This window comes from Athene noctua, chromosome 3 (assembly GCF_965140245.1).
Source record: "Athene noctua chromosome 3, bAthNoc1.hap1.1, whole genome shotgun sequence".
Lineage (NCBI taxonomy): Eukaryota > Metazoa > Chordata > Aves > Strigiformes > Strigidae > Athene > Athene noctua.
This window is the reverse complement of record NC_134039.1, coordinates 33106411-33234474: the sequence shown is the minus strand read 5'-3', so window position 1 is coordinate 33234474 and position 128064 is coordinate 33106411. Positions and strand designations below refer to the sequence as shown.

Genomic DNA, 128064 nt, shown 5'->3' with positions numbered 1-128064 from the left:
ACTTGGGTTTTCTGTCTCAGTATGGCCAGTTGCTAAACACCAGCCTTTTTTTGCCTCCTGTTAAGCCACCTCCTCTTTGTCCACCAGCAGCTCAGTTCTCTGTGCCAAATAGTTGCACAGAATCACTGATCAGTCTGATTCCAATCCAGTTCCTGGATCAGAACTATTCACAAAAGACAGAATGTGTTTTGTGCCTGACTTCCTAAAGCTCTTCTTGCCATATTACTTGTTTTCCAGGAAGTGATATTCTTGTTCCTTGGAGTCCGTAGTATGGGAAAATGTCCATGCAGTAAGGGCATTGCAGAAATTTAAGAAATGTGCTATTCATCTCAGAATATGCACTAGTCTGAGCACTTTGCAAATGTGGAACAGACTAAGGACATCACATAGCCTGTATAAAAAGGTCAAAAAATAGATGATCCATGGCCACAGGATGTCCCATCATACAATATAAGAATTGGAATCTCATTCTGGGATATCAATTGTCATGGTTTAGCTCCAGCTGGCAATTAAGCACCACACAGCCACTTAATCACTTCAGTCCCCCCCAGTGGGGTGGGGGAAAGAATTGGGAAAAAAAAAGTAAAACTCATGGATTGAGATAAAGACAATTTAATAGGACAGAAAAGGAAGGTATAATAATAATAATAATAATAATAATAATAATAATAATAACAATAACAGAATATACAAAACAAGTGCACAACACAAGTGCTCACTATCTGCTGACAATCCCCAAGCTGTAGTGTGTCCTGGTTAGCTCCCCTCATCTTATGCAGTGGTCATGACATCATATGGTATGAAATACCCCTTAGGCTCATTTGGGTCTCTGTCCTGGCTGTATCCCCTCACAGCTTCTTGTGCACTACCAGCCTCCACTGGCAGGGCTGTATGAGAAGCTGAAAAGTCCTCGACTTAGACTAAGGATTGCTTAGCAACAACCAAAACATCAGTATGCTATCAACATTTTTCTTATCCTAAATCCAACACACAGCTCTGTACCAGCTACCAGAAAGAAAATTACTTTTATTACAGCTGAAGCCAGGACACAACACAACCCTTGGATGTGGAAGGAAATTTCTGGGGAAGTTTCTGTGTGTTGGTTCTTAGAAAAGTACACCCAGCTAAGAGAAAGATGGAGATAAAGGCATGATAGGCAAGGAGGATGTTCCTTGCAACAAGCATACCCAACAGATCATCAGCATTCCATGGAAACAAAACAAAACAACATTAGGTCCTCTTAGCTGTTTTGAGGTTTGACTTTTCATTATGAGCACACATCCAAGTCTTTTCAAGATGCCCTTAGAAGTTTCATCTTAGCACATCGCACATCTTTGTATATACTGAGCAGAGCTCAACTCTTTTCTTCTTTTCCCACGTTCATGAGGCATCATAACAGTTTTGAGATAAGAAATTAACGCCCAGATATCCAAGAAGGATGTCATACAACAAAGTGAGTTGTGTTCCCTCTCCACTACAATCATAAATCACACACTTGAACCTCAGCTCAGCAGGTTAGTTAGAAAGTTGAGCCATGACAGCAGAATAGTAGTCCCTGATTTTTTTCTTAGGATATCAACTTCTCTTATAACCAGAATACAAAATGGCTTAAGTATCCAAAGAATGACTGGTTGAAGATGATATGGGAACCTGAGACACACATGCTAATTGGACATTGTGGCAGTGACTCAGGCATCTAAAATAAGCTATTTCTGAGGGAGAATCAGTCTGGAGTTGCACACACCCACGCTTGTAACTGAAATTAGTAGGAATCCAGAGGGCTAGCAGTGCACAGGCTGAGGAGAAGGAGGATGAGAAACAATTAATTAGGGATACTGACTGATAGGCCAGTGATATATTTGGCATTAACATGACATTATCCTTGGTCCTGCAAGCTCGTTTACCTCAGGCCACTCTTACTCTTTGTCACTGCCCTCCCCTTTACCAGCTGGGAAGAACAGTCTCCAGTAGGTACCTATGCTACACTGCCCACCTCAGTGCCACAAGTTAAACGGGATTTTAATTTAATCCCTGTACTTGACAGTATATCCAGAGGGGCCTATATAGCCAGTCCATTCAGTGTTCCTGCATACACATACATGTCCTCTCTGTAGTGTGGAAAAATCTCTTACATTATTTGGCAGCTATCTCCAGCTAAGGACAATAAAGTCTATTCAGCTGAAGACACAACATATTCTTTATCTATAAAGGTATTTTAGGCTGGTATTATTGTACATAGGCCAGTGCTTTCCATTGCTACTTCTGTTCAGTAGTGCGCTACTTTCCTTAATCTCAACTACTGCAGTATCCAAGGTAGGTAACTACTTCAACTGAACTTTCTTAAAAAACAGTTGTAAATTGAGCTTTGCTCTTACTCTCAGAAAAAGGAAAGAAGCACCCTGATGCCTCCCCGAAGTGAGCAGGGAGGGTAAATCGCAACAGGCCAAGAGTTGTGGCGGGCGGACGAAGCAAACAGCCGATTCAATGTGAATGATAGAGCAAGCTCGATTTTATTGAAAGAAATCATCCCTTATATAAGCACTCTACAATACACTACTCGCAAATCTATTGGATACATTGAAAAGGTTACATTATAATATCTCAGCCACTGGATACATCTAAAGGGTTACATTATAATATCCCAACCCCTTGTGGTATTTCAGGTAGGCATAAACACCTTTCTTCCTTTGAACCTGTTTTCTCCCGGGGCTGTTTTTCAATCACCCCCAAGGGCATAATGGGCCTCAGTTCATCTCTTTGCTCTCATAACAGTCCTTGTTAGCATCACTGAGCCTTGAATCTCCTTCCTTGTTAGCATAACTGTACCCTGGGTTTTTTTCCTCTGTTTACCTCAGGTGGCTGTGACCAGCTCCTGCAGGGAGCTATGGCCTTGTTCTATGAGCCATTCTCCAACAATTCCCCTTTTTTTTTTTTTTTTCTTTTTGTGCAGCTTGCACAAGCATAACCTTACTAATATTTTTCATCATGCAACTACAAGCTATCCTAATGATTATAATGACTAATATTACTATTCCCAACCACCGCAAACCCTCTTGTAAGATATTTTGTAGCCAGGAGGACAGTCCAAACACAGAGTGCAACCATTGGTCCCAGGGATTTTTAACTACCTGTACCTTTTGTAAGTGCTGCTTCATCCATTGCAATTGACTTTGAACGACTGGCTATGATCAGATAAGTTAAAGCAGCACATTCCCTCAAAGTCCTGACATCCATGTCCCTGGGCAAGCAAAAGAAAGTCTATGGCAGCTTGATTTTGTAACACAGCATGCCTCAGACTGTCCACATCGTTAGCCATCTCTTGAATAACTCTCGTGGTGACATTAGACTGTTTCACTGCCCAGCAAGCCAGCTTCTTAATACTAGCCAGTGCCTGGGCAGTACCTATTGCAGGGATCATGGAGGCAAAAACTCTGGCGGTCACTCCCCATATTACAACTGAATCATCACAATTCCCAGTAAGGGCTGAAAGACTGCGTTTATTACAATTACGTTTATGATTTTCAGAGCCAACTGATACAGGGAAACCAGTCTCGGAGCGCGGGGCAGTGACGTGTGCAGACACAAGTACCGCAGCTGACATTCCAACCCCCCCGGAGGGAAGCAGCAGCATCTCAAGTCTTCGTCCAGCAACAGCTGGGAGTGCCGGATTGGACCTGGCAACCGCCCACACAGTAACGTTACTTGATTGTTCAGTTCACTTGCTGTCGACAAATATTTCAGGACCCTTACCCCCCAATACACAAACACTGTTGTTAGGAAGATCGTCTACCACATTATCAGGTCTTTTTGTATTACCAGGTGTCGTTGACTCTGATAGTACTGATGAAATTAAAATTATGGCATGGACCCCGTTTCCTCCCTGCACAATACCTAAAGGTAGTCATATAGTGCAATTAATATTGATTCCAGTGGGGACGGACTCCCTCATTCCTAATCCATCTCCTAAAAGGCAGGGAGGGTTTGGGTCTACAGGGAACCCACAAATCCTATGGGTGCAATCTATTTCTCAGAAACGACCTGTACGTCAATGTACCCTTATCTGCAGAGGGCAGGAAGTAGTACTAAATGGAATTATTGATACTGGAGCGGATGGCACAGTAATATCTCTGGCTAAGTGGCCTCCGCAATGGCCTCTGACTAATGTATTCCATGCATTGGCTGGAACTGGAGGGACTCGTAACAGCCACCAAAGTGTGGAATTAATCCAAATCCAAGGTCCAGAGGGGCATATAGCCTCTGTTAAACCTTTTGAGTTACCTGTCCCTTTGATTCTGTGGGGGTGTGATGTGCTGTCTCGGTGGGGAGTGTACATTCGGACCCATTTTTAGCCATTGAAACACGCGACACCCTTAAATTGACATGGAAAACCAATACTCCTATTTGGGTAGATCAATGGCCCCTACCACTGAAAAAGCTTTGCACCCTCCCAGAATTAGTTACGTAGCAGTTAACAAAAGGGCATATTGTGCCTTCTACTAGTCCTTGGAACTTGCCTATTTTTGTTATTAAAAAAAACCTGGCAGGTGGCACTTGCTCCACAACCTCAGAAAAATTAATAATGCTATGGAAGACATGGGAGCCCTCCAACCAGGACTCCCGTCCCCCACTATAACTCCTCGGAATTGATATTTGACTGTCATTGATCTTAAAGATTGCTTTTTTAATATCGCACTACACTCTGATGATGCTCCTAAAGTTGCCTTTTCAGTTCCAAGCGTCAACATGCAAGCCCCGTTGCAAAAATACCAGTGGGTTGTGCTGACACAAGGAATGAAGAACAGTCCTGCAATTTGTCAGTGGTATGTAGCTAAAGTACTTAGTCCGGTTAGGACCACGATGCCTAGTGTCTTGTTGTACCATTATATGGATGACATCTTAGTGGCCGCACAACATCATGAGGTCATGGAGGAAGCTGTAGCCTGCGGAGGGCGGAGGAAGCAAGCAGCCGATTCAATGTGAATGATAGAGCAAGCTTTGATTTTATTGAAAGAAATCACACCTTATATAAGCACTCTACAATACACTACTCACAAATCTATTGGATACATTTAAAAGGTTACATTATAATATCTCAGCTATTTGGTACATCTGAAAGGTTACATTATAATATCCCAACCCCTTATGGCATTTCAGGTATACCACAACACCTTCCTTCTTCTGGCCTGCCTTTTTTCCCAAGGTTGTTTTTACCATCACACTCAAGGCCATTGTGTACCTCAGTTTCTCTCTTTGTTAACATAACAGTCCTTTGTTAGCATAACTGTACCCTGGGTTTTTTCCTTTGTTTACCTCAGATGGCCGCAATCAGCTCCTGCAGAGACCCATGGCCTTGCTCTGCAAGCCGTTCTCCAACAATTCCCCCTTTTTCTTTCTGTGCAGGCTGCACAAGCATAAATTTACTAATATTTCTCATTATAAAACTATATGCTATTTTAATAATTACTACAATCAATAATACTATTCCTAGTCACCGCAATAAACTGTTAAAGGTACCCTATCAAGTACAAAGCATCCCATACTACCCACATTCAAGGGATATGACTAAATACTACAAAATAAACAGTGAGGAAAAAATGGAATAGCACATTTTATTAATAGAAGTACTAACATTCAGATCCGCAATTGCTAGGGAACCCTGGATACAGTGAGAATTTAGAGTGCCCTTCCTTGCAAACTGGAAACCCTATGTGATGCGTCCATCCGTAGGTGAGGCATCCAAGTTGCTGCAAGCAGGTCTGGCCCTTAAAGCAACAGGCCAAAATAACTGGCAACTTCCTTTGAGCGGACACATCTGATTTCATCCTCCTGTTGGGTTCCACCTGGAGCCTGGCCACCACTCCATGGGGAAAACCAAGGCAGTTTCTAAATAAGGTTAAACACTTGAACTCTTAATTCTTAATATTACTAAACAAAGAAAGTTGTATACACATATTCTTACGGTATCTTATCCTTATTAATAACTACATTTTATCTAAACTACATTTTGCACAAGTGACTAGTAAGCCTATATATTTCATTAAGGAGTTATAATTACTGTTAGCATTTTCTCTTAAAAGAATTGGCAACTGTAGTGTAGTTTGTTCTGTTACAGTAGCAAACATTACTCAGACATTCTGCTTAAAAGATCAGTCGAAGAGACCGCAAACTGTCAGCACAGGGGCACTCACAGCACCCACAGCTGGATCCTGAGTGCTGGCTGCCTCTCACCCTCAGGTGTGGTTGCACACACCTTGCTGGTGACCATTGGAGATGAGACCTGTGGAGACACAAGCATAACCTCTTCCCCAGGTTATTAAAAGATATGGTCCTTCTCAGTTACCCCTTTCTAGGTTTTTGTTAACACTTGAGCTTTGCTCTGGACTTCTTGTTGATCTGGTATCTGTGATGAAAAAATGACACAATACTGGTGGCACCTGTAACACAGGGGAGATGTTTAAAAGGTTTGAAGAGATGGAGTCTTTCTGGTATTCAGGGCAAGTTGCAGTGATGTTTTTAGCTGGATGCCTTGATAAAGAAAACTGTTTTTTTGTTGCTCTGGCATTCTGGTGGAAAAAATGCATGCGTTTTACAGCAGAGCAAATGGTTGACCTGGAGCCAAGATCTCTCCCCCCTTTTGTTTTTGCAAAAGCACTTTCAAGATCTGGCGTGCTCTTTCTATGATGGTTTGTCCTGTGGGGGAATGCAGTATACTTGCGATGCTTGTTAGCTATATGGTGAAGATCTTGTTTTGCCTTTTCTGTAAGTACTTTGGGTGATGTCAGTGAAGGATCTTTTCACAAAATATCAAATAAGCTATGCAGATCATCATGAGTGAGGCCCACAACGGCTGTATCTAATTTATGGTTCTTAACAGTGTCTGTAAATCTTTTAAAGTCTTAATAACAGTTTTAAGTTGTTGCAGGACAGTACACACAGGTGATTCGGTTCACAAGGTTAGTGTCAGGGTGGGTTTCAGGGTGGGTTGTGCTACAGCGGTGATTAAGACAAATTTGAGTTCCTCATTGAGTCATACAGTTATGACCCCAAAATGTAATAGGGGTTTTCCAATATAAATGGATGAATATTTGCTACCCAATTTTCTGGGCGTCTTACATTAATGAGATCCTTGCTTTAAATTGTTACAGCATGACCACCAACCCTGAAAAGCATTTGAGTTACCAGAGCTAACAGCCAATCTGCTCACAGATATTATGGTTACATCTGCACCAGTATCTAAAATGCCTGTCAGCGCGACAGATTTTTTAGCTTTAACGAGAGTACATTTTACCAGAAGTTAACCTTGTGTCACGTTTAAGTCCAAAAATATTTAAGAGATACCTGCTGATCTAAATCCTGAGTAACTGCAGCTTCTTGGTATACTATTAGGAGGACCTGCAGTAAAATAAGCAAGATAAATAATTTTTTGATCCTTTTGTTACTGAACACAGGGGTACAGACCATAATTTTTATTTTTCTCTTCATAATCAGCATCTACAAGCCCTGGTAAAACAAACAACCCCTGTAAGGTTGCAGATGATTTTTTAACAATATTTTCATTAGGCAGATGGTACAGAGGTGCACTCTCCCCGCAGAGTATGCACCTAAATTCAAGACAAGAATCAACACAGAATTACTGCCTCCTGCTAGAGGAGGTATTGTACATGTAACACTGAGAACACTGAGCCCAAACAAACCGAAGCACCGAAGACCCAGCGGGCGGGCACTAGGACCCTGCAGTTCCTGGCCGGCCGCTTCCCTGGCCGGAGAACTCCGCAGCTGCAGCGGCCGCGTCTCTCACACATACAATCACACAACCACACAAAGGAGCTCCTGACACTTATTACTCACAACATAAAATGACAAATATTACAAATACGAGGACTCCATTAAGAACATATAAAGCCTGTGCTGTATAACCCTGCCGCTTTTGGCGGGGGGGGGGTGCCGAGAGCGCAGTGCCGGGCTCAGCCGCAGGCGGCCGCTTCGCGGCGGGGGGGTCGGGGAAGCCCCGGGCCGCCGCCGCCAGCTCCGAACGCTGACCACAGAGATGTACACGCTCGATTTTCCAGATAGAGTACTGTGCCGGCGTGAATGCCGTTTTTTTTCTTAAAAATGCTAGCCAATTTTTATGGGGCCAATCGATATCCCTGAGCCATCGCCTCCAGTACAGCTGTCGTAATCTAAGATTTTGCAGCCCGTTATAATTAATACTTTTCTCTAAATCTTTAATAACAGAAAAACGCCGTTCTTCCCAACGTGACTGATGACTCGGCTCATAGCTTACAGGAGTTAAGAATTTTTCTTGCCATGTCTATATTCCCTTGCACCAAGGTTTTTTCTCACCTCACTTTTACGTTTTTTTCGCCTCACTTTTACCTACAGATCATCCTCCGTTAAGGGAGGACACAGACCAGACAGTTCAGATTCTTTTTCAGGATTTACAGCATTAGGGTCTAAAAGATTATCACACCATTCTGATTCTTCAGACAATAAATTTGGCTCTTTAAAGTGTCCCTTAGCCTTGCCCAGACCAATCAGCACGGCTAAGTTTTATATCGGACTTTCCACCACTTTTCTAAAAAACTAAAAGTCTTAGGGCTACCTCTCATTCCATGTTCCTGCCCGGGCAGACTTCTTCTATTCCTTAATTTCCTTTCCTGTATCGTAGCTTGACGACCTTCAGTAACATCCGATCAGTAGCTAACGACCAGTGCTGGCTTTTCCTAGGTTTCCCCAAATTCAGCCTTAATTTTATAATTCCTTGTGGCCTTTCCTGGTTATACCGCTGCGGCCTTTTCCTTTGTAGCCCCTTCGGTTCGCAATATCTCCTGAAGCAATAATTCCTGGCTTAGAAGATGGCACACATCTACTGTCCCCGGCAGCGACCTTATCGCCTTCCTGCTCCGAAATCTGTCCCACCGCTTCCCAGGTTCCGTTCGGTGGAAAAGCAGGGTTCAGGTAACCCTGTTCGGTGCGCCACTTGTGGTGGGCGGAGGAAGCAAGCAGCCGATTCCATGTGAATGATAGAGCAAGCTTCGATTTTATTGAAAGAAATCACACCTTATATAAGCACTCTACAATACACTAATGTACAGGTTTAAGCCCTGCCGGGATCGGAGAGCACGTTGCCGTTGCCCCTCCCCCACCCGTGGCTGGTCGGGCTGGAAGTTAGGCACAGACCCGGGCTAAAGTAACAAGGAATTTAATACAACAGAGTGATAGAAGAATCTGAATAACAACAGTAACAATGATAACAACAATAAACAGCAATAACAGTGAACAAGACAAAAGATATACAGAGAAATACCGCTAAATGGTCAAGGAGCAAGCCCGCCGCGTGTAAGCAACCCCCAAAACCAGAAGCGAAAGTAAAAAGGCTCTGCCCCTGGACCTGACGTCAGCATGGTATGAATAACCCGGCTGGAGATCCCTTCCCCCTCTCTCTCTGCTGGGGAAAAACTTGACTGTATCCTAGCTGAACCAGGACGACTACTCAACAAACCTATTGGATACATTTAAAAGGTTACATTATAGTATCTCAGCTATTGAGTACATCTAAAAGGTTACATTATAATATCCCAACCCCTTATGGCATTTCAGGTATACCACAACACCTTCCTTCTTCTGGCCTGCCTTTTTTCCCAAGGTTGTTTTTACCATCACACTCAAGGCCATTGTGTACCTCAGTTTCTCTCTTTGTTAACATAACAGTCCTTTGTTAGCATAACTGTACCCTGGGTTTTTTCCTTTGTTTACCTCAGATGGCTGCAATCAGCTCCTGCAGAGACCTATGGCCTTGCTCTGCAAGCTGTTCTCCAACAGTAGCCCTTGTCAAGGCTGCTGTTAATTCGGCAGGCCTCTGTATCGCGCCGGAAAAAAATTCAAAAAATACCACCATTTAAGTACTTGGGTTGGTGCATCAGGGCTCAAACTATAGTTCCTCAACCCTTACAGATACAGACAGACATTAGAAACCTGCATGATGTACAGAAACTGTTGGGAACCATTAATCGGGTTTGACCGCTGTTGGGAATTTCTAATGCAGACTTAGGTCCTTTATTTGAACTGCTCAAAGGAGATACTGACTTGTGCTCTCCCTGCAGTCTTGGCTCTGATGCTGTTGACTCTTTGCAAAAGGTTGTCACAGTGATCATCAACAGGCAAGTTCACCGGTGGGTCCCTGAATTACTATTTTATCTCATTATTTTAAAGCCCGCTTGACAACCTCATGCACTGATTTTTCAGTGGGACCCTCAGAAACCAGACCCACTGTTAATTATTGATTTGATCTTCTTGCCAAATCAATCTACAAAAACTATTTTGACACAGCATGAGATGTTTGCTTCTCTGATAATTAAATCCAGACAACGCTTACTAACATTATCAGGGGTAGACTTTGCTTGTATCTGCCTACCTGTGACAAATACGTATTTACAATGGCTTTATCAGCAATCAGATGCTTTTAGTATGGCATTGGCAGACTATATGGGTCAACTTACATCCCACCCACCTCCACATAAGCTGCTTAACACCAATGTTCGCTTGATATCCAGGCCAAAGAAAAGTGATCAACTGTTACAAGCCCTTACTGTATTTACAGACAGGTCTGGAAAATCACATAAATCAGTCATCTTGTGGTGGGACGACCAGCATGGATGATGGGACTCAGACATAGAGACCATTCCTGGCTCTCCCCAGATAGTGGAACTGACTGCAGTTGTTCGAGTTTTTCGGAGGTGGTCCACACCACTTATTACTGACTCAGCTTATGTTGCAGGAATTGTTGAGCGAGCTGAAGCATCTGTATTACGTAATATCTCACATTCTGATTTATTTGTTTTCTTGAAAGAGCTTATTTTTCTCATGGATTCTCTTCCTCATCCCTATTTTGTTATGCGTGTCAGATCGCATACTTCTTTACCTGGTTTTATTGCAGAAGGGAACCAGCGAGCAGATATGCTAACGCTACCAGTACAAGTATTGCCAGATCGCATAGTACAAGCTAAAATCGGCCATTTCATTTTTTCACCAGAATGCTGGAGGTCTCAAACGACAGTTTGAACTTACCTCCCAGCAAGAATCTAAATATTATCGCCGTGTCTTGACTGCCAGAGGCATTCTTTCCCATCAATAGCGGGAGGAATTAATCCTAGAGGTCTACAGAGCTTACAACTATGGCAAACAGACTCTACGCATTATCCAGAATTTGATAAACTGAAATATATCCATTCTTCTATTGACACCTTTTCAGGCGCTTTGTTTTCTTCTTGTCACACAGGAGAGAAGGCACGTGATGTCCGCAAACACTTAATGCGTGCCTTTGCCATTTTGGGCATACCCTCTCAAATAAAAACAGATAATGGCCCTGCATATGTTTCAACCGCAACAAAAGCCTTTCTCGACTCTTGGGGTGTGACTCACATTACTGGCATCTCTCATTCCCCTACAGGTCAATCTCTAATTGAACACTCTTACCAGTCTTTGAAGCGCTTACTACAACAACAAAAGGGGAGAGCAGGGATTGCCACCCCCGAGGAAGGACTACAGAAAGCTTTGTATGTTTTTAACTTCTTGAATTGTTCTTTGCTAGATAATAATCCTCTGATAGTTCGACATTTCAACACGAATACTTCATTCAAGACATGAGTTAAAGCTCCAGTGTTAGTTCGTGACCCAGAAACAGGTAAAATAATGGGACCATATCCCCTTCTCACGTGAGGAAGAGGTTATGCTTGTGTCTCCACAGAAAAGGGCCCCAGGTGGATTCCAGCAAAGAATGTGCGTCTTTTCCATGAATCCCTACCTCAAGCACCTGACAAGCCCAGCGAGGACTCTGCTCAATCCTCAGATCATCCTCCTGAACAACAACTCCCTGACCTTCTTGAGGCTACAGAGGACACCCACAAAACTTCATAAACTGAGGATTGTTACATGAGCCAAAGCGAAGAAGTACTTGTGGTAGACGTTGTCTGTGCTGGATGTGGGTATTGTGAACCCTGGGTCTTGTGTGTATGTTATAGTTGTCCTGGGAGGGGACCAAAGAAAAATGCAGGAAGCAATTTGCGTGGAAGAAAAAAAGGGTTAAAAAGAAGTCTTTAAAATAGTATCTACTTTTGTAACACTAATGACAATAGTGCGAGGCCATTCATTTCTCTCTGCACTCTCTAAGGTCAATGTATGGGTCACGCTAGCAAATATAACTGGACAAGACACTTTGTGCCTTGCCACCTCCTCACCTAATAACCCCTTCTCTACATGCCTTGTAGGCCTGCCACTAGATAAGTGGCCAATACCTGAAAGTATAATCCACGTTTTTCCAGCGCTCTCACAAAATTTGACAAATGAGTGGGATGTATAGGTCTCCTTTCTCCCATGAGCTACTCTGGAACCAAAAGAAATTGAGTTCCTTGGATCAGTAAAAATGGATTTTTGTGTTAAGTTTAACTATACAGGAAAAAATCAATCTAAGGCATGGGATGTTTCTCCTACCCATCACATTTTTAAAAACGCCAGCGCTTGGTGTAATTACACAGCAAGAAACCTGTCTAGCAATACTCCACTTTTGTTACCGTCAGGAATATTTTTTATTTGTGGAGATAGAGCATGGCCCATTATCCCTTCTCATATAAAGGGAGGCCCATGTAGCTTGGGTCGCCTTTCTGTTTTGACTCCTAATACATCTAGGATTTTACATCATCGCTTAGCCCACAGAGCGAAGCTCAGCATCCATGCATATACCCCTGATTGTGACGACAATGCAGAATTTTGGTCCTTGAGTCAACACTTTGTTGCTTCTTTTTTGTTACCAGGAGCCGCCACTGGAAAATCATTAGCAACATTAGATAAGCTTGGCTGCTGGCTTGCTCAAGCAACGAATGCCACTAGCAATGCTTTGTCTGGCCTCTTGTTAGATGTAGATAGTGTTTGCCATGCCACATTACAAAATAGAGCTGCTATAGATTTTTTGCTTTTAGCACAAGGCCATAGCTGTGAAGATTTTGAGGGCATGTGGTGTATGGATCTCTCTGATCATTTGGAATAGATTCATGCCAGTATTCAACAACTTAAAAAAGGGGTCTCTAAACTCCGACAAGATGATAGTTGGGATTGGTCAGACAGATTCTTTGGAGGGTGGGGGCTATCAGGATGGCTAAGAAGCTTAGTAAAGACTATTGTTTATGCTTTAGCTGTTTTTATTCTCTTATTACTTTTTTTACCTTGTTTGTTACAACGTTTGCAATGACTGATGGAACGCTCCATGAAAAAGATTCTTTTTGTGCAACAGGAAGGGGGAGATGTGGGACTGGACTTGAAAGAATCAGACAGGATGGCAAGCACTGCTTCACTGTTGCTGTTAGAAGGGGACGTGCTGGAACTTGTAGGCCATAAACCTTGGGAAGCCTGATAAGGGCAACAGAGAAGTGCTGATGTGGGGGAGAGTTACTGCCCCCCTGAGTCATGCGGTGCAGGAGGGAAAGAAACTTAGAGTCTCTGCAAAACAACTTAGTTGTAAGCAGTCCCGTTGCTAGAGTTTAATTAGCTACAAGTCAACGAGCACTGATAAGAATGTTGAAGCATAGCAACCAATCAATGTAAAACACGCATCTTCTGATTTCTTCTGATTTTTTATATAAATGAGTGCTTTCTGCAATAAACTGACTGACTCTCTGCTTGCATCAAGCTGCGTCCCATCTCTCAATCGCAGCAAAATTTTGCTTTTGGATGTTCAAACATAGTATCCTAGAAGTATCCAGGTATTTGGACTGCAATACAGTAAGTGAATTTTAATTTCTCCGCCACTGTAGACTAAAATTGAATTTTTCAGCCACTGTGGCATATAATCCAAACAGAGAGCATGTGCATAGGTACAGTGGAGAGACTTCCCCAGGCTTTGATATTCTATTATTTCTTAAGGAAGAAGTTGTATTCGGATATCGCCATTCCATCCACCTTTCCTTCAATTCTTAGAATCATCAAGTGTCAATAAAAACACTGAAATATTTTACTGAAATGTTGCTATTTTCTGTCCAGGAAATAAACACTTTTTATGAATTAGCACAGGCCCATGGAGAGAGTCTACCAAGAATATCTTTAAGGGGTTACCAGGCAAAAAAATGAACCCTTGACAGAAGAATGTGATGGGTTCAGGTTCTGCATCAAAACCCCACACCTTCTTTGGATCAATTCAACTTTCTGCAAAGTGCTTATTATTACTGGATATCTACCTTTTCTCCTATTCTAAAGAAGAATGGAGTAGGTTATACCAAGCGATTATTGACTGTGTTTTAATGCCCTCTTTCAAAGATGACACCAAGCACAGTGTCCTAATGTTCAATAAATCATGAATCTCTGTATTCTTCTGTTTAAAGATCATAGGCTCCTGTTGTTGTCCTGTATGCGTAATGATATTTATTTTCTTGAATTACTAGGAAATTAAAAATGCCCTGTAGTAAATGTTGATGCAGTATTTTCATTACCACCATGCATAAACGAACAGCAGCCGATTTCTTCACTGTGAATTGTGGCTTCCACAATGGTGAGGATCTTGATTTGGTTGTAGAGCAGTCTTACTCTTCTGACAAAGTTCTGGATATAGACTGTGGCTCATGGTGAGATATACATGACAAAATGTTCAGAAGAGTCTGTATTACACATTTGAAAGACATCTCAAACTATTTTTATTTTTCTATACAACAGAACATGCCTCATTATCAGGAAATTGAATCATTTTTAAGTCACAGAAACACCATTCAAATACAGATGAAAACTACTTCTCTGTCTTCCAGCCTTTGTCCACTATGTCTCTTGAGAGGATGGAAACCCTGCTGCTTAGCGTGCAGAAGCTCCAATGGACTGGAACTTTTATTTTTTCTTTTTCTCTCATGTGGAGCAAGAGCAGTTTCTGACACAACATTAGACCTAATGACTGCTGTTGGAGTTGACTGAGTGGCACAAGGATGTCAAGGATAAGAATGACCAATTCCCACTTTGTCAACAGTATAGTTCTAGTAGTAATAAGTATGGCCTAGAAAAAATAATTTTCCAGATCACAGATTCCCAAAGTTGATTGAAGGTGACCTACAGTGGGTTTTTTTCTAAAAATAATATTAGAGATCCTTCCAGAATGCAGGGTTAGGATGTGAATGGGACCTTCTTGCCCACAAGCAGTTATTGCCCTTTGGAAACTCCAGATATGGCACAGTCAGATAAAGTTTTGGTGCAGAAGTGAGAAAAGTCAAGGGTGTTTGTGAAACTTCTAATGTACTAAGAATCTTTTTTCTTTTCCTTCATGTGGCAAAAGAAGTACATGAAGTTCCCCAACTTCATTGATACCTGTTAGACTAATTCCTATTATTGTGCAACAGCTGAAGCTATGAGGGCCGCTTTAGACCAATCTCTAGGTATTCTGAACTGAAATTAATGTCTCTCTGCCTGCTTAAAAACCTACCAAACCAATGCTGAAGTTGTAACAATTAAAAAAAAAAAATAAAAAAAAAAAATTATAAAAACCAAAGAGAAAATTCTAGGAACATATAAAGAATTGTTTTTCCTTTCACTTTCTATTATGCTAACATTAAATGTTAATTTGGTCTTCTGCTAAAAGAAAGCTACTTCCATTAGTCCTTTAATTCTTAAAGCTCCTCTTGTTGTTTAATACCACGGTGATGAATCTTTTAACTGATTACTTACACAACACAAGACAATGGTTTACCTACAACATAGTGGCTTCAAACTGACGGTGGAACAAGGCAAAACTGGCAAGAGACCTTCCATTCAATTTTGGGCATTTGGAATTCATGAATAAACCCCAGAAATTGAGGGGAAAGGGTATCACAGCAGCCTAAATCCTGGAACTTTGTTCTTTTGTGAAGATTTTAACCCTTGCACATATAAGGAGATTATCAGGTGAATTCTTCAACGTGTACTGAAGTAGAGAGAGTGGGGGAAGATAAACAGGTGAGTTTATGAGTTTTCTTCTTCTTTTTACTGAGTGAAAGTGTAATTCAGAAAAGTGTCAAACATGACATATGCAAAACATTGCTTTCTAAGGCTCCACAAATTTGAAAGCATTTAGGAATATATACAGGAACAAGGGCCAGGGCAGGACCTTCAAAGTGATTGGTAATTTTTGCTGCAGTTGGGAGTCATTTTGAAATTCAATTTAGAGCTGACATGCTCACATTTATATCTTCAACACTGGTCCACACCACTGAAATATAAAAAGGTCAACTTTATATTTGTAACTTATAAATCAGAATTTCAGCCCGATGTAAAAGTATTTTTGTTCTGATTTTCTAAAAACAACAACAAAAACCCCAGAAACAAAACTACAAACTGTGACCTCTACACTGATGATCTGTAAAGGTAAAAAGCTAAGAAGAAAATTGTAACAATTTAAATGTAGATAACCTAAAAGAACAAGGAACAGAATTAAGAAAAAACAGTAAGAAGTGCTTCCGGAATTTTCACATATACTTAATCCCATACTTGCTATTATTGGCCTATTGCTTTATAAATTATTAACAATTGACTAGAGATAAAGTCAAGGATTTCCTGTTATTAACAAAGGCAAACAAACCAAACCCAACTGATAAGATTATTTCCATTCTTGGAAATAATTAGTACTCATAAATGAATATGTGAAAGATAAATAAGTTGTGCTGCACGTATAGCAATTCAGTCATTTTCAAAGTATTCATGATAGAATGAATAGTAACAGCTCTGTAATAGTTCAGTGGGAAGATAACTGAGGCAAGGAAGGGCTAATGAAATTGGGACTTTCAGTGGTTTTTTTGTAAAAGGTATGTAACATGAAATAAAGATATAGAAATGATATAAAGATATAGACTGTTACAAATTACCAAAACCGAAGTAAAATAAATAAATAAATAAATATATATATATATATAATTTTTTTAAGCCTGTATCTTATATGTGTTTGTAAATCAATGAATGAGACTTTCCATTGACTTGACTACATAGTGAAATAAAGTAGCAATGGAGGGAGGAGATGACATTTAGCAGGTACTAAGGCACTTCAAAGCACATAGCCAGAGAAAAAGCATAGACCATGAGTGACGTGGCAGGAAAATGAAAACTCATGTTGCCTACACTTGTTATTATGAGCTCATACACATTTACTTCAATAACCTTCACCGGATTTAAATACTCCAGCCCTCAGTTGTGGCTTCACAAAGTGTTGATTCACATTTACTGGTGGCTCAAATTGAGGTGGCTAAACTGATCACCATTGCAGTTGTCTGCCTGACTTTTCTCCCAACAGTTGCTACCCTCTCCCTGTTCCCAGCAGGAACAGCTAATAATATGTAGAGCAGCTTCTGATCTCCAGGAGTAACAGTCTATTATTTTAAAATAAACTGAAGTAACTGCAGAAATTTCATGACACAGAGAGAAACCGATCTTTCTTCTTTAATGGCATTTCAGCAGAGAGATAAAATAACTTTAGCGATGTAGAACTGCTGCTTGGAACATGTGTTCTTCTCTACATGAAAGAAATACATGCAGGAACAACATTTTTGAAAGTTAAGGTGCGTTTGGCAATTTAAAAAAGAAGTTTGCAGTCAGAGCAGATAGTTTAGAAAGAAGAGACACACGCACTCAGGCAAAGAAAAAATGTGGTGAAGGATTATATAAAAGGCAGGAATGGCAGTTTCACCTCAAGCTGAGCAAATGAGAAAAGGAAATAATCTCCTTATAGGTATAGGATATTGAAGAAAAACTTCAGGAGGAGGGTGCCACATAGACTCTGACATGCAGTTTGGCTTTCACAATGAGACAGGAGAGGGATAGACTGTAATGTCTGCTACATCTGAATGACTTAAATCCTTGTCACCTCATGGGCACCCAAGCAGGCCACAGTACATGACAAACCTGCACAAGACTGCAAGGTGAACCTGCAAGTCACTTCCCTTCAGATACCCAGGTCTGTCCAATTTCTGAAGTTATCTATTAAGACCCCTTGGCATAAGCAAAGAGGCACTCAAACTGTCGCCAGAGGTGGCACTGCACTTCAGAGCTATCAAACGTTCCCATCTCCAGTTTAGGACCTGCCAGTACTTGTTCCTAAGAAAATGAGCTCTGGGTTATATTTAGATATGTTTTTAATAATGAGAGGTAGCTTGGTAGTTGTTCTTCAAGCAATTTTGTTAGGAGGGGTTATCATGAGAGCTAGCCACACAAATAGGACTAAGGGGTTGCTCTGCCTGCAGTAGGTGAGTCCCGTGGTCAGTCATTCTTAGCTGGAGGACTCTTCAGAGAGACATGGATTTGATGGATGGACCACTTGGTAGATAAGGAATCGGATGGGTGGTTGCACTCAAAGAGTCGTGGTCAATGACTCGATGTGCGAGTGAAAAGCAGTGACAAGTGGTGTTACTTGGGGGTCAGTATAAGGACCAATGATGTTTAACATCTTTGTTGGCAACATACACAGCGGGGTTGAGTGCACCCTCAGTAAGTTTGCTGACGACACCAAGCTGTGTGGTGCGACGCTGGAGGGAAGGGATGCGCCATCCAGAGGGACCTGGTCTGACTTGAGAGGTGGGACCGTGCAAACCTCATGAAGTTCAACAAGGCCAAGTGCAAGGTCCTGCGCATGGGTTGGGGCAATCTGAAGCACAAATACAGGCTGGGTGATGAGTGGATTGAGAGCAGCCCTGCGGAGAAGGGCTTGGGGGTATTGGTGTATGGAAAACTGATTATGAGCCAGCAATGTGCACTCACAGCCCAGAAAACCAACTGTATCCTGGGCTGCATCAAGGGACATGTGGCCAGCAGGTCGAGGGAGGGGATTCTCCCCCTCTGCTCCACTCTTGTGAGACCCCGCCTGCAGTACTGCATTCAGATCTGGAGCCCCCAGTATAAGAAGGACATGGACCTGCTCAAGCAGATCTAGAGGATGGCCACGAAAATGATCAGGGGGCTGGAGCACCTTCCCTATGAGTTCAAGCTGAGAGAGCTGGGGTTCTTCAGCCTGAAGAAGCGAAGGCTGCAGGGAGACCTTATAGCAGCCTTCCAGTACTCAGGGGGCCTACAAGAAAGATGGGGAGGGACTCTTTTATCAGGGAGTCCCTGACAGAGATGAGAGGTAAGGGTTTTAAACTGAAAGTGGGTACATTTAGGTTAGATATAAGGAATAAATTATTTACTGTGAGGATTGTGAAACACTGGAACAGGTTGCCCAGAGAAGTGGTGGATGACCCCCTCCCTGGAAGTGTTCAGGGCCAGGTTGGACGGGGCTTTGAGCAACCTGATCTACTGAAAGATGTCCCTGCCCATGGCAGGGGGGTTGGAACTAGATGATCTTTAAGGTTCCTTCTAACCCAAACCATTCTGTGAATCTGTGATTCTTAGTATGGCTGGTAAGCCTGTGCACTACAGCCCCTTTCCTTCCTTCAGGAGACAATTTCCAGAGAGATTTAGGTGAGAACCCTTACATTATGTGCTGCACTCCCTCATACACGTTCCAAAGGAAGGAGGTGTAAATACTTCCTGCAACCATGATTACACTCCTATTACAGTGTTACACCCATGCCTTACTTGCCCTCAGTGACTTCAATCTTCAAATGTTACAAATGTAATAACTCACGTGATCAAACCAGCCAGCACAGTTTAGCAGCTTTTAACCCTCAGCTAAACAATTTTAAAGTGGTACCTACCAAACTACAAACTCGTTGCAGCTCAGCAAACAAGTCTCTGCCTACATAAGACTAATGTTGCTGCTGTTGTTACGACTCCTAAGTGTACAGAGGCCACACAAGGCCTTTTAAATCCGGTGTATAGCTGAGCATCTGTAGTGGGCAGGACAAATAGGGTAGGGCAGCGGATGACTGTCCCTGTAGACTCAGCTTCCTGGAATGTTGCACGCTCCTCCCTGTACTCTTGGTTAAGGGTTGGGGCACCTCCTGTGGCCTCCCTTCATCACTGACATGGCATGTCATCTGGGAATTGAAAAACCTATAGTCCAAACCCTGGATACGTCTGTAGGTAGGAGGCACTGTGAAAGATGCCCTTCTTGGGAAAGTGAAAAAAAAACAGCAAAAATGCAGGGGGCCGAGACTCTTCCCAGAACAGCTAATGAGGAAAAAAAGATGCACTCTCTACTCCATGGGAGGTTAACACATTTTTACTTTTCTTACACACAGGCAAAGGAAAGGTCCTCACTGTCAGTCAGATAAAAAAGAACAGAATTATTTATGTCTTTAAGTACTTTGGTCTTCTTAAACTAACCTAAAGCAATTGACAAACTCTCTTCTGGACCACCCTGGCATGCTTTGACCGTATGCATCAACCAGCAATTGAGGTGCTCAGGTCCTGAGACAAATTGTCCATGAGAGGAAAGAAACATCAGCAGAAGCTCCATCAGCCAAAGAAATCATCTTCTCCTGAACGGATAGTGCTTCTATTTCACCTACATTTAATAGTGAATTCCGCCGAGGAATTGGGCCACCACAGTGTCCTTTCAGAGCAGCCTCTCCAACAGCACTGAAGCCTGGCTGCTCAGACCAGTGAGCAGCTCACACGGTGATGCTGTGGACAAGTCACTCTTCCTCCCCACAACACGCCAGCAGTTCTGCGTGCTTTCTGCTTCCCGCCCTTTCCTATTTGTGTGCCAGTGCTCCCTGTGACTGCTGGTAAGATGGACGGAGCAATGTGACCAATGTACACGTCCCCATCCACTCCAGCCAGAACTCTCTTTGGTACCTATGAACGGACAAATTGTTCTGGAGCATGCAGTGAATATGCAGCTGGTCTGCAACCTACCACCTCCCTGGCTGGTGACACTCCAGGCACAGATGTGACAGGCTTCCATGTCATTTGGGTTGTCAGGCAAGCCATTTTTTTGCCCCACAGGCAAAATGATGATGGTGGCACCCAGACACAGTGTAGACTGGAATTCTGCTATCACTGAGAGCCAAAGCACTGTGTCACACACCATGTGAAGGTGCTCTCGTTAAGTGATGCTGCCTTGCTGGTTTTCTTCAGCGGAGGGGTGTGGGGGTGAAGCAGGTATTGGCTCCAGATAAGGTTATTTGTGCCATCTTTCTAGAGCAGGAGTATCACAAGGTAGCACTTGGGTGCCAGCAATATAGGCTGGCTGTCTTCCTATAGAAGGGAGCAAAAAAGGTTTTGAAGACTTGTTCAGTGTGTAAGTGTGCTGGGCTGTAGCTTATGTTTTTTACGGCACATGCTTTGTAGCTGTGCAGTCATGGGCTGGTGCCAGAGCAGCACTGTCCTTGGTTAGGATGTCATCCAGCCTGCCAGCGGCGCTGGAAGGGCCAGCTGGTGCCCGGATTTACAATATACAATTGTAAATATACAATTACAAAGTACAACATACAAATGAGGCCAGTCATTCAACACCTCTGCTATCAGACAGTTAGGAAGTCAGAAATCTGGCTTCAAAGTCTTATGAGAGTATGCGTATAGTGTGGGCACACTGAAGAAGAATACATTTCACCTATTTTGCCTGCAGCTTGCCTGCTATGATCTGGTCCCAGTAAGAAGCATTGGCTTCCATAAAAATTCTGTCAAGTCTAAATCTTGGTCTTCCTGACATAGTTTTTTTCTGGCTTGGACACTGAAAATGCGATCAAGTTTTGGCTGATTCATGCATGAAATGAGGAGTAGAATAACAAGTTTAACTTCTGTGTGCCGTTTGAGATTAGTAGTTTGTACCATCTTAACATCTAATTGCACAGTTAACAAGAGACTAGCCCACAAGGCCAGCAGTTGATGAAAAGGAAAGGTTCTTACACTTGAAAAGTGTTTGGGTTTAGGTTTTTCTTTTTTTCATGTTACAACACATGCTTATTCTCCTAACATGGTGAATGGTCTTAGTTCTGGGGGTTTTGTCACCTCCTTCTCCCTAGCGTAGCGGGGTCAACAGGTTATGGTCTCTTCAGTGTTGAAGGAGACACTCACCCTGTTGAGCTAGTATCAGGGACACATGAGCCATAAGTCTGGACAGAGGAAGAATAAAGAGCATAGTAGTAGAACTTGTTCCTGCAGTTAGGAATATCAGCGTGGATCCAGAGTGGGGAGAAATGAATGTGCTGCCCTTAGAATTGCATTCCAGACCAAGACTTATGATCATAACACTGGAAGAACTGAATAACTCACGGGAAACTTCCTCCTGGACCAATATACCATCTGTGAGAGAGGCCAGTGGGAAAAAAAAAAAAAAAAAAAGCAAAAAAAAAAGCATAAAATCAACAGCTGGTATCTCATCAAAATGATCTCTTAGGTCCTGGTGATTCATAGGCCAGAGCCTTACCAGATCAGAGGGGATGACTTTGAATTGGAGAACCCTGAATGGATTTTTCTTCTGTGTGTTTATTGATTGCTTTCTCTGGACATAATATCGCTCATTTTTCGTGCTTTAGTATGTGCTCTAAGTATGACTACTTATAAAAGGTTGAGGACTAGGTACGGTGGGAGTGGTAGACAGGAAAATGGGTGATGGACATATATACTACATGGAGCCTATCCCTTTTACAGAGGAGAATCTCATTTACATACAGTTAAGTGTCTGCATTGACTGTGTGCGTGTTAGAAAATGGTGCTGGAAAACATGCTTTCTATGGTGTAGATGAAGTGGGGCAAAGTAGCAACCAGCAAAGAGAGTGAACTGAACACGCGCCCTTTCCTGCAGCTGAAGAGAAGTGAACAGAATGTATTTGTAGCAGAGATAATGATAAGTAATTTGAAAGAACAGAGAAAAAGAAATCAGGACTCTTCAGGGCCAGGCAGAGACACTGTTACATAAAATCTGTGAGCTGAAAGATGCTGAGAAAGTATTACCTCACCATTATATTTTTAGATCCCATCACTTACACAGGCCTTCCCTCCTGGAGTCACTGTGACGGAGGCAGAGCCAAGTGCCAATGTCAGCGAGACAAAGGGTTGTCAGAGTTCACAAAGATCTCCCTGATTCCTTCATTTTGAAGGGCTCTCCTCTGTCTCTGTGTGGATAATGATGTGTGTTTAGGCATGATGAGCACAGGCCAATTCTCCATACTGAAATTACGCTAATCTCATAGCCCCAGTGGGCCCCGAGCTACAAAAAGGAGGCTCACAAGGATAGCCAGCAGAAATGAGTTACAGATTTAACAGTCACAGTGACTGATTTTTCAGAGACATGAGGCTGTACCAAAATAGCAAAGAGCAAGGTTGTCGCTGGCAATGTACACCTGTAAAAGGAAAACATATTACATGAAAGAAAGGGTATCTATTAATTCAGAATGATGTTGGGCCTTTGAAAACATGGAGATACACATGCACATAGGTAACGTAGCCATTTTTGTTGTGCATTTGACATACATGACTAATTTTCATCCAGTCAGTAGCAGTGATCTAAACGGAATTATAATACTTTCTGAATATGACCAGGATGTCTCAATGTGAAGAAACACTCCAGACACAGGATAGAAAATAAAGGGTCTTGTCCAGTTCTATGCTGAAAAAGCCCTTTGTGGACTCACCAGTGACACTATAGTCTGAAACAGGCATCTGAGAGCTTCTAGAAAAACATGCATGTTTCTTTGTCATCTGAGGTGAAGGCATGGATGTGATTTTCCTGATGCTTCACAGCATATAAGCCAACTACTAGCATAAGGCCACGGAGGTGGACCTGTCAGTGCTTACATTTAGCAGCCGGTTCTCAGCATCACCACCGAGTCCTTGAGATGTGACCTCCGAACTAATGAAACATGGTCAGCATGACCTTTAAAAACGATCTGCGAGGGCCTCAAGGCCGCAGGCTCCCTGAGCAGTGCTTCGCTCGGCCCCTCAGAGAAGAAAAAAATCTGTGCGCCGCCGGAAGAAAAGATGCCGGGACCCGGCGCTTCACGGGCACCGGGGCTGGGGGAAGGCGAGCGAGGCAGAAACAGACGCGGAGGTGGAGACTGGCGCGGCGACGCCGGCGGGGGCCCCGGGGAGGTGCCCGAGAACGACAGAGGTTCCGCCTCGTCGCGCCTGCGGACGGGCACAGGCCCCACCCCCGGCAGCCGTGCCCGCCCCTGCTTCCAATCAGGTCGGACATCTCGCTATAAAGACCGGGGCGCGGCGAGCTGCCCTTCGCAATTCAAGGCGAATAAAAGAGGAGGCATGTCTGGCAGGGGCAAGGGCGGGAAGGGGCTCGGCAAGGGCGGCGCCAAGCGCCACCGCAAGGTGCTGCGCGACAACATCCAGGGCATCACCAAGCCGGCCATCCGGCGCCTGGCGCGACGCGGCGGCGTGAAACGCATCTCGGGGCTGATCTACGAGGAGACGCGCGGCGTGCTGAAGGTGTTTCTGGAGAACGTGATCCGCGACGCCGTCACCTACACCGAGCACGCCAAGAGGAAGACGGTCACGGCCATGGACGTGGTCTACGCTCTCAAGCGCCAGGGACGCACCCTCTACGGCTTCGGGGGTTAAAGCGCTTCCCTCCCAGATCCTCTCGAGAACCCAAAGGCTCTTTTAAGAGCCACTCACTTTTTCCTTGGAGAGAGCTGTGTCGTGTTATGCGCTTTGTTTTAGATCTTACCTTGCTCTGTCTTGATGTCTTCTCCCCCTCTCATTCCCACCCAACCCCGTTTTCCTTGCCAAGCTGCAGCCGAACTGGCTACTTGAGTTCGGCTCTGGGTTCCTCTAGTGCCCTACACAACTGCATTATTCCCCTTCCCAGTGTTTCTGCCTCTTTTCTCCTCCCCACCAGCCGCTTTCGGGAGAGCTGCTTGGGGCGCACCGCCCTACGAAGCGAGCAGTGTGTCGGAGCGTGTTCTTGCCGAGGCGCTTACCGATGCCAGGAAGTCCTAGGAACTGCCGGGACATGAAGGCCGGCCCGAGTGCCTCTCTCTTCAGCGGCTCGGTTTGAAAAAAATACAGGCCGAGGGAACAGTCCCCCTGCCAACACGAAATAAGGTGGAGAGCGGCTCTGTCTTGCCAAGGTCTCTACTGCAGGGCGGCACATCCTCCGTTTCCTCCTGCTCGCTCATGCCCGAAGGGACAAAGTTGCAGGGTCTCCACCGGGTTCGCTTCAGCCGGCGGGGCGTGGAAGGGGCCTCGTCGCTCTTGCGCGGGGCGGGGGCTGGCAACCTCTGCGGCCGAGGCCCGCCTCCGGCGGGCTCAGCGCTCTCGCCCTTTCGAAAAGCCCGCGCGGGCGGAGATTGGCTCCCGCCGTTCCCGGTCTCCACTCCCCGCCCGCTCGCACCAGCAGAGCCCCGGCCCCTGCCCGTCCGGGAGAGCAGCACGGATCCTCCCGACAGCCACGGCGCCGGTACGGGGCCCATGAGAGAAAACGCAGGCTTCCCGGCCGCAAACGAGTTCTCCGGCACAGCCGAAGTGGCCAGAGGGGAGAGCCTTGGCCTTCCCCCATAGTGAACCAGCCCGCCCCCGAGAAACGCGCGCACCGTTCCCCTGCCGACCGCTGAGCAGCGCCTCACGCTCTTTCTCGAGACTGTGGGTGGCTCTGAAAAGAGCCTTTGGGTTTCGCTTGTGCTCGGGACGCCTCCCCAGGGCCGCTTTACTTGCTCTTGGCTTTGTGGCTCTCGGTCTTCTTAGGCAGCAGCACGGCCTGGATGTTGGGCAGCACCCCGCCCTGCGCGATGGTCACCTTGCCCAGCAGCTTGTTGAGCTCCTCGTCGTTGCGGATGGCCAGCTGCAGGTGGCGGGGGATGATGCGCGTCTTCTTGTTGTCGCGGGCCGCGTTGCCCGCCAGCTCCAGGATCTCGGCCGTCAGGTACTCCAGCACGGCCGCCAGGTACACCGGGGCGCCGGCGCCCACCCGCTCCGCGTAGTTGCCCTTGCGCAGCAGCCGGTGCACGCGGCCCACGGGGAACTGCAGCCCGGCCCGCGACGAGCGCGACTTGGCCTTGGCCCGCGCCTTCCCGCCCTGCTTCCCGCGGCCGGACATCTCGATCGCTCGGCACCAAACTACCGCAGAAAAACAAAACAGATGCCTTACCTTCGCCCCGAGGCCCGCCCTTATATCCCTTCCCCTTGCGCGGCCGGCGGCTCCTGATAGGCCGACGCGCCTATCGAGGAACGCGCACCCAATGGCGGAGCGAATCTCGTTCTGACCAATAGCGAGGGGTGCAGCGCTCAAAGGGCTCCGCCTGCCCTCCCGAGACGCCCAATGACGAGGCGGGAGGGGCGGGCCTCAGCAGACGCCTGCGCCCGGCGGGAATGCCCGGTCCCGCAGTCCGGACAGGCGGGGCCGCGCCGCGCCGGCCCTTTTTCGCGTGTTTTATCTTCTTTAACTGTTGGAAAGCAGCCAGTCGGAAAAGCGCAGACTGGGACGGCGGGGTTAAGGCGGTAGAGAGGGAGAGACAGACAGCGCGGCTGTGTCAGTGAGCGGGGAAAGGCGCGGCACAGCTCCCCCTGTTATTTCACGCTGCGTCTTTGCCCCGCGGGAAGATTTCGCCCGTTCCCAGCACTGGATCACCCCATAGCTTTCCGACCTTCCAAAACTGCGCACGCTTCTTTGTATCGGAAGACCACGACAGCTCACTCCCTTTTGCCTGTCGTCACACACACACACACACCTCCTGCCGCCCCCTGTAAATGCAGAAGGGAAAAACAATTGAACACGGACTCGCTGCACCTCCTTCCTGAGCTTCTGCATCATTCGTCTATCTGAATACTTAAAATATTTTACAGGAATAGCACTACTAAAGCAATTTTAAGTGTCAGCTCTTTTTGTTGTGTATGGAGTGGCTCTTAAAAGAGCCTTTTTGTTACTTAAAAGCTTTCCTACTTGTAATTTTGTAAAGTGGATTATGCACGTTCACCGCGGATGCGGCGGGCCAGCTGGATGTCCTTGGGCATGATGGTGACGCGCTTGGCGTGGATGGCGCAGAGGTTGGTGTCCTCGAAGAGCCCCACCAGGTAGGCCTCGCTCGCCTCCTGCAGCGCCATCACGGCCGAGCTCTGGAAGCGCAGGTCGGTCTTGAAGTCCTGCGCGATCTCGCGCACCAGGCGCTGGAAGGGCAGCTTGCGGATCAGCAGCTCCGTCGACTTCTGGTAGCGTCGGATCTCGCGCAGCGCCACCGTGCCGGGCCGGTAGCGGTGCGGCTTCTTCACGCCGCCCGTGGCCGGCGCGCTCTTGCGGGCCGCCTTGGTGGCCAGCTGCTTGCGGGGCGCCTTCCCGCCCGTCGACTTACGGGCTGTCTGCTTTGTGCGCGCCATCGCTCTAGTTGCAATAACTACTCCAAGCGCAACTCACACAGTGCTGCTACTCCAGGAGTTTATATAGCACAAAGCCCTTCCCTGATAGGCGGATGTGGACATGCTGAATCTGATTGGTGCATTCAAAGTTTAAAAATCCCGCCATTGCCAGCTACCGGCAGCCCTCAGAGTCTTTGTCCTTTCTGTCACTCTCTTTCACCTATAAAATACATTATCACTGATTTTTTTTTCTACTTGCGAGAACCACTCATATATTATAGATTTAAAAGTTTTTTAGACAGCTTGGGAATTAATAATTAAACTTCCTTTTTTAGAAAGTATTTTTTTATCTTTCCACTGTGAAATTTTCCTTCCTTTTCTATGGCCATTCCTGTGCAGTATGAAAAAGGATAAAATTACTCTGGAAGTTACATTAATTTTTCGTTAAATACGTTGTAATATTACGGAAAGATACAAAATGTACAAGACAATAGAAGAAAAAATTAAGAAAGATGGAAGAATAAAATCGTTTGGAAAGAATAGTGAAAACCGGAATGTTATAAAGCATAACTTAAATCAAAGAATGAAAAACGTCTGCCCCTTGTAGGACGTATTAACAAATGAAATGTAAAACCGAAATGAGGACCAGAGCATGAATATAGGAATCAAGAGTTGTAATCCAGTTTAAGATTTTTACCGAAACTAATGTTATTGAAGTATTTAGATATATGAATGATGCAAAAGCTCTAACTGCGTTATTAGATGTAGTGAAGCAGGAGATGCAGCGAGTCCGTGTTCAATTGTTTTTCCCTTCTGCATTTACAGGGGGCGGCAGGAGGTGTGTGTGTGTGTGTGACGACAGGCAAAAGGGAGTGAGCTGTCGTGGTCTTCCGATACAAAGAAGCGTGCGCAGTTTTGGAAGGTCGGAAAGCTATGGGGTGATCCAGTGCTGGGAACGGGCGAAATCTTCCCGCGGGGCAAAGACGCAGCGTGAAATAACAGGGGGAGCTGTGCCGCGCCTTTCCCCGCTCACTGACACAGCCGCGCTGTCTGTCTCTCCCTCTCTACCGCCTTAACCCCGCCGTCCCAGTCTGCGCTTTTCCGACTGGCTGCTTTCCAACAGTTAAAGAAGATAAAACACGCGAAAAAGGGCCGGCGCGGCGCGGCCCCGCCTGTCCGGACTGCGGGACCGGGCATTCCCGCCGGGCGCAGGCGTCTGCTGAGGCCCGCCCCTCCCGCCTCGTCATTGGGCGTCTCGGGAGGGCAGGCGGAGCCCTTTGAGCGCTGCACCCCTCGCTATTGGTCAGAACGAGATTCGCTCCGCCATTGGGTGCGCGTTCCTCGATAGGCGCGTCGGCCTATCAGGAGCCGCCGGCCGCGCAAGGGGAAGGGATATAAGGGCGGGCCTCGGGGCGAAGGTAAGGCATCTGTTTTGTTTTTCTGCGGTAGTTTGGTGCCGAGCGATCGAGATGTCCGGCCGCGGGAAGCAGGGCGGGAAGGCGCGGGCCAAGGCCAAGTCGCGCTCGTCGCGGGCCGGGCTGCAGTTCCCCGTGGGCCGCGTGCACCGGCTGCTGCGCAAGGGCAACTACGCGGAGCGGGTGGGCGCCGGCGCCCCGGTGTACCTGGCGGCCGTGCTGGAGTACCTGACGGCCGAGATCCTGGAGCTGGCGGGCAACGCGGCCCGCGACAACAAGAAGACGCGCATCATCCCCCGCCACCTGCAGCTGGCCATCCGCAACGACGAGGAGCTCAACAAGCTGCTGGGCAAGGTGACCATCGCGCAGGGCGGGGTGCTGCCCAACATCCAGGCCGTGCTGCTGCCTAAGAAGACCGAGAGCCACAAAGCCAAGAGCAAGTAAAGCGGCCCTGGGGAGGCGTCCCGAGCACAAGCGAAACCCAAAGGCTCTTTTCAGAGCCACCCACAGTCTCGAGAAAGAGCGTGAGGCGCTGCTCAGCGGTCGGCAGGGGAACGGTGCGCGCGTTTCTCGGGGGCGGGCTGGTTCACTATGGGGGAAGGCCAAGGCTCTCCCCTCTGGCCACTTCGGCTGTGCCGGAGAACTCGTTTGCGGCCGGGAAGCCTGCGTTTTCTCTCATGGGCCCCGTACCGGCGCCGTGGCTGTCGGGAGGATCCGTGCTGCTCTCCCGGACGGGCAGGGGCCGGGGCTCTGCTGGTGCGAGCGGGCGGGGAGTGGAGACCGGGAACGGCGGGAGCCAATCTCCGCCCGCGCGGGCTTTTCGAAAGGGCGAGAGCGCTGAGCCCGCCGGAGGCGGGCCTCGGCCGCAGAGGTTGCCAGCCCCCGCCCCGCGCAAGAGCGACGAGGCCCCTTCCACGCCCCGCCGGCTGAAGCGAACCCGGTGGAGACCCTGCAACTTTGTCCCTTCGGGCATGAGCGAGCAGGAGGAAACGGAGGATGTGCCGCCCTGCAGTAGAGACCTTGGCAAGACAGAGCCGCTCTCCACCTTATTTCGTGTTGGCAGGGGGACTGTTCCCTCGGCCTGTATTTTTTTCAAACCGAGCCGCTGAAGAGAGAGGCACTCGGGCCGGCCTTCATGTCCCGGCAGTTCCTAGGACTTCCTGGCATCGGTAAGCGCCTCGGCAAGAACACGCTCCGACACACTGCTCGCTTCGTAGGGCGGTGCGCCCCAAGCAGCTCTCCCGAAAGCGGCTGGTGGGGAGGAGAAAAGAGGCAGAAACACTGGGAAGGGGAATAATGCAGTTGTGTAGGGCACTAGAGGAACCCAGAGCCGAACTCAAGTAGCCAGTTCGGCTGCAGCTTGGCAAGGAAAACGGGGTTGGGTGGGAATGAGAGGGGGAGAAGACATCAAGACAGAGCAAGGTAAGATCTAAAACAAAGCGCATAACACGACACAGCTCTCTCCAAGGAAAAAGTGAGTGGCTCTTAAAAGAGCCTTTGGGTTCTCGAGAGGATCTGGGAGGGAAGCGCTTTAACCCCCGAAGCCGTAGAGGGTGCGTCCCTGGCGCTTGAGAGCGTAGACCACGTCCATGGCCGTGACCGTCTTCCTCTTGGCGTGCTCGGTGTAGGTGACGGCGTCGCGGATCACGTTCTCCAGAAACACCTTCAGCACGCCGCGCGTCTCCTCGTAGATCAGCCCCGAGATGCGTTTCACGCCGCCGCGTCGCGCCAGGCGCCGGATGGCCGGCTTGGTGATGCCCTGGATGTTGTCGCGCAGCACCTTGCGGTGGCGCTTGGCGCCGCCCTTGCCGAGCCCCTTCCCGCCCTTGCCCCTGCCAGACATGCCTCCTCTTTTATTCGCCTTGAATTGCGAAGGGCAGCTCGCCGCGCCCCGGTCTTTATAGCGAGATGTCCGACCTGATTGGAAGCAGGGGCGGGCACGGCTGCCGGGGGTGGGGCCTGTGCCCGTCCGCAGGCGCGACGAGGCGGAACCTCTGTCGTTCTCGGGCACCTCCCCGGGGCCCCCGCCGGCGTCGCCGCGCCAGTCTCCACCTCCGCGTCTGTTTCTGCCTCGCTCGCCTTCCCCCAGCCCCGGTGCCCGTGAAGCGCCGGGTCCCGGCATCTTTTCTTCCGGCGGCGCACAGATTTTTTTCTTCTCTGAGGGGCCGAGCGAAGCACTGCTCAGGGAGCCTGCGGCCTTGAGGCCCTCGCAGATCGTTTTTAAAGGTCATGCTGACCATGTTTCATTAGTTCGGAGGTCACATCTCAAGGACTCGGTGGTGATGCTGAGAACCGGCTGCTAAATGTAAGCACTGACAGGTCCACCTCCGTGGCCTTATGCTAGTAGTTGGCTTATATGCTGTGAAGCATCAGGAAAATCACATCCATGCCTTCACCTCAGATGACAAAGAAACATGCATGTTTTTCTAGAAGCTCTCAGATGCCTGTTTCAGACTATAGTGTCACTGGTGAGTCCACAAAGGGCTTTTTCAGCATAGAACTGGACAAGACCCTTTATTTTCTATCCTGTGTCTGGAGTGTTTCTTCACATTGAGACATCCTGGTCATATTCAGAAAGTATTATAATTCCGTTTAGATCACTGCTACTGACTGGATGAAAATTAGTCATGTATGTCAAATGCACAACAAAAATGGCTACGTTACCTATGTGCATGTGTATCTCCATGTTTTCAAAGGCCCAACATCATTCTGAATTAATAGATACCCTTTCTTTCATGTAATATGTTTTCCTTTTACAGGTGTACATTGCCAGCGACAACCTTGCTCTTTGCTATTTTGGTACAGCCTCATGTCTCTGAAAAATCAGTCACTGTGACTGTTAAATCTGTAACTCATTTCTGCTGGCTATCCTTGTGAGCCTCCTTTTTGTAGCTCGGGGCCCACTGGGGCTATGAGATTAGCGTAATTTCAGTATGGAGAATTGGCCTGTGCTCATCATGCCTAAACACACATCATTATCCACACAGAGACAGAGGAGAGCCCTTCAAAATGAAGGAATCAGGGAGATCTTTGTGAACTCTGACAACCCTTTGTCTCGCTGACATTGGCACTTGGCTCTGCCTCCGTCACAGTGACTCCAGGAGGGAAGGCCTGTGTAAGTGATGGGATCTAAAAATATAATGGTGAGGTAATACTTTCTCAGCATCTTTCAGCTCACAGATTTTATGTAACAGTGTCTCTGCCTGGCCCTGAAGAGTCCTGATTTCTTTTTCTCTGTTCTTTCAAATTACTTATCATTATCTCTGCTACAAATACATTCTGTTCACTTCTCTTCAGCTGCAGGAAAGGGCGCGTGTTCAGTTCACTCTCTTTGCTGGTTGCTACTTTGCCCCACTTCATCTACACCATAGAAAGCATGTTTTCCAGCACCATTTTCTAACACGCACACAGTCAATGCAGACACTTAACTGTATGTAAATGAGATTCTCCTCTGTAAAAGGGATAGGCTCCATGTAGTATATATGTCCATCACCCATTTTCCTGTCTACCACTCCCACCGTACCTAGTCCTCAACCTTTTATAAGTAGTCATACTTAGAGCACATACTAAAGCACGAAAAATGAGCGATATTATGTCCAGAGAAAGCAATCAATAAACACACAGAAGAAAAATCCATTCAGGGTTCTCCAATTCAAAGTCATCCCCTCTGATCTGGTAAGGCTCTGGCCTATGAATCACCAGGACCTAAGAGATCATTTTGATGAGATACCAGCTGTTGATTTTATGCTTTTTTTTTTGCTTTTTTTTTTTTTTTTTTCCCACTGGCCTCTCTCACAGATGGTATATTGGTCCAGGAGGAAGTTTCCCGTGAGTTATTCAGTTCTTCCAGTGTTATGATCATAAGTCTTGGTCTGGAATGCAATTCTAAGGGCAGCACATTCATTTCTCCCCACTCTGGATCCACGCTGATATTCCTAACTGCAGGAACAAGTTCTACTACTATGCTCTTTATTCTTCCTCTGTCCAGACTTATGGCTCATGTGTCCCTGATACTAGCTCAACAGGGCGAGTGTCTCCTTCAACACTGAAGAGACCATAACCTGTTGACCCCGCTACGCTAGGGAGAAGGAGGTGACAAAACCCCCAGAACTAAGACCATTCACCATGTTAGGAGAATAAGCATGTGTTGTAACATGAAAAAAAGAAAAACCTAAACCCAAACACTTTTCAAGTGTAAGAACCTTTCCTTTTCATCAACTGCTGGCCTTGTGGGCTAGTCTCTTGTTAACTGTGCAATTAGATGTTAAGATGGTACAAACTACTAATCTCAAACGGCACACAGAAGTTAAACTTGTTATTCTACTCCTCATTTCATGCATGAATCAGCCAAAACTTGATCGCATTTTCAGTGTCCAAGCCAGAAAAAAACTATGTCAGGAAGACCAAGATTTAGACTTGACAGAATTTTTATGGAAGCCAATGCTTCTTACTGGGACCAGATCATAGCAGGCAAGCTGCAGGCAAAATAGGTGAAATGTATTCTTCTTCAGTGTGCCCACACTATACGCATACTCTCATAAGACTTTGAAGCCAGATTTCTGACTTCCTAACTGTCTGATAGCAGAGGTGTTGAATGACTGGCCTCATTTGTATGTTGTACTTTGTAATTGTATATTTACAATTGTATATTGTAAATCCGGGCACCAGCTGGCCCTTCCAGCGCCGCTGGCAGGCTGGATGACATCCTAACCAAGGACAGTGCTGCTCTGGCACCAGCCCATGACTGCACAGCTACAAAGCATGTGCCGTAAAAAACATAAGCTACAGCCCAGCACACTTACACACTGAACAAGTCTTCAAAACCTTTTTTGCTCCCTTCTATAGGAAGACAGCCAGCCTATATTGCTGGCACCCAAGTGCTACCTTGTGATACTCCTGCTCTAGAAAGATGGCACAAATAACCTTATCTGGAGCCAATACCTGCTTCACCCCCACACCCCTCCGCTGAAGAAAACCAGCAAGGCAGCATCACTTAACGAGAGCACCTTCACATGGTGTGTGACACAGTGCTTTGGCTCTCAGTGATAGCAGAATTCCAGTCTACACTGTGTCTGGGTGCCACCATCATCATTTTGCCTGTGGGGCAAAAAAATGGCTTGCCTGACAACCCAAATGACATGGAAGCCTGTCACATCTGTGCCTGGAGTGTCACCAGCCAGGGAGGTGGTAGGTTGCAGACCAGCTGCATATTCACTGCATGCTCCAGAACAATTTGTCCGTTCATAGGTACCAAAGAGAGTTCTGGCTGGAGTGGATGGGGACGTGTACATTGGTCACATTGCTCCGTCCATCTTACCAGCAGTCACAGGGAGCACTGGCACACAAATAGGAAAGGGCGGGAAGCAGAAAGCACGCAGAACTGCTGGCGTGTTGTGGGGAGGAAGAGTGACTTGTCCACAGCATCACCGTGTGAGCTGCTCACTGGTCTGAGCAGCCAGGCTTCAGTGCTGTTGGAGAGGCTGCTCTGAAAGGACACTGTGGTGGCCCAATTCCTCGGCGGAATTCACTATTAAATGTAGGTGAAATAGAAGCACTATCCGTTCAGGAGAAGATGATTTCTTTGGCTGATGGAGCTTCTGCTGATGTTTCTTTCCTCTCATGGACAATTTGTCTCAGGACCTGAGCACCTCAATTGCTGGTTGATGCATACGGTCAAAGCATGCCAGGGTGGTCCAGAAGAGAGTTTGTCAATTGCTTTAGGTTAGTTTAAGAAGACCAAAGTACTTAAAGACATAAATAATTCTGTTCTTTTTTATCTGACTGACAGTGAGGACCTTTCCTTTGCCTGTGTGTAAGAAAAGTAAAAATGTGTTAACCTCCCATGGAGTAGAGAGTGCATCTTTTTTTCCTCATTAGCTGTTCTGGGAAGAGTCTCGGCCCCCTGCATTTTTGCTGTTTTTTTTTCACTTTCCCAAGAAGGGCATCTTTCACAGTGCCTCCTACCTACAGACGTATCCAGGGTTTGGACTATAGGTTTTTCAATTCCCAGATGACATGCCATGTCAGTGATGAAGGGAGGCCACAGGAGGTGCCCCAACCCTTAACCAAGAGTACAGGGAGGAGCGTGCAACATTCCAGGAAGCTGAGTCTACAGGGACAGTCATCCGCTGCCCTACCCTATTTGTCCTGCCCACTACAGATGCTCAGCTATACACCGGATTTAAAAGGCCTTGTGTGGCCTCTGTACACTTAGGAGTCGTAACAACAGCAGCAACATTAGTCTTATGTAGGCAGAGACTTGTTTGCTGAGCTGCAACGAGTTTGTAGTTTGGTAGGTACCACTTTAAAATTGTTTAGCTGAGGGTTAAAAGCTGCTAAACTGTGCTGGCTGGTTTGATCACGTGAGTTATTACATTTGTAACATTTGAAGATTGAAGTCACTGAGGGCAAGTAAGGCATGGGTGTAACACTGTAATAGGAGTGTAATCATGGTTGCAGGAAGTATTTACACCTCCTTCCTTTGGAACGTGTATGAGGGAGTGCAGCACATAATGTAAGGGTTCTCACCTAAATCTCTCTGGAAATTGTCTCCTGAAGGAAGGAAAGGGGCTGTAGTGCACAGGCTTACCAGCCATACTAAGAATCACAGATTCACAGAATGGTTTGGGTTAGAAGGAACCTTAAAGATCATCTAGTTCCAACCCCCCTGCCATGGGCAGGGACATCTTTCAGTAGATCAGGTTGCTCAAAGCCCCGTCCAACCTGGCCCTGAACACTTCCAGGGAGGGGGTCATCCACCACTTCTCTGGGCAACCTGTTCCAGTGTTTCACAATCCTCACAGTAAATAATTTATTCCTTATATCTAACCTAAATGTACCCACTTTCAGTTTAAAACCCTTACCTCTCATCTCTGTCAGGGACTCCCTGATAAAAGAGTCCCTCCCCATCTTTCTTGTAGGCCCCCTGAGTACTGGAAGGCTGCTATAAGGTCTCCCTGCAGCCTTCGCTTCTTCAGGCTGAAGAACCCCAGCTCTCTCAGCTTGAACTCATAGGGAAGGTGCTCCAGCCCCCTGATCATTTTCGTGGCCATCCTCTAGATCTGCTTGAGCAGGTCCATGTCCTTCTTATACTGGGGGCTCCAGATCTGAATGCAGTACTGCAGGCGGGGTCTCACAAGAGTGGAGCAGAGGGGGAGAATCCCCTCCCTCGACCTGCTGGCCACATGTCCCTTGATGCAGCCCAGGATACAGTTGGTTTTCTGGGCTGTGAGTGCACATTGCTGGCTCATAATCAGTTTTCCATACACCAATACCCCCAAGCCCTTCTCCGCAGGGCTGCTCTCAATCCACTCATCACCCAGCCTGTATTTGTGCTTCAGATTGCCCCAACCCATGCGCAGGACCTTGCACTTGGCCTTGTTGAACTTCATGAGGTTTGCACGGTCCCACCTCTCAAGTCAGACCAGGTCCCTCTGGATGGCGCATCCCTTCCCTCCAGCGTCGCACCACACAGCTTGGTGTCGTCAGCAAACTTACTGAGGGTGCACTCAACCCCGCTGTGTATGTTGCCAACAAAGATGTTAAACATCATTGGTCCTTATACTGACCCCCAAGTAACACCACTTGTCACTGCTTTTCACTCGCACATCGAGTCATTGACCACGACTCTTTGAGTGCAACCACCCATCCGATTCCTTATCTACCAAGTGGTCCATCCATCAAATCCATGTCTCTCTGAAGAGTCCTCCAGCTAAGAATGACTGACCACGGGACTCACCTACTGCAGGCAGAGCAACCCCTTAGTCCTATTTGTGTGGCTAGCTCTCATGATAACCCCTCCTAACAAAATTGCTTGAAGAACAACAACTACCAAGCTACCTCTCATTATTAAAAACATATCTAAATATAACCCAGAGCTCATTTTCTTAGGAACAAGTACTGGCAGGTCCTAAACTGGAGATGGGAACGTTTGATAGCTCTGAAGTGCAGTGCCACCTCTGGCGACAGTTTGAGTGCCTCTTTGCTTATGCCAAGGGGTCTTAATAGATAACTTCAGAAATTGGACAGACCTGGGTATCTGAAGGGAAGTGACTTGCAGGTTCACCTTGCAGTCTTGTGCAGGTTTGTCATGTACTGTGGCCTGCTTGGGTGCCCATGAGGTGACAAGGATTTAAGTCATTCAGATGTAGCAGACATTACAGTCTATCCCTCTCCTGTCTCATTGTGAAAGCCAAACTGCATGTCAGAGTCTATGTGGCACCCTCCTCCTGAAGTTTTTCTTCAATATCCTATACCTATAAGGAGATTATTTCCTTTTCTCATTTGCTCAGCTTGAGGTGAAACTGCCATTCCTGCCTTTTATATAATCCTTCACCACATTTTTTCTTTGCCTGAGTGCGTGTGTCTCTTCTTTCTAAACTATCTGCTCTGACTGCAAACTTCTTTTTTAAATTGCCAAACGCACCTTAACTTTCAAAAATGTTGTTCCTGCATGTATTTCTTTCATGTAGAGAAGAACACATGTTCCAAGCAGCAGTTCTACATCGCTAAAGTTATTTTATCTCTCTGCTGAAATGCCATTAAAGAAGAAAGATCGGTTTCTCTCTGTGTCATGAAATTTCTGCAGTTACTTCAGTTTATTTTAAAATAATAGACTGTTACTCCTGGAGATCAGAAGCTGCTCTACATATTATTAGCTGTTCCTGCTGGGAACAGGGAGAGGGTAGCAACTGTTGGGAGAAAAGTCAGGCAGACAACTGCAATGGTGATCAGTTTAGCCACCTCAATTTGAGCCACCAGTAAATGTGAATCAACACTTTGTGAAGCCACAACTGAGGGCTGGAGTATTTAAATCCGGTGAAGGTTATTGAAGTAAATGTGTATGAGCTCATAATAACAAGTGTAGGCAACATGAGTTTTCATTTTCCTGCCACGTCACTCATGGTCTATGCTTTTTCTCTGGCTATGTGCTTTGAAGTGCCTTAGTACCTGCTAAATGTCATCTCCTCCCTCCATTGCTACTTTATTTCACTATGTAGTCAAGTCAATGGAAAGTCTCATTCATTGATTTACAAACACATATAAGATACAGGCTTAAAAAAATTATATATATATATATATATTTATTTATTTATTTTACTTCGGTTTTGGTAATTTGTAACAGTCTATATCTTTATATCATTTCTATATCTTTATTTCATGTTACATACCTTTTACAAAAAAACCACTGAAAGTCCCAATTTCATTAGCCCTTCCTTGCCTCAGTTATCTTCCCGCTGAACTATTACAGAGCTCAGGTTCACTTTTCCTGCAACGTTTTTTGTGATTTTTTTATTCTTGGGTGCAGGTTCCAATTTTTCTCTTAATTGCATTTGTTTATAGTTTCATATTCACTGAAACCCAATTTTACAGCAAACTAAAATGTTTTCATGCTATATATGCATTAAATATTTTCAAAACAGACACTGTAAATGAAACAATGAGGTGGAAATAGGATTACACTTACCCAAAAGTACCTATTCATACAATCTGAAATTTTGGCTGCTAACATGTACTTAAATACTCTATTCACATCATCTGTTATACCTGGTAATATCAAAGGAAATCAGAGGGTAGGGCTGAAGTGTAGTCTTTCTGATTCTTAAACAACTACAAAAGGCAATATATAATATACTTAATTATAATCAGGTACATATTAATGAACGATTATTCCAGAGCTCTGTTCTCTTCAGCACATTACATCATCTTCCACCAGATATTAATATTGACTGAATTCTTCCTGGTTCTTTAGGAATGACCTATGGCCTACCTCTCCCCTTGTTAAAATTCAGGGTATCACAAAGTGTTCTAGTTTTTGTCCAGAAAGCATTTCCTTATTTCAGTGATAGCTGTAAAATGTGTAAGGAAGAATTAGGTGGGTTTTATTTAGAGTGGGAACTGGATTCAGAATTGTCTTTAGATAAATCTTTGTGTAGACATATTGTGTGAGATGTGTAAAAAAACCCCCACAGTATTATGATATTAAATTCTACTAATATTAGAGAAAATACATAACAAGATAATATCCTCTGGGCAGGAAGAGGACATAACTACTAGACTGCTATGCTAGTCCTTGCACATCTTAAATTACCAGAGACAAAGATAATTTCAGTAAATATCATCAGAAGTTTAGGAGATTGCTTTCTTTTACAAAGCTTCAGTTTTGTAACATCAGATATAAAATAACTGTTTACTTGAAATTGAAATACAGTATGAAAATCAAATAGCTTCATTTACTTAATAATTGGTATAGGAATTCATCTGGAAAACAAACAAAAGAAAGAAAACACCCAACACAAGGTAGCAGGGTAAGTTTGCCTCCCTTCTACTGCAATATCAGGAAGACAAAATAAAACAACTGTATGTTCATAAATCTCCAGATATTGACAAATTGCTTATGGCTCTATAAAAACTGCAATAGGAGGTTGTACGAGACACTATTTCACTACACTTTAGCGTTTTAGGAGGTAAAACACATGGTCAAAGGAACCGGTTCTTAATCCATATTCAGAGCTGAAAGGGGAGTTTGTGTTACTTCCTCCTCTTCAAAATCAGTTTAAACTGTCAAAATAGCTTTAAATCGGCAAATTTCAACTTTAACACCAAGAAAACCCTCTAAAGAATCAGACTGAGCCGTTGATGTAACATTTATATCAAAAGGAAATTTTTAATTTGCAAGGAAAAACAAAAGTTTCTCTCTTCAGAGGTCTCTTCAGGAGCAGCACACGGGATTTATCGCTTCTCCTTTAACTCAGCCTGCGTGTTTACGGCTGGAAACTCTCCCGAACGCAAGTACCTGCTCTTCTCATCCCTCCTCGGGAAAATGGGCCGATTTGGTAGCAGAAATTCCGAGGAAAATACACTTTTGTTGCTCCAAAGAAACACAAATCGAGCACACCGAAGGGCTCCCCGTCCGTGCAGCGGGGCGGGCTCTGCAACGCACCAATCACCGCGCGGCTCCTCTCTAAAAATACGAGCATCTGACCCGCGCCAGCCCAATTGTGTTCGGCTGCTCCGCAGAGGACGTCGCCGCAATGTCCGAGACCGCTCCCGCCGCCGCCCCCGATGCGCCCGCGCCCGGCGCCAAGGCCGCCGCCAAGAAGCCGAAGAAGGCAGCGGGCGGCTCCAAAGCCCGCAAGCCGGCGGGGCCCAGCGTCACCGAGCTGATCACCAAGGCCGTGTCCGCCTCCAAGGAGCGCAAGGGGCTCTCCCTCGCCGCGCTCAAGAAGGCGCTGGCCGCCGGCGGCTACGATGTGGAGAAGAACAACAGCCGTATCAAGCTGGGGCTCAAGAGTCTCGTCAGCAAAGGTACTCTGGTGCAGACCAAGGGCACGGGCGCCTCCGGGTCTTTCCGCCTGAACAAGAAACCTGGGGAGGTGAAGGAAAAAGCCCCCAAGAAGCGGGTGGCCGCAGCCAAGTCCAAGAAGCCGGCAGCCAAGAAGCCTGCCAGCGCCGCCAAGAAGCCCAAGAAAGCGGCGGCGGTGAAGAAGAGCCCCAAGAAAGCGAAGAAGCCGGCGGCCGCCGCGGCCAAGAAAGCGGCCAAGAGCCCTAAGAAAGCGGCCAAGGCAGGGCGCCCCAAGAAGGCGGCGAAGAGCCCGGCGAAGGCGAAGGCGGTGAAGCCCAAGGCAGCGAAACCGAAGGCTGCCAAGCCTAAAGCGGCCAAGGCGAAGAAGGCGGCGCCCAAAAAGAAGTAAATTTTACCAGAAGAGTCTTGCTCTATCTATTCTGTTATCCAACGGCTCTTTTAAGAGCCACCCACACTTTCTCGAAAGGAGCTGAGGCACCGAGATTGTCCGTAATCTGCAGCAAGGATCCAGTAATTCGTAAGTCGTCAGAAGTCAATTGTGGCTTTTTTCCCCTACGATTACCGGAACAAGCGCTAATGAGCACGGTATAACGCGGCGGTATTAGAGAAGTGTAGGCTTATACATCTTTTTTTGCCGAGTAATTGGTTTGATTACCGGGAAGCAATGTTTTATAATAATGATTTCATAAAAAATGGATGTATGTTTTTTTAAGATAATATTTTATAACAAAAGTAATGCAATTGTCAGGCATGCTACTACTGAGCCACGTCTATTGTATTATTTCTCTTAAAGTGTCTCTTAAAAGGTTTTGTATATTTGGGGGAGGAGGGGAAGATTCCTTTAATGACGCGAAAAAAGCCCTGAGCTCTCCCATTTCTTTTGTTCCCGATGAGAAAGATCTTTAACTATTGAAAAAGCCCGCCCTGACCAAGGATTGGCCAGCGGAGAGTACGGCCCTCTGCCCCTTCCCCCCTCCCTCCCCTCCCTTTTCCCCGAAGACGATTACGCCTCTCCGGTGCTGTTTCAGCCACTCTAGAAAAGAAACGCGGAAGGGGGGGAGGGACAGGAGCTCTAGCCTAAATCGTGTTCCTGTTTTCTCTGGCTTAAGAACTAAACGAAAAACAATCCACACAAGGAGTAACTTGTTTTGGGAGGACATTTTGTGTTAACGAAAACACGGAAAGCGATGCTACTATCACAAAGCAAAAAATACGGTTAATAAACATGCAGAAAAACAAAACCACTCGAGTTGAGTAATTCATGTAAAGCTGAACTAGTACAGTACGGATAAGTGAGCTCTCTTTATGATTTTGTGGGTGGCTCTGAAAAGAGCCTTTAGATTATTTTCTCCGGAAGAGACAACGGGGTCGCCTCCTCTTTGGGTTCACTTGGCTTTAGCCTTGTGGCTGTCGGTCTTCTTGGGCAGCAGCACGGCCTGGATGTTGGGCAGCACCCCGCCCTGCGCGATGGTCACCTTGCCCAGCAGCTTGTTGAGCTCCTCGTCGTTGCGGATGGCCAGCTGCAGGTGGCGGGGGATGATGCGCGTCTTCTTGTTGTCGCGGGCCGCGTTGCCCGCCAGCTCCAGGATCTCGGCCGTCAGGTACTCCAGCACGGCCGCCAGGTACACCGGGGCGCCGGCGCCCACCCGCTCCGCGTAGTTGCCCTTGCGCAGCAGCCGGTGCACGCGGCCCACGGGGAACTGCAGCCCGGCCCGCGACGAGCGCGACTTGGCCTTGGCCCGCGCCTTCCCGCCCTGCTTCCCGCGGCCGGACATCTCGATCGCTCCTAAGAACTGTCAGCTGCGAGTCGCAGCAACCCACGGGCTCTCCTGAGCTATAGCGTCTCTTCCCCACCTCGTGCCTTCGCTGATAGGCTGAGAAGTAGGTCTCCTCTGGGCAGCCAATGATAAGGTGGATCGAATTCTAACCAATAAAAAACGGCTACAAGGAAGCAAGGACTCGTTGTTGTGTTCTGACCAATGAGAGTACACACACTAAATGCTATAAATTTGCATAAAGGAACTATAAATACGTGGCACGCGGTTACTTCCCCCTAATTCTCATTTCCACTCTGGTATTTTTTTGTGGTGGCTTGATTTTGAGAGCTGCGCTTTTGCTGCGATGCCCGAGCCGGCTAAGTCCGCCCCCGCGCCCAAGAAGGGCTCCAAGAAGGCGGTGACCAAGACGCAGAAGAAAGGCGACAAGAAACGTCGTAAGAGCCGCAAGGAGAGCTACTCGATCTACGTGTACAAGGTGCTGAAGCAGGTGCACCCCGACACGGGCATCTCGTCCAAGGCCATGGGCATCATGAACTCGTTCGTCAACGACATCTTCGAGCGCATCGCCGGCGAGGCCTCGCGCCTGGCGCACTACAACAAGCGCTCCACCATCACCTCGCGGGAGATCCAGACGGCCGTGCGGCTCCTGCTGCCCGGCGAGCTGGCCAAGCACGCTGTCTCCGAGGGCACCAAGGCCGTCACCAAGTACACCAGCTCCAAGTGAGCCGCCTCGGCCAGACCACCTCGACCCAAAGGCTCTTTTCAGAGCCACCCACCTTTTCAGTCAAAGGGCTGTGCACTTAATATGCAAAAGTCTTTCTACTTTCATTCCTTTTTATGAATTTAAGTCTTACCGATTTTGTGTGTCAGGGAACATTAAATTGCTGTTGTAAAATTTTTTAAACTACATCTTTATTGTATTTTTCTAGGTGTTATTTTCCTAATTTACAGTTCTATTCCAAATTTCTTTTAAGATTGTGGTATGTAAGTTGTACAGTCCACCACTTAATTCTAAACACGTTCATGTTATATGTATTGTAACTTGAAGGAGAAAAGGATTCTGCAGTTTTCTAATTGCAAGGTCTTCCCAATTATTACTAACAGAAACTTAGCCATGAACCCTGATGTAACCGCTATTACAACATCTACCGCTTGATGGTGCTCAGTCTTCTTGCATTTGGTTGGGGTTTTTTTGTTTGGTTTTTTTGTTTTGTTTTGTTTTGTTTTTTTTTTTAGCAGAAGTAAGAGATATGTACTATACTGTAAAAGACGTTAGTAACAAAGGACATTTATTCGTAGTAAGCTGTTACCAATAGCCCGATTATTAATACAACACAGAAGTCCTTTCTGGAAGTTATTTGTCTTCAGCAGGTTTCTTAATATTTCTACTGTGCACATGACTTTTACAGTAACACACATAGCTTCTCCCTACAACCATTTTACGTAGAGAATATTCCGCTTGTAGCTAAAAACACCAAATGAAGATTAATATTATTTCATACCTACCCAACCATTCTTGTGTTCATAGGTCATTAATCGTATTGAAAGGAAGAAACTAGCCACTGTGGGCTGATGTCATAAACTATCAGAGTTTGTTATATACCCACTAATCAGCCCTAAAGTCTTCAGCCTCAACTCACAGGCTTTCTGAATCACTCCATCACATTCTTAGGTAATTAGATACTGCCATAGGTGCAGACCAAAGCCATTAACCTCTTCTTTCAAAATGGGTCTGAATAAGACTGAATTCCAAGCAGATGCTGTAGATTGCTGAACCCACTTAATTCATACCGAGACCATATAATCCCAAAAGTCAACCTTTCTATTACTGACTGCATGTTTTTTGATGGTACAGAGACAGGCACCAGGTGTCTCTTAAATCTGCCACCAAACAATCAAAGTTAATTTCATCTTAAAGGCAGATGGGAACCTATCAGATTGGATTTCAGATATCCAGGGCAAAGAGGCATCTTCCATGCTCCATTCCTCAGCAGCTTCAAATAGTGTTTATAGATCTGCTCTGCAAGTGCCTTAATGCAAATTCTAAAACATAGTTTTCATATTCTAGGCCTCTGTATATGTCTGGTATCTAAAAAGATAACTAAACCATGGTGTATTCTGGAGTTTTGTGGGAGGGGATGTGTGGGTCACAAGCAAGGGACCCTAGAAAACATCATGTACTCAAAGTGCTCATATTTTCACAGTGATCGTGATCATCAAAAGAATTTGTCAGTGCCTGTTATTCTCTATAATCAGACATATAAAAGTCAAATTCAGTTACATTGTACTAAAAAAAAAATTTAAAAAATCCTTAGTTCAAACTAGAGCTATCACAGGGCATCGCTGTTGATTGTGTTAAAGTAGGAGCTTGGTGGTACCCTTTGGTGTCCCAGTGCAGGTATCCATAAACATTCTTTTTGCATTTCCTGCCTTTTTATGCTCCATGCTGCACACTTCATTAACATAGCTTTCACATAAATTTCAGGGGGGGTGGGTTTTTTTTCAGAAAGGCTCTTTCAAATATGTGAAATTATTTCTAGGCTCATGAAACTCTTAACTCTACAGAAAAGAAAATGCTGCTTATGATTTCTTCTTCCAATCTCTGTATGAATGATAAGGCAAACTAGGGGGCTATAATGTGCAGACAGCATTTCTATTGTACACACACATCATCAGATCTGATTATAACACATGCATTATTTTTCTACCAGTGTTGAGACCAAAGTGTCTGAAATGACAAAAACCAATGACCACAGAAAATGTTGTGTCCTTGTTCTTTTCACTGAAGTTAAAAGTAGGAGGATTTAAGCTTGGCAAGAACAGTAAACATATCAATTTCATCCCACAGGATGATGAACATTCAAAATTAATAAAGACAATAGTGGGAATATAAAATTATATGACAGCATATTCTTCCATGATTCATGTTCTTTAATGTTTTTTCCTATTCAGTTCAAACAGTGTTCTTTGTATTTTTAAATCCACTTTATCCAGATGACTTCACTCAGCAAGGGTCAGATGGCACAGTATTCAAGTACGTTATCCTGGTGTATCAGGAATTATACCATCACTACATAGACCATAACAGGAATTATACACATACCACCTCAATAGGTCTCAGCCCTATGTTCCTGCTCAAAGAAGATAAGTCTCCAATCTGCTGAATAAATAAGTGGTTTATTTATCTGACATGCAGGGCAGCTCAAGCTGGGTGCCTCCAAAGAGGGATACCTACTGCAGATCATGCTCCCCAATTACACCCATACCACCTTTGCCCAATCCCTGAGTCCAAACACTTAATTCTAGTTAGTGATCTCTTGATTTCTTACTGGTTTTCTCGGTCACTAGGCTTGTTGCCTTCTGAAGTTACTTCATTCTGTTATTGTTTCCTTGGTACTGATCTTCATTCTTTTTGCATCTGACAGTTGCAGGTAGTTCTGTCTGCAGCATTATTTTTATCAAAAAGTTTACCTTTGGTCAGCTCTTCCCGCCTAAGATTTCAAGTACTTTAGCTTCTAGTACTAAACAGGGCTATTAATCCTAACAATTATCGATACTGGGAAGTGCAAAAATACATTATCTTTAAACAGGCCCTTTGTGCTGTATTTTTATCTACTCTCCATGCCTATCTTCAAAATACATCTTTATTCAATATATGGTATATTTATTTTTTGTTATACAAATAATTTTGTTAATTTGGATTTTTTTTTTTTTTATATCAGCAACCTTCTGTATAACAAATTATCAGAGTTACATTACAGTTGAGAGAATAACCAGCCATCAAGAATACTGAACAGTCCAACAGTTACAAAAAGTTCCCTTATCTTATTTTAAATAGAATAATATACTTAATAGCCTTTTGGAAAGACATACCTTCTCTAGATCAGTATACCTACAGTAGAATTTATATTTATTAATAATATTTTTTAAAAAATATGTGCTTTTATTTCTGCAAAAGTTTGGGTAAACTAATAACTGTATATTCTCTAGTTAACTGACTGCACTGTGCATTAGAAACAAGAAATGGATGACATACACCTGATCTAAAACCTGAACAAATCACACACAGGCTGTAGTAATTTTTTACTACCTCCTGATCTTTTTTTTTTTTTTTTTTTTTTAATTGAGTAAATCAATAACTGCTCACCTACATATGAAATCAAATTGTTTTTTCCTAATGGCCAGAGATTATAATTACTCAAGACACAGGGCACATTATTGCTGTGTTAGTTTCCCAGAGACTTTCTTTTCCAGTTGTAATAGAAAAGAATATATTTCAAAATAATTAGTATTGAGGGAGAAAGTATTAACTGCAGCTATGAAAAAGATTTGGCCTCATATTCACCTTGATGTAAAGTTTTTGGCCAGTAGTAAAAATGTGCCTGGTTCAGACTGGAAAGGAAAAAATTGAGTTCTTGGTCACCAAAAACCTGGTCTTGAGGTAGTGTCATAACAGAGCCCAGCACAGCTCAAGACATGACACAAATCTCACTGGAGAAGAGGGCTGGAAGTAGAGGGAAATGCAGCTGGGAACACCCTTTTCCCCTTCCCGGCTCACATACCTGCAAGGAAGAAGCATTGCAATGAGCCAGGGTGGCTCTTTCCTCTGGGACTGGGGAAAGGTGGAAAGGGGTTTTTAGGTTTTGTGTTGGGTTTCTTTGGTGGCTGAAGTGAACTAAATTATTTGACAGCCCATCCTGATGGAGAGGTGGTTCTAAATTATATTAAGTATTAATCACAAAGGTTCTTCCATTAATTTTTTAACACAGAAAAGCTCAGGAAGCAATTCTGGACATACTTGCATTTTAAAACCAGAAAATAAGTAGTTTCTGAAGGAAGTATGAGGACAGCTTGGAATTTGCATCACCAGTAAAATCCACAACTTCTTTATACTTGCAGTTCTACTTTCATTTAATGTAGTTTTTGTACTGGAAAGGGACATGGGAAAATGAAATAAATAATTGCCAATTTAAGAGGGCACACACGGCAAGTTACAGCTGCAATTTGGACTTCAGAGAAAATAAAGGATCTTGCACTACCTTTGTGCCACATCAGAGCTATGAAGAAATACATGTATCTGTTCTGTCCATCCTCTTTTTCTTTTGTAGCAAGTAGTAGCCACTGAAACATGAAACATTCTGAACACTTCGCATGATAGCTTTTTTGCTTTGTGTGATTGGGACACAAGGAAGCAAGGTTAGCTTCTTTAATTATACCGGTTACAAAAGAGGACAAGAATTACCATAGGAACGACAGTCCCAATATTTCTACACATCGAGATAAGTCTTTAAACAGGGCTGCCTCCTCCTGTCCTCCAAGCACCAGCAGACCGGGCTTAGCTCATCACAGCCAAACCCGGGTGTCCGGGCTCAGCTGAGCTGGCTCAAGAAGCCCAGACAGTTTAACTGAATCGGTTCCATTCCCTACATGCAGGAGTTTTTAAATGCTGCCTTTTGAAATCGCTGGTACAATTCTCATGGAAGAAGTAAAATGGTCACATGTGTGTAAGGTGTATTTAACTCCTGGAGTTTTAGCCTTAACCGATACTTAAATGTCATGCAAAACCTCATGGGATGTGTTGTGTTTTGGACTTATAATAGCAGCTTCTAATTGTGCATTTATTGACGGGACAGAAATCAAACAATGACGGTTTCTAAAATGTTGATAAAGACAATCAGAGTGATGAAACCTTTTTCATAATACCAGGCAGGTAAGTCCTTTACTATTTTTTCATTTCTATAGTATTTTCCACTTAAGAATGTTTGCATAACAGATCATATTTCTCAGCAGGAAATGACACAGGGTATAAACAACAAGGGACATCAGGAAGCTTCAGAAGAATTGAGGTTGTATTCACAGCATTTATCTGAACTGAGTAACGTGGACTCTTCCGCTTACCCTATAGGTTTATTTCTCGACAATGAGAGTTAAAAATACTTTCATTGGAGAAAAAGTGAAAAGGAACTAGCTTGTTTCTGGATTTCAAAATCCGGGGCCCTGCTCTACCCTTCCCGGAGATATGCGCCTCTTTTCTTTGCCTTCTCCTCGCTGCCCCCAGGCGCCTCTTGCAGTGCGAGACGTTGGAGGATGCTGCAGAGCAGCCCCCTCAGCCACACCCCCATCCCCTCTGCCCAGCCCTGCCTCCCTTCCTCCCTGCTTCTCTTCTCCACTTACCTCCCTGTTACACCGCGCTCTTTCCTTCGACTCGCTCGCAATGGACCCCGGGTCCCTCCCCCCCTGGAGGCGGATCTGTCTTAAAATCCCCGTCTCCGGTACCGCCGCGGGGAGCAGGAAAATCTCCGCTTGCTACGGCCGGACCGACGAACCCAGAAGGTTTCGTCGTCGTCGCTGGAGAAACGAGAGGTCCTGGTGGGGATTGTCCGCTCCATTATCTGCCACCCGCTGCAGCGATAACTCGTCTTTAGCCAAATTACACAAACTAAACTCGTGGGATTAAATCACACAGTAAAACTAATACTGCTTAGTGGACACTAAAAGCTCTTTGAGTGTTTTGCTTCTTTTTCTGCTTTCCTCACTCAAGAAACACACTGCACATCGAGGAACAAAACAAATTAGTACACAATCAATTCGTTTCAATGTACAGCCAGCTAAGAAGCCGGGTGCCATGGCGCGGTCCGCAACATCTCACGTCTCCCTTTTCCTCAAGCATGATGGCTGAAGAGGGATGTGTCGTGCGGGTACCCCACCAGCCCCCACCGACCTGCGCGGGAGACGGACTCGCGGGGGGGGTGGGGCGGAGCGGCGGGGAATGTGCTGCCTCTTGCCAGGCCGCCCGGAGTGCCGGCTCGTCAGAGTTGCTAAGTGGTCCCATTCACACTGGCTAGAAGAGGCAGATTTCTCTTTTGTCTCTTGATCAACAGGCGTTTTCACCTTCATCTCCTCTTCTGCAGTTGCAAAAGTTAATGTTGAGGTGGGACCGTGCAAATCTCATGAAATTCAACAAGTCCAAGTGCAAGGACCTGCACATGGGCTGGGGCAATCCCAAGCATAAATGCAGGCTGAGCCATGGGTGGGTTGAGAGCAGCCCTGCGGAGAAGGACTTGGGGTAGTAATGGAAGAAAAACCGACTATGAGCCAGCAATGTGTGCTCACAGTCCCCAAACCAACCACACCCTGGGCTACATCAAGAGAACTGTGGCCAGCAGATCGAGGGAGGGGATTGTCCTCCTCTTCTCCACTCTCGTGAGAACCCACCTGCCGTACTGCATCCAGCTCTGGGGCCTCCAAAGTAAGAGGACATGGACCTGCTTGAGCTGGATCAGATGAAGGCCACAAAGATGATCAGGGGACTGGAGCACCTCCACTGTGAGGAAAGCTGAGAGAATTGGGGTTGTTCACCCTGGGCAAGAGAAGGCTCTGGGGAGACCATATAGCAGCCTTCCACTAATTAAAGGGGGTCTACAGGAAAGATGGAGAGGGACTCTTTATCAGAGAGTGTAGGGATAGGATGAAGGGTTAGGGTTTTAAACTGTAAGAGGGTAGATTTAGGTTAGATATAAGGAAGAAATTATTTCCTGTGACAGTGGTGAGGCACTGGCACAGGTTGCCCAGAGAAGTTGTGGCTGCCCCCTCCCTGGCAGTGTTCAAGGCCAGTTTGGATGGGGCTTTGAGCAACCTGGTTTAATGGAAGGTGTCCCTGTCCACAGCAAGGGGGTTGGAAGTAGATGGTATTTAAGGTGCTTTCCAACCTAGACCAATATATAATTTAATGAAATCACTAGTAATCCATCTGTGCCACTTATAGAAGACTGCAGGTTTTCACATTTGACTTAAGAAATATTTATATTTTCAGAACCAATCTGCCCACTTACCCCAGTTTTAGTAAACCACATCTATGAAACATCTTCATGAGAGTGTCGGGCTGTATGATATACATTTGAGATCCTGTGGCCCTTCAAAGCTTAGACCTCACATAGCTGTATAGTTATTTTAAGGCTTTGTTTCCCAGATGCATGATTTGAAACTAGAGCTACATGATGCTCATTCATTCAACAACAGGGAAGTAAGAGGAATAATGACAATAATAATATTGAATACTGTTTCTTCTGTAACATTGCATTTGTGCTGTTGATAACAGAGCATTCATTTGAAAGGGAAAGTCACCCAAAAGATTTTCCTCTTGAAAGTTTCTACAGTCTAGAAAATAGAATTTAAATCCCCTCACACAACATCAAGATGATGCACATGTACACAAAGGGTTTCACAGGACACTTTCTCATTTTTGCTATAATTCCCAGAGGTTCCAATATGTAGATGACAGTTTCATTATGTGGAACAAACACAGACACAGAGAGGAGTGGAAACTTCCCTCCCCTGTAGATGGGTAAACATATCACTTAATCTTTGGAACGCTAAACTGTGAACACCAGGTCCACGGATATGTTAGCCCATATCACTCTTCCCTGTATTGCAGGACAGGGATGGGAAAAACTGATAATGTTGAAAATCACTCCTGTTTCTTGTGTCACCCAGCTGATCACCAAGATCAGTCTGTTGGAGAATGGCTTGCAGAGAGCAAGGCCATGGGTCTCTGCAGGAGCTGATTGCGGCCATCTGAGGTAAACAAAGGAAAAAACCCAGGGTACAGTTATGCTAACACAGGACTGTTATGTTAACAAAGAGAGAAACTGAGGTACACAATGGCCTTGATGGTAAAAAAAACAACCTTGGGAAGAAAAGGCAGGCCAGAAGAGGGAAGATGTGACATATCTGAAATGCCACAAGGGGCTGGGATATTATAATGTAGCCTTTTACATGTACCTAATAGATTTGTGAGTAGTATGCATGATTATTGTAGAGTGTTTATATAAGGGGTGATTTCTTTCAATAAAGTTGAAGCTTGCTCTATCATTCACATTGAATCGGCTGCTTGCTTCCTCTGCCCGCCGCAAGTTGCGCACCGAACAGGATTACCCGATCCCTGCTTTTCCACCGAACGGAAGGGTGGAACGGACTTGGAGTAGGAAGGTAATGCTGCCACCTCCTCAGCGCCAGCTGCAGGTGTTCACTCCGAGAAGGGCTACCCCAGAAAGGCCGCAGTAGGGGACTTACCCAGGAAAGGCCAAGGAATTAAAGGAATTAAGGAACCTGGTCGTTGGCTACACGATCCAGCATTTTAAGGAACTTAAGGAATTTTCACCCTGGCAGGAATATTTGAACGAAAGGTAGTCCTAAAACTTTTTGCTTTTTAGAAAGCGGGGAGTAAGTCTAATAAAAGACTTAGCCGCGCTGATCGGTCTGGGCAAGGCTAAGGGACACTTTAAAGAGCCAAATTTATTGTTCAAAGAATCAGAATGGTGTGGTAATCTTTTAGACCCTGATGCTGTAAATCCTGAAAAAGAATCTGGACTGTCTGGTCTGTGTCCTCCCTTAACTGAGAATGATCCGTAGGTAAAAGTGAGGCAAAAAAACCTTGGCGCAAGGGAATATGGACATGGCAAGAAAAATTCTTAACTCCTGTAAGCTATGAGCCGAGTCATCAGCCATGTTGGGAAAAACGACATTTTTCTGTTATTCAAGATTTAGAGAAAAGCATTAATATGAACGGGCCGCAAAAACTCAGACTACAACAGCTGTACTGGAGGCGATGGCTCAGGGATATCGATTGGCCCCATAAAAATTGGCTAGCACCTTTAAGAAAAACAAAACCAAAAACCCGTCATTCACGCCGGCACAGTACTCTATCTGGAAAATCGAGCGTGTACATCTCTGTGCTCAGCGTTCGGAGCTGGCGGCGGCGGCCCGTGGCCTCCCCGACCCTCCCGCCGCGAAGCGGCCGCCTGCGGCTGAGCCCGGCACTGCGCTCTCGGCACCCCCCCCCCCCCGCCAAAAGCGGCAGGGTTATACAGCACAGGCTTTATATGTTCTTAATGGAGTCCTCGTATTTGTAATATTTGTCATTTTATGTTGTGTCACTAATGAGTGTGGGGGACGTCTTCGTGTGCCCATGTGTGTGTGTGTGAGACGCGGCCGCTGCAGCTGCGGAGTTCTCCGGCCAGGGAAGCGGCCGGCCAGGAACTGCAGGGTCCTAGTGCCCGCCCGCTGGGTCTTCGGTGCTTCGGTTTGTTTGGGCTCAGTGTTCTCAGTGTTACATGTACAATACCTCCTCTAGCAGGAGGCAGTAATTCTGTGTTGATTCTTGTCTTGAATTTAGGTGCATACTCTGTGGGGAAAGTGCACCTCTGTACCATCTGCCTAATGAAAATATTGTTAAAAAATCATCTGCAACCTTACAGGGGTTGTCTGTTTTACCAGGAGTCATTTGTTTTACCAGGGGTTGTACATGCTGATTATGAAGAGAAAAATCAAAATTATGGTCTGTACCCCTGTGCTCTGTAACAAAAGGGTCAAAAATTGTTCAGCTTGCTTATTTTACTGCGGCTCCCCCTAATAGTATACCAAGAAGCCACAATTACTCAGGATTTAGATCAGCAGGTACCCCTTAAATATTTTTGGACTAAAACAGTGACACAAGGTTAACTTCTGGTAAAATGTACTCTCGTTAAAGCTAAAAAATCTGTTGAGCTGACAGGCATCTTAGATACTGGTGAAGATGTAACCATAATATCTGTGAGCAGATTGGCTGTTAGCTCTGGTAACTCAAATGCTTTTCAGGGTTGGTGGTCATGCTGTAACAATTTAAAGCAAGGATCTCATTAATGTAAGACGCCCAGAAAATTGGGTAGCAAATATTCATCCATTTATATTGGAAAACCCCTATTGCATTTTGGGGTCATAACTGTATGACTCAATGAGGAACTCAAATTTGTCTTAATCACCGCTGTAGCACAACCCACCCTGAAACCCACCCTGACACTAACCTTGTGAACCGAATCACCTGTGTGTACTGTCCTGCAACAACTTAAAACTGTTATTAAGACTTTAAAAGATTTACAGACACTGTTAGGAACCATAAATTAGATACAGCCGTTGTGGGCCTAACTCATGATGATCTGCATAGCTTATTTGATATTTTGTGAAAAGATCCTTCACTGACATCACCCAAAGTACTTACAGAGAAGTCAGAACAAGATCTTCACCATATAGCTAACAAGCATCGCAAGTATACTGCATTCCCCCACAGGACAAACCATCATAGAAAGAGCACGCCAGATCTTGAAAGTGCTTTTGCAAAAACAAAAGGGGGGAGAGATCTTGGCTCCAGGTCAACCATTTGCTCTGCTGTAAAACGCATGCATTTTTTCCACCAGAATGCCAGAGCAATACAAAACCAGTTTTCTTTATCAAGGCATCCAGCTAAAAACATCACTGCAACTTGCCCTGAATACCAGAAAGACTCCATCTCTTCAAACCTTTTAAACATCTCCCCTGTGTTACAGGTGCCACCAGTATTGTGTCATTTTTTCATCACAGATACCAGATCAACAAGAAGTCCAGAGCAAAGCTCAAGTGTTAACAAAAACCTAGAAAGGGGTAACTGAGAAGGACCATATCTTTTAATAACCTGGGGAAGAGGTTATGCTTGTGTCTCCACAGGTCTCATCTCCAATGGTCACCAGCAAGGTGTGTGCAACCACATCTGAGGGTGAGAGGCAGCCAGCACTCAGGATCCAGCTGTGGGTGCTGTGAGTGCCCCTGTGCTGACAGTTTGCGGTCTCTTCGACTGATCTTTTAAGCAGGATGTCTAAGTAATGTTTGCTACTGCAACAGAACAAACTACACTACAGTTGCCAATTCTTTTAAGAGAAAATGCTAACAGTAATTATAACTCCTTAATGAAATACATAGGCTTACTAGTCACTTGTGCAAAATGTACTTTAGATAAAAAATAGTTATTAATAAGGATAAGATGCTGTAAGAATGTATGTATTCCACTTTCTTTGTTCAGTAATATTAAGAATTAAGAGCTCAAGTGTTTAACCTTATTTAGAAACTCCCTTGGTTTTCCCCATGGAGTGGTGGCCAGGCTCCAGGTGGAACCCAACAGGAGGATGAAATCAGATGTGTCCGCTCAAAGGAAGTTGCCAGTTATTTTGGCCTGTTGCTTTAAGGGCTGGACCTGCTTGCAGCGACTTGGATGCCTCACCTACGGATGGACGCATCACGTAGGGTTTCCAGTTTGCAAGGAAGGGCACTCTAAATTCTCACTGTATCCAGGGTTCCCTAGCAATTGCGGATCTGAATGTTAGTACTTCTATTAATTAAATGTGCTATTCTATATTTTCCTCACTGTTTATTTTTAGTATTTAGTCATATCGCTTGCATTGGTATGGGATGCTTTGTACTTGATAGGGTAACTTAACAGTTTATTGTGGTGATTAGGAATAGTATTATTGATTGTAGTAATTATTAAAATAGCATATAGTTGTATAATGAGAAATATTAGTAAATTTATGCTTGTGCAGCCTGCACAAAAAGAAAAACGGGGAATTGTTGGAGAATGGCTTGCAGAGAGCAAGGCCATGGGTCTCTGCAGGAGCTGATTGCGGCCATCTGAGGTAAACAAAGGAAAAAACCCAGGGTACAGTTATGCTAACAAAGGACTGTTATGTTAACAAAGAGGGAAACTGAGGTACACAATGGCCTCGATGGTAAAAAAAACAACCTTGGGAAAAAAAAGGCAGGCCAGAAGAGGGAAGATGTGACATATCCGAAATGCCACAAGGGGCTGGGATATTATAATGTAGCCTTTTAGATGTACCCAATAGATTTGTGAGTAGCATGCATGATTATTGTAGAGTGTTTATATAAGGTGTGATTTCTTTCAATAAAGTTGAAGCTTGCTCTATCATTCACATTGAATCGGCTGCTTCTTCCTCCATCTGCCGAACATGTCCACCTCCATAGAAAAAAAAAAAGCCCACAAAAAGTCAAGAAGTTAACAGCCTCTACAGTCAAAACTCCCCATACCTCATGGAGAAAAATGGGTGGATCCAGCTAGTAGTGCCAGAAAAATAAAATCAAAATTAATGATGCTCTTCCCAGTGTAACAGTAATCATCACTGTGGTGGCATATTACATGAGGCAGTTCACTGAGAATACTGGTAACCCTGCCCTGCCTGAAACCCTTCCCTAGTGCTCTATGGAGTTAACACAACCAAGAAAAGCCAGCAGAACTCTGACGTTACAGCATTAAAATGCAGCAAAAACTCGAAATCAACAACAGGCCAGAGACAGAAAACATCTTGTTACAAGAGAACGTATTTAGGTTCACTGCCAGGACTGTGATTTCATCAGGGGTTTTTTGTGTTTTGCTCCCCCACCCCGAGTTTGAAAACACTAACTTTGAAGAGTTGCAAGAGCAATCAGCTACTCTTTGATGCTTTCCTACAGAACAGAAAAAACTTTGATATAGTCTTCAGTTCATATCACTCTCTAATAAATACTGCATATAGCACCAAGAGTAGTAAATAAACCTGTTACCTCAAAATACAAAAAGATTTTTTAAAAAGGAATTGTTCTGAAAAAAGACTAAAGAAATTCAAATCCTTGGTGAAAGCAACTCCTTTCTTTCAAAGTAGCATTCAGCATTAACAAAACATCTGAAAAAAACTCAGGCAGAAAAAGAACAGAGTAGTTGAAGCAAACATCTTAAACATAGCTTACACATTGCAGCTTGCATTCACTAGAACCAAAACTATACAGAACTCAGCCCTTTATGACAGTTGTGGGCGGCTCTGAAAAGAGCCTTTTTGTCGTTTCTTGATTAGTCTTAGACGTGTTCACTTGGCTTTAGCCTTGTGGCTGTCGGTCTTCTTGGGCAGCAGCACGGCCTGGATGTTGGGCAGCACCCCGCCCTGCGCGATGGTCACCTTGCCCAGCAGCTTGTTGAGCTCCTCGTCGTTGCGGATGGCCAGCTGCAGGTGGCGGGGGATGATGCGCGTCTTCTTGTTGTCGCGGGCCGCGTTGCCCGCCAGCTCCAGGATCTCGGCCGTCAGGTACTCCAGCACGGCCGCCAAGTACACCGGGGCGCCGGCGCCCACCCGCTCCGCGTAGTTGCCCTTGCGCAGCAGCCGGTGCACGCGGCCCACGGGGAACTGCAGCCCGGCCCGCGACGAGCGCGACTTGGCCTTGGCCCGCGCCTTCCCGCCCTGCTTCCCGCGGCCGGACATCACAGCGATTCAGCAAAAAAACACCCACAAACAAACCACACGAACAACCACCTACTCCCAGCCGCACCCCGCCGCCTCCTTATATACCGCCCCAGCGGAGCGGCGGCGCCCTCTCTGATAGGCCGCGGGCGAGGCGTTGTTTCGGCAGCCAATGGGAACGAGAATCGAGAGGTATCCAATCGAAAAGCTCAGCGCCGCGTGACGACCCGCGGGAGGACTGCCAACCAATAGTGATGCGACGCTGTCGAGCCGCTGCTTTGAAAGAGCTGCTATAAAAGAGGCGGCCACGGGGGAGAATCAGACGGTGTTTGCTGTCGTTGTTGAGTGGTGTGTGAGAGCTGCGCTTTTGCTGCGATGCCCGAGCCGGCTAAGTCCGCCCCCGCGCCCAAGAAGGGCTCCAAGAAGGCGGTGACCAAGACGCAGAAGAAAGGCGACAAGAAACGTCGTAAGAGCCGCAAGGAGAGCTACTCGATCTACGTGTACAAGGTGCTGAAGCAGGTGCACCCCGACACGGGCATCTCGTCCAAGGCCATGGGCATCATGAACTCGTTCGTCAACGACATCTTCGAGCGCATCGCCGGCGAGGCCTCGCGCCTGGCGCACTACAACAAGCGCTCCACCATCACCTCGCGGGAGATCCAGACGGCCGTGCGGCTCCTGCTGCCCGGCGAGCTGGCCAAGCACGCTGTCTCCGAGGGCACCAAGGCCGTCACCAAGTACACCAGCTCCAAGTGAGCCGCCTCGGCCAGACCACCTCGACCCAAAGGCTCTTTTCAGAGCCACCCACCTTTTCAGTCAAAGGGCTGTGCACTAACACTGTAAAAAAAAGTATTCTCCAGTCCTCTATGCTAGACAACATTAAATTGCTATAGCAAAATATTTTTTAACTATATCTTGGCTTATTTAGTTTTTCAAACTATAGCTTCTGTAAAGTTCTATTACAGCTTTCTTTAACATTGTGGTGTGTTTGGTGTGCAATCTGTCACTCAATTCTAAGCACGTTCATGTTAAATGTGTTGTAACTTGAAAAAGCTTCTGCATTTCTCCAACCGGGAAGACCTCGCAATTATTACTAACAGAAACCTAGCTATGAACCCCGCTGTAACCGCTATTAGAACATCTACCACTTGATGGTGCTCAGCCTTCCTGCTCTTTTTTGTTGGTTTTTTTTGTGTGTGTTTGTGTGGTTGGTTTTTTTAACAACCGAGAGGTGTCTACAGTACAGTATGATATAAAAGCCTTTAGTAGTAAGTGACATAAATGTTAATAAGCTGTTACCAATAGCCTGATGATTAATACAACACAGAAGTCCTTTCTGGAAGTTATTTGTCTTCAGCAGGTTTCTTAATATTTCTACTGCGCACATGACTTTTACAGTAACACACATAGCTTCTCCCTACAACCATTTTATGTAGAGAACATTCCCCTTGTAGCTAAAAACATCAAATGAAGATTAATATTATTTCATACCTACCCAACCATTCTTGTGTTCATAGGTCATTAATTGTATTGAAAGGAAGAAACTAGCCACTGTGGGCTGATGTCATAAACTATCAGAGTTTGTTATATACCCACTAATCAGCCCTAAAAGTCTTCAGCCTCAACTCACAGGCTTTCTGAATCACTCCATCACATTCTTAGGTAATTAGATGTTGCCATAGGTGCAGACCAAAGCCATTAACCTCTTCTTTCAACATGGGTCTGAATAAGACTGAATTCCAAGCAGAGGCTGTGGATTTCTGAACCACTTAATTCATACTGAGACTATATAATCCCAAAAGTCAACCTTTCTATTATGACTGCATGTGTTTGGTGATACAGAGACAGGCACCAGGTGTCTCTTAAATCTGCCACCAAACTATCAAAGTTAATTTCATTTTAAAGGCAGATGGGAATCTATCAGATTGGATTTCAGATATCTAGGAGCCCCAGGGAGTGCTCCTCCCAGATAATCTACACCTTGTGTAGGCTGGGAGCAGAGTCTGGACTGCCGCTGGGCACGGTGCCGGGCGGTGCTGGGCTGCGCCGAGCGCTCCCTCTGCCAGCTCCCCTGTGCCACAAGGCGCGAACGGACACGGGCATCCCTTGGGGAGGCCAGTGCTGCGTAAGCCGGCAGGAGCACCCCCATACCCCCCGCCTTCCATCAGTAGCACGTACTCATGTACCCATTTTTGGCAGGGAAGCCACCCCTCACCAAATTAAGAGCTATACATTCGTTACGGCTACTGATATTCCGTCTTATCCCTAGCTGTCCAAGAACAGCCTCATTCGATCCCTTCAGAGTGGGACAGTTCACAACAATGGTGAGCATATCTTGCCATGACGTGCGGATAAAATTCCTCTTTTCATCGGTGGGATGAAGTGCCTTCTCTCCTCAGAACTGTGACACCCACTACTGACAAAGACAAATATTTTACCAAACTACTTGACACTTTCGCTTGCATACCATCTGTGCTCTTAGGAAGGTGCATGGTTCCAGGATTTAGGCTTTTTTCTTGCAGTGAAGGAATCTAAATTCAAACCTGCTTCTCATTGGATGCTGCCATTTATCGTCTGCCAAAGTCTTGTCCCTAATAGACACTGGTATGTATTGCATATTGTCTAGGAGAGAAAGCCAACTGCCATGGAAAGAGACACTGATAAACAGCTGGAACTAGTATCAGAAGGTGTGGTAAAAAAAAAAAAAAAAAAAAAAAAAAAAAATACCAAACAACATCCCAGGCAGTTGTAGTGCTAGGGCCTGAATAATAGGTCCTGAAACAAAGCTGACCTCTGGGTGAACCTCACAACTAAATGTTATGCATTATTAGTATCTGTTTATTAGTAACATCTGTATTACCATTAGCGTTAATTATGAGGATCCGATAATTCATGAAATACATATGTTCACTAGTGAAAGATGTAGCTTAGGATATAATCAGTAGTGAGGATGAAATGCTGTGAGAATGTGTATCCAACTTTCCTTGTTTAGCCTTGTTCAAGCCTGAGAACTCAAGTGTTCGGTGTTGTTGGAAACTCCCTTGGTTCTCCCCACTGAGTCCTGGCCAGGCTTTGGGTGGAATCCAACAGGAGGATGAACCCAAATGTTTCCACTCAAAGAAAAGTGCAAGTTATTCTGGCTTGCTGATTTTTGGTATATAAGGCTGGACCCTCTTGCTGCGACTTTGGATACCTCACCTACGGATGGATGCATCACAGGACTTCTCACTTGCAGGGAAAGGTACTCCAAATCCTCGCTGCAACCAGGGCTCCCCAGTGACTGTGAATCTGGATGTTGGTAACGTATGCAAGTAGTGATGTATTTTCCTTAATCGCTATTCTTCCCATCATGTAGTAATGATTAGGTGCATTGCCTTGCTTAACTGTATGTAGTAATAATTAAGTATACTATTCTGTGTTTTCCTTACTGCTTATTTTCTGTATTACTTTGTTATATCCTTTAATTATTAACAGTAAAATCAGCCTACTCTTTTCACTCTGGGTCTGAGTTTAATTGGCATCCTCCATCAGCAGAACAGCAGTATAAGTCTATTTTCCTTTGGGAGCTGCTTCTCAAACTTCACCTGGCAGCCACAAGTGTAAGGAAACAAAACTGTACAGGCCACAAAAGTTTGCTTGGTGTCTCTCTAGAAAAGAACTAGGTTATATGGAGACCTGAAAACGAGTGAGCTGAACTCATTGTTCGGGGTGGATCTACCAATCCGATGTCAGAAGAAAGGGGAACGTATCTAAGACAAAGAAAAAAAATTGCACATCTGAAGACAGGGGTTTTATCAGCCTTTTGTTCCTGCAAAGCCCCATCTTTCCTGCTGGAACAGCGCACAGAGATGTTTGGCCAGCCTGTCCCTCACCTAACTTTTTTGTGTGCTTTCAGATCTTAGGGAAGAGCTGATTCCCTGAAGGCAGGAATCACTCATTTGGAAGGGCAGTTCTGGGTGCACGTTCCACACAATGGAAAATGCGACTCTGTATTGACAATGCAGAGTAAAAATGCTTTATTCCGCACATTAGTTGTGTACAGGCAGATTCCATTGCTGTTCCGCTTGTACTTCTGCATGCAGTCGGACTCTGTTCCCATGAGGCAAACGTGCTTCTTGTCGCTAGGACCTTCCTCCTCCCTTTCCCTTTGCCAGACTTGAAGGTGACTTGTTGGAGGATTTCTCAAGATCTTGCCCTCCATCCACTGGTTTTAACCTCTTTCTTGTCTTGGGGGTTGCATTTAGGCTCAGGCTTTACCTTATGTGCTGTGCCTGGGCCCTCCTATATGAAAAAGATGTGGACAGGCTGAAGAGGGTCCAGAGAAGGGCTGCAAAGATGATCCCAAGGGACTGAGAAGCCTGCCATATAAGGAAAGGCTGAGAATTGGGTTTGTTCAGCCTTACGAAAAGAAGACTTAGGGGAGACCTTATCCCCATGTTCCAGAATTTAAAGGGTGGCTACAAAGAAGATGGAGACTCCCTTTTTACAAGGAGTCATGTGGAAAAGACAGTGGATACAAGATACTCCTAGGGCTGTTCCAACTGGACACAAGAGGAAAGTTCTTCACAATCAGCCACTGGAATAATCTCCCCAGGGAAGTGGTGGATCCCCCAACACTGGACACTTTTAAGATTCAGCTGGACAGGGTGTTGGGCCATCTTGTCTAGACTGTGCTTTTGCCAAGAAAGGTTGGACCAGAGGGTCCATGAGGCCCCTTCCAACCTGATATTCTCTGATTCTGTGACTCCACTGGCTGCTCTTTCCTGATTCAACCTCATCACAGCCTTGTCCCTGCAGACTTACCCAGTGATTCAGGGTTGTGGCTGTCCCCAGTCACTGCTCCCATCCCTGCCCCACTCACCAGCTGCAGGTGTTGGGGGGCTGTGTCCTTGTTGATGACAGCATGGCCCTGCCTGCCTCACTGTTCCCCTCACCTCCCAGCTTGCTCGCCCTTGCGGGGCAGCCCCTTCCTGCTGCTCCACCACAAACTTTGTTGAATTTGTTGGTCCACATAGGAATGTATTTATGGAAGTTAAATTAGACTTAAGAGAGAATCTCATCCCCTTTCAAATAGCCATCATTTACACATCTGTCCCCATGTAGTGTGCTAGTGATGGTAGCACAGTTATCATGATTGAAGGAAAAATTCAGCCACTTCCAAACAGTCTCTGAGACATCAGCCTTCTTTGATGATCCTGCACAGTTCTCTTTTTCTAGCTCAACATACCATCATCTCCTCAAATACCTGATGCTGGGATAATATCAGAGCAGGCTGCCCTTGATTTGCATAAAGATGACCTATTGCTGACTTGGAGTGATGTGGTTCAATATTGCTTCTGTCAGTATTGGCTGCAAAGTGCCATAGGTGTCTGTGCTAGTTTGAAAATAAACTAGTGGGAGACACCAAGTCAGAATAACAATTTAATAAGGAAAAAAAAGTTATATATATATAAAGGCAGATAACACTGGGTTAAACTAACAGACTCAGGATACAACCTGACACCCTGTTAATCAGGGTGGTGGTAGCAGTCTGGTAGAATGGTGGCTGCAGTCCCCCCCGAAGCAGTGATTCTGTAGAAAGCAGATCTGCTCTTCCTCAGAAAAGTCCAGCGGTGGCTAAGTAGCTCCTGTCCTCTGGAAATCCAGTGGAAAAGAGAGTGTCTCTGGTATTCAGAATCTCAGGTTATATCCAGGATGGAATGCTAGTTCTCTCCCTCTGGGTGGAGCATCTCACAATGGGATAATGAGTCATGCTGCATGGCATTGATGGGCCATTAGCAGAAAGATAGTCTGGAGGGGGGGGAGGCAAGGGAACACTGGCCCACCTGATTTCAACACCTCATGAGGATGATAATAGAATACACTGCAACCCAGGACATAATCCACCCCTTATTCTATTATCATCTACATCATCCCAAATCAATACCTTCCTTAAACTCTACACACGCCACCCCCCCACCCCCCCCACCCCCCCCATATATATATACAATGAAACCCTACACACAGTTCTCACCTAAGATTAGGTCTCCTTGTGGTACACAGTGGGTTTCCCCATCTTTTTGCATTACCCACCAAGTGTAACCAGGTCCTTGAGCAAAAACAATCCCACGGATGGGTTTGCCTTTACCTGAGGTGGGATTAATCCAAACAGTCTTTCCTAAAATACCTCTCAGGTGTACCACAGGGACTCTATCTCCATCCACTGTGTGCAAGGGTTCAGACTCAGCGGGACCAGTTCGACTGATGGACCCTCGGGTATTGACCATCCAGGTGGCCTTTGCTAAGTTCACTTCCCAATTTTTTAAGGTCCCCCCACCAAGTGCCTTTAGGGTGGTTTTAAGTAGTCCATTGCAGCGTTCAACTTTCCCGGCAGCTGGTGCATGATAAGGGATATGATATATCCATTCAATACCATGTTCTCTGGCCCAGGTGTTGATGAGGCTGTTCTTAAAATGAGTCCCATTGTCTGACTCGATCCTCTCAGGGGTGCCATGTCTCCACAGGACTTGCTTTTCCAGGCCCAGGATGGTGTTCCGGGAAGTAGCATGAGGCACAGGTAGGTCTCCAGACATCCAGTGGTTACTTCCACCATGGTCAACACGTAGCTCTTGCCTTGGCAGGTTTGGGGAAGGGTGATGTAGTCAACTTGCCAGGCTTCCCCATACCTGTACTTTGACCATCGTTCACCGTACCACAGAGGCTTCACCCTCTTAGCCTGTTTGATTACAGCACAGGTCTCACAACTGTGGATGACCTGTGAGATGCTGTCCATGGTAAGGTCCACCCCTCGGTCACGGGCCTATCGGTAGGTTGCATCTTTCCCCTGATGACCAGAGGCATCATGGGCCCAACGAGCTAGGAATAATTCTCCCTTGTGCTGCCAGTCCAGATCCACATGAGATACTTTCACCTTGGCAGCTCGGTCCACCTCCTCACTGTTGTGATGCTCTTCATTTGCCTGACTCTTGGGTACATGCGCATCCACGTGTCGAACCTTCATGGTTAGCTTCTCTGCTCGGGTGGCGATGTCCTGACAAATCTCAGCAGCCCAGATGGGTTTCCCTCTGCATTGCTAGTTGGCCTTTCTCCAGCGATCCAGCCTTTCCCACAGAGCATTAGCTACCATCCACGAGTCGGTGTAGAGATAGAGCCTCGGCCACTTCTCTAGTTCAGCAATACCCAAAGCCAGCTGGATGGCTTTAAACTCTGCAACCTGACTTGATCCACCTTGTCCCTCAGTAGCTTGTGCAGCTCATCGTGTGGGGCTCCATATTGCAGCTTTCCACTTCCGGTTAGTGCCTACAATTCGGCAGGAACCATCAGTGAAGAGGGCATAACGTCTTTCAGTCTCCAGTAGCTCATTATATGGTGGGGCTTCCTCAGCACGAGTCACTTGCTCTTTCTCTTCTTCAGAAGATAATCCAAAAGTCTCACCTTCAGGTCAGTTCGTTATAATTTCCAGAATCCCAGGGTGATTCGGGTTTCCAATACGGGCACGCTGTGTGATGAGAGCAATCCATTTGCTCCATGTGGTGTCAGTGGCATGATGCGTGGAAGGAACCTTTCCCTCGAACATCCAACCCAGCACCAGTAGTCGGGGTGCCAGGAGGAGTTGTGCTTCTGTGCCGATTACCCCTGAGGAAGCTTGAACTCCTTCATAGGCGGCCAAGATTTCCTTCTCTGTGAGAGTGTAGTTGGCTTCAGACCCTCTGTAGCTTCGGCTCCAGAATCCCAGTGGTTGACCCCAAGTCTCACCAGGCACTTTCTGCCAGAGGCTCCAGGACAGACCATTGTTCCCGGCTGCAGAGTAGAGCACGTTCTTCACCTCTGGTCCTCCTGACTGTGCCAAGGGCTACTGCATGAGCAATTTCCTGCTTGATCTGAGCAAAGGCTTGCTGCTGTTCAGGGCCCCAGTGGAAATCGTTCTTCTTGCGGATAACCAGGTAGAGAGGGCTCACGATCTGGCTGTACTCGGGAATGTGCATTCTCCAAAAACCTATAGCGCCTAGGAAAGCTTGTGTTTCCTTCTTGCTGGTCAGTGAAGACATCGCAATGATCTTATTGATGACCTCGGTGGGAATCTGATGTCGTCCATCTTGCCACTTTACTCCCAGGAACTGGATCTCTCGGGCAGGTCCCTTGATTTTGCTCCTTTTGATGGCAAAGCCGGCTTCCAGGAGAATCTGGATGATTCTCTCTCCTTTCTCAAATACTTCCTTTGCTGTGTTTCCCCACACGATGTTGTCGTTGATGTATTACAGATGTTCTGGGGCCTCACCCTCTTCCAGTGCAGTCTGGATCAGTCCATGGCAAATGGTGGGACTGTGCTTCCACCCCTGGGGCAGTCGGTTCCACGTGTATTGCACACCCCTCCAGGTGAAAGCAAACTGGGGCCTGCATTCTGCTGCCAAAGGAATGGAGAAGGTGGCACTGGCAATGTCAATAGTGGAGTACCACTTTGCTGCTTTGGACTCCAGCTTGTACTGAAGTTCCAACATGTCCGGCATGGCAGCGCTCAATGGTGGCGTGACCTCATTCAGGCCATGGTAATCCACCGTCAGTCTCCATTCTCCACTGAACTTACGCACAGGCCATATAGGGCTGTTGAAAGGTGAACGGGCCTTGCTGACCACCCCTTGGCTTTCCAGTTTATGAATCATCTCATGGACGGGAACCACAAAGTCTCTGTTGGTACGGTATTGCCGACGGTGCACTGTTGATGTGGCGATTGGCACCTGTTGTTCTTCAACTCTTAGCAGTCCCACGGCAGAGGGGTCATCTGAAAGGCCAGGAAATGTGCTCAGTTGTTTGATATCTTCTGTCTCCACAGCAGCTATCCCAAAAGCCCAACTATGTCCTTTTGGGTCTTTGAAATATCCATTTCTGAGATAGTCTATGCCGAGAATGCATGGGGCCTCTGGGCCAGTCACAATGGGGTGTTTCTGCCCCTCATTAACAGTTAAACTCACTTCAGCTTCCAGTACAGTCAGCTGCTGGGATCCTCCTGTTACCCCAGAAATAGAAATTGGTTCTGCTCCCACATACCCTGATGGTATCAGAGTACATTGAGCACTGGTGTCAACCAAAGCCATGTATTTTTGTGGGTCAGATGTGCCAGGCCATCAGATCCACACAGTCCAAAAGACCCCATTATCCCTTTCCTCTACCTGGTTAGAGGCAGGGCCCCTCTATTCCTGGTCATGGTACATGTTGCTTCCCTCTGGTGAATATGCTCCTGAGGTCTCTTCAAGAGGATTGGTCATATTATCATTCCTATACTGTCTGGAATTCTGTGCATGAGAGACTGGAGCAGTGTTGACTCTAGATGAGCTTCTTGTGGTAGTTGTCCCTCTTTTTAGTTCACGTACCCAGGCTGCTAAAGAGGAGGTGGGTTTTCCATCCCACTTACTCATGTCTTCTCCATGTTCCTGAAGGGAAAACCAGAGATTACCTCGTGGGGTGTATCCTCTCTCCCTGGTTGGGGGACACCTGCTCCTAATGGCAGAGACTGTTGTTGGTTCTGGCGAGATGTGGTAAATCTCTTCCTTAAGTTCCTTTTTCAGTTTCTGATGGCCCTCTTCAATCAAGCTTCGGACTTGCTCAGCCAGCCTTGTTTCTACGGACGAGACATGGGTGTGAAACGGGGCTGTGACAGTGTCCTCGTAAATTCTCAGTTTGTTGACCAAGACGCCCACCCTGTCCTCGCCTTCCCTTCATTGCAGCGTTGCCAGGTAACAGGAGTACATCTCTGGTCCAAGGCATGCAAACCTCAACCACACCTGTGATGTGCACTGGACACCATCTGGGCTCTTAGGAAATCTCTCATCTTCTGAGAAAATTATTTCCAGCACAGCCAATTCCCTCAGGCACCAGATACCCTGTTCCATTGTGCTCCATTTTCCTTGGTGCACCTGGAGGTCTTCTTTACAAAAGTACCTGTCCCTTACACTTGTCAGCAGTCACTGCCAGAAGCTGAGAGTTTCTTGGGTTCTCCCGATCCCCTGGTCAATGACCACATCCCGGGACAGAGATCCCAGTTGCCTGGCCTCACTTCCGTCCAGAATGGTGTCATTGACTGCAGCGTCCCAGATGCAGAGCATCCAGGTCAGGACAGAATCGTTTGTCTGGCGGGTGAATTCCCTCCGCAGGTCACGCAGCTCACCCAGGGATAGCGACCGAGTGATGATCTCGATCAGGACAGTGTCAATAATAGTGGCCATCAGCCTTTCTGTCTTTCCTTCCTGTTTCCCTCTGCTGTCCTTCTTCCTGTCCACCTCACCCATCTGAAGGTGCTTTCTGTTCGTTATTCCCCTTGATCCCAGGAAGCTGCTATATACCAGCACTCTTCCATCCCCAGCCCTCCTCCTACGGAAGGACCATTGCTTCCTTACGGCATGCAAGCCATGCCTGTCATTACTGAACATAGAGCATCCACCTCTTCCCTGCCTCATCAAATGTCCTGACTCCTGATTTGTGGTGTTGAGTCGTCCTTTTGAGCTGTAGCAACTCAGCCAAGGAATGTGCTGAACATAGTTATGGTTGGCCTAGACAGACAAGAGAAGCTTGTGGTGGCTGTTCTTATGCACCAGAGAAGACAGACTGTTTCTTTGTCCAGCCAAGCAGAGAATAGTTACCACCCTCACTATCTTGCTTCAGATGTCTGTGTGCAGTCAAGCAATACAGAGATAGGCAAAGGAGAGAGCTAGTGGAAGGGATGAGAGAGTGATGCAAATGCAGGATATCCTGAGGAGAGAAAGAGGTCCCAGGGAAGCTGTGAATCAAAGCAGAGCCGCATTGACCACCTGCCTGCAGTGCCTGTATGCCCACATGCTAGTTGGCAGCATCCTGTTGGGAACTGGGTGCTGGTGGTGGCCCTAGGCTTTCCTCTGCCTACTGACAGTTAGTTGGAGCAGCCAGGCTCCTCCTGAGCCAGGTTATGAGAATGAATCATCAAAATTTAAGGGTGTCACAGCTGTATCCCGCTGATTTTGCTGATCTCATTCTGTGAATGGGATTGATTTATTCTGTGAATACTGGGCTGCCTGCAGAGCCCCTTCATCAGGGAAGCTTCCAGAATAATCTGCAAGGCCTGTAACACTTGTGCCATGTATATCAGCTTTCCAGTGTCTCAGCTTTCTTCTCAGTGCTCATCTGCAATGCTCCACTGCTCATTTCTCACAGCCTACAAGGAGGAAGGGAAGCTTAGATGTCTTTTGCATCCTGAAGCATTGCAGCTGATTGCACTGTTCCCATTGTAATAAACTATTGTAACTAATTTGCTAAGTTAAGCAAGGCGGGTGCTGTAATAATATTGTAACTAATTTGCTAGGCTGGGCAAGGCGGGTAGGTACACTTGAACGATCTGTAAATGTTAAACAATTAAATGTAAAGTGTGCCATTCGGTTGGAACAATGTAACCGTGCCTCAGAAACCCCACCTAGCATTCGGTTGGAACAATGTAACCGTGTCTCAGAAACCCCACCCAGAGCTAACATGTAACTGCTGTTTGAAGAACAGCCCGCCAAAAGGATGAAATCATGAGGCTTTTAAAAGATCCGATAGGAGAAAAGCGCGCCAGGAGACCAAGGCTTCCAGACTTTCGAAAGACCCAACAGGAGGACACGCACCCCAGCAACCCAAATGACCCAATGGAAAAGAGCAGGACAGCTACCTGACGGGAGGAGACTGGTTAAAGACGATGGCACAAGAGTATAAAAAATGCTGCTTTTTGGAACTCGGTGTGCGTGTGGCAGAGTTGCGGCTCTCCATGCACCCAGTGCTGCTTTGCCTATTGCTTCCCACCCTAAATCGATTGAACCCAAATAAAAACATATATTTTTATAAAAATTGGCTTTGTCTGATTATAACACCATCTTTGTAGTATTGCTTTCCACCTTTGATCACAGGTCGTCTGAGTCACGGCACCAGACAGCTAGGAGGTGGCTCAGCCACTCAATCTCTGCCTGCGCTGCTTGCGGCTTGTAGGAGACCATACAGGACAGTTCCATTCTGCAACAAGGTGTACCGTTACATGTTTGTCATTCTTATTTCATCCTGACAAAACCCAGACCAACTGTGCTTCACGGGCCAGGCAGAAGTCAAAACTAACATTTTGTTCTCACCATCTTGAAATGCAAACGAAAACTTGGCCGTGTGGTACAACGCCTTTGCTGAGGCTGTCTGTGGAGTGGACAGCCTAGGAAAGACAGTGCCACCTCCTTCCCCAGAGTAATCTGCAGTGGGTAGGAGCTGCTGTTCCCCAATGCATGGAGCAGGCAACAGCAGTCCAGACATGCTACACGGGGAGATCCCAGATGACAGGCACAAAGTGCGCAGCAGCAAATGTCATGTTCATGTGACATTGAAGTGCATTATTTCACATGTTGAAGTTCCCCCCACAAAATGAGGCTTTTCATCAAACCATTAATACACACATATAAATTAATCCAGTACAGTACCATTTTCATACATATTGTATGCATGTATCACTTTGAAACATTAAACCAGAAACTTTATAATTTGACTCACTGGTTGCTTGATTGATTGATCTGAACTGATTCTTGGAGTTATCCCTTAGCTGAGCTTGGAAGTTATCAAAAACAATGAGGTCTGGAATGATCAAGGAACTATTTCTCTCTTGCTTTGAGCCAAAATAAAATCATCCAAAGTCTGCAATTACATCGAGGGCAGATTTGAATTGCCTTGAGTGACTCTGTGACTTTGTTTCTGTTTCTTATGTACCTGGAGCATCCATAAGCCATAATGAATTTAACTGGATCACATATATAAAGCGTGAATGCTCAGCAGCACAGGCATTAGGAAGGTCTGCCCCCTTGAGAAAATACTGAAGATGCTGTGCAGCCTTAGGCAGCCCAAGGTGAAAGACATGTTAATGGGCCTTGCAGCTACAGGCTTAATGCATGACCTTGATCAGCCTGATTGAAATGAGCATTCATATGCTGCAGTCCTGTCTCCTCAGCTGCATCTGGGAGATGGATGCCTCCATATATCCTCCTCAGCAAACAGTAATAGTCCAGCACAGTCACAGTTCACATGGTGGGATGAATCTCAAGACTGGAGTGCTGCAATTGATGGCTATAAACTGTTCAGAAGGGACAGTCAAGGAACGGCTGGGAGGAGGGTTGTTGTCCTCTATGTAAAAAAAAAAAAATAAAAAAAAAATTGATTGATTGCACCAAGCTGTCCTTGAAAAACAGTAATGAACGGTTGAGAGCTTGTAGGTAAAAATTAGAGGCCAAGCCAACAAAGGAAGCCTCATGGTTGGTATTTCCTATAGGCCTCCTGATTAGGGGGAAGATGTTGACAAAGCTTTCTTACTTCAACTACAGGAAGTATCACACTCACAGGCTCCGATCCTGCTGGGGGACTTTAGTCAACCTGGCCTCTGCTGGAAAAGGAACACAGCAAGCTGTAAGCCATCCAGGAGACTCCTGGAGTGTGTTGAGGATAATTTTTGAATCCAGGTGAAAGACAGCCCAACCAGAGAAGAAGCACTAAGGGACCTGTTTCTCACCAACACAAGTGGACTAAATGGAGATGTCAAGATTGGTGGCAGCCTGGGCGGCAGCCTGCGCCCAGGCCCATCACGAACTTGAGGGATATAGGCCAGGCAAAATGGCCCATAGTCAAAGTCAAGACCCTGAATTTTAGTAGAGGAAACCTTCAGTTGTTTCAGGAACTAGTGGATGGAACCCCCTCAGAATCTGCCCTCAGGGATAAGGGAGCAGAACAGAGCTGGTATCTATTTAAGGACATTTTTTTTGAGAAAAGTGCTCTTGATTCTCATCCATAAGAAAGCAGTCTAGGAAGGCAGGGAACCAGTTTGGCTGAGAAAGGACCTTCTGAGAGAAATGAAGTGCAAGAAGGAAATGCACAGGCAGTTGAAGCAGGGACATGCATCCCAAGAAGAATATAGGGACGCTGTCCCAGTGTGTAGGGATGGGATCTGGAAAGCTAAGGCACATCTCGTGCTGAACTTGGCAAGGGATGTGAAGAATAATAAGAAAGGCTTCTGTAGGTATGCTGATTAGAAAATTAAGACTAAAGAAAATACACCCCCCAGTAAGTAAGGCAGATCTAGTGACAACTGACAGGGAGATGGCTGAGATAGTCAGAAATTTTTTTGCATCAGTTTTCACTGGCAATCACTCCTCCCATATCTATCAAGTCTCTGAACCTCAAAGCTGGGACTGGGGGAACACAGTCCCTCCTACTGTAGGAAAAGATCAGGTTTAAATCCATTTGAGGAACCTGAACATGCACAAGTTCATGGGACCTGAGGAGATTCATCCCAGAGTTCTAAGGGAATTGGCAGATGTCATTGCCAAACCACTCTCCATAATACTTGAAAAGTCATGGCAGTCAGGTGAAACCCCCAGTGATTTTTTAGAAAAATCACTTTATACTAGAGACTAGATAGAAATAAGACCCTGGGAACTACTGACCAGTCAGCTTCACCTCAGTGCCCAGTGAGCTCATGGAGCAGATCCTCCTGGAAGCTGTGTTGAAGCATATGGAAGACAGGGAGGTGATAGACAAGAGGTATGGATTTGATGGATGGACTGTTGGATATGGAATTGTCTGGATGGTCGCATCCAAAGAGTTATACTCAATGGCTCCGTGTCCAAATGGAAACCAATGAGTGTTCTCCCTCAGACGTCTGTGCTGGGACCAATATGGTTGAATATCCTCATCAATGATATAGAGAGTGGGATTGGGTGCACCCTCAGCAAGTCTGTGGATGACGCCAAGCCGAGTGGTACAGCTGATTTGCTAGAGGGAAGGGATGCCGTCCAGAGGGACGTTGGCAGGCCGAAGAGGCGGGCCCCTGTGAATCTCACAAAGTTCAACAAGGCCAAGTGCGAGGTCCTGCACGTGGATGGGACCATCCCCAATATCAGTACAGACCGGAGGGAATGAATTGATTGTGATCAAACCCACAGAGCATGACTTAGAGATAGTGATGGATGAAATGTTGGACATCAACCAGCAATGTGCGCTTGTGGCCCGGAACACCAGCTATAGCCTGTGCTCTGTAAAAAGAAGCACGGCCAGCAGGTCAAGGGTAGTGATTCTCTTCCTCTACTCTACTATCATGAGACCCCACCTGGAGTACTATACCAAGGTCTGGGGCGCCCAGGACAAGAAAGGCATGGACCTATTAGAGCAGGTCCAGAGGAAGACCATGAAAATGATCAGAGGGCTGGAACACCTCTCCCATGAAAGAAAGCTGAGAGAGTTGGGGTTGTTCAGTGTGGAGAAGAGAAGGCTATGGCGAGACCTTATTGTGGCCTTTCAGTATGTGAAGGGAGCTTATAAGAAAGACAGATAAAGACTTCACCAGGGCCTGCAGTGACAGGGCAAGGCTCAATGGTTTTAAACTGAAAGAGGGTAGATGTAAATTGGTTCTAAGGAAGACATTTTTCGTGATGAAGCTGATGGGACACACCAGAATGGGTTGCCCAGAGAAGTTTTTGATGTCCCATCAGTGGAAGTGTTCAAGGTCAGGTTGGACGGGGCTTTGAGCAACCTGATCTAGTGAAAGATGTCCCTTCCCACAACCAGGCGATTGGTCTAGATAATCTTTGAAGGTCCCTTCCAATCCGAACCATTCTGTGATTCTGTAACGCACCAAGTCACACAGGCTCAAAAGAAGAACCTTCATGAAAGCATTTTTAGCCAATACCAGAGTAGGATAAAAAGGAGTCCTTGCACTTCTGACTGAAGTTCTGAAAAAATTCTGTCATATCCAAATATCCCAGTCCACTCTGAGCAGTACCTTCAACCTTTTGCATTTTAATAAATCTTATGTTTGCCTGACAATTTTTTTTCCAGGGAAAAAGAGAAGTCAGAAGTCATTCAGTATTTTAGTGAGTATATAATTGTACAAAGCTTCATATCAGAAAAAAAAAAAAGGGTTTTTTTGAAGAAAATATTTGAAATAAGTAATAAACTTTTTTTTTTTTTTTTTTTTTTTTTATGGTTGCCCATTTTGGAGGACCAGAAAAATGAGCTTTTAGGAAAGCATATAAACTGCTCCAGGACTGTGCTGCTACATCAGGTGTTTGGAAGAAGGATAGAGGCCTAGCTAGCCTAAACCCAGGAAAATGCATTTGCAAAGGAGCAAAAGGATTTAGAGGTAAAGCTACTAGTGGACTGACCCTGATAGGAGTGAATAGAATGGAGTAAGATAAAGAATTGGAAGGAAGTATGTTTGCTACAGAACTAACCTCCAGAAATCTCTCCTCAATGGCACGTGTTCTTCTCAACAGACTCACTTATGTGACAACGTATTTCACAACCCACAAGCCACAGTGGGGTCAGCAGGTGAAACCACCATGAAATACATCATCATTACAAACATTGGCTCCAAACCTACATTATCTTCTGCTTTTATATTCTTGCATATGATGTTGTTCTGCTGTTTCTCTTCTGTAGACAAAAGTCCCTCTGAAACACTACCACATCTCTTGGCAGTTCCTCACACTTTAGGTGCATGCCAGCCACGGTAAGCCAGCTCTTAAAACTGAACCCCCATTGCCAAAACTCCACAAGACAGTGTGTGGTATTACATTATCAAAAGAAAAAAGAAGCCAAATGACTGCATTTTCAATCATAAGAAATAAGCAACAGGGTCTCCTTCCCCAAATTGTACTACATGTGTTTGAACCTGGCACTCCTATGTCCAATTCACCTCAAGAAAAAAAACATTTTATGTATATTAATTTTAGCCCTCATCACAAAACCTATGGGTTGGAGAAAGCCATGCCCTAGTTTATCTCAGCAGTTCTGGCAACATAATCGTTTGATGAAACCACTCGATTTATATTATTTTATTAAAGAAATGCCTGCAGCTTGACTATGTCTTTCAGAAAGAAAACAGACTCCCCCATATTTTGGGTTGGGTTTTTTTTTTGCACACCTGCTGATGCTGGCTGACAAAATGCCTGAAGTAATGTGTAAAAGTAAGCACAAAAATAAACCCTATCTTAAAATAAGAACATACAAAAGAATGTGTTTACCTATCATGCTTAATCAAAAGTAGTATTCTGGAGAAAAAAATGGGAACATATTCCATCAAAATATTAACACAAGGACAGAAAAAACTGAGGGAAACTGCTACAGAACTTTTTCTGTATGTTCTTATAGGATGGCAAAGATACCTGCTGAATTAAGAATGCTTTTTTTCATGTTTCTGGTGAAAACCATCTTTCTTTTACTTTTTATTATCTCCAAGTAGAGCTGAATCGGGCACTATGTCCAAAGGTTTCATTATTTTTAAGATATGAAGCCGAGTTACAGGAAACAACTCATAACCCAGATGCAGAGTTGAGTGGCTTACTTTGTGTTACTTCCCTCTTTTCAAATCTAATTTACTCTAAGAAAATGTGTCAAGGTTACCTCCATTTTGCACTACCCTGGTCAAAAACCGTCTCAAGAACATGAGTCCTCTCCCACTATGACAGTTGTCTCAGAAGCAAAGTTTTAATTCAAAGCGAAAAATAAAAATCTCACCGACCAGCTCTGCGTGCAATCCCCAAACTCGGCGATTACTGGCTTGCCGAAAACTCATTTTAACTCTCAGCTAAAAGAAACAACGAATGAGAACAAAATTGTGTCCCCAGCAAGAATACTGAGAAATGGGGTGCCGCGGTCACCTTTTATTTACGAAAACCACACTTTTTTTAGAAGGAAAAAACACAAGCCGAGCGGCAGGGGCTCGGAGCGTGGGGGCGGGGCGGGCTCAGCAATACACCAATCCGCGCCCTCAGCGCCGCTATAAATAGAGGCGCCGCCACGGCTCCGGCAATTGTCGTGTCCCGTCTCTTGTTACGCCACGATGTCGGAGAGTGCTCCAGCGCCTGCCGCCGAGACTGCGCCGGCCGTCGCAGCCCCGGTTACGCCTGTCAAGGCCGCCACCAAGAAGCCGAAGAAGGCAGCGGGCGGCTCCAAAGCCCGCAAGCCGGCGGGGCCCAGCGTCACCGAGCTGATCACCAAGGCCGTGTCCGCCTCCAAGGAGCGCAAGGGGCTCTCCCTCGCCGCGCTCAAGAAGGCGCTGGCCGCCGGCGGCTACGATGTGGAGAAGAACAACAGCCGTATCAAGCTGGGGCTCAAGAGTCTCGTCAGCAAAGGTACTCTGGTGCAGACCAAGGGCACGGGCGCCTCCGGGTCTTTCCGCCTCAGTAAAAAGCCTGGAGAAGTGAAGGAAAAAGCCCCCAAGAAGCGGGTGGCTGCAGCCAAGCCCAAGAAGCCGGCAGCCAAGAAGCCCGCCAGCGCCACCAAGAAACCGAAGAAGGCGGTGACAGCGAAGAAAAGTCCCAAGAAAGTGAAGAAGCCAGCGCCCGCTGCAGCTAAGAAAGTGGCCAAGAGCCCCAAGAAAGCGACGAAGGCTGCCAAGCCCAAAAAGGCGTCGGCAGCAGCAAAGAGCCCGGCCAAGGCGAAGGCGGTGAAGCCCAAAGCAGCCAAACCTAAGGCGACGAAGCCCAAAGCGGCCAAGGCTAAGAAGGCAGCGCCCAAGAAGAAGTAAGCCCCCGTGGAAGAAAGTTCTTGCTCTGCGTTTAACCCAACGGCTCTTTTAAGAGCCACCCACGTTTTCTTAAGAGAGCTGAAAAGCTGTGCCTGGCCCCGTTTTGATACTAGAGACAGCCAACTAGTAGATTTTTTTCAAGAATATATATTCTTGCGTTTTAACAGTGGGTAGGTACTAGGGGAGTAGGTTTACAGCGCAGGCCTTGCTGCTCTAATCGGTGTGCCACCGATATTTAACGCTTTCTTTGCCGCATGGTGAGAGAAGTGTTTCAAGCCACACAAGTAATTCAGCTCCTTGGTGATGCAGTGGGTGGCTCTGAAAAGAGCCTTTGGGTTTTTCTGGGAAAAACTTCCCGGTCGCTGGTCTTGGCCGCTCACTTGGCTTTAGCCTTGTGGCTGTCGGTCTTCTTGGGCAGCAGCACGGCCTGGATGTTGGGCAGCACCCCGCCCTGCGCGATGGTCACCTTGCCCAGCAGCTTGTTGAGCTCCTCGTCGTTGCGGATGGCCAGCTGCAGGTGGCGGGGGATGATGCGCGTCTTCTTGTTGTCGCGGGCCGCGTTGCCCGCCAGCTCCAGGATCTCGGCCGTCAGGTACTCCAGCACGGCCGCCAAGTACACCGGGGCGCCGGCGCCCACCCGCTCCGCGTAGTTGCCCTTGCGCAGCAGCCGGTGCACGCGGCCCACGGGGAACTGCAGCCCGGCCCGCGACGAGCGCGACTTGGCCTTGGCCCGCGCCTTCCCGCCCTGCTTCCCACGGCCGGACATCACAGCGATTCAGCAAAAAAACACCCACAAACAAACCACACGAACAACCACCTACTCCCAGCCGCACCCCGCCGCCTCCTTATATACCGCCCCAGCGGAGCGGCGGCGCCCTCTCTGATAGGCCGCGGGCGAGGCGTTGTTTCGGCAGCCAATGGGAACGAGAATCGAGAGGTATCCAATCGAAAAGCTCAGCGCCGCGTGACGACCCGCGGGAGGACTGCCAACCAATAGTGATGCGACGCTGTCGAGCCGCTGCTTTGAAAGAGCTGCTATAAAAGAGGCGGCCACGGGGGAGAATCAGACGGTGTTTGCTGTCGTTGTTGAGTGGTGTGTGAGAGCTGCGCTTTTGCTGCGATGCCCGAGCCGGCTAAGTCCGCCCCCGCGCCCAAGAAGGGCTCCAAGAAGGCGGTGACCAAGACGCAGAAGAAAGGCGACAAGAAACGTCGTAAGAGCCGCAAGGAGAGCTACTCGATCTACGTGTACAAGGTGCTGAAGCAGGTGCACCCCGACACGGGCATCTCGTCCAAGGCCATGGGCATCATGAACTCGTTCGTCAACGACATCTTCGAGCGCATCGCCGGCGAGGCCTCGCGCCTGGCGCACTACAACAAGCGCTCCACCATCACCTCGCGGGAGATCCAGACGGCCGTGCGGCTCCTGCTGCCCGGCGAGCTGGCCAAGCACGCTGTCTCCGAGGGCACCAAGGCTGTCACCAAGTACACCAGCTCCAAGTGAGCCGCCTCGGCCAGACCACCTCGACCCAAAGGCTCTTTTCAGAGCCACCCACCTTTTCAGTAGAAGAGCTGATGCTGTAGTGACTTGTTGGTTGTTTCTGGTGCTTTTTGGGGAAGGGAACAGCAATAGCGGGAAAGTACCACCGGTTGTAAGGAACCCTGGGATGTGCTTGTCCGCCGTGAACGGTCTGCTTGTTCTGCGTCTGCCTCAGCGGGGAAGAGACCGCTCGCGGCTCGCTGAAAATACCCCGGGAGCCGGCTTCGCTTTCGTGTCCGGTTTGGGGGGGGGGGGGGGGGGGGGGGGGGGGAGTGTTTAACAATAAAGGAGCGATGTGGGTGATGTTTTTAAATGCCAGAAACAAGCGCGTTCTGCATAGGCGATGCTTGCCGGTTTTCCCCGGTGCGTTCTAGTGGAAGAGGAACGCATAGAAGCACAGGCGTTCAAGGTGACCGTGAGCTTTCCTTTCTTTTCAGCAAAAAGCTCCAGGCTGGACACCGCCTCCCCGTTAGCGTTCTCGCGGGCGGGGGGCGAAGCAAAGCGGAGTGCTTCAGGGCGTTCTCGCCCCCGAACCGCGCAGCACCGCCTGCTGTCGCCCGTTTCTCCCTCCGACGCCCTGTAACCCCCGCAACCGAGCAGCCCGCGGGAGCGGGGACGGGCGGGAGGACCCTGAGCCGCGCAGCTGCTGGGCGCGGCCCGACCTGAGTGGGGACTGCGCCCGCGCTCCCCAGCAGGCGGGCCCGGCCCGGCGCGGCTCCCGGGAGGGCGGTGATTGGTCGCGGTGCCGCTCGAGGCTGGGAGCCCGTCCTCGCTTCGCCAAGGCGCGCGCCTCCAAGGAGAGCCGGCCCTGGGACCGGGGCGGGGGAGGACCAGGAAGCGTTCGCCTTACGCGGAAAGCCGGCTGCTACCTGCGCCTGCCGCGCTCCTGAACCGAACGCGGCTACTGAGGAGTGCGAGGAAACTGCGGGCACTCGGAGGGAGGAGGTGGCTGCCGTACGGAAGAGCCTTTACCAGCAGTCCCGGGGCTGGGCGGGTGAGGAGAGGTGAGGGGCGCTGAGGGCGAGCGGGTTGGGACGACCCCGAGGCGCGAGCGGCGACATCCCGCTACGCCGGTCGCCTGTGGGGGTTCCGGCCACCTCCCCACGCCCAACCCGCTGTTCGCGGGGCCGATGCACGCACTCCTCCTTAGAGAGCGAGAGAGCCGGCGCTAAACCGTCCTGGAGCGAGGGCCGGAAAAAGCAAGCGGCCGGGGCGGGGCTGGAGGGGGAAGGGCGGGCCGGTTCGGCGGCTCCGGAGGCGGGGCGGGGGAAAGGCGGGTTCCTCGCCGGCGAGACGCGGGCGTTTCGAATACTCGCGTCGGCCAATGGCAGCCGGCCTGGCGCGGACGGCCAATCGGCGGGGAGCTTTGGCCATAAATAGCGCCGCGGCACAGCCGCTGCCGCGATTCGGTCAGTGTTGGGCCAAGTCGCGGGGCGGTGTGTGCATAGCGATGGCGCGCACGAAGCAGACAGCGCGTAAGTCGACGGGCGGGAAGGCGCCCCGCAAGCAGCTGGCCACCAAGGCGGCCCGCAAGAGCGCGCCGGCCACGGGCGGCGTGAAGAAGCCGCACCGCTACCGGCCCGGCACGGTGGCGCTGCGCGAGATCCGGCGCTACCAGAAGTCGACGGAGCTGCTGATCCGCAAGCTGCCCTTCCAGCGCCTGGTGCGCGAGATCGCGCAGGACTTCAAGACCGACCTGCGCTTCCAGAGCTCGGCCGTGATGGCGCTGCAGGAGGCGAGCGAGGCCTACCTGGTGGGGCTCTTCGAGGACACGAACCTCTGCGCCATCCACGCCAAGCGCGTCACCATCATGCCCAAGGACATCCAGCTGGCCCGCCGCATCCGCGGTGAGCGCGCCTAAGGCTCCTACAGCGGCCCCTCCCTCGTTTCAGCTGACATCGAGTAACACACAGACCCAAAGGCTCTTTTAAGAGCCACTACATATACAATAGAAGGAGCTGTTATCTGCACGTAACAAATGCAAATTTAACGCTGTACACCAATACAGCCATCTTCGTACTATATGTAAGAAAAAGAAATCCTGTATCCAGAAAAACATCCGAAGTAGAAATAGCTCCTTTTGTGGTGTATGGAGCGGCTCTTAAAAGAGCCTTTGGGGTGAATAACAAGGCAAGGAACCTCAGGCGCGCTCACCGCGGATGCGGCGGGCCAGCTGGATGTCCTTGGGCATGATGGTGACGCGCTTGGCGTGGATGGCGCAGAGGTTCGTGTCCTCGAAGAGCCCCACCAGGTAGGCCTCGCTCGCCTCCTGCAGCGCCATCACGGCCGAGCTCTGGAAGCGCAGGTCGGTCTTGAAGTCCTGCGCGATCTCGCGCACCAGGCGCTGGAAGGGCAGCTTGCGGATCAGCAGCTCCGTCGACTTCTGGTAGCGCCGGATCTCGCGCAGCGCCACCGTGCCGGGCCGGTAGCGGTGCGGCTTCTTCACGCCGCCCGTGGCCGGCGCGCTCTTGCGGGCCGCCTTGGTGGCCAGCTGCTTGCGGGGCGCCTTCCCGCCCGTCGACTTACGCGCTGTCTGCTTCGTGCGCGCCATCGCTATGCACACACCGCCCCGCGACTTGGCCCAACACTGACCGAATCGCGGCAGCGGCTGTGCCGCGGCGCTATTTATGGCCAAAGCTCCCCGCCGATTGGCCGTCCGCGCCAGGCCGGCTGCCATTGGCCGACGCGAGTATTCGAAACGCCCGCGTCTCGCCGGCGAGGAACCCGCCTTTCCCCCGCCCCGCCTCCGGAGCCGCCGAACCGGCCCGCCCTTCCCCCTCCAGCCCCGCCCCGGCCGCTTGCTTTTTCCGGCCCTCGCTCCAGGACGGTTTAGCGCCGGCTCTCTCGCTCTCTAAGGAGGAGTGCGTGCATCGGCCCCGCGAACAGCGGGTTGGGCGTGGGGAGGTGGCCGGAACCCCCACAGGCGACCGGCGTAGCGGGATGTCGCCGCTCGCGCCTCGGGGTCGTCCCAACCCGCTCGCCCTCAGCGCCCCTCACCTCTCCTCACCCGCCCAGCCCCGGGACTGCTGGTAAAGGCTCTTCCGTACGGCAGCCACCTCCTCCCTCCGAGTGCCCGCAGTTTCCTCGCACTCCTCAGTAGCCGCGTTCGGTTCAGGAGCGCGGCAGGCGCAGGTAGCAGCCGGCTTTCCGCGTAAGGCGAACGCTTCCTGGTCCTCCCCCGCCCCGGTCCCAGGGCCGGCTCTCCTTGGAGGCGCGCGCCTTGGCGAAGCGAGGACGGGCTCCCAGCCTCGAGCGGCACCGCGACCAATCACCGCCCTCCCGGGAGCCGCGCCGGGCCGGGCCCGCCTGCTGGGGAGCGCGGGCGCAGTCCCCACTCAGGTCGGGCCGCGCCCAGCAGCTGCGCGGCTCAGGGTCCTCCCGCCCGTCCCCGCTCCCGCGGGCTGCTCGGTTGCGGGGGTTACAGGGCGTCGGAGGGAGAAACGGGCGACAGCAGGCGGTGCTGCGCGGTTCGGGGGCGAGAACGCCCTGAAGCACTCCGCTTTGCTTCGCCCCCCGCCCGCGAGAACGCTAACGGGGAGGCGGTGTCCAGCCTGGAGCTTTTTGCTGAAAAGAAAGGAAAGCTCACGGTCACCTTGAACGCCTGTGCTTCTATGCGTTCCTCTTCCACTAGAACGCACCGGGGAAAACCGGCAAGCATCGCCTATGCAGAACGCGCTTGTTTCTGGCATTTAAAAACATCACCCACATCGCTCCTTTATTGTTAAACACTCCCCCCCCCCCCCCCCCCCCCCCCAAACCGGACACGAAAGCGAAGCCGGCTCCCGGGGTATTTTCAGCGAGCCGCGAGCGGTCTCTTCCCCGCTGAGGCAGACGCAGAACAAGCAGACCGTTCACGGCGGACAAGCACATCCCAGGGTTCCTTACAACCGGTGGTACTTTCCCGCTATTGCTGTTCCCTTCCCCAAAAAGCACCAGAAACAACCAACAAGTCACTACAGCATCAGCTCTTCTACTGAAAAGGTGGGTGGCTCTGAAAAGAGCCTTTGGGTCGAGGTGGTCTGGCCGAGGCGGCTCACTTGGAGCTGGTGTACTTGGTGACAGCCTTGGTGCCCTCGGAGACAGCGTGCTTGGCCAGCTCGCCGGGCAGCAGGAGCCGCACGGCCGTCTGGATCTCCCGCGAGGTGATGGTGGAGCGCTTGTTGTAGTGCGCCAGGCGCGAGGCCTCGCCGGCGATGCGCTCGAAGATGTCGTTGACGAACGAGTTCATGATGCCCATGGCCTTGGACGAGATGCCCGTGTCGGGGTGCACCTGCTTCAGCACCTTGTACACGTAGATCGAGTAGCTCTCCTTGCGGCTCTTACGACGTTTCTTGTCGCCTTTCTTCTGCGTCTTGGTCACCGCCTTCTTGGAGCCCTTCTTGGGCGCGGGGGCGGACTTAGCCGGCTCGGGCATTATAACCAATTTTTCAGTACAGCCGTCGCGAAATACCTGCAGTAGGAGACAGAAACTGCAGCTGAGCGCCCCCCCTTTTATAGGGATCGTATGCAAACTAGAGTCCCTACAGTCTTAATTTTCATTGGTTGATAGAGGCTTTTTGAGTCACTCCATCCGTTTTTCCTCACCATTGGTTAGAATTCGATTCGCGTTTCCATTGGCTTTTTTCACAATGTCACCTCCTCAGCCTATCGCAATTCGCGCCTTTCGCTGAGAAGGGATATAAGGGCGAGTTGCGGCGCGCGTTTCATTTCCGTGCGGCTTTTCTTAGCGGGTGTTCAGTTACTGCAATGTCCGGCCGCGGGAAGCAGGGCGGGAAGGCGCGGGCCAAGGCCAAGTCGCGCTCGTCGCGGGCCGGGCTGCAGTTCCCCGTGGGCCGCGTGCACCGGCTGCTGCGCAAGGGCAACTACGCGGAGCGGGTGGGCGCCGGCGCCCCGGTGTACCTGGCGGCCGTGCTGGAGTACCTGACGGCCGAGATCCTGGAGCTGGCGGGCAACGCGGCCCGAGATAACAAGAAGACGCGCATCATCCCCCGCCACCTGCAGCTGGCCATCCGCAACGACGAGGAGCTCAACAAGCTGCTGGGCAAGGTGACCATCGCGCAGGGCGGGGTGCTGCCCAACATCCAGGCCGTGCTGCTGCCCAAGAAGACCGACAGCCACAAGGCTAAAGCCAAGTGAGCGGCCAAGACGAGCGACCGGGAAGTTCTTCCCAGAAAAACCCAAAGGCTCTTTTCAGAGCCACCAACACTTTCAGAAAGGAGCTGGAACGTCACTGATGTAAAAATCCTTGCGCCTTATGAAATGATCACTCAACGCTTTAAAGACCCCTGCGTTGGCTGCAGGGACGCAGCCCCGCCCGTTCACAAACCCCTTTCGGACCCCGCGCCACTACGTGCTATGGCCCCGGGGGCGGGGCGCGACTGACGGGGCTCCCCCGCGAGGCGGCTCGGCCCTCCCGAGCCCGCAGCCAATCCCTGCACCGTGCGGCATTTCTGAAGGCAAAGCGCTGCTGCACCGCTCGCTTGAAGGGGGAGAAAGCTTTTAAATCAGCCTTGAGGTTTGCCGATTACCTCCGCCAAGCTACTGCCATTCCCCTAGATGAAATTCTTGACGTCACTTTCGTCTAAACGGGGGACAGACACAGCGTTTCAGCTCTTTTAAGAAAACGTGGGTGGCTCTTAAAAGAGCCGTTGGGTTAAACGCAGAGCAAGAACTTTCTTCCACGGGGGCTTACTTCTTCTTGGGCGCTGCCTTCTTAGCCTTGGCCGCTTTGGGCTTCGTCGCCTTAGGTTTGGCTGCTTTGGGCTTCACCGCCTTCGCCTTGGCCGGGCTCTTTGCTGCTGCCAATGCCTTTTTAGGCTTCGCAGCCTTCGTCGCTTTCTTGGGGCTCTTGGCCGCTTTCTTGGCTGCAGTAGCCGCTGGCTTCTTCACTTTCTTGGGACTTTTCTTCGCTGTCACCGCCTTCTTCGGCTTCTTGGCAGCACTGGCGGGCTTCTTAGCTGCCGGCTTCTTGGGCTTGGCTGCGGCCACCCGCTTCTTGGGGGCTTTTTCCTTCACCTCCCCAGGTTTCTTGCTAAGACGGAAAGACCCAGAAGCACCAATACCCTTGGTCTGCACCAGAGTACCTTTGCTGACGAGACTCTTGAGCCCCAACTTGATACGGCTGTTGTTCTTCTCCACATCGTAGCCGCCGGCGGCCAGCGCCTTCTTGAGCGCGGCGAGGGAGAGCCCCTTGCGCTCCTTGGAGGCGGACACGGCCTTGGTGATCAGCTCGGTGACGCTGGGCCCCGCCGGCTTGCGGGCTTTGGAACCGCCCGCTGCCTTCTTCGGCTTCTTGGCGGCGGCCTTAGCAGCGGGAGCCGGGGCGCTGGCAGCGGGCGCTGCAACAGGGGCAACCTCAGACATCTCGGCAGCTCACGGAGAACTAGGCGGCAGTGGCGGCGGCGCCGATATTTATAGCAGCGCGGCGGGCGCTGATTGGTGCCGCCCGCTCGCCCCGCCCCGCTGCCGCCCGGCGCTCCGGGCTCCGGCTTGTGTTTCTTCGGGGATAATAAACCGGTTTTTTTATACTTTATCGGTCACGAAATTGCCCCTTTTCTACAACTGGGAGCCCGTGGAAGTGCCTATTTTCTACTATCGGTGTCTTGTCGCAAAAAGAGTGGAGTTTGGATACGGAGGGGACAATAAATCCCGAGTCCTGGAACCGAACGGACCGTGAGAAAGCAGAAGTTTTGTTTTTCTTTGTAAATTAGAAATTCTCCTTTAAAGTTAACGTGAGACAGGAAACTGAGGGTTAATCTTCAGAGGGTCTTTTTCATATCTGAGAAGAAAGCGAGCAGTTAGAATCTTATTCTTTAAATTACAATGGCTTCAAAGTGAGTGAGGTAGCACAAACTCCCACAAGCCGTGCCTCCGCTTCTCTTACCGAGGTTTATACCTTTGGCTACTGCGAACCAGTCGATTAGGGATTTTTTTCCCCCATACTTTCAAGTCTAAAGTTTACGGAGGCAAAGCATGAAATAATAGATAGCATATACTTTATTTGCCTCAGAATGCGCTACTGTCTCCACAGCTCTTTGCCGCTGTTAACATAGCAAACGATTCTCTAATGTTAATGGAATAAATTGGGACAGGAAGAGCAAAGATGAAAAGGTTTGTGTCGAATCACAGAGCTTCGTGTAAGTCTCTGGCATATAGAAACAGACCACACTCTAAATAAAGCACACTGCTATTTCTGTAAATCTGTTGGCGTGATTCAGTAACATGGAAAAAAAATGGGAGAGATTGAGTCTGCAAGGGATGTGAATGCACTCCTTTTTATTCATATTTTGATGCCAAGCTAGGAAGAAAAATTGCAATTTTTGCTCACTGCTCTTTTGTCAGGTTACAGATCAAGTCACAGCAGCTTCTGTACATAAAACCTTTGGCTGCAGCATAAAGTAATGCAAAGCTGTTTATCCACAATGTGGTAAATAGTCTTAGTATCCACACCTCCTCATCAGCTAAAACTTTGTATATATCTTTGTGTCTCTGGCAGGAGTTCCTAATTCATTTACTTTGAAGTTTAATGGCCACCAGCCGGTTCAGCACCATCATAATACCACATTTGTATTTGATGTTTACAAACTGCACTTGCACAGTTTACATATGATGTTGACCAGATAATCAACTTCACCATTTCAACAAAATGAAAAATCTGTGAGTGTAAAAATACCACCTCACTCCTCTCTCTCATTCCACTACAGGGAAGGCAAATTAACCTCTTGAAGATTCTGGGTGACCTTTTGTCTTCAATTAATTCACAAAGTCCCATTCTATATATATAGGTGGTTTGATATATAGGTGGTTTATATAGGTGGTTTGACCTTTTCTCATATACTTAAGGGAAAAAGGACTTTAGAAAAATAAAAATATATTTCTCTCCCACTTATGTTTTCTTTCTACCTCTTCTTCATCACTGGGGTCTCCTAGGTGAGGAGTTTTCCCTGAGACTGTGAATGATATGGCAAATTCAGCAAATCTGGATTTAGGTTTTCAAAGCTGTGTTGAAAGAGGGATGGCTTTACAGAGCAATGTCCACAGGGAATTTTACACAGGCAAGAGAACTTGACTGTAACACATTTACTTCATGTAGTAATAGGGGGCATAAAGAATTGAGTAGTGAAATTATTGACGTCTCCTAAAGTTTCCTGAAATTGGTGGATGACTGTATGTCTGCTCTGTCCCATCTAGGTCTCATAAAAGCTTTAAAAACTAAACTTCTTACAGTGTCTGTAAGCTGAATCCTACTCACCAACTCTTTTCACACTACCAGTGCCAATACTGGGGTTGGGCCTTTCTACCTCACAATAAAAGAATTTCCCCCATTCTCTACAACTCTTACTTTGCAAGAATATAATGCAGCACAATAGCACATTTTCTCCAGTCTGTAATATGATATTCTCAAAACTGTTCTGCTTACACACACGTAGTCAGATGGAATACAGCTGTATGTCTAAATCCTGTAGAGCAGTGATAACTATACCACCAACCATCTCTGGAGGAAAAGCCTCTCAGTATGTGCCAAAACAACACTGCAGCGCATTGTTGTAGTCCTTGTCTTACTCCACTTTTGAGGCTATCAATCTCCATCAAGTGTTAAATGACCATTTTGCAACTTGAAGCTATTTTTTGTAATTATTTTAAGTGCTTCTACTTATTTTCCACTTACATGTTTATTCCATTATTCCCTTCCCTTATCGTTAAGAAGACAATATATTCTCATGACCATTTCACAAACAAGCAGTTAAGCCATGTGTATTAGGGGGAGAATGCAGAAGTACCAGAGAAAAATCAAGACATACAAGGAGAGATGACTACAGTGTCACTTCATTCAGCAGTGAATACACAAGGACTGTGGTTCACCCTCCTCCCCCAAATACTGCTATTCCTTGTGTGATTAGCAGCACAAAACACCTGAAGTTATACACTCTAGTCATGACCAAACTTAATTAGGATACATGGAATTAGTACACATTTCCCTGCAATGCAGACACAGAAAAGGAGAAGATCAGGAAGACACTTGCTGGGAGAGGTTCTCCCTCCCTCCCTCCCTCCCTCCCTCCCTCCCTCCCTCCCTCCCTCCCTCTTATGCATTTGCTATCACAATTACAGAAAGCTTCACTGCCTCACCTTAGAAGAAGTGACCATCAAGAATAACAGAACCTCAATGGTATTTCATGCTGTCGGTCTCTACATGCTCTGTCAGTATGGACAGAGATATCTGGTAGAATAACAAAGATCAGATCTGCCAACAAAACCTACAGAATGTTTTTTGCTGATGCTACCAACGTGGCCCAACTCAGACTGCAGGCCTACATCTGAAAGCCTCTTCAGAACACTTCCCAGCCAGCGTGAAAAGTATAGATTATTATAACCAGTAACATATGCCTACTAACTTGAAAAAATATGTAGTAATCCCTGTCAAACTTGATATCCGCAAGACAACAAGCAATTTTTCAGGATCAGGGTAATTTTCTATTTATTGCACATTCCTTCTGTGATACTTAACCTGGCAGTAGGTGACAAAGCATAGGGGACATCATAGATGACATTAGAAGTCCTAGGAAGAGCACATTACAGAAGTTCAGTGTCCAGCTGTTTGTACACATACTGAGGATAATTCTGTCTGAACTGTTTGCTCCTTTTCCTCCCCTTCCTCATGACTTTTCCATGAGTATCTAACTGTACTGCATTTACTCATTTCACATTGCCACACCTTTCTCAAACATGTAAAGTCCATCCCCATTTTGGAGATGGGAGAACTGAGAGTCACTTATCCACATTTCTTTAAAATGTAGATACTTGAATCCTCCGATTTTTGTTTGGTTCAGGTTTCCACCTCCTCCTGCTGAGACCCAGCTATACATGTTAACTCTCACCATTTCCTGTCAGCAGAAAACCAGTCTAGAGATGATTCATCTAATTTCACAGGGGAAAAATCAAAACTCATTCAAAATGCAATTAATTTGTCTGCCCATTTAAATTTTTAATTTGTCACAAACTTCAGCTCCCTCCTGTACACACACTGGCCAGACCAGGACCTTAGTCTGCGGGTGGGGTCAGAATCAGGTCTGGGTGAAGGGCTCTGGGGTCAGACGCAGCCCCAGCCCCAGGCATCAGGCACCCCCCTGGTGCAGTGGGGCCATGGTCGGGCAGGGCCATGGGGAGCTTGAGACTGGCCCAGTTGAAGTGCCACTGGAGTAGGAGCTAATGGCCCCGGGGGGCTGCAGTGAGGTCCTGGAACCTGGGCAGGGTGGGAGGATGTGGTGGTTTAGGCCCTGCCGGGACCCAAGACCACGTTGCCATTGTCCCTCCCCCACCTTCAGACCAGACAGGGCAGGGAGTGAGATACAAACCCTGGGACTGAGATAAGGAAAAATTGAATACAACAGTGTAACAACAAACTGAACAATAATGATAACAATAACAGTAATAAGAATGATCAGAACAAGAGACATACTGCATGGAACACAGCACATGAGGGTACTGACCACAAACACAAACTGTCCCAACTCTCTTCCCGTGCTTGGGTGCCTGGACCTGACGTCAGCATGGTATATGAATAGCCCACTGCTGGAGAAACTTAACCCTATCCTAGATGAACCAGGACAGGGGAGCTCCAGGAGATGCTGAGCAGGGACAGGCAGGGCTGGTGTTGCCCTGACAGGACCCCTCCTTGTTGTAGCAGGGACTATGAAATTCTCTCAAAGCTACTGCTTCAGTATCACTCTAGATCCAGAAAATAAAGAGCAATTTTGGCCAAACTGCATTCAAATGTTTGACTACAGTCCTAGTAGACAGAGAAGTGAATTTGTTATACCAAAACTCTCCTACCACTTACTTGCACTTATTGACATTGGATGTAGTCACCAGCTTTAGGTTCAGGACAGCTGAGAACAGCAGTTCCTGCATCTCAGTGATTCCTAACTCTTTTGTCATCAAACATAAAAATGTGGGAATGGCTTGGCTGACCTAGTATACGGCCCACAGCATTCACTTGGATATGAAACACCCTTCCACCTTCATTTCATTGACCCTCACAGGGAAACATCTCAAGAGGTTTTGGCCGAGCAACAGCCAGCTTTAGTTGCCAAAAAACTTAGTTGTTTTTCTAGATAAAAACATTTTCATTCCCTCCAGCACAGTCACAAAACCCAAAAGGGGTCAATAGAAAGACCCATTTGTTCTGCCTTTTAGCTGCTATCTGGAGAAAATGCTGGTCTGGGTGACGATGTACAAGTGTCCCTAATAACTGCCGGTGGGAACTCTCATCCTTTCTCATTGCACTCTGAACCATGACACTCATGGGGGTGCCTCAGCCAGTTTTTTCTCTAAGGCAGCTGATTTCAAACTTCGGGATGGCAGGCAACCCTTGGGACTCACCTACTCCACACTGGTGCTCACCCTAGCCAACAAAAGGATAACTGCCCTTACTTGCTATCAGCAGCTAAGCATATTAGCTGTTCCCTGATTAATCTAGACACTAAAGAGCTGCCTTTTGAACCTGTTTCTCCTCTCAAGTGCTGTGACCCATGGTTTGGGAAAAGACCTGTTTGCAGAAGAACGCTCACTGCATTTAGGCACCTCTGCAGCCTCCATGGAAAGATCCTACTATCTTTGTTCTTCTTTTGCTAACTGATAGCTTTGACTTTTCTCATTCCCCTTCTTCCACCATCAGTGACCTACAGTGCTGAAATACAATTCGCAACCCCTCCACTTTCTGCAGAGGAACCAGGGAGATGAGCTGTCACGTCACAAAAAAAAAGCACACAGTGGCTCAGCACAGGTGGACAAATGTCCCTGAGGGAGAAGGATTGACTCTCTCCCTCTGTTGCTGGAGGGCAGGGATTGAAGATGACGTTCCCTGCACTTTTCCTAGAGGACGCTGGGATGCAGAGTCTGCAAAGGAAAGGAGCAGTTCGGCACAGTCGCCCAGCAGCTGAAGCGCTGCCCTGAGCCAAGTGCAAAAGTAGCTGCTGGCATTACTGCACCTGTGATAACAGGGGAACTGCGTGGAGCTGGGCAAGCAGACTTCTTCAGAGAAGAGCTTGGAGGTGGAGGGATACTTCTGGTGGGCTGTTTTGCCACCTTCTTTTTGAGCATATATAAGGTGTGTTACATAAAGTGCTCAGTTTTGGGACCCTGAATACATTCATGTCTCTTGTTCCTTTTCTACTAGACTCCTCTGGTAGTTTTGAATGGATGAACAGCTTCTAAGATGTTTTTAAAAATTACCCACATGAAGCAATATTATTTCCTTATTGCTGGTATGTATTTAAATGAAAATTCCTATGACAGCTGTCCCAGAAAAAAAAATTAAATTTTGTCCTGGGAGTCTTACAAGAGAAACATGCCATGTTGGCCTGCTGATGCCTTTTCTTTTCCAAGAAATATAAAGAAAAGAGTGCTGTGGCCTTGAAGGCTGAATTAGTATTCCTCACATCAAGCTGTCTAGAATCAAAGTATGATATACATAAAAATGGGAAAGTCTCACCCTGTGGTCTTGAAGAGGCTCAGAACAAGGGAATTTAAAATCATGTCCTGATCAATGTCACAAAAGCTGTGCTAGATCACAGAGCAGCCTCCGGGAACAAACACTCATCTGAAACAGGCCACCTACATTCACCATTTGCTCTGACTACCATGCAATGAGCAAACTACCAGCTTTCTCCCTACCTCTTTTTCCCTGAACATCAGGTGATGAAAAGCACCTCCCAAGTTTATGAAGACTGCTGCAGAAAAACAAGAAAGTGTGAGTTGTCTGTAGCTTCACATCAGTGGTCAGAGGTACCGGATCAAAACTGATGTGATTTTTGAATATACGTCAGGAAATGTGTTAGCCACCATATGGTTCCTGAAATGTAAAAGGTGGTGAGAAGTAGGTGCCCAAATTACTAATGCCTACTTACAGTCTACTGTGCTACTGAGAAGATTTTGTGAAAAGAGGCTGCTTTTTGTTAGGCTTCTCCATGAGCACTCAGCGGGAAGACCTGCCTATAGAACAACTAAATAAGAAAAAAGTGTTTCAGGTGCAATGCTTGTTCTGTACTAAAGCGGAAAGAAGAAGGATGCCCATCTCCAGACACCTCTCTAAAGAGGCATAAAATAGAGCAACATATTTGCTTTCTGAGACCTGATTCAGCTCCCTGATTGCACTGTGTTCAAACAAGGGCTGACAATAAGAGGCCATATCCATGCTCTCTGCCCAGTTCCACTTCTCCAAGCCCTCAGAACAGCTTCAAGTGTGAAAATATTTTCCTAGAGTTATGCCAGTTCAATACAAAATGTTGTAATCTGATCTGTACAGTCACTCAGTCTCTGATGTGCTCAAATAATAATACACAGCCTCAAGGGGAGCCCTAAACTGCTCCAAGAGATGTTAGTCTTGTGGATTTGGATTAAAATCTGATACAGGTATCAAGAACACAATTTGTCCTTAAAGACAGAGTCCACAACCAGTCTCCAAAGCAAGTTTGTCATAATCTTGATTCAAGATGGCCATAAAGGCTGTCCCAACAACCAAATACCCCCTGCCAAATACTGAGTTCAGTATGGATGCAAGCAGCAATACCTGTCTGCATGAGCAATGTTTGGAGGTACAGAAGGAAACCTTCCCTAGGATCACGGCCATCTGATGGCACCACCACAGTGCACAGCACCAGTCCAGGGAGGTCTGGGGTGTCTGGAAATGGGGATGCTCCAGACAGAAGTGTCCTTGCACACAGCAGGAGAAAATGGCAGACCACGGACTGCCCTCCACACTGCAGCTCTGCCAAAGCTCTTTGAGCCAAAGTTCCAAATGATCTTCTTTAATTATCCCACCCCATCCCACACTGCTGTAAGAGCAAACATGGGTTAAGATGATACTTAGTGGACATCAATCCCACATTGCATTTGTGTTGTTATTCACTGAAGCAAAAGCTTCTCCAAACAAACTGCACCAGTGCTTTGGCCAGTCATATTGTCAGCAAACCCTATCATCTCACTGTTCACTCCTTTTCCCACATCATTTAGGAACTTGTTAAAGAGCACAGATCCTAATGCAGACCCCTGCAGAACTCCCTGGTGACTTTCCTCTATTTAGTCTCATGTTTTTTTCAACCTTCTATCAAATAGTTATCCATGCTAGATTTTTCCCCTTTATCCTGCTGCTGTTGACTTTTCTTTAAGGTCAGCAGGATTTTTGCTGCTGTTGTGACAGATGGAGGATTTAGTACTAGTTTTGATTTTTTAACTATCTGATCTTCTAATCCCTTTTTGGACAGCTCAGTTATATTTGTATGCTTAATCTGATAGTGTTTATGTTCTTTTCTGTGTTCTTTACTCAGACACACCTGCAGCTTTTTGAATGATGCTTTCTTACTCTCAACCCTTCCTTCTGTTATCAGCACCAGCATCTTTCCCTTTTTCAGGCCTTTCTGGGTGGGTAGTAGCCCTATCACTGTGTCCCTTCAGCCATGTCCACCCACCTGTAGGAATTTAATCCTCCCAGCTGTTCCTCTGAGCTTTTTAACAAGATCAAGATTTCCAAAATGACTAGTATATCCACAAAATGTGCCAGTGCTTCTGTCTTGTTTCCCAGGCTTCAAGCCCTGATATTGAGACAATCACAGCACCATTTGGTTCCCTGGCCTTCTCTTTGAAGGCTAACCCTCTTGTTTTATGCTATCCCCTGATGTATCCTTCCCTAGAGGCTACAGAATTTGCTATGTCTTGTCCTTGGGAACACCATCCTGAAAAATGTCACCACTAGTTGGCTTTCCCTCACTCCTCAGCTAAAAAGCTCACTGACAACCTCCTGCATGCTCATAGCCAGAAGCCCATTTCTGTTTTGATCCAGATGAGGTCCATCCCTCCTATACAAATACTTTGTAGTACAGAAGTATTCCCAGTTCCTGCTCAAACCTTACTCTCAGGCAGGTTGTGAAACTGCCATCCACGTCACTCCCTGGTCCCAGGCAGCATAATGGGAGCTTTTCAGCAGCAGGCAAGCGTAGACATTCTGATTCTAAACTTCTTCCCCAGGAGCTTATATATTGATTGCATCTAGGGCTTTTCTCCTTCCTTTCACTATGGCACAGGTACTGAAGTAGACCATGACAATGCATGCCTCTTTGGCTTATCCTAAGAGCTACCCAGGTACCCTGTGAAGTTTGTCATCTTCATGTCTGTTCCCAGAGTAGTGGGAAACTCCTCTGGCCCTCCAGCCCCAGTTCTTCCCAACCTGTGTCTCAAAACAGGAAGTTAGGCTGGAAAGTTGGATGCTGGACCTAGCATGTGTACACAAAATGGGGACAGAATGAGTGCTAAAAGGGCCCTGTTGGGGATACTGCAAGCAACATGCATTGTAGAAATCGTTTCTGTATATGTGGTGTGGAGCAAGCATGAGCCACAAGACCCTGTATGCACAGGGGAATGGCATACTTCAGTCTGGCAGCTTACTCAGAGTTGTCCTCTGGAGAAGTTCTCCCAAGCCACTGGATGTGTCCTCTAATCAAGAATGGGTTAGGTGGAGTGAGTGGTAGAGCTCATATGATGAGGAGACAGGCTACAAAATAATCTGGGAAAAGCTGTTTTAACAGCTAAATTAAACATGTAGCCATATGTAGCCTGTGAGGAAATAAAGAGGAGATTGTCTTCCACACAAGCATCTCTTCTGCATAGTACTTGTGTGGACAGTGATCCTGATGTAAGCATGAATCAGAAGAGTGGTCCTTGGTAACCAAAGTCTTCACTGGGGCAGTTTAGGGTTCTCCTTTCCCCAGAGCTCCAAATATGGAGCATAAAGGAAATGCTGTTAAGATGGTCTTTTTAACAGAATCTTCCTTGAAAATGCTTTTTTGGGTATTTCAGAGGAGAATCCCCTCATGTCACCCCAGCAATTTACAGCTGCCAGCAGAGCATCTTCTGGCAATAAGAAGCAAAGTGTAAGGTAGAAGATGTTCTGGGCTGCCCTCAGTGACAACAGGGTTTATCTCAGCTCCATCCAACCTGGAGAGATACAAACAGCTTTACTGTCCTCTGTAAGTCTTATCCTAGGTCCAGCTCAGCTAGACCCAGCAGCCAGATCTCTCTTTAATATTTGTATCTGGGATGGGTTAGAAAAAAACCAAAGACTAGCTAAGGAAATACATTTTAAAAATTTTTGTTTCCTTAACTTTTCTATATTACTGGACTGGTAAAAAAGAGGCACTACCTGATCTTTTCAAGGGCTGTATTTGATCAAACACTAACAGAGAAGTTTACTACCCCTCCAAGCCTTTGTAGCTCCCAGAACGATGCCATTTTTAGAAAATATTTTTTAAAAATGCATGTGTTTTCAAACCATGGGTCACTCAGCCATGCCCTGCCCTTATGGCTTCTGCTGATCGTGTTGGGTGTATCTGCAGATGCAGGGAAGCACATTCTCTCCCACATTTCCTTTCCTCCCTCCTATGTCCTGATCATTTGTCCAGGAGGGTGCTGGAAGCAGGCCAAATCCACCTGGGCCAAAAGCATCTGCTGACCAACCCTGTAGTCTCATGAAATTTTTTCAGGGACACCAGGCAGCAGAACACTCAGGCACAGCACACATCTGAACTAGGAGCCTGGGAGAAATGCCAAGCTCCCATCCCATCATGTCCTGGCTCTGCAGCTGGCCAGTTTCCCCTCTTCTGGAAGTGCAGGCTCTCAGGCCTCACGGGAGTGGTGACTTGGTCTTGCCAGATCTCCCATTAACAGATCTGATGCTGTGTTTGAAATATGCCCTCAGCTCCTTTGTGAGACTACCACTCCCTCTTCATAAATTTCTCTTCAAAGAGGGAATACTGACAGCTATTCTTTCTGATCAGGTCTGGGGAATGTATAATAAGTAATTTCTGAGGCCCTCACACCAGGTTTTAATGCTAATGTTAATGTTAATTGATGTTAATAGTAACAAAGGTACAAAAAGATCTATCTGGCTTTTAGTGAAGAAGCATTTCCTTTCCTCCCTCCCTCTAAGCACACTGTAAATATGACAAAATGTTTCTGATTTGAACAGCCCGGTCTAGTGGAAGGTGTTCCTGCCCATGGCAGGGGTGTTGGAAGTAGATAATCTCTAAGGTCCTTTCAAACCCAAACCATTCTATGATATGATTCTATGATAAGATTATTTTTCCCAGCCTTGGTGGTTTACCAAGAGGAATCACCTTACAGCTATCATATTTTGAGAATGGAAGACCTGACCTGAAAATAAAAGTCCTGGCTTGACAAAAATAGTAATGATTTGTGAATTGTTTATTGGTTTTGGTTGCCCTTTTCTTTTAGTTCAGATATAGCCATTTAAAACTGAATTTTAGTCTCCCTGGAACTAGAAGAAACCATTAGGACTGTGATGCAGTGATGTTATTCATCAAATGCTTTCTTTGCATTCGCAAGTGCACCTCTGAAAAGCCCTATGTTCTTCTGTACATATTTGGCTTGTACATGTTCTCTGCTAATCCTAAGAACGTGGCAGATATCTTGTCACTCATGAGCATGAGTGGGGACCACATGCCATGCACCGTGCAGTGCAGGATCATCAAACCCATGGACTTTTCTCTCCCTGATCCCACACAGTTTACATAAGGGTCACTCTATGAAAGGAATACATTATCTGAAAACAGGCAAAAGAGAATACTTCTTTATACCATGAGTAACTGGGAGCTTCTGGACTTTACTGTCCCAAGAGGCAGTGGAGGCAGCTGGCGTTAGCAAGGTCAAAAGGTACCAGCTAAATCCGTGGGCAAGAGTGGCCTATTATTGCGGGGGACAGGCAGGGATGTACCACTGCCACCCACCATCTTCCACAACAGCATCTCCTACTAGCATTACAGGACACCAAGCGCTGGGTTACAGGGACCATCTTGGCCCAGAGCAGTCCCTGTGGGACAGGACCTTTGAAACTGGAGCATAAAACTAACAAACCTGGGAGACATCGATCAGGGCGGGAGAGAGATAAAGAATTGCTGTCTATAATAAGTCACGTATTACAGAGCAGGTGCCTGAAAGAGATGGATTGAACCAGCCTTTGGGGATGGCTATTTCTTCTCCTGGCTCTAGAGGGAGCTTCGGAAAGTGAATGAACTGACTGCATGTGAATCTCCGAAGAGGGCCGAAATTAGGCGAGATGCATTATTTGATTTAAAAAATGTTAATAAAGTAAGTATATCTTTGAAACTCCAGCTTCAAATGTTACACATTTACATTCAAATGTTATACTGAAGTAGCTCCAAACAGCTTCAGAATAAACACATCTGCTATATATCCCTTCTGCTGAAGAGAACAAGAGCAGAAAGACCAGTCCTTTCTGCCAAAATCCACTGGAAGGAAGAGAGCTGAGGCAATAAAGCATCCTTCCTTCCCCTTGCTGGTCATCTGCTTCCACAAAATGCCTTCATGGCAGATTTTGCATGGGTCTGGCTTGTGCCCATTTCAAGAGGATGTGGCTAGATGGGAAAGGGTGGAACAGAGGGACCATTTTTGGCCAGGGTAGTTGTGAAACACCTGTTGTGCCCCTTCTACCCTCAAGCCCAAGTACTTCATAGGCCAAGAATGAAGAGACTGCAGTGGCAGAGGGTTTGGGTGAAAACCTACAGCAGGCAGGATGGGGAGGCCTTTGCTAGCTTGCAGGACTACCCAATGAAGCTCACACCTACCCCACAAGTCTTGAGATCCCTGGTAGCTAAGATTCACTCCAGGCAGGCCTCTGGAACCTACCTGGTGACTCAGCAGATGTGCTCACATCTGTGCAGATGCACTAATGGCATTGAAAACCTTTCAATCCCTGGAAGGTGGTCAGAGAAGACACTCCTCTTCCATCCTGCTCCCATTCCTAACTGCCCACCTTTGCTGGAGGGAGTTCCTGTAGTTATCCGTGGGAGAGAAGACCAGCACATCCAAAGGAATACTTGTGAGAGTGTCAGCAGGGACAAAAACAGATCACAGCATACTGCTGTAGGGCAACTCTCTAGGAAATAATGTTTCTTATTCTAATACACATTCCTCTTTTAAAATCAAGTTGACATCTGTGGCTCCTTATGGGAAGTCCTTACTTTCTCAGTGTGCATCTCATTATTGGAGTGGATTATGGGGAAACATTCTCTTTAGACAGTGAAGGAGTCCAGGGATGACCCCTGTAAGAAACCATCCTAGGCTGAGGCCAATATCTTGTCTTGTGTAAAGTGCAGAAATCTCTGTGAGGGAATACTATAAAAAAATTGTCTCTTCTGCACTCTAATCATGTCCTTGCCCATGTACTGAGCATTGCAGGGGTTTCTGCCAACATTTTGCAGCTGAGTACATTGGAAGAAGAGCACTGGGAAAGGAAGAAGAGCAACCAAAACTGTGTCTTCTTCTCAGGCTCATTCTAGATCTTCTTTTTTTTCTTCATTTTTTAATTTTTAACAAAACTCACTGTCTGAACAAGGACATCTCTGCTGGCGCAAGTCCTAGTGCAGATGCAGTTACACTATAAAAGCCTATTCTGTTTGGGAATGTGCAAAAGAACTTTTGTGTCTATCAACTGCAAACCTTCTCCAAGGCAGATGGGCTCCAATTCAAGCGTATGTTTGCTAAAACAAAGGGAAGGGCTAAAGCACAATTTCCTTCAGTGTCAAAACTCACCTTCCTGTTAATGTGCAATGTGTACAAAGTGTAACAGACCAAGATTGATTATTTAAGCATCTTCAAAACAATGTTTTCTCTTTTCAGGTCTGTGACAGGTTGAAGTAGCTCTTCAGTGCTATTTATTTGTTCATGCCCCATCTCATGCAGGTTCACCTCCAACAAAACACTTGACATACTGTTTTCACAGTCATTTTAAGATGATCTAAAACTAAGCTTCTGTATAAATTAATAATCCCAGCCTTCTCCTCTCCCTGCCTGCTTCCTCTCAGTTCTTATCCCTTCCTAAAGTCAGCTCCAGCAATTGTGCAGCTATGAATCTCACCATTCAAGAGTAAAGCCTCACCACTCAGTGACAGCTAGGTAGCTTTCAGATTAGCTGGGCCAGGGGGACACTAGGGCACAGTCAGAGGTTCACTGTCAACAAACAGCCCTGAAGAGTAAGAAGCCACCAAGCAAGAAAGTAGATGCCCTGTCTTCAAGCACAACTGCTCAAAACAGATGTCCCTGGCACCACAGGCCCTGTGTCAATAGGGACACATGCCGTGTTGGTCTAAGGTGGGCTGCACCACTTAGTGCCTTCAAAAAATCTTTTTTTCCTGAACTCATCCAAAGAATCTGTCTTTGATTAAAGCTGGCCCCAGCTCAGTGTAAAAGGCAGCGCCAGGAGTAGGCTGTTCCTCCCCAACACATTCGTAACTTCCCCCCACTGGCCACATCTGTATGTGGACACAACTGCCAGGCAACAGCAGACAGCAAAAGATCAGATCTCAATGACCCTTTCTTTCCGTTCATTGATTTCTGGGCAGGCACCTTAGGAAAACAATATGGTTGTTTCTCAACCATCATGGTACCCATAGTTAAGAAACAGAGCAAAAACACAGGGATATCACTCCTTTTGCAAGATGCTGCATGGTTTTATCTACTCAGAAGGAGAAGAATGGGAATTCAGAGCAATCATCTTGCTGTGGAGTTGCTTCCCTTTTATGGAGTCGAGCTCTGCTGGAGGTCTCACACAGCACTGCTGTGCTCCAGCCAGTCTCACACACATGATTGTCCCAAAGAGATGAGATTTTAAAAGTACACTGGCCTTGAGTGAAGTAGTTGGCTGACTGATGAGCCACTGTCTCTAAACGTGTGGTTGGGGGAAACTCCAGTCATCAAGCAATTGGTGGCTCCAGCACAGAGTAAAGTCAGTTACTATTTCAGGGAAAGGAAAGGCAACTGTTCCTTGGGGAGAATAACTGAACTAGCTCAGCGCCAGGAATAGGCTGAGATTTTAATTATTTTTTTTTTCCCCCTACACTTCAGGAAAAGCAAACACACAATGTTCATTTGCAGGGATCGTTTCCTGAACATGATGTGTGCTCGCTGTCCTGCAGGTCACTTTCCAGTGTGTCACATCCTTCTGCACAAGGGAGAACAGGAAATGGCAAACTCCCAGTATGAGGCAAAGCATTCCCATCACAGCAATTGGTCCACAGGAGCTATAAATTGGTCTCCTCCAGAAACAGATCAAAATTTGTCTTTGGGGAGGTCGGCTGGAAACTAAAGGTAAGTTTGAACCAGTATTTTTTGTAGTCTCTTGAGTACTGTATTAGGAAAGTGTTTGCAGGTTTTGGACTAATGTATGTATTTATTATTGGGGAATTTTTTCTCTAGGAGCAGGAGTTGGTTTTGTTTTCCTTTCTGTTGACATAAATCAATGTATTCAAAAGACATGCACCACTGTACGGCTTATGTTATATATTGAATGACTGTTCTACTAACTGCAGTGAGATGGCTACTGTTACTACCTGAGACTGTTCTCAGCAAGAATATCTGCAGAACAAATTGTTAAGAGACTAAGGGAATTGATATATTAATGATCATCATATTGATCTATTGTTATTGATTATATGCTCATTGTTCATTTTAACGCGGACTTCCATTTAGCTTAGTGTTAGTCTTTAGGCTTCCAGCTTCATCTCTGACTGTAGTGTAAAAAATAAGAGGATGCTGCCTCCAGCTAAGAAAAGCACAGTGTACTAAGTGGCTCAAATGGCTCCATGATACTAAGAGAGACTGGAGTCGTCATTCAAAAGGGCATTCTGAAGGGAGAGGTCCTAAAGGTTTCTGTGTGAGATGGGTTAGGTCAAGTAGAAGGGGAAAAATTGCAATGAGAATTAGTCACTTACTTCAGGATGGAAAGACTCTTTATGGTAGAAAGTTTCCTCCTTCTGAACCACAGGGATTCCGCAGAATGAAAGCCCCAAGGATCCTAACTATATAGTGTGTTCAGTTCACACTGTACAGATTTAGCAGTGAAAAGGTGGCTTCAGCAATGAAAAGTTTTGCTTAGTTGGCTCTGGGAGGGGGTCTTTTTGCTACAGAGATTTATTTTGTCTATGAGGGCATTATGGACCGCAGCTTCTTAACTCCATGGCTAGACTTTGCTAGGTGCAGAGGCAGCACAGTCTTGCACACAGTGCGGTGTTGTGGAGTACAAAAGCTCTGCTCCCACCAGACAACAGGCAATACTACATCACTCCTGTTGCCTCCTTTGCCTCAGTTGCCCTATATGTAAAAAGGGTTAAGGCTTTCTTTGTGAAGCACTTTGCAGCCCTAGAGCAACTTGCAAATGTTTATTGGAACATTTCTTTCTACCCTTGTAACAAAGAACAGAGACAGCAAACAGAGATAGCCTAGCACCAAAACTCTAAAGATTTACCCTCTCGAAGGGAAAACACTCTTCTGATATCTTGACAGGGGAGGTTGCCATAGCCAGCAGTTTTCAAGCCTTTTCTATTCACAAGCCCCTGTATTTCTACTGTTCCCCCATCCCCAAGGGAGTGAGCACTGAAAGTGAGTTCACTTTTCTGATGCACCCTTCTTATAAACAAGGTCTATAGGCCTCCTTGCCACTGTCACTGGGGATCTACCACCACAGGTTGGACTAAGTACCACAAAACAATGGTTCCCATCTCTGTCCGTATCCTGATGCCAGGTTACAATAGGAAAAAAATGCTGCAGGACCTTGAGTTGCTTAGGCTTAAAGAAAGGATGTTCACAATACCCGTGTGAGGCATCAATGGGCTTCTCACCTCCTACAGGGAAAAGCCAGAACTTGACACCCCTCAGCTGCTTCCCTCTGTCCTCCTTCAATGGGAAATAACCCCTAAATAGCAGCCTGAGATGGGTGGATTTCACCTCCTCAGAACCTAACTTTTCTCTGAAAGATGTCCTTGAATATTGCAGATCCTCTGAATCCCATCATGGGGACAACATATTAGTTCTGGCAGCATTAATGCTCTGAGCGCTGAGTCACATATCTCAAGGGAATTTCTGTGCCCGGGGTTGGAAGAGATGTTTTGTATCTTTACAGAGGTAATAACAACAGCACATCTGACCCCAGCCCTTAAGATATTTTAGTCTTCTCAGGGAAAAAGAAAAACTTTTAAAAGTTCATCTGTCTTAAAGTTACAGGGGAATATGGTAATTAAATGTACATGTGTGTATGTGCACGTGTGTGTGTGTGTACGTGAGTGTGTACGTGTGTGCAGACAGCAAACCTTTCATGTAGTCGGATGAAGAAAAAAAAATTGGCTGGACGCCATCCCTGAAATGGTGGTCCAGGCTGAGCATGTCTCATGGGTTTTTTTAACAAATCCCAACCCAGCCTTTTCTGTTTCTGGACAGAGGCCATGGAGAGAAACGGCGCTGCTTTTCCCCAAACACTAGACCCTATACACCACTTCCACATAGTGCTGCTGGATCAGAGACAGAGGCTGCGTGGCCAAATTGCTCACCTTCACAAGGTGGCTCGTAAACTCAACACGCTCCGCAAAAGGTCCCTGATTGCCAACGTCAGCGGGAGCACCCTGACCGCTGCAGGAGCAGTCACAGCCATTGTGGGGCTGTCCCTGAGCCCGGTGACACTGGGAGCCTCTCTCCTGGCGTCAGCTGTGGGTCTGGGCCTGGCCACTGCCGGGGGGGCCATCAGTATCACCTCCGATCTCTCTTCAGTGCTCTGCAATTCCCGGGAGGTGAGGAAGGTGCAGGAAATCGCAGTGACTTGTCGGAAACAGATGAGGGAAATACTCGGCTGCCTGGAGTTCCTCCGTCGTGGGCAGGGCCCAGGGGACCCCACACTGCGCCAGTCAGAGAAGAGGGCCTCCATCTCACTGTACAACTCCGTCAGCTTCATGGTCTTCTGTGGCTCCCACAGCTTCCTCGTGCCAGAATACACAAAGGAGGTCACAAAAGTGAGCCAGGCTGTGCTGAAGGCCAAAATCCAGAAGCTGGCTGCCAACCTTGAGACCTGCACCAGGGCAATGGATGAAGTTTGTGAACTTCTTGAGTCCAGGACAAAGCTTTCCCCACGCACAAAGAGACTCAACTTGGGTGCTAAAACGACTGCTGAGATTCTGAGACCATCCAGCTGAAACAATGTTTACCCAATAATTAAAACCAGGCTTGGAGACATTACATCATTAATTGTCACCGTTGGCACTGCTACTTGTTTCTATCATAATATTGGTGGCGCTAATCCATACAGGTGTGCACATCTGTCATGTGCCTTATCTATGTCTGAACACAAACGCTTTTCTGATAGGAAGCTAAAAGTGTGACACACGCCCCCCCCACCCCCCCCCCAACATACAGTATACTGTACCTGATTCAGGTTGGAGGTTATGATGGACACGTGGACTATTGTGCATACAGCAGCAGATCCCAGAGCCTGAAGGCAGGGGTAGGTGGCTGTTTCTCAGACCCATGTTTTCCCAGCCATCTCCCCTGCCCTGCTTCTCCAAGGCAGCAAAAAGAAGCAGGTCAGGAGCCTGGTGAAACCCCTGCAGTCCTGGTGCTGACTGAACCTGGTTTGTAAATAAGTTATGAATCTATGAATGCTAAAAGGGCCGGGGTACCCTCAAAAAGCTAGCAGCTGACAATTTCCAGCAGAGTACAATTCCATTACCAAGGTACATCTGGCAAGGCTTTTGAAGGAAACAGCTTCAGATACAACAGACTGTATGGATGGCCCATCATCCCAGGGTAAAATAGCAGGGCCAGAAAATATTACCCCTTTTAAAGAAAACTCTCCAGGCTGAGAACTGTGATCTTTGTGTTCTATTTATTTACATAGGATTATTTTAAGATTTTTATATTGTGTTTAAAGATGTATACTTTTTCTCTTTTATAAAGGACGCCTCTGCTCCTAAGGAAAACAGCTGTTCTTCGAGGCAAAGCAAGTCTGTGACATGTGAGAGCAAGTTACCTTTTCTTTGGCTATGAGGGAGGGCAAGTCCCTGTAGGAAAAGGAAAGCATGGCCTGAATGCTGGTAGTTATAAAATAGGTGAAACACAGTCAATCAGGGACAGATCTTAGGAACCAAAACAGAGAGAAGGACAGGTCAGTGACACTGGGACAAGAGCCTGCCTCAGGGCACCGGTGGAAAAAAGCAGGGAGGGAAACATAGGTTGGTGTTACTGGTCTGAGCTGGAGCCCAGCTGTGATGGGAGCACTTCGGAGAGGTGGAGATGCTACTGTCCGTTTGAGCAGCCTGTGAGACCCACAGTGGTTTGTCTGTGAAGGAGGAGGCAGCACTCATGGAGAGCTGGACATACTCCTAGCAATGCTTCCCAGGGAAGGCTTCATGTTAGCAAAATATATATTGGTACTAATACTCAAGAGGGGTGCAAAGGAGTATAGGATGATTCAGTGGCAGAGCATTTATGAAGCAGGAGGAAGGACTGGGACCCTGTTTCAAGTGACTGTTCTGCTAAATATGTCCTTTGTGATTTTTGACCTCTCAGTGCCTCAGTTCTCTGTCTAAAAATGGGGATAATAGCACTTTCTTACCTCACAAGTATGTTTCTGGGACAAATACTGAAAAGTGCTCAAGTATGGTGATGGGGATCATGTCAGCATGTGGAAGAGGTACAAGGAAGAGACCCCAGAAACTAGCTTAAGACAACTAGACAAGTTAATGCAGGGATAATTCCACCTCCACAAGTATGCACCAGTGGATAAGGGAAACTTCCCTGCAGATGCATGAATCAAAGTTATTAGGAAAACTCACTCTCTAATTCTGTAACACTGAGCAATCTCTTATGAAGGGCAACCCTCCATCTCACAAAATTTGAATTCTCGTCCCTTTTGTCTCTTCCTCTCATGACATCAGCATTTGTTTTTACATATAAGGAGAACAAAAGCTTTGGTCCCTCAGAGTGTGACTCAGATGCTTGTAATGCTCAAGCCTGTTTCCCAGAAATGAACAAGTACACTGCTAGTTTGATTAAATAAATATGAAGCACTTCTGTGTCAGTGTCTCTCTGGACACCTGCATGTGATCACATTTTTGCCCCCTGGCTCCAATGCCTGGAGCATGAGAATCAATATGAACAGCTGGACATGTTCAGAAGGTGAGGATGGAAAATGAGGTCATTAACTCCATGCCACACAGCTGGCATTTGTGTATGAGTGTATGTGTTTATGTCTGTGTGAGTGCATATCCTGGTGTGCACATTAGTTCATGTACACTGTGGATGTTGGTCTCTGACATGCAAACACTGAGGTGTGTATGTGTGAGCATGTAAGTGTGTTTTGGGAGTGTGAACTGCACACTATGCAAAGGCAGATACAATGCAAAACTTTTCCTAGTGCTCCAGCATATCACCGCGAACTCCACAGATCAGTTACAACTTCACCATGCTTCTGAGATGTCCGGTTTTATCCTCACAAAGAAAATTATGTACCATATATTTCTACCTCCTGTCCAGTTTTCTGGCAATGTAGCTTTGTCCACACATCCACACACAGGGAAGAGCATAGGAACAAAACCAGCTCTGAACAGACTAATCTAGCTGGCAGAAGGGTCTGAATTTGATAGCTCAGAGCCTCAAAGGGCTGGTTTTCTCTGCTCAACAGAGTCCTGCACTCCAATCATAGCTGCTGTTTCAGCAGCTGGGAACAAATCAGATACTTTTGGTTCCCGTCTCAGTCACACAGGCAAAAAATTCTGCTTCTGTTTTCCCCTAGGCTAACCCTTCATTCAAAGTCAGAATTTGAGTTGTTGCACAGCACTGCTATGCAAGTGTAACTGAGCCCAAAGTACCTGGCCAGGTCTCAGCACAGTCCCTTCTCTGGGTTGGTTTGCTAGGAATGCAAAGGGAGGCTTATGCAAGGAGTGGAGCTTGCAGGCTGGAAGATCTCTAATCCTACACAAGGCAGAGGAGCTGTCTGACTTCGTTTGCTCCAAAACCCATCCAGTGCTCTTGGATACCTTCTAAGCCAGGCTGTCCTGTGAATCTAAGTCCTCACAACTCAGTTACTCTTGATCTAGCAGCTAGCAGACAGGGCAGGAGGTGATCAAATCCTCCTCACCCAGCTCTGAGCGTGCCATCCTCTCTCCACCCATGAAGCCAGCACTGGATCTCGTGATACCCTGGGGAGCCAGCTTTCGGAGCTGTGCTGGCAGAACTCTACAGATTTGGGGGTAAGATTCATTTCTTACTCCTCTTCCTCCCTGAAACAGCTCCGTGCTGGGTTAGATTGAGCACCAGAACTTGTACCAAGAAAGCACCAGAAGTAAGTGACCTGGGCTAACACAGGGGTTCACCTATGCTAGTATTAGCATTGGCTTAGTTCCCATATTGTGACTCCCTTAGAATCACAAGCAACATTTGAGGGAACTGTCTTTGATAAGCCTTTTTTTTTTGCTAGTAGTTATTTACCCTTCAAAGCAGTAGATGTGCTGGTGGAACCCTTCCTTTGGTAGCTAGGCATCAGGGGGAGAAGGGTACGTGTGAGATTTGATGTTTAGCCTGGGCTGGCAGTTATGAAGCCTGGTCTTCTGATGCCATTTTTTGCCCCCTTTTATCAAAACTGCTGCAGGGAGGAATGATTCAATGCAAACATAATGTTAACACAAAGTCCCCAAAGTCACAAAGTGTTTAGAAAGCACAAAAATGTGTCTATGACAAAGGACCCGGAGTCAGGAAGTCAGAATACCCCAATAGCCTCCCAGAGGATAGACAGGACCTTTTACCATTAACTGTGACCTACTATACACACAGTCCATCTTGTCTTATTATTCATCCCTTATGAAACAGTTGGCATTACACCCGCAGTAAAATTCATCTGCTGCGGATGCTCCCAGCCCATCTGCTCTAAGGAAGACAGAGCCTAGCCCTGAGTGGGGCTAGGGATGTGTTTGGTCAAAAGCAGTGTCTAAAAGCCCTGGAGTGAAAATTTCTAAATCCAGTATTATCTGCAGTATGCTGAAAAGCACAAAAAGGGAATCACCATTTAGAAGTGGTATTTGTTTTATCACACAAATGCTCCCAACATCAGTTTAGGACAGGAGGGAACTTCTATTCAAATACATCTACTGACAAAAGGGAATTACCCAAACTGAAATTTCACCAGAAACAGCACCTACCATATTATATGGACAATGAGTTCAACAAAGAATCACAAGCAGTGACTTCCCATCACATCCCCGGCTCCATTTCCTGAGGCATCCCAGTGACCCTTATAAGAGTTCACGTCTAAGTGCTGGCCAAGCTTAACCCTTAGCTAATGATATATGACAAGCTCATGGTTCAAATTGCTGTATGTTTTGAAACATATGATCATAACTAGAATCTACATTGGGTGTTGCTTTTTGAGGTTTTTTGGTGTTTTTTTTTTTTTTAATTTATTATTTTAAAATCATTGCTCCTGAGCACAGTGGGATTTTTATTTCCACTGCTGCTCAGTGAATTGTTTCAAGTTTCCTCTCCTTTCCCTGTCACGCAGAGAGTTTGTTCGGATTTCCTCTCACTTTCCTCATTGTTCTGGGAGCAGAGGAAATCGCTTGCTTGGAATCCAGTGACAGATGCTCAGGTACGTCAGCGTTTCCACTGCGAGCACATCCAGCCAGGCTTCCCAACCAGAAAGAGAGAGGGAGGTTTGCTCAGAAATGCAGTCATGAGTTCCACTTTGCAGTTGGCATTGCTGTCCTTTCGAAGCCAGAGCTCTTGGATACATTAGCATCCTTTTTCCCTAAAACAAAGGAGGTTCACCTAGCTGCAAGGTTGCTCTGCTGCAATCAGCATTGGGACTACAGATCAGAAGCACCACACCCAGACCAGATGGAAACCAATGAGCTCAGGAACTACCATCATGACATGACATTCTGATGCTGCTCTTCCTCAAAGGGCACTAAATCCATCACCATTTTCATCTCTCTCAGTGCACTTGCAGGGTCCCTGCCTGAGTCACGACTGCAACAATCAAGAGAGCTGGGGGAGTGTTTGCATCTATTCCCATCCCCTATTACATTACTACATTATTAATTACATTACATTATTACATTACATATACATATATATACATATACACATACACATTACATTATTACATTATTAATGTATTACATAACATGCTGTGAGTTTCCACAGTTCAGTTTATTTTATGTATTTCTGGCACTTCAAAGTTGCACACTGGCAACTACCATAAACAAGAAAACAAGGTGGAACAGTGACAGTTCTTGACATTTTTTCCCCCCTCAAAATGTTTCATACCAGCACTTCTCAATAAGTTAATTTGCTCTTTATATGTATTATATATGCAAGTTTATATATATTCCTGTATTTTTGTGCCAGGCTAGCTCATTTTCTTTCACAACTGTACAATTTATGAATAGAGAACACCATCACGCACACTGCCTAAGCAATGCTAATACTGAGCTGCTGCCCAGATGTTTAGCTATTTGCGGTTAGTGCCAAGCACGCAGGTTTTCACACAGCCAATTCGGTATGCTCTTATCGCAATACAGGTGGCTACAGCTCCGTAGCTCCCCCTTACCTGGAGACCTCTCTGGATTTCAGTGAAAATCCACCCACAGTTTCTAATTTAGCAAAACACAGCACCTGTCACAAAAATCAACCCCCCCTTGCAGAAGCATAAACCCAATTAAGTTTAAAGAAAACAAGCCTTGAACACATTTAGATGAAAGGCCTCCTCAAGTGTGCTGTTTAAAAATCTTGTGCAGAGTTAGGATGTTTCCACAGGCATGGCAACTCGCCCGACGTCGTCTCGTTTACATCAGGAGAGAAAATGACAGGGCTCGGTGCTCTGAGCATTACACCCATGTCCCAGAGAGCCGCGCTCTGTAGAACTCCGGAGGCAGAAGACACCTTCTTCTGACCTCAGGAAAATGAGACGGCTTGTACCTCATGGCAGCGCTACCACCGTCGCAGTGCTGTGACGGAGCAGCGGCTCGGCTCCAGCCACCGCCAGCTGCGGCAAAAGCGACCGCCCCGACGGGTAACGGCCGCCGCGCGGGGCCCGCCCCGCCCCGCCCCGCCCCGCCCGCTCCGATTGGCTCTTTCCTGCTAACTACAACCCCGTAACGCCGCCGAGGGGCGGGACTACAGCTCCCAGAGTGCTCTGCGCTGCCCCAGAGGAGGACAGTGTAAAATGGCGGCAGGAGATGAGGAAAGGCAGGCGGCGGAGCCGGAGCCGGAGCCTGAGCCCGAGCCGGCGGTGAAAGAGCCACAGAGCTTCAGGGATCTGGTGAGGCTGAGAGGGAGCCGGTTTTGCTTCCGCTATTCCCTCCCCTGTTCTGAGGAGCACCCTTCTGCCCCCGTTGCTTGCTCTCTGTCCCCGTCCTGCGTATCAGTCCGGGTGGGCGCGAGCTCCTCGCAAGGCGCCGTGTGCCAGGCCGTGCCCCACACCACCCCGCCGCGCTTGGCACGGCGTCGGGCTGCGGCCCTTCGCGGGCTGGAGGCGGCCCCAGACCCGGCGGAGTCCCCGGTGCGCGGTGGTAGACACGTGCACTGCTGTCGCGTCGACTCGCGGGCGTGGTGCTGTGCCCGGGCAGGGGCTCTGGTTTGCTCAGGCCTCTACTCCCGTGAGGCTGGTGTTGCTGCTCCGGTCTGCGCTCCTCAGCCGCTGCCTGTATTTTCAGTTGTGTTACCTTGCCCAGGCGTTTTCCTTTTCCCATCCTCATGGGATACTCTCAGAGCAAAAGAGAGACAGCTGGGTGTGTGTGGAAAATTCCTTGTGTGAACTAGAGAAAAAATGACGAGTTTCTTACTGACTGCAGTCACCTCTGAGAGTTCTGAGGAAATCTGAAGTACTAATGGAGGTGGGGATCACTGTGAGTAGCCTGCCCTTTCCAGTAGTTGCGTTGAGGGCCTGATGAGGTTTATCTCTGCTAGAGACAAGCTTGACTCTGTTGCAGTGTGTGTTTAACTTAGTGATTTAATTTAGGTCTCCTTGGTGATGTCTGTTCTCTTTTTCTATTTTCACTAATGTTCAGGGAGTGACAGATGTCCTGTGTGAAGCTTGTGACCAGTTAGGATGGAAGATGCCAACAAAGATCCAAGTTGAGGCTATTCCAGTGGCTCTTCAAGGTGAGCAGTGTGCTTCTCTGATCCTGAATCTAGGGCTGCCCTGGGAGCTTTATGTGAAGGAATTTTGCTGAGTGAAAAGTAAGTGGCAGGGATGTAAGCATTCTCACTTCATCATTGAAGGTATCTGTCCAGAAGTAGTCTCTGTTCATTCTGGTGTCCTTCCCAGGTTGAGTTTGGAATACTAATTTGCCCTATAACACTGCCTGCAATTGCTAACTTTCAAATGGGTACAAACATGGGTTCTTGAGTGTTCATTACTGCTGTGTAGTTCTTACACTCCATGTTAAATAAAATTATTGTCAATCATTTGAACCGATAGTCTATGTTGACTGCTTTCTTTATGAAATATTCAGGGATACACAGGAAACTTCTCATAAAAGTGTGTGTCTGAAATTACAGGTGCCTTGATTGGTTACATAACTTGTATAATCTGCTTTGCTGTGAGCAGGCAATTCTTTGAAATTAGATTTCTGGAGTGAGTAATAGCCAAACCACAGTGACTTTCTGTAAACATTCTGGAATTATGGGAAAATTGATTACTGAATTCAGCAAACACTTCTGCCTCTAGGATATTTAGTTTGTGTTTTGGGGTTTTTTGTTTTTTGTTTTTTTGTTTAAAAAAAAAGCCAAAACACTGTGAAGCAGGAACAGAACAGTGTAGTGACAGAATGGGAGTAAACTTTCAGTGTCTACTCTGTCCTAGTACTTAACTGTTTTCAGACTCTTTTACTCCACGTATAAGATTCTCTTGAAAAAAAGCAAAAGTAAGACTGCATTCTTGAGAACTTGTCTCCAGTTTAAGGCTGTTAGCAGTATGTTCTTCTCAGATGCAGGAGTTCGGGAGGTCAGAATAGATTCTACTGATGAATTCTACCCTGTTGCCTGTACTGGTTTTGGGTAGAGGACTTGCTGTTCTAATCCTTCCTGCTGAAAGATGGTTTAGATTACTCTTAGCAATGGCACAGAATTGATTTTGGCTTGTGGAACGTGAGTTTTGGTAGTACTGTTGTCTTGTAGTTGGTATGAGGTAGGTCTCTCAAACACTAGTCTATTTCCTTGTAAGCCAGTGAACAGACAATAGTTGGTCTAGACTGTTTACCCGGATAGAAGCAGTATGCTGTAAATGGACAGATTTGAGAAATAATAAAGCTTTTTTTGAACCTGAAATTTATATGAAAACCTGTGTATTGGCAGGAGTTTAACTAGAGAATGGAAAGGATTGAAACTGTAATTATTGTACAAATTAAGTCATACTCTCTGAAAGTGCTGCAGAGATGTCCTGAAATTCTTTGTTTTGACCCTTTGTTCTTCATTACCTATTGTATGTCTTTTTTTTTTTTTTCATACACTTAGGGAATTCTTGTGCGTTCTTGCACTGTGCTTTAAAGACTTCTTTATCTGGTCTAGATTTGTAAGATTTTTTTTTTTCCCCCTCTTTTCTGCTCCATATAGGCAGAGATATCATTGGACTGGCAGAAACTGGCTCTGGAAAAACAGGAGCCTTTGCTTTGCCAATTCTTCAAGCACTTCTGGAAACACCTCAGCGATTGTTTGCTCTTGTCCTCACACCAACAAGGGAACTGGCTTTCCAAATCTCAGAGCAGTTTGAAGCTCTTGGATCCTCCATCGGTGTCCACAGTAGTAAGTAGCTTTGTGGTATTGGAGCAGTTTTTCTGAAGACTGAAGTTTGTCAGTTCTAGATTGCAAAGGATAAAAGTAGAGACTATTTTTATGGAGGGCTGAACAAAAGGTCAGAAAAGCTTGTGATACTGGAAAACAGATCTGGTATCAGGTTTGGGAAAGAAAGACATTATGGTTTCTCCTCATGGAGTAGTCTGCAGCTTTTCTGTATTTTATGTTCAAATAGTTAAAGATGGAAATAGAAGAGAATCTTCTCAATAGTGAGTTTGTCCTGTGAAATTGCATGGAGCTCTGCTCTACAGTGTCATGTAATTTAATCTTTTCTTCAGACTGTTGTGTTGGCTCTTTAGATATTCTCTACAAACATAAAAGCTTTGTGGGTATTTTTAGAATTCCTAAATTTTTGCAGCTGAGTTTATCTGAAAGGAATGTATTCTACCTGTAGCTCTTCAACTGTGAAAATAAAATACCTGTGGCCAGTAAGGACATAATCGTATGGCTTAATGGGCCTGGGAAGGTCAGGTGTGCTAAAATAAAATGAATTATTGTAAAGATAAGTAGCCTTTCATTTGTACAGACTTGTGGGTGTCAGGGAATAGGAGGAAACACTATGGTGCCAGAGATGGCTCTGAGATTCACTATATTCTATTTGTCCTGCAGCGGTTATTGTGGGTGGAATTGACACGATGTCTCAATCTCTGGCCTTAGCCAAGAAACCACATATTATAATTGGTAAGTTAATGTGCTGGGAGTACAGGGTATAAATATTATCAAACTGCAGTTGTCCAAAGAAAGAGTACCAAAAGCTTTTGTGTATTTGAAGAAGTGAGAGTACATCCTTCATTTGTTTGCATCCTGAGACCTGAGTACTGGCTTGTTAATGTTTCTAAAGTATACACCAGTAACAGCCTTGCTGCTAGAAGCTCATTCCAGAGCATTCCTGCTAGACTGTCTGTGGCTTGTTTTTTAATTCTCCTCAATTATTCAAAATGCTTGTCTCATCCTTTTCAGTACAGCTTGTCTACAGTCTGTTTTGTTTTGCATATTTTTAGGGGCAAAGGGGGAACCGAGGCCATTCTTCAGCAAGTCTGACTCCATTAGTCTTATTTCAAAACACTCTGAAGATATCCTATGAAAGAGTCCTTCCCACAAAGAAATCTGGCTTTACTTCTCTTGGGCGAAGAATCCCATTTCTGTAACATATGACTCTCTTGTCTCTTTGGGTCATTTCCTTTGCTTTTGTTCTAAATTTGTTCTCTTGATTTTGTTGGCAGCAACCCCTGGCCGTCTAGTTGATCATTTGGAGAACACAAAAGGCTTCAACTTACGAGCTCTAAAGTTCCTAGTGATGGATGAGGCTGACCGGATTCTTAACATGGATTTTGAGACAGAGGTAAGAATCTGCTAAAAGAAGAGTTTGGAACACCAGAAGAGTCCCCTTAAAATAGCTTCATACAGTCACATAGTAAACACTGAGCTGTTCTGTAGAAATTAATAGCAAATTGTAACTAAGATCTAATAACTGCAGAAAAGTCTACAGTGGGAATAGAACTTAACAAAGTTCTGCAGAGCACTAGCAAGACAGTAGGAGGCATTTTGTCTCTGAAATCTGCTGGTTTCTCTGGCGTGCCTGACATTGACACAGTTAGTGTAGAACACTATCATATGCACGTTCCTGCAGGAATATTGTCTGATATTTTCACTGCTTATTGGACTTCTAGAGTTCACAATGCCTAATTATCAACAAGCTATCAGCTCATACCTTCCCTTTAGAAGAGGGGAAATTTGTTCCTACTGTAAGTCTAAGTTGTGCACATACATTGCTCTTCATTTGGATGATGGTTACATTTGGAGGAGGCTTATGTATGATTGCTGTTGTATTCTGAATTTTCATTTCCTTTCTATTTTTTACAGGTGGATAAGATCTTAAAAGTGATTCCTCGAGACAGGAAGACATTTCTGTTTTCTGCTACCATGACCAAGAAGGTGAGAGCAGAGTATTCTGCTTTAGTTCTCTATCGGGCTATACTGTTGACTAGACTGTACAATACAGGTTTCTGACAAGATCTCTGTCCATCTGGTACTAACTCATATTGATCTTCCCAGGTTCAAAAACTCCAGCGTGCTGCTCTGAAGAATCCTGTTAAATGTGCTGTTTCTTCCAAATATCAGACCGTTGAAAAACTACAGCAGTACTACATTTTCATCCCCTCCAAATTCAAGGTAATGTCACTTCTGTTTCTTCCCTCTTCTGATTGTGTCTTGTCTTGCTGTTCCCACATCTGCCCAATATCTTGTTATCTGCTCTGGCTTATACTTACTTTTTTTCTTTGTCTGTTTCTTTACAGGACAGCTACCTGGTTTATATCTTGAATGAACTAGCTGGAAACTCTTTCATGATATTCTGTAGTACATGTAACAACACTCAGAGGACTGCCCTACTGCTCCGCAACCTGGGATTCACAGCCATTCCTCTCCATGGGCAGATGAGTCAGGTATGGGCATATCCTACAGAATGTAGTAGACAGGGGACCTGTCACTTGAGAAGTGGGCTGCACCATACTGAGTCACAACTACGTTGTAGAAGCTAGTGGACTGATCCCTAGAAATTTAACTAATGTGAATGCTGCCACTGATTCTGTAGTAGTTCAAAAAGAAATTAGAGAAGTGAAATTTTTGAGTAATCTACCCCAGTTCTTCTGTACCCGTATTTCAACAAGAGCATATTAACCAGAATAAGCATTTTTCTCTCATTCCCTTTTTGACCTCCTCTCTTCCAGAATAAACGCTTGGGCTCTCTAAACAAGTTCAAGGCAAAGGCGCGTTCTATTCTGCTGGCTACTGATGTTGCAAGCAGAGGTCTGGACATCCCACATGTAGATGTGGTGATAAACTTTGATATTCCTACACACTCTAAGGTAAGCTAGTCTGTGTGCTGGCTGAGCACTTCTGGCCACCAGGAGGCATAATGAAGCTCGATGAAAGAACAAAGACACCTTTTCTCTGTTCTTCTGACTGGAAGTCTAGTTCACACTTCTGTAGATTAAAAGATGTAGTTCAGCCTCTGCAATTGAGTTGGTATCTCAGTTTTCTTGGATGGCCTCACCTGGATAGTAGAACTGATACCATAAGTGAAGAGGGGAAGTAAGGGACGTTCTGTGTCTTTATATTTCTCCTCAGAATATGTGTGTGGCCATATTATGTTAAAGGGCTTATAGACTTTGGATATAGTTTTAACACATTACTAGTTTCAGGTAGTCATCTCTGTTCCTGTGGTCCATGTCTGCCTTAACATTTTAAACTGTGTTTAAAAAAAATAAAAACTCTCCCATTATATTCAATGAGGATTTGATCAAGAAAGATGTCTTTATTATATTTTGCATTCATATCACAGAAGTACAGCAAACTGAAAAAAAAGTGAGTTACTCTACCTTACAGAAAGTGTAGTGTTATCTTAGGGGTGTGACTTTGTTTGCCAGCCTAGTTTTGGAAAGCATACCAACATTCATTTCAAGAATTGTGGTGTTCTTTATAATGATTGAAGATGATACACATTGCAAACATAATAAAGTATGGTGGTTCTTTTGAAGACACTGCTTTTGACATTGTAAAAGGACAAAAATGGAAAAAAAATAATGGTGGGGGCAGCAGCTTAAATGACATTGTTACAGTTTTTGTGCCCCTCTCATCTAACGATGTCACAGAACACATCCAGTCTCATGATGCTTCCTTTCTCCACAGATCCAGCATGGAGAAGGGAGTATTTAATTATCCATAATGCAGTATAAACCCTGGAAAATAGCCTAGAGTAGTGTAAACAGAAGACACTCAATAGATCAGATGCTTCCAAATTGTTCATATTCATCCTCCCTTTCACTGTGCTTGACAAATTTAAATATTCTTGCCAGACAGTTTATCTGGAAGACACTTATCTAGAGCACTAGATCCCAAGACGGAAAATGCAGGCATTGACTCACTTAAAATATTAGCTTTCCAAGGAATTGATAGTTCATTAGCAAAGTCACATATTGCAACTTTTGTCCTGCAGTCTTAATAATTGGAGGGGGTCTTCTCCTTTAGAAAGAGAAGAATTCAAATGTTGAAACCAAAGGTATGTTTCTACAGGCTGGCATCTTCACAAATCCTAATACCGCACGCAGTCCTGACTACTTAATCCTGGTTGTATTTTCTCCCCATTTTCTCGTTTTTTTCCTAAAGAAAAGTTATATGGACTGCTTTCCCATTACTTCTGTTTTGTGTTTGGTGCACATATCTTCTTGCTTACTAAGAAAATTATTTTCAGGATTACATTCATCGTGTTGGGAGAACAGCTCGGGCTGGGAGATCTGGCAAATCTATCACCTTTGTCACACAGTAAGTGTTAAAATGTGGCAGACATATTCTTCCCAGATGTGTTTTCAGAGCAGAAAACATCTGACCTCATCCTGGGCGAGAAGAAAATACTACTTCTAATTTTGAGGTGCCAGTGGATTTATTTATTTAAAGGGGAGAGAATTTGAAGCCCGGGGTGGGAAGGGAGAAAGGTCTAGATAAATTCTAGAAGCAGGCATGTAACGAGCAGAGCTGTATATAACTTAGTTGTATGACATACATACATTTTTTGTAATACATAATGCAGGTTAAGTAAGTGTGCCATTTTGATACATACTGAAGTTATTTGTCTAAAAAAAGTCTTTGCAAAACACTTCTGAACAGAGGTGAGCTGAATACAGTGAAGCCATCCCAAATGACGGCATCATTCAGATGCTATTAAGAGTTGCTTATGAGACCATCAGCACAAGCTAACAATATCTGTGGGCTGGAGATCAGGGGTGATGTCTGTGGGTGGTGACAGCTGAAGCACCCTCAAAAGGGCCGATTCAAACTGGTGTCTTGTCTTTTCTCAGGTATGATGTAGAGCTGTTCCAGCGCATTGAACACCTGATTGGCAAGAAGCTGCCAGCATTCCCCATGCAAGAGGAAGAAGTTATGATGCTGACAGAGCGTGTGGCTGAGGCCCAGAGATTTGCTCGAATGGTGGGTGCTGACTTTTTGTCCCTCTACTCACTGTTGTAGTCTGAATTTCCTTAAGTGCCAGAACTCTTGGTCAATCTTTTGATCACATTGCAGGAGCTGCGGGAGCAGGGAGAAAAGAAGCGATCTCGACATGATGATGATGATGATACAGAAGAAGCTATCGGTGTCAGGAATAAGGTGGCAGGTGGGAAAAAGAAAAAAAGGAAAGCCTTCTAGTTCAGTATTTGGACAGACTTTTTTAATTTTCCTCTTTATGGCTACATGAGCTCAGCAAAAACAGTCTACCAAGCTGTGTCCAGTGGATTTTTTTCAGAACTACTTAAGGAATTGGACAGTCCACCTGGAAAACAACTTCTCTTCTGCTTCACCAGTTACAGACTGAGCTTGACTCTCTGTGTTACCATGGGACTGGTCTTCCTTTCATAAACACCAGACCATCACTTCTGGACCTGAAAGCAGCTGTGATCTGGCCCTGCTCATTCACAGAGAGGTGCAGTGTGAGTGCAGCTTTCCCAGTGCTGCAGCCTGTCTCACTACCCAAACTCACTGGTCTGAGGTCAGACAGGTTTGTCGGAAGAAAGAGGAAAAAGCTAAAAAAAGCAGCTGAGTTTCCACAGCACAGCTGTGATGCCCTCGCCTTAATGAAGAGACAGGTGTTGTGGAGAACTCCAAATATATTTTGCTTAATTTTAAAGCTGCCTGGTTTTCCTTGTCTTATCACTGACCTGTTCTGCTCATTTTAAATATTGGCTCTGCCAGGTTTTCTCCTTAAGTCAGTCTTAGTGATTCAGATGTGACATCAGTACCTTAGATATGTCAGCTGAAGAGTGGCCCAGCACAGAAAGAACCTGTTTGAGCAGGATTAGACTATTCACTGCCTGGAATTCGATCCAGAATCTGTAATGATTGGCAAGATCAAGGAGAGGTCTGGGTTTTGAGGGGTGTTTTTTTTCATTTCTGTGGCTGATTTGTTTAGTACTTACAAACCAACACAAGAGGGTGGTATTTACATGGGAAAGCAGCTCAGAAGCTGGATGGTGAAGAAAGGCAGGTATCATACAGGCTTTTTCTGTGTTTTCCTATTTATTTCTCTGTCTTAGGCAGAAGTCAGTGCTGTATAAGTAGACTCTTGCAAGAATGAGATAAATGTACTTATCTTCCTATCAAACTAGAAGGTTAGTGCTAGTTCCCATTGGCAATAAAAATTTTCACACTGTACATTTCTACTTGTGGTCAGAGAAGGGTGAGAAGCAGCTTTGTGATTACTCAACATGAAAATGTAGTGTCTGTTAGAACCACTTGTAAACTGGATTTTCTGCTACATGAAAAACTTCAGAAGATTCTTTTTTAGATCTAACTGGAAAGCAGTAGTCCAGATGAGCTCAATGGTTACTTCATAGTGTCAGCATCAATCTATACATATGCATGCTAGTCAGAATGCTTTTATGCTTTGGGGGAAGCACATTTTGCAGAATTACAGAAAACAGCATCATTAAGGGGAGCGTGTTTTTTCTTTTTTATTTGAAACCTCTCTGTTGTCTCCGTGAGGAACAAACATACCCTCTGGTGATGTGAGAAGAGTGCCAGTGTTCTTCCTTTGTCCTTTTTTTTTGGTAGCAGTTTACTCAAATCTCCTGAATACTCACCTTCAAGTTTGATAGCTCTAAAGTAGTCTAAGATCAGTGGCCCATAATTAAGGGTACAGATCTTGGGTATGTTGACTGCTAAGAGTGTTCTTATAAAGCAGGAAGAGAGTGTGCACCATCATGGATCTCAGTGCAGAGAGGCAGAAGTGGAAGCCCAGTAATGAGAACATGTTAATTTTACGGGGCCCTCTGGTAAGAATCCCCACAGGTAAGAGGAAGCAATCTTAGAATGCACCAGAGAGAGAGGAATGAAGTGAGTGAGCGTATGGGTGGAGATGCAAGTGCTTGTTCCCCATAGAGTGAGGGAACTCTCCCAACTGGTCTTCTGTCCTTCTGGATACTTGGAACAAAATTTCTTATCCTTTACAGGCAGGACAGGGATGGTCCAGCTATCAGCAAATGAAGATTAAAACCCTCTGAGGCTCCTGGGTCTCTGGAAAACCTCTTGGTGTTATTCCCAGCTATGTAATGGGTGACATACAGAGTCAGTCCTTAGCCAATCCTGTAAAGTGATGTGAAAGGCAATTTTACTGATGGGAGAGGTAGGGCAGGGAAATTTCTTTCAGAAGTAGTATGAGGCTTTCTTGAATAGATAGGTGGAGCCTCTAGCATCTCCCTGTGTTCTTTCCTGTATGAATCGCTGCAACATCAGACAGTGTCTGTGTTGCCCCTTTATGGGATCAAATATTCTCTATCCCTCCTCTGCAGTTGCAAGAGTAACAGGAGAGAAGTAGAGCTGCTCCTTGTAAAAGGGTGCAGACACTCCTTGAGAGGAGACACTCCTAGACAGCTGGCCACCTCCCTTGATTTGGAATCACAAGCCATAGAAACACTTGGCACTAGAAAAGCAAAGGTCTTACCACACCCACATTCTCAACTGGTGCCTCACCTGCCACAGGTATGTGCAATTCAATTTCAACTAAAAATAAAAGTTTGGAGGGGCAGGAAATAGTTTCTTGTGACTATGCCATGAGAGCTGGGTCAGGGTGTTTGTATAACTGAGGTGGAATAGGGAGTGTCTAAAGATGTATTGGGTCAAAACAGAATTTACAGCAAGACTAAAGCAAAATCTTGCTGATCTAATGAAACATGAGAGGAAAAGAATGGAGTGAGACCTGTCTGGATAAAAGACGGTTGAGAAGATACCAGCACTGGTATGTGTGTGGCTACATACTTCTCTACAACTGATGCCAGTGTGTTTTTTCAGTCACAAGGACTCTTGAGGGGCAGTTCTTGAAGCACAGCTCTGCACACCTCGAGTCTTTGCACAGCAGGGAGTTGAAGTGGAAGATTAACCTTAGTGTGACATAAGGTAGGATCAGGCTAACACAACCTGTCATTTTTTTGTGGTTGAAACTCAAGTCTTAGCAAAAGCTGTGTTCTCGAAAGATGTTTGGTGGGGATGTTTGCAATTTGAAACAGTTCTGCACTTCCCAAGCCCATAAAGAGAAAGTGTTTGTTTATATACTTGTTATATGTATTTTAAATAATGTTTTATAGTTTTGATTTTTAATACTGTATAGGCAACTACCTCAGGCAGTAAAGAATGGGGTTATAGTGTCTAAGTCCGCTTAAAATAATCGTGAGGAACACGGTCCTGTTCACAGACCTGTCAGCCCACATTGCCCCTGCCCCAAAAAAGTAGAGATGACCACAAGGGAGAGATAAGTGTGATGACTTTCTAGCAACACCTTTAACTTGTGCTGAGAAGAGGCTCAGTTTAGGAGGGAACTCTGAGTAAGAAGAGATTGGAAATCTGGAGGGCCTTAGTTTACAAAGCAGGACTGAAATTAGTAAACATTTCCAGTTTAGCCAAGCACTGAAGAAGGAAAACATTCCACATACTTAAAAGCCCTTGGAAGTACTTTAAAAGGAATGGAATTGATTGCATGACCTGTGAAAGACACAGGCATGTACCAGGCATTTTGACATTGTATAAATGTGAAGTTGTGGTTTGCCTGCAATGGCATGTGAGGAGCTTCTGTAAACATTCAAGTGAGCAATTAATTCTTGTAAATGTTGAAGAGCAAATGCTGTAAAAATCCAGCTTTGGTGCCAGAGGTGGTCCATGTAGTCATTCTGAATTTTTACTGCTCTTGCATATGCACTTACCAGTAGATATTTTGGGAGAAAAAATGATGTGTAAACATGGAGAGTCAGAATATGAGTTTCTGACAGAACATGTCTGAGGTTGACTCCAGAGCGTTGAGTTTGGGGTTTTTTTTAAAAAAAAAAAAGTTAAAAGACTCATTCTTTGTTTTCAGATGGCTTTTTTTTCCCCTGGTCAGACTATGAAAGCTCCTTATGAATAAAAGTATTTAAAAGGGAGAGCTAAGGATGTTTTGTTCCTCTGGCACCTAAGAAGTGGGAATAGGTGCTTGCTCTCTGGCCCCAGGGATGAATGCAGTGATGCCTCCAGTGCTGTATCTCTTCCTGAGGACCCTTCAGATATGGAAACTTATGATGATGAGCACTTTATTTCCAAAGCCCCCCTGGGATGCAGGTACATGCTTTCCTGAACATAATAATCAAGTATGTATCAAGTTTCATGATAGGATGTGTGTTGGGCTGTGCCAAGCTTATGGCTAGTTGTGCAATAGGAGACAGTGGCACTGTGCAGTCTTCAGTTGTTGATGTTATAGGCCCTCAGGGAGGGGTGGATGCCCTTGGATCTTGCTCAGCACTTTTTCAGGGAAGCATCAGAAGCCTGAAGCTGTGTTTACCAGAAGTTATCACAGGGTATTTTGCATGCCCAAAGGGAAGAGAACTATTTTTATCTTTGTCTTCTCTGCTGAAGGATCCTCATCATTGCAGAGATGTACATGCTGCTCTGTTGCCTCTCCATAAAATTAAGTCAAAGGATAGGACTGTCAAAAGTTTGTGCGTTCCCTTGGGCTTGGTGCTTACTAAAGGTTCCTGAGGAAAGAGGAAATGGAATGTGGGCTTCCTATTGTCTTCCATTCAAATCCTATCAAAGGCAGAAAAAGAACCCTGTTGACAGGCCTCTCACAGAGACTATTCCTTCTGTCCATCACTTCCTCCTCTCCATTTGATCTTGTTGAAGGTGGCAGGTTTTTTGGCATGTGTTGCCCATTTGGACTGATTTAAGTTCTCTTTAATCCTTCTCAAGATTTTCACAGACAAACATGTCTCTGTAAAGAAAGGTAAATAGCAAAACTTGCTCTGCAAGTAATCTGTGTGAGGTAGAGAGAGGGTTGTATGATAAGATTAAATTGCTTTGGTTATGCTGGCTTTCCAGAAGAAAATTATTCCTTTGTGTGGTTTTTGTTGTATATCTGTTCCATCCCATGAACAAGGCTAAACCATAAATTCCTTGGCTTTCATGTAGGAAAAAGTCTTTTGCACATTGGGAGTTGTCACAAAAGTATCTTTTCTGCAGGAGCAATGCAAGGGGGCACAGGATCTGTGGGACAAGCCTGGGAGAGAATATGTACAGGCTTGCTCAATTTTATTTAAAGCAATAGAAATTAAGGTACCCCAGTCAAGCATGTAATTGGATATACTTGATCTTCTACTGTCTTTGTTGTAGCTCAGTTGAAGGGAATTTGTAACAGGAGATACCCAGCCTGATCTGTCCTTGCCAGCCTCTGCACTTGATGTATCATCAGCAGGGAAGTAATACTACTTCTCCCTCAGTATGTATTCAGAATGATAAATTTGCCACTAGTGAGTGATTTCTTATTACTGCTGCGCATGTGCATGCTTAGAGGTGTGTCAAACCTCTATCCTGGTGTATGCCAGGGGCTCTCTTTGGTTGTTAAGGATTGGTCTTCTCTAAACACAACAATATGAAGCAGCCTAATAGACTCCTCTGGCAGAGTCTAGGCAGAACCAGCTTTCCGTTCCTGCAGTTGCAGGTCTCAAGATGCTTCTTAAAGATTCTGCAGAGCTATGGACTAATTTTCCATTGGATACCACTCAAGTCGTATGTGTGTCTTAGTTTACGCTCTCCTCACCTGTTGGTGAAAATTGATTTGGTATTAACTAGGAATCTTGGAGTTACCTTTCCAATTTTCAAGAAAAGTTTAGATAACAATGCAAACAAAGTATTGGCTATGCTCTCCAAAATGGGTAACATAATGAAGAATTGTTATAAAAGATCTATGGAATAAATGTTAGAGAGATTTGCTAGTCTGTTCTTTCTGAGATCAAACTTAGAGATAGTGTCACTTCTGCCTGTGTTCAGCTGGCTGGCTGCAGCCAGGCTTGCTCATCCCGGCTGAGTTTGTTAAAGAGCCCTTGCTTGTGCAGCATGCTAGTGTTTTGTGACCCTTTGGTTCTTCCAAGGCTCCCACTCAGATATGACTTCTTTACTCCAACTGCACTGCCTCTCTCTAGTTCAGAGGATGACTTTTTGAAGATCCATCCTTTGAATGCCAGTCTACCCTCCCCTCTTTGAAAATATCAGCACTTCTTTCACAAGTCAGATGCTGTCATCTGGTCTGATGAACAGCTCTTTGATTAGTGAGGAATGTCCCACTCCATCAGGATTGTTTTAAACCGATGGAAGGGGAATTGCTGTCACTGGTAGTCTTGGTCTTGGATTTGCATGTACTGTTTGTGAGTATGTGACTGCAGTCCCTTTGAAAATCCTATAGCAGACAGCTGTTCTGCTCTTGAATTCAGTAGAAGGAGACGTAGAGGGCGATGTGGCTAGTGCAGGGCCCTGTTAGTCTTCTGCTGTTGATAAACATGTTGTGCAATGGGAAGGCAGCTTGCTGGAGGGCATACTATGAATGAAATCTTTTGTGAGTGTCTATGTATCTTATGCACACAGCAAATAAGGCTCTCTTGTTGTTTTTTTTTTAAACACAAGAAGCCCTCTGGAAAGCCAGTTGCTCTGCCTTTGTTGGAAAGGAAGGTAGAGCCCCTGAACCAGCAGTGTTTGCTTGTCTTGTGCCAAACAGGACACATGGATAAAGTCTTTGAGAGTTCTTCTTTGCCGTGTTCTTTAGCCTCTCCTACTTGGGCTGGGGCAGCCTCCTGGTGGAAGTGTTCGACTTTGTTAGCCATGTCAGCCCTTTGTTTCTCTGATCACCTGAGATCTACAGGACCATGTATTACCAATTTACACGGGTAGCACAGAAAATGCAGGGGGGGAGGTGCTTTTCTGCCTCGAAGACCTTGTGGATTAACATCCAAAAAGACACTGAAGTCTGTGGAAAGAACTGTGCAGTAGTTATTGACATGTGAAAATTCAGGGATAGAGAGGAGGGCTGATGGGAGGGAAGTCCCTCTTTATAGCTGGATAGCGAGTTCCATGGAGGTGTTATCTATCTTGGTGGTGAAAGACCTTTCACCTGAACATCTGAAGCCAGCCATGGCTGGGTGACCTTACCTTGAAGTGGCTTCTATGATCTGTATACTCCTTGGCCTTCACGGTGGCAGGACAAATAGTTAATTTCTGCTTGCTTTGCCAAAGTAAGGTAACTCTGTACCAGAATCCATGCTGAGCTTTAAAATGAATCCTGGGTAGGAGGAAACAGCTTATGAGCTTGTGCACTGCCCCAGGTACTGCTTCAGCTGGAAGGCTTTTCTCTGTGACTGAAGTGGGCAAAGGGCTGAGTCCTGTGGCAGAAGCCAGGACTATCTGACATACAAGGCTATACTGGTACACCAGAGCAGGTTAGCCTGCCTGCTCAGCATGTCAGCAAAATTTCGCTGCCCAGATAGGCAGAGTTTGCATCTTTCTGCTCTCCTGCATTCTCTACAGGGTTGCATCATCACCCAGTCCCCTCCCATCATTTAATCAGATCAAGCTGACCAAGGGATGCCCCTAACTTTTGGGAGTAGTCAGAGTAGACAGAGATCTTGGGGCAGTAGTGCCCATGGGGGCACACAGCTAGGGAGCCACCTCTCCTGTGGCTCAGGGAGAGGGAATCTTCATGCATGGCCTGTGGTAGGGGAGCTCCTCTGCCCAGGAGTGCCTGGGTGCAGCCTCCCTCCCTGCCTTCAAGCCTCTCCACATGGGCTGACTCATTCCTTTAGAAGCACTGGCCAAGGCCTCCCTTAGCATGGAGGCAACCCCATGCTCTGCTCCTGCAGCTGGCACAGGCCTACTGAGTTCTGCTGAGATCCTCCCTGAGCAAGATTTCCTTGTGCTCAGCGTGCCCCAGAATCTGTTGCATTAAGCTTCCATTATTTGGTGCTTTTGGGATTTCCCATCTTTTTCCCCCACCTTTGGCCATTCCTGCATGTCTGACTCCCTGCCTCCACCAAGATCTCATGCATGCATCCCCCTTTCTAAGCATCTTCTCCACTCTGCCCTGTTCACTTTTCCCCAGTCTTGCTCCACCAAGCAGCCTGTAACCAGGTCCCTAAATTGCCCCTGAGCTGGTTCTTTGTTCATGCTGCACTGCAACATTGTCCTGCAGGCTTTTCTGTCAGCTGGTGGACAGGTGCCTGCCCAAACTGTTTGCTTTCAGCTCTGCCTTTCTTGTGCAGGGGAGATGTGAGCTGCCTCAGCAGTTCCTCTGTGTCTCTCCCCATCCTGATGGCATTTTAGGGCACACCTCTCTGCTTTGAAGCTGATTGCCAGAGGAAGCTACTACAGCCCCTGTGCAGGTGGAAGTCACTCCATTGTGCATCTGCAGGCATATCCCACCTCAGCCATTCAGGGACTGACTGGGATCTGTGTTCACAGATGCTCTAGAAGATACAAAGCAATGAGGTAAATGATAGAAAGCATTGGAGATCCTGCTGGTCTCTCTGGGCAAGTCTCTTTCTTGTTGCTTAATAATATAGGATGGCTTGTTAGGAAGAGATGGTTCATTTATATTCAACAACTTCTTTCAACTTATTAATTGTATTAGTCTTAAATCCTTTTGAGTAAAGAGAAGGATGGTTAGATTTAGGAACAAACCTATCAAAATACTGTGCTGTCCTGGAAGATCAGGATACACCCTAACCAGTAACAGACTCAACAGTGTCATTTCTCTGCTTGATGATTACAAATGAGTAGTTAGGAAAGTCAGATTTCAATTGGTCAGTGGAGGTTTTAACCATGTGTACATCTAGATTAATCACTCCTCCAGAGATTGGGGATTATCAACTGTTATGTAATAGCAGACAGTTTTTTTAATTAGAACAGGGCTGCAACAGATGCTGTGTTTGCTAAAGAAACCAGACTGTCATGTAATACATCCAGAATGTTTTGTTTGGCAGAATCATACACATGGATTGACCCTTTCCTTTGCCTTTACCTCTAGTAAAACCACACTGCTGATCACACAGGTGAATCATTATAGCTTGGATTTAGTTCTTATTTGGGTTGTCAAAGTAACAACTGAAGTTGGTTTAGTTCAGTTCCAGTTCAACACAGCTTCAGATCTACTGTGTGAGTTCAGCTCTTGCTGAGGAAAAGCTAACTATGTAATATAAAATGTCATGGTAACTTCACCCCTATGTACATTATGGGCCTGTAACTTGATAAAGCCCTTGAAGTCAGCAATAATATTGCTCAGACCCATAGCATATGTGGAAACACTTCATTCACATAGCATAGGCTTTTATTTTTCAAGGGTATACCTTATATTATCCCACACATGATGGGATATGTTTTGTGCCAAGCAGAAGGTCAGAGCCAAATTTTGTGGCGATTCCTTTTGCCTTTTCAAATGTAAACACAAAGGCGATGAACTTATGTGATTAAATGAACTTCCCTGCCGGTCCCAGACATTGAGTACTGCATTCTTGCTGAACCGTTGGGCACCAGACAATGCTGCAACAGCTGCTAGGTTTTATCCTGGGGTTGTCTACAGTCAGGGATTCCTAGAAAAAGCACTTTACAGCCTTTTTGGGAGAGCTGCTCATGGGCCAGTTGATATTTCATTACTGTAAATGAATGTCTGTTATGGCAGTTCGTTAATAATGAACAAGGAACAGTGGAAACTTCCGTTTGACCTTTTGATGGAATTATGGATTTTTGGTTAAAAGGGCAAGGAAGAGAGTGTGTGTGTGTTCATCTGTATGTGCAACTGTGTGTTTAAGACTTGCATAGCTGAAAAGTTATTTTTTCTTTGTATACATCAGAAGACTTAAAACAGTAAGAGTAGGAATTTTATGCACAGACTGCATTTTCAAGTCAACTCTCCCTTTGAGATTTCCACTCTTTATTGTGATAGAATTAAAGGGAGAATAATTAAATGGATTACATTAGGACCTCAGCTTCAGTTCTTAAGTACTTAATCTCTCTATTGATTCAAATCTCTGGCTTCAAGTGCTCCATCCTTACAAAGTGCAGCAACTGAACTAGACAGCACTTAGAGTACAGATCTTTCAGATATGGCTTCACAAAGCAAGGCAGAGGGATTCTATCACAGTGCAGCACATGCTAAACATCCTGCAGTGACTTTTCAATGGAAAACCATTTTCAGTGGTGCTTCTGGCTTTCAGTTGCCCTCTCTCTCAATTTGCCTGGCTACCACTTCCACCAGCAGCACCCCTGCACCTTGAAAGTCCTGCATTTTTACCTAGTTTCAACAGATACTGCAACAACAGAGGTAAAAGTATGGCAGGCAGTGCAAGGCTGGGTGTGGCCTGTGTGCATGCTTCCACGTGGCTGTGTTTGTGTGGTTATGTGCCCACTGAGATTAGGCAGCAACAAGGAGAGGCATCATTTTACAGAAGCGAGCAGCTGGAGCAGGAATGCTATCAGGCCTCTTAAACACACCCATTTAAATTTCTGCCTTAGTGAAGCAGATAGAATAGGGCACCGTTTCCTCATCAGTTTCCTGAAGTACAGGTACTTGAATGTGTATAATTGTAATTGATTTTTATGCTGCTTAACTACTAGATGCAGCAGGCATGTACCAAATGAACATTGCTATGTCCATTAGGGAGCTTAATGTCACTGGTGATATTAGGAAGTTGGAAGTCTCATAAAGCATCAGTTGTGATTAGCAGGCAGGACTAAAAAAGTTTTCCTTTCCTGAAGGAAAAACCTTCATGTTGATTCAACAACTGATCCCTTCTGGCAAATATTGCACTAGGAGAATCATTCAAGAAAGGATTTTGGTGGGAGGAGTGAAGAGCTGAACTGCAGTCCTGGGCCTCTAGCGAGGCAGTATTTGGGGATATTTAGTGCCTGTGTTGTCCTTGAAGTTAGAAGAGCAGCCCACTCACCTTAATGTAGGACATGATGGAAGAAGCAGTGGAAGGAAGCCTGCATGCATTGTCTTGTGCCAAGCGAAAGGAAGGTGCCTAACAATGTGCTGGCCTTTTAAATGGAGGATACCAAGTGCTGTTGCCCAGCCAGCTCCATAACCTTGACCCAGTGTGAGGGTCCTAGGCTACCACCTGTACTCACCCTGTGACGGTGGGACCCACTGCTGTCTGTGCGTACCTGAGGAGCGCCAGGTCTCCAGGCTCCCAGGAGGTGTGCCATCTACCTATGCCAGAAGCTAAGTACTTCCAGGCTGCTGCCTGCAGAACAATTCCCCTGGCTCCTGAGTTGCCAAAGGGAGGGGAGCTATCAGGATCTGAGTGAAAAGGCATACTGTGCATGCTGAAAGCATGGCCTTAGCCCTACCCTGATGAAACACATTCTATTTTTCTCCCATCCCATCTCTTTGAGTGTTTGCAAGGCTGCTACAGCCTTTTTGGCACGCACGCACACACACACACACTGAGCTGAGGCAGGACTGTAGCATGGGCTGAGCTGGGGCTCCCCTCGTGGTTGCTGGCACATGAGTGCTTGAGCTGCCCTGAAAGGCATCTGAGGAGTTTTATTGTCATATATAATCATGGTCAAGCAACAAACTTTACCTAGGGTGAAATAGCAAACAGAACTGAGGCAATGGCTTTGTAAACCATTTATATCTATAATCTGGCAACTCTTACTCACTGTCACTTCTGCCAGGTCAGCACTGGCATGGCACTTCCTGTATTCTCCAGCTCAAGCCCGGAGAAAAACAGACCATCTACCCTCAAATCACAGTGACCACAGACTCTAACGCCCATGGCTACTGGGAAACGGTTGTGATTCTGGAACAGAGCAGTGCTAGAAGCCCACACCTTCATCTGCCTGAGCTTTGCTGCCAAGCACCTGACACCCCAGAAGATGAAACTGCCCAGAGAGAAGCTCCTTCTCCCAGGACTGTAGTAAGACATTCTTCATCAGGGCTAGAACTAAAGCCTTGTATGTTGTCATGTTCCTCAGTTACATTTTCCTGAAGCCTGACTGGGATTCCCAGGGATCTATGTGGCTCCTCAGCTGCTTTCCAGCTCCAAGAGGTGACACTGGGATTTGTGGCACCAAGAGACCAAGAACTGCATGCCCTGGGGACCTGCTCAAAACTGCAAGAAAATATTCAGGAGCAATAGGCTGCAAATTCAATTACTTGATCTTACCTTAAAATTTTTATCCTTATATTTTTCCTCCCCCCACCATCCATTTTGTTCAAGAGAAATGACAGCATTGATTAATGATTAGCCATGGTTGGATAACACACGCTGACCAAAACTGCTGCCTGATCCCAGGCCATGGTTCTGCAGTCAATAGCAGATTTGTGGACAGCCATATCACTCAGTGTGTCTGATTAAGATTAAAAGTGTTAATACAATTGCATTTTTGATACTTCAGCCAAGACATACAATATTGAGTTTATGCTGGCTTTTATGCTGGCTGTGTGGGGGCACAAATCTGTATAAGCATGAAGCTTGTTTATAAAAAATTAAAAAATCTATCTGCTTTTTTTCTGATGAAATCTAAAAGGGAGGCATGATTTATGTTGGATCTTAGCTTTGCTTTGTGTCATTGCAGTGACGTTTGATCCAGGAGCAGTAAAGCAGAATTTTCTGTATCATTGAGCAGGAAGTTTTTGTGTGCAACTTGTTTCTCAGGAATACTTCTTGTATGGAAGCAGTTCTATGAAGAGCCTCTTATCCAAGGCACTGACAAGACAAATCAGCCTGAGACTCCAGGGCAGCATGGTTGTCTCAGAACATCTATTGCTAAGTCACCTGTGCAAGAGAGGGCCTAATCTTCTCTCAGTGGGAATTTCAGCCAGTCATCTCTTGCAGTGTACACATCTTGAAGTGTGGAGTGGGAAAGAGAAAACTATTCCAGGCACAGTAGTCAAGGAATACCAAAGGGAGTGCTTTGCTGAGAGTCTGTCAGGCTTCACCAGCTAAAGATGCAGCCAGACATCCCGTCTCTCCTAAATCATTTCCCCAGACTTGGGATCAGCCTTTCTGGGAGAGAGAAAATGCAGTTTCTTCTGGATCTCCCTTGGCATATCTGTCTTTCTGGAAGTATCGGGCAACATCCCCACCAGCTGGTACGTTTTCAGGTCCCTTGTTTCCTGAAAGTTACGCACTTCTTCCTAAATGTGTCTCTACGTACAATACCCATTCATCCATATCAATGCAACTTGCTGCTTTGGGAACACATTAGCACAAAAGCAGATGAAGTTAATGCTGTAAGAGAGGACTGGAGTATTCTTAGCTGCTCTGGTAAGTGGATAGGCACAGGATACCTCCAGGAAACTACATATAGAGGCTCAGTTGTTGTGATTGAAATGTTTATCAGCACACTGTTGACAGTCCTAAAGGAGGTGATAAATCTAATTATTTTTTTTAATTTGCTCACAGCCTTCAACAGCACCAGTTTTGTATGAAAAGGCTCTTCCTAGACAAAGTGATCACAGCCACAGGTGCTCTTAGCTGCCTTATTTCTGCCTGTTCTTGCTCCAGCTTCACACTTGTAGAGTACGAAAGATGGTGTGACACCTGCCTCTGTGGGATAAGAACATGTCATGAACTCAGCACAGTTTTGGCGAGTGTTCCAGAAGCCACCCCCTACCCCTGGGTTTACAGGTACTAGACTGGCTGTACCTGGGATTGCATACAGAAGTGATTCTGTTCACAGAACAGCAGAGCATTATGTTCCTAGTGGGAGGACCAGGCAGTCCATTTCCATTACATTTCCAGAAGCAGGGTCTCTCACAAATTAGGGATGGTGTGGCAGATAATTCACAGGTTTGAAAGTTTTTGTTTATAGGACATACTCAGTAGCACTGGTTTAAATATTTTAATATTTTGCCCTTTTCTTGCCCAAATCTCTCCCCCTCCCAGTAAATGAACTTCATCTACCAGGAATATGGGCATTTAGGAGACAGGAAAAGAGAGGAGTTGGCCAAAACGTACTCATTTAAAGAAGGAAGCTTCTTTGAAAAGAGGCCATAATCAACACTCACAGCAAAGCACATCACTTACATACTGGAAATGGTTTATTTTGTTTCTGAGACTGAAAATGGCAGGGAGCACAGCATGCAGTTTGGAAGAGCTGATGGCTGCAGAGACAATTAACAGCTCTGAAGGATATCAGTATGAGTTTCTTCTGCAGTTTTTTTAGATAACATTTATTTTTTGTTGCCATACTTTTAATTTCCGAAGGAAAAAGATTAATCTCTTAGGGGTTTTGGTAATCCTAGGAGAGGATTACCTAGGACAGGAGCCCCAGAAGTCCAGTGTTATGTGGAGGTGCCATGTGTACCTTTCCAGAAATTACACCCCTTGCCCTTGTCTTTGCTCCTGTCTAAGGTAGAGGTGTTCTGAGCTGGCTGCCTGGATTGAAGACCCATCACCACTGTGGCAGGCTGTTTCCAAGGGTGTCATAACATTTATAACTGAACTGATTTAAGATGAAGGACAGGGTGGAGGCTGCTGTAATGTTAGCTCAGTGTGACTGTGGTAAGTGCTGACGGGGGATTTTTTTCAGGGAGCAAGGCTGCTCTTTTGTTGTCAGTGTACTGCACAGGTAGCTAAGCAGAAGGAATGACACAAGCGAATTCACAATGCAGCCAGTATCAGTGACCAAAAATAAATGTTATTTAGACACATTCCAGAGCACCACACACCATCTCTCCCCAGGCATCTAGCTGCT

The 128064-nt window shown here is 46.2% G+C and overlaps 20 protein-coding genes across 21 annotated transcripts; 11 read left to right on the top strand and 9 right to left on the bottom strand.

The window, feature by feature from the left end:
* Window positions 1-24129: 24129 nt before the first annotated feature.
* On the top strand, window positions 24130-24549 carry LOC141958586 (histone H4). Its single transcript, XM_074901424.1, has one exon. The coding sequence runs from the start codon at window positions 24130-24132 to the stop codon at window positions 24439-24441; it is 312 nt and encodes a 103-aa protein (XP_074757525.1). The 3' UTR covers window positions 24442-24549.
* A 979-nt stretch (window positions 24550-25528) lies between these two features.
* Window positions 25529-25923, bottom strand: LOC141958585 (histone H2A type 2-C). Its single transcript, XM_074901423.1, has one exon. The coding sequence runs from the start codon at window positions 25916-25918 to the stop codon at window positions 25529-25531; it is 390 nt and encodes a 129-aa protein (XP_074757524.1). The 5' UTR covers window positions 25919-25923.
* Window positions 25924-26781: 858 nt separating this feature from the next.
* LOC141958584 (histone H3) lies at window positions 26782-27192 on the bottom strand. Its single transcript, XM_074901422.1, has one exon. The coding sequence runs from the start codon at window positions 27190-27192 to the stop codon at window positions 26782-26784; it is 411 nt and encodes a 136-aa protein (XP_074757523.1).
* A 1443-nt stretch (window positions 27193-28635) lies between these two features.
* LOC141958583 (histone H2A type 2-C) lies at window positions 28636-29030 on the top strand. The gene has a single exon (XM_074901421.1). It carries the CDS (start codon window positions 28641-28643, stop codon window positions 29028-29030), a length of 390 nt encoding a protein of 129 aa, XP_074757522.1. The 5' UTR covers window positions 28636-28640.
* Window positions 29031-30009: 979 nt separating this feature from the next.
* On the bottom strand, window positions 30010-30429 carry LOC141958582 (histone H4). Its single transcript, XM_074901419.1, has one exon. It carries the CDS (start codon window positions 30427-30429, stop codon window positions 30118-30120), a length of 312 nt encoding a protein of 103 aa, XP_074757520.1. The 3' UTR covers window positions 30010-30117.
* Window positions 30430-39599: 9170 nt separating this feature from the next.
* Window positions 39600-40888, top strand: LOC141959147 (histone H1-like). Its single transcript, XM_074902625.1, has one exon. It carries the CDS (start codon window positions 39620-39622, stop codon window positions 40277-40279), a length of 660 nt encoding a protein of 219 aa, XP_074758726.1. The 5' UTR covers window positions 39600-39619; the 3' UTR covers window positions 40280-40888.
* A 142-nt stretch (window positions 40889-41030) lies between these two features.
* Window positions 41031-41738, bottom strand: LOC141959148 (histone H2A-IV). Its single transcript, XM_074902627.1, has one exon. It carries the CDS (start codon window positions 41664-41666, stop codon window positions 41277-41279), a length of 390 nt encoding a protein of 129 aa, XP_074758728.1. The 5' UTR covers window positions 41667-41738; the 3' UTR covers window positions 41031-41276.
* Window positions 41739-41923: 185 nt separating this feature from the next.
* On the top strand, window positions 41924-42603 carry LOC141959149 (histone H2B 5). The gene has a single exon (XM_074902628.1). The coding sequence runs from the start codon at window positions 42013-42015 to the stop codon at window positions 42391-42393; it is 381 nt and encodes a 126-aa protein (XP_074758729.1). The 5' UTR covers window positions 41924-42012; the 3' UTR covers window positions 42394-42603.
* A 12587-nt stretch (window positions 42604-55190) lies between these two features.
* LOC141958581 (histone H2A-IV) lies at window positions 55191-55862 on the bottom strand. The gene has a single exon (XM_074901418.1). The coding sequence runs from the start codon at window positions 55760-55762 to the stop codon at window positions 55373-55375; it is 390 nt and encodes a 129-aa protein (XP_074757519.1). The 5' UTR covers window positions 55763-55862; the 3' UTR covers window positions 55191-55372.
* A 193-nt stretch (window positions 55863-56055) lies between these two features.
* Window positions 56056-56533, top strand: LOC141958580 (histone H2B 5). Its single transcript, XM_074901417.1, has one exon. The coding sequence runs from the start codon at window positions 56117-56119 to the stop codon at window positions 56495-56497; it is 381 nt and encodes a 126-aa protein (XP_074757518.1). The 5' UTR covers window positions 56056-56116; the 3' UTR covers window positions 56498-56533.
* Window positions 56534-73441: 16908 nt separating this feature from the next.
* Window positions 73442-74351, top strand: LOC141958577 (histone H1.11L-like). The gene has a single exon (XM_074901415.1). It carries the CDS (start codon window positions 73602-73604, stop codon window positions 74286-74288), a length of 687 nt encoding a protein of 228 aa, XP_074757516.1. The 5' UTR covers window positions 73442-73601; the 3' UTR covers window positions 74289-74351.
* A 3-nt stretch (window positions 74352-74354) lies between these two features.
* On the bottom strand, window positions 74355-75096 carry LOC141958578 (histone H2A-IV). The gene has a single exon (XM_074901416.1). It carries the CDS (start codon window positions 75052-75054, stop codon window positions 74665-74667), a length of 390 nt encoding a protein of 129 aa, XP_074757517.1. The 5' UTR covers window positions 75055-75096; the 3' UTR covers window positions 74355-74664.
* Window positions 75097-75347: 251 nt separating this feature from the next.
* LOC141958576 (histone H2B 5) lies at window positions 75348-75868 on the top strand. Its single transcript, XM_074901414.1, has one exon. It carries the CDS (start codon window positions 75409-75411, stop codon window positions 75787-75789), a length of 381 nt encoding a protein of 126 aa, XP_074757515.1. The 5' UTR covers window positions 75348-75408; the 3' UTR covers window positions 75790-75868.
* Window positions 75869-77275: 1407 nt separating this feature from the next.
* LOC141958575 (histone H3) lies at window positions 77276-77686 on the top strand. The gene has a single exon (XM_074901413.1). It carries the CDS (start codon window positions 77276-77278, stop codon window positions 77684-77686), a length of 411 nt encoding a protein of 136 aa, XP_074757514.1.
* A 279-nt stretch (window positions 77687-77965) lies between these two features.
* LOC141958574 (histone H3) lies at window positions 77966-78376 on the bottom strand. The gene has a single exon (XM_074901412.1). The coding sequence runs from the start codon at window positions 78374-78376 to the stop codon at window positions 77966-77968; it is 411 nt and encodes a 136-aa protein (XP_074757513.1).
* A 1403-nt stretch (window positions 78377-79779) lies between these two features.
* LOC141958573 (histone H2B 5) lies at window positions 79780-80389 on the bottom strand. Its single transcript, XM_074901411.1, has one exon. The coding sequence runs from the start codon at window positions 80237-80239 to the stop codon at window positions 79859-79861; it is 381 nt and encodes a 126-aa protein (XP_074757512.1). The 5' UTR covers window positions 80240-80389; the 3' UTR covers window positions 79780-79858.
* A 158-nt stretch (window positions 80390-80547) lies between these two features.
* On the top strand, window positions 80548-81049 carry LOC141958572 (histone H2A-IV). The gene has a single exon (XM_074901410.1). It carries the CDS (start codon window positions 80572-80574, stop codon window positions 80959-80961), a length of 390 nt encoding a protein of 129 aa, XP_074757511.1. The 5' UTR covers window positions 80548-80571; the 3' UTR covers window positions 80962-81049.
* Window positions 81050-81489: 440 nt separating this feature from the next.
* Window positions 81490-82188, bottom strand: LOC141958571 (histone H1.03-like). The gene has a single exon (XM_074901408.1). The coding sequence runs from the start codon at window positions 82186-82188 to the stop codon at window positions 81514-81516; it is 675 nt and encodes a 224-aa protein (XP_074757509.1). The 3' UTR covers window positions 81490-81513.
* Window positions 82189-96983: 14795 nt separating this feature from the next.
* Window positions 96984-101748, top strand: APOLD1 (apolipoprotein L domain containing 1). The gene is made up of 2 exons (XM_074902624.1): window positions 96984-97002; window positions 99127-101748. The coding sequence occupies exon 2, from the start codon at window positions 99132-99134 to the stop codon at window positions 99870-99872; it is 741 nt and encodes a 246-aa protein (XP_074758725.1). The 5' UTR covers window positions 96984-97002; window positions 99127-99131; the 3' UTR covers window positions 99873-101748.
* Window positions 101749-105855: 4107 nt separating this feature from the next.
* DDX47 (DEAD-box helicase 47) lies at window positions 105856-113842 on the top strand. 2 transcript variants are annotated; one of them, XM_074902623.1, is made up of 12 exons: window positions 105856-105991; window positions 106740-106833; window positions 108286-108474; window positions 109135-109206; window positions 109749-109867; window positions 110389-110460; window positions 110581-110697; window positions 110823-110969; window positions 111255-111392; window positions 112778-112848; window positions 113382-113511; window positions 113605-113842. In XM_074902623.1, the coding sequence occupies exons 1-12, from the start codon at window positions 105896-105898 to the stop codon at window positions 113725-113727; spliced, it is 1368 nt and encodes a 455-aa protein (XP_074758724.1). In that variant the 5' UTR covers window positions 105856-105895; the 3' UTR covers window positions 113728-113842. The 2 variants fall into 2 exon arrangements, with proteins under 2 accessions (XP_074758724.1, XP_074758723.1); XM_074902622.1 differs by lacking the exon at window positions 110823-110969 and having other exon boundaries at window positions 105881-105991.
* The last annotated feature ends 14222 nt before the right edge of the window (window positions 113843-128064 follow it).

Coding starts and splice junctions, on each gene's coding strand:
- LOC141958586 (XM_074901424.1), top strand. CDS start 24,130: ATGTCTGGCAGGGGCAAGGGCGGGAAGGGGCTCGGCAAGGGCGGCGCC.
- LOC141958585 (XM_074901423.1), bottom strand. CDS start 25,918: ATGTCCGGCCGCGGGAAGCAGGGCGGGAAGGCGCGGGCCAAGGCCAAG.
- LOC141958584 (XM_074901422.1), bottom strand. CDS start 27,192: ATGGCGCGCACAAAGCAGACAGCCCGTAAGTCGACGGGCGGGAAGGCG.
- LOC141958583 (XM_074901421.1), top strand. CDS start 28,641: ATGTCCGGCCGCGGGAAGCAGGGCGGGAAGGCGCGGGCCAAGGCCAAG.
- LOC141958582 (XM_074901419.1), bottom strand. CDS start 30,429: ATGTCTGGCAGGGGCAAGGGCGGGAAGGGGCTCGGCAAGGGCGGCGCC.
- LOC141959147 (XM_074902625.1), top strand. CDS start 39,620: ATGTCCGAGACCGCTCCCGCCGCCGCCCCCGATGCGCCCGCGCCCGGC.
- LOC141959148 (XM_074902627.1), bottom strand. CDS start 41,666: ATGTCCGGCCGCGGGAAGCAGGGCGGGAAGGCGCGGGCCAAGGCCAAG.
- LOC141959149 (XM_074902628.1), top strand. CDS start 42,013: ATGCCCGAGCCGGCTAAGTCCGCCCCCGCGCCCAAGAAGGGCTCCAAG.
- LOC141958581 (XM_074901418.1), bottom strand. CDS start 55,762: ATGTCCGGCCGCGGGAAGCAGGGCGGGAAGGCGCGGGCCAAGGCCAAG.
- LOC141958580 (XM_074901417.1), top strand. CDS start 56,117: ATGCCCGAGCCGGCTAAGTCCGCCCCCGCGCCCAAGAAGGGCTCCAAG.
- LOC141958577 (XM_074901415.1), top strand. CDS start 73,602: ATGTCGGAGAGTGCTCCAGCGCCTGCCGCCGAGACTGCGCCGGCCGTC.
- LOC141958578 (XM_074901416.1), bottom strand. CDS start 75,054: ATGTCCGGCCGTGGGAAGCAGGGCGGGAAGGCGCGGGCCAAGGCCAAG.
- LOC141958576 (XM_074901414.1), top strand. CDS start 75,409: ATGCCCGAGCCGGCTAAGTCCGCCCCCGCGCCCAAGAAGGGCTCCAAG.
- LOC141958575 (XM_074901413.1), top strand. CDS start 77,276: ATGGCGCGCACGAAGCAGACAGCGCGTAAGTCGACGGGCGGGAAGGCG.
- LOC141958574 (XM_074901412.1), bottom strand. CDS start 78,376: ATGGCGCGCACGAAGCAGACAGCGCGTAAGTCGACGGGCGGGAAGGCG.
- LOC141958573 (XM_074901411.1), bottom strand. CDS start 80,239: ATGCCCGAGCCGGCTAAGTCCGCCCCCGCGCCCAAGAAGGGCTCCAAG.
- LOC141958572 (XM_074901410.1), top strand. CDS start 80,572: ATGTCCGGCCGCGGGAAGCAGGGCGGGAAGGCGCGGGCCAAGGCCAAG.
- LOC141958571 (XM_074901408.1), bottom strand. CDS start 82,188: ATGTCTGAGGTTGCCCCTGTTGCAGCGCCCGCTGCCAGCGCCCCGGCT.
- APOLD1 (XM_074902624.1), top strand. CDS start 99,132: ATGGAGAGAAACGGCGCTGCTTTTCCCCAAACACTAGACCCTATACAC.
- DDX47 (XM_074902623.1), top strand. CDS start 105,896: ATGGCGGCAGGAGATGAGGAAAGGCAGGCGGCGGAGCCGGAGCCGGAG. Junction 106,834..108,285: donor TATTCCAGTGGCTCTTCAAG/GTGAGCAGTGTG, acceptor TGCTCCATATAG/GCAGAGATATCATTGGACTG. Junction 109,207..109,748: donor GAAACCACATATTATAATTG/GTAAGTTAATGT, acceptor TTTTGTTGGCAG/CAACCCCTGGCCGTCTAGTT.